Here is a 144,179-nt window from a genome sequence, read left to right on the forward strand (position 1 = left end):
TGAAGTCTTGGCTTTCCTCGACCGTGTTGTGGTTTGGTAGCAAGGTTGGAAAAGTCAGAAGAAGTAGGCTAAGGCAGCTAGAGCACCCGCGCTAAAGGAGTTTGAGGTGATCAAGGCAGCATATACAGGAGCTGCTTGAAGCCTTTCCCTTTTCTTACCGCATTTCTATTTTTTGTATGATTGATGGCTTAAATTCCTTCCTTCAGCAATAAAATCAATTTTCTTTTCATGATTAGGGGTAGGACATTTATTGGTTACCCTTTTTTCTAACTCGGCCTAACCCTGCACTACCTCTCATAAAGAGGGGTAATAAGTTTTTAAGAATCGACTGTTAATTAGAGGTTTTGCAACTTTTTCATTCTTATCCAATAAGACATACGCTCCACCCTTAAGAACTTGGGTGATAATATAGGGATCATCCCAAAATAGATGACAATTTCTTGGCCAAGGCTTGCTCTTTGTGCCCTCTTGGTAACACCACCTTCCAAACCTTATTCCCTTCCCCGAAGGACTTTCCTTTCACTCTTTTGTTATATGCCTGAGCAACATTGGCCTTGTTGGCAACTATAGAGTCTAAGGCTCTTGTGCAGGTCTCATCTAACTTTTCGAGCTCGACCAACATCGCTTCCATGAACTCAGGAGGGGTCAACCCAGCTTGATGTGCGACCCTTAATGATAGCACAATAACTTTCAGGGGTACCATTACATCATGTACATATGTTAATGCAAATGGACTCATCCCAGTACTAGTACGAGGTAAATTCCTGTATGCCTAAAGTGCCTCAGACAGCTTCGTATGACATTCGTAGGAATTCTCTTCGATCATTTTTCTCAATATTTTCTTTATTACTTTGTTACTAACCTCAACCTGACCATTTGCCTGCGCATAATATGTCATTGAATGTAAAATTTTGATTTTGTATTGGTCGGCCATGGTCCTGACTTCATTTACTGAAAATGCTGCACCTCGATCCATATTGATTGATTCGGTCGATCCTTTTAGGATGTCAAGTCCTGTAGCCAACTACACCACTTCATTGGCGTCTATGTTATGATCTTGAGTTATGTGCATTAATTTTACCTCATCAAAATTGTCCATCATTTAGGATGCCAAGACATAGTATAGTAACAGTGCTGGGCTAGTACCCTTAAACAATCCCACCATCTGATTTATCGTCAATTCTGAATCTCCCACTATTATTACATTTCGTGCACCTAGTTCCATAAATAATTATAAACCAATTATCATAGCCTTATACTCGGCCTGATTGTTGGTGCATTCAAATTCTAATTGGAATGTGAATTCTTGCTTATTTTCATTGGGTGCAATTAAAATAATCCCAACTCTCGAAGCTTTATAGGTCTCCGAGCCATAAAAAATTAGCTTTCAGGGTATTAAATACACATAATGCAAATCTAAAACATCAAATGAAAGTTAACCTTTTATGTCATACAGATGGTCAGCCAGGAAATTGGCTATAACCTAACCATTTACTACTTTTTGAGGTAAATACCTAAGATCAAATTCAAACAGAACCAAAACCCATTTATTGATTTGGCCACTCAAAATTAGCTTGTTCAACATATATTTTACTAAATCAATCAATGTTATTACATTAACTCTTTTGGCCAACAAATAATGACTTAGTTTGGTGGCCATAAAGTACAGAGATGAACATAATTTCTGTATCGCAAAGTATCATCTCTTGGTATCGAGGAGCGTCCAACTTAGATAATAGACAGCTCGCTCTTTTCGATTATCATCATCTTAGGTTAGTAGTGCTCCAACCGACTTTGCCGATATCGCGGCATATAGCTTTAACGATCGACCTTTGACTGGTGGTCTCATCAAATAATCTTTAATATTTTCAAAAGCTAGCTGATGTTCTGCCTCCCATTTGAATTCAACTTCCTGCTTTAGTTTTATAAATGGAGAAAACGTTAGTTTTTCCTGCATAATTAGAGATAAATCTTTGCATAAATTTGACCTAGCCAAGGAAACATTGTAATTCCGGTCTATTCCTTGGCGGGTGAGCACTTATGATTGCTTGAGCCTTATTTTGGTCTACCTCAATCCCTTAGCGATGTACAAGGAATTCTAGAAAATTACCGGCCAACACCCCAAAGGCACATTTAAAAGGGTTCATTTTTAACTTGCAAAGCCTCATTCGCTCAAATGATTTACGTAAATGAGTGAGAATATTCCCTACGTTGGCCGACTTAACTAGTACGTCATTGACATAGACTTTCATGAATTGGCCAATCATATCATGGAATATAACATTCATTTCCCTTTGATATATAACTCATGCATTCTTAAGCCCAAGTGACATAACAACCTAGTAATAAGTTTCCAAACGTCCAGGGCACCTAAATGTCATTTTTGGCACATCGTCGAGGGCAATGTATATCTAATTGTACCCAAAATTGTCATCCATGAAGGAAACCATCTAGTGTCCAACTACTCGGTCGATTAACTGATCAGCTATAGGCATCGGGTATTCATCATTGAGTATGACTAGATTTAAATTTCTAAAATTGATGCATACGTGTAACTTACCGTTTTTTATCACTAGGATCACGTTTGAGATCTAATCAACGTACTTATTAGGCCTGATGAAATCAACCTTTAGTAACCGTTCGATCTCTTCCTTTATTTTTTGAGTGACCTCTATTATCATTCGCTTATGTGGCTGTTTGTACAGTCGATACCCTTCCTTTATTGGCAACCTGTGCTCAAATAGGCTCGATGTAGTCCTGACATCTCTTAATAGTCCCACACAAAGCAATCAACAAACTCTCTGAGCAAACCATTGAGTTCAACTTTATTTTGTGGCTTCAACAATCCACTGATAAAGGTTGGCTTAGGATCCTGCTTGATTCCTAGGTTCACCTAACTAAAGGATCCTTAACCTGAACCTGAGAATCTTCCAACTTATTAGGGGCTTATTTTAAGTCCATTTCTATTTCATTTCCATCTATGTCATTGGTTAGAATAACCGTATTATCCAAGTTTACAAAACAATTGTTGTCAACATCTTTCAGGCTTTCTTCGAGCCTCTTTTTTCTAACCTTGAAGTTAATCGTTCGGTTATTATCTATCAGTGTACTAGTCATTAGATTTCTTCAATGGTGCAGTGTATGACTAGCCGAGAAGGTACAATGTCCCTCGATAGGCTTTAACTAGATGGATTACAACAGTAATATCTCGTACAATACCGTATGGATTCTTCTTAACAGATATCCCAGTAGGATGTCCATATTTGTTTCTTCCGGTGAAGAGAATAGGTCCTACTTCATCTCCGTACTCGTAAGCCTATTTACATTTGATGTAGCTAAGAATGACATATTATTGACCAATACCAATTCGACTTTATCCTGATTCTAAAATATTATAAATTGATATGAAGATGATGGGATACACGCAACAGAGTGAATCCAATTTCTTCTAAGTAGAGCATTATAATTAGACAAAGTATTGACAACGAAGAAGGGAGCTAATACTCTTTTAGTTCCTACGGTCAAGTTGACCAGTAGCACACCCTGTGTATTCAAGACAAGCCTAATAAGGGCGTGTTTGATTTTTCAGGGCCTATGTAAATACCCTTAAAATGGGTAATTATTACCACTTCAACCTTTTGAAAATCGTTTGAAAATTCATTTTACTTGCTACATTGGAAGCCGGTTCAAAAGAGTTCTTTTATATTTGTGGACCCTAAGGTGATGTATATAATATATCCACTCCGTCTAGCCGTTTTAACACAATATTTCAAGGCATGAGTCGAAAAATAAGGCACATCGAACACTCAAATGGTCCACACCACAAGAAACAGTGGCCCTAAGAGGTTTTTAATGGTGAGTATTTGATTCCCTTTTTCCTGTGGCGTGGTTCACTTGAGCTTTGGATATGCCTCATTTTCTGGCTCATGTCATAAATGCATTAGGCATAATAGATGAACGGTGTAGATAAGTAATATACATCACGGTGGAACCCACCAATATGTTGTGGTGTTCTCGATTTTTGAGTCAAAAAAGCATGTGGTCAAATCAAACGTTAGAAAGAGTGTGGTAAATACAAGGGAAATATTCATTAGATATTTACACGATATTTTTCAGTGAATCGAAAAATCAAACACGCCCTTAAAGTAATTGACCGTAACCTAAGATGAGATCAAATCAGCAAGAGTCTTACCAAATTTTAACACCATTCTTACTAGAAGAAGATTAACGGTAGCCCCAATGTCAACCAAAATCCTAGTGACTAGGCATCCCTCGAGGTGGGTAGATATGTATAACGGTTTAAGATGTTGAGTCATGTCATGAGTGGGTCTTTCTGTGACTACTTTTTTGGATGAAGCTCCTAACTCCACGGTAATAATACTTACTTGTGGTGTTACTCTCGCACTCGGTGCTCCTTTGATGGCATCTTCTAGGGAGAAAAGAAGTGTATTGTATCACAATCGAAGGACTGAGCTCCTTTACGTCACCTACCATCTCACTGGGCTGAGATCGCTTAGCCTGAAAACTGAATGAGAGAGTAAATACCATGTTGTACCATTGCCCCTAAGTGTTTCTGAACTGCGCTGCTCATCAGAACTTACATCGGAACATTTGGCATTCTTATCGATCATCAAAGTCGCTCCTATCTTTGTGAAAGTAGGTAAAGACACTTCTAGTGCTTCAATTGTCGTCATTAGTTCTTCAATCAGCAAATCATCACCGAAGAACCACTCGTCATTGAGATAATCAGACAAGTCATCACGATTGTCAATGTTACCCAATTTTGTTGTATTGTTAGGCTAGGTACCATCTTTCATGACCAGATCTTGCACGACGGGTTTAAGAATTGCTTCAAATATGTTTACGGTCAATGATTCCTCTGGTTAAGGAATTCTCCAGAATGGACGTGGTTGCATGGCTCCTGACCGAGATGCATTCTCAGTGTCTGCCAATTCTCTTCTTCTAGACGCTTGACACTGTTGCTAACATAATTTTTGAGTTTGAGTCATTGCTTTAAGGGCGATAGGGAATTTGAGATGCCTGACCATTTTCCAGGCTTCCACCTAAGTTGGTGGCTTAACCATTCATTGACTCAGAGTTCTCCATTGAGGCTAGCAGTCATAGGGTGAGAATGCTTTCCGTAATCAATAGGGCTCTTTCTTGTCAGTCGCTCTTGGAGTTGCATGTCCGACCTGTATCGTTGGTTGAAGTGGAGCTTCAAAGTTCCGTACCATTCTACCACATCGACCGCATAGTTACGAGTCTCGACCGTTATATTGTATCGCTCTTGATTGTTCTATGAAACCTGTGGTTGTTGCATAGGACTGATATCGCCTTGACCTTGGTCATCATGACGCGCCATGGTAATTAATAAGACCAAGATCAACCCTTTGACCTTGGTTATCCAGATTGGGCGAGAATAGATCAGTATCAATCAACATTGTTTCTTCTCCCTTCTCAGGGAATTTCAATAATCTATGATCAATGTTATCCTAGATGATGTTCCTACAATGTACTTGTTAGTGGAATAAGAACACGCCCCATGCCATTTACAATACTAAACCTTTTTCAATTCATTGGTCGTGAGGATTTTGTGATTACTAGGAACTTTAATAAATTTACATGCTAGTAGTATTTCAAATATCTCATCGGCCCAGATGATATCAAAAGTATATATCTTTTGAGCCTTTTGCATGGTCGACGCAGTTGTTTCCACCTTGATCAACACTGAGCATATGAGTGGCCTTTTTTGCCACTACCTCAAAAATCGCAAACTCATAATTAGGGTCATGATAATATGTCCCGATTGTCAAGTTCTTTTGCCTAGCTCTCTCCTGAAGAGGCTCTTCATATCTGAAAACTTTCCTGATTAGATCATAAAAACACACAAACTCCGTTCCAATGAATTTCTTTCGGAGTTTGTATTTCAAGCCATCTTGTGCAAGTTGCATAAATTCAGCATCGGTCATGGCGACTTTGCACCAGCTTTTTGCTCTTTTGAACCGGGTAATGTAACTTTCTAAGATTCTCCTAGTAACTATCAGAAGCATAAGAGATCGGCCATAGTATCTCCCTGTCGTTAAAAAAGAATTTAGCATGGAATTTTTCCTCCATCTCGTACTAGGTATGGATTGAATTTGGCAGTAAGTTTGAGTACCACATGAAGGTCATTACCATCAGTGAATTATCAAATAATTGCAACTTGTGATAGTCATTATTAGCCAGTTCACCATACTATATAGTGAATTGACATACATGCTTAACAGTCGATTGACCAGGCTCGCCCGAGAATAGGACAAAATTCAGTCGATAGTTCCTTAGCAATTGGTGTTGTCAGTCAATCCAATGGGGATATGGCTTATGGCAGACCATGATGGTATTGTGGCCAAGGACTTGGCCTATTACCTCTTTGACCATTTACATGATCTGGTCATGATCCAACCGTTGGGGTTCAACCATTAATGGTGGATAAGAACCTACCCACTTTTGTCCCTCATGAAACAATGGATTTCTGAAGAAAAAAAATGCTGGAAAGGTTATCCTCCCAACACACCTTTATTCTAAAATTCATGGATAAAATTCCTGACTTCCTGCTCTGGTGACATGAACTTGGCAGGCAGTGGAGCATTCCGCCCATCCTGGATCAGAGCAGAAGGGGTGGTCCGTTGCAAAGGAGGTATCGATAGCGGCTGAACCATGTTACCAACAGAACTTCCTTCAGCATTATACTGCGTTGCCATATATGCTCTTTCGGTGATGATGATCATCAATCAATGCATGGCTTCAATCTGGTTAACCATCCATCTGTTAATATTATCAGTCTGAACACGGAATTATTGGGCTTGGGCTTGTACTAACTCAGCTTGAGCTCTCCCATATTCCTAAACATGATGAATACTTAGTAGCACATCCCGAAGTCCAATCGTTATCTCTTCAAAAGAAATGGCCCAAGAGGTCGATGCCCCTTCCTGGTTGATGAGATTGAGTGTCAGATTAGTGTTTAAATTCAATGATTTGGGGGGCCACTTGAACCTGCACATCCTTGGTCGGAAGTGGTACAGTTGGTGTCGAGGGTTTAACCTCAGCAATTCCATTGCTTCTTTAATTCATATTCTGATTGGTCGATTGGCAATGTCGCACCCATAAGTAAACTAGAGAAAGGGTCACACTGGGCGTGCCAAAACATATGTTGTCCCTTTTTTGGTTTCAATTTCGGTCACATGATTTGTGTGGGCACGTCAGAATTGAATGTATGGCTCAATTTAAAACGAACAACTACAAACCCAAGCGCCAAGATAGGCAGATACGTCAAAAATTGATCAAAGGTGACCGAGATCGAATAAGATTGGTCGCTTATTCAACCACTTGCATAGCATTGGTTAAGATGATTAAGTGATTATCAGATTGTGGATTCGTCCTCTGAAAATGGGTTACACTTCTTCTTTTCGTACGAAAGATGTTTTTCAATACAAATAAAACAAAAAGGAAATCCTTACAATCGGTCTTAGAAAACAACTACAAAGCTCCTTTTTTGATGGAGAATTTGTTTGATACTCTCAGACTGAATCCAGTGTATAAGCACAGACTTAAATTACAGCTAAAGTTAGGAACTACTTGGTCACTGCTACGGATTACACTAAGGAATGTAAATGACAGATAATGCTAAGGAGCATAAGATAATTGAAAGACACCTTCTTCGGCTAAATTCTCTTGTTATTTATAGCCTTAAACTAACTACTTGAATGATTTCCAAGTTTCGATGGTTGTTATAGCCTTATAAGCCCTCCTTCTAATCATGTCATCCATTATATAACCGCTCAAAGCTTCCTTAATCAACCACGTTCCACTCAGCCACCCTTGTTTTGCGGATAATGTGGTATTGCTCAATAGACGTCAACTGCATCACCATAAAATTCTCTTCGGATATCTATGCAAACTTCAAATACATCACACAACTCTCGTAAAATTACGTGTCCCTTTTTTATTAGTTCGACTAAGAATGGACAAAAATAGGGTACAATACATCACATCGGTAAATCACCACGGTTTCCTATAGTATAGTCCACCAGATACTTAGATTTTCATCATTCTTGGGCTCATGTACTTAAAATATTATGGAAAAATAGATGAACGGTGTAGATATAGAATACATACATTAAGGTGGGCTCCATAGTAACGGACACACCATCCTGGGTGAGGTCGGGGCCACACCTAATACGACATGCTATATTTGGGGGTGCACACGGATCGGTTCGGTCTGGTTTTAGGGTGAAACCAGAACCGAACCGTTCCTAACGGTTCTGCAAATATTGGAACCGGAATCGGACCGTGAAGAACGATTCAATCCCGGATCGGATCCACGGTTCCTGCAAGATAGATATGAAAAAAAAAAAAAAAGATAAATACATAGATAGAAAGTAAGAAACTGACCTGCAAGTCATATGTACACAACCTTCTATTTTCTCCACATAGAACTTGCAGCGAGAACATCTCTTCCACTCGTTTGATTTAACAAGCTCCATCACCATCAGATCATCTCTTCCTTTCTCATCTTCATTCAATCCCTTATACTCTTCACACCCAATGCCCGAGTGCCATGCCACCTTGCACTGTGCAAAGAACAATCTCTGCCAATTCGGGCACTCTGATTGTCTCACGACATCCCCTCCATCGTCGATCCGAAGCACCGAATAGTCCTTGAAAAGGCAGTAAAATTTCTGCGATCCAAGAACCATCGACTCGGAAAGAGCAGCTTCCCACCTATCGAACACTTGGGTGGGGATGATCGGACGGCAGAGATCAGGTTCTAAAACCCCTTTACATTTCAAACAGGGACATATCACCATTGCAATGTTTTCTTGAATCTTCACAGCAACGTGATTGCTTGTGCAATCGGTGTAAAACACATGAGAACAGTTCTTATTCATGAACATTTCATGCGGTTGTTTCACGTCCGCACATATGTCGCAAAAGCTTTCCGAAGATTGGGAGTTGGGACGGGCGGACGGCGAGAGAGAGAGAGAGAGAGAGAGAGAGAGAGAGAGAGAGAGAGCGGCGAGAGAGGGGCAGGAGTGCGGCGCGAGAGAGGGCAGGGCATGGACTTAGGGAACTTAGGGTTTTTTTTTTTGTTTTAAATACATCGAATCGACGGTTCGGATCCACAGTTCCTATCACAGATCGGTTCTACGGTTCGGATCAACGGTTCGGTTAACGGTTCGGTTCGGTTCTACAGGGCCCTAAACCGGAACCGATCCGTAATCAACGGCTTTCAAATTTTGGGAACCAGAACCGGACCGTTAGCACCCTGGAACCGGACCAAACCGAACCGATCCAACGGTTCCGGTCCGGTTACATAGTTCCAATGGTTAAATGAGCACCCCTAGCTATATTATTTGCGAAATAGATAAGGATCTTTACTGCCGATCTTCAAGCTTTTTAATTTTTAGTAAAAGCCCTTAACTTTTGTAAAATTAGAAAACAGTCATTTCAGAGGTGAAGTGACTTAAATCCTCTTTCTATTTTTTTATTTTTTATTTTTATTTTTTTTTCTAACATAATCAACCATTATGAAGCCCACATGGTGTTTGCATGATATCTGATCTGTCCAGCATGTGCACCCCACCGTGATTGTTAGACACCCCCAAAATTAAGATGAATCAATCGTCAGTAGGTCGGCCATTGAAAAAATGAGCACTACCCAAAAAACTCTAAATTCTTGTGGTACCCACCCAATGTTTGGTTCGGCCTAATGTTTTAGGATGGTCAGATCCTGATAGTGGGTTGCACCTTTTTTATGGGTTGGATGTAATACACACATCTCCCCTTTTGAAAGCAACGGATGGATGATTAGTGACATGGATGGATCAGATCCAAACCGTCTATTTCGTTGTTCCAATAGTGATGGGGCCATGATCCAAAAATTTCAATGTTTGGACCTTTCTTGACCTCGTACAAATGAATACTAAAATAAAACCACCAATGTCTCATATTAAGTGAGAAAATGCCCATTTATTGGATGGTTAATATAGTATAATAAAAGAAAACGTTCATCAACGATCAATGATTGATCAATCCACAGGATGAATGGTTCAGATCATCGTACAAATAGGACACGTGTGTAGTACCCAATCTAGAGCCCCAAAATATCGTGCCTCCATTTCACTTCACATCACCACCATGAATACTAAAATAAAACCACCAATGTCTCATATTAAGTGAGAAAATGCCCATTTATTAGATGGTTAATATAATATAATAAAAGAAAACGTATATCAATGGTCAATGATTGATCAATCCACATGATGAATAGTTCAGATCATCGTACAAATAGGACACGTGTGGTACCCAATCTGGATCTCCAAATTACCGTGCCTCCAGAGGTAGGTAGCCGTTTCACTTCACATCACCGCCATGAATACTAAAATAAAACCACCAATGTCTCATATAAAGTGAGAAAATGCTCATTTATTGGATGGTTAATATAATATAATAAAAGAAACGTACATCAACAGTCAATGATTGATCAATCCACATGATAAATGGTTCAAATCATTGTACATGTGTGGTACCCAATTTGGAGCCCCAAAATACCGCGCCTCCAGAGGTAGGTAGCCGTTTCAGTTCACATCACCACCATGAATACTAAAATAAAACTACCAATGTCTCATATTAAGTGAGAAAATGCCCATTTATTGGATGGTTAATATAGTATGATAAAAGAAAACATTCAGCAACGGTCAATGATTGATCATTCCACAGGATGAATGGTTCAGATCAACGTACAAATAGGATGTGTGTGGTACCCAATTTGGAACCCCAAAATACCACACCTCCAGAGGTAGGTAGCCGTTTCACTTCACATCACCGCCATGAATACTAAAATAAAACCATCGATGTCTCATATTAAGTGAGAAAATGCCCATTTATTGGATGGTTAATATTGTATGATAAAAGAAAACATTCATCAACAATCAATGATTGATCATTCCACAGGATGAATGGTTCAGATCATCGTACAAATGGGACACGTGTGTGGTACCCAATCTGGAGCCTCAAAATACCGTCCCTCCAGAAGTAGGTGGCCGTTTCACTTCACATTACCGCGATAACTACTAAAATAAAACCACCAGTATCTCATATTAAGTGAGAAGTGCCCATTTATTAGATGGTTAATAAAGTATGATAAAAGAAAACGTTCATCAACAGTCAATGATTGATCATTCCACCGGATGAATGGTTCATATCATGGTACAAATAGGACACGTGTGTGGCACCAATCTGGAGCCCCAAAATACCGCGCCTCCAGAAGTAGGTAGCCGTTATCACTTCACATCACCCCTGTGCCATTCTCGGCAATTTCTCGGCCCGCCCAGTAAATTTTGGAAAGATTTTCATATCTTGAAGTATTTCATGCGATATTATACGAAAATTCTGGTGCTAATAAATAATTAAAATTTTATTTTAAATTATTAGGTAATTTAAAAAGGGAAATGGTTGTATGATGCTGGCCTCGTGAGAACTTACCAAGAAGTATAGCTGTGTGGGCCCACCCTGATGTGCATCCAACATCTACCTCATCAGACTCAACATTCTATGGTGGGCCACGAGATTACAAATCAAGTCAATATGTGACTTGTTTGGACTACACTATATACAACAGTTGAGAGAGGTTACCCTCCGGTAGAAACATTCATGATCATTTATTGGGCCCATTGAGATGTGGTTCACAAATCCAACTCATCCATTATGTGTGTCCCACTTGGATGAGGGGTCAGACCAACTTTCAGCCTCATTCAAAAATTAGGTCGGCCCCACCAAGTTTTTTATATGTTTTAAGAATATTTTCATACTGTTTTAGATGGTATGGCCCACTTAAGCTCCTTATATGACTGATTTTTAGAATATCTTATAACCAAAAGGAGACCCATCTAATGCATGGTATAAATGTTAGACATACATCACGGTGGAGCCCACACATCTCGACCTCATAACTAGAACTATTTTCCAATTGAAAATTGACTATAAAAATGTAAAATGAATATTTTAACTTCTAAACAATTTCCCAATTAATTGCAAAAAAAAATGAAAAACTAGGGAGATTTTGTATATATCGCGATATTATCACGATAATCTGGTTTAATCACAATTGCGATATTTTCAAAATGTCAGCGATATTTCTCACCTTTCTCTAATCATTTCATCTATTTTGAAGACCGTAAGCTTTAAATCCACCGTCAATAAAAGCTGAAACAGATATCTAATGGCAGAGATTCAGTGGTTGATACACAGGCTCTAAGAAATTGCCTAAGTCACACATGAATAACTTAAATTAAACCGTCCAGATCGTGGGTCCAGATTTGGATGGCTTCTAGACCAAAAGAATCACTAACCCATTTTACTAGCTAGATGATTAATGGAAATTTATTGGGAAATTTATTGGACGGTAAGGATGAAGCGTCTTAATCAAACAGATTAATGTCATTAATAAGAGGTTGGAATCATTCAATCAATACAAAGTGGGCCCCACACTTAGTCACGTGTAAGTTTTCTGGATGCCTTCTGCCAGAGTATGAAATACCTACCCCAGTTTTAATGGCCGGATGTGCCCGGGAAACATTGGAATGGCTGCACCTTGTTATTTGTAATAAAATGACAGCCTCAAGTGAGAAATCCACCGAATCCACTCGTGTACTTGGCACGTGACTGACACTTTCGTTTTCTTTTTTCGGCTGGCCTTATTCATAATTTTAATTTTTCATTCCCAAGTCTGGCCTATTGACACCTTAGGATAACACCTCTTTTACCCTTATTATGGGGTCCACCTTGATGATTTGTTGTATACTTATGCTGTCTATCTGTTTCTCCAACCTATTTTAAGATGTGATTCTAAAAATTAAATAGATTTAAATCTTAGGTGGACCACACTATAGGAAAAGGTGGTGATTGAGTGTCTCACCGTTAAATTACAAAGGGCTCATTTTAAGATTTTGGTGATGTTTGTTTGGCATCCAACTTCTTGATAATGTCAAGAACGCATGGATGATGGTAAAATACAGCTTGATCCAAAACTTTTGTAGTCAACCAAAAGTTTTTATGTTATTCATCATTATTTTTAGTGGTATGGTTGGATCTTAAGGTTTGATTTGTCATTCTAAAATTAGATGTAAAAACAGATGAATAGCATAGATATATATAACAAATACATCAAGATGAGCCCCACATGGAGGGTTAACACCCACTACGGACATCCAACCCTTCCAAATGAGGATTATCAAATGTAAAAACCATCCCTGTTTACTTATCAGGTGGGCCACACCATATACAACAATTTCCGGTCATCAATAAGTACTAAGAAATAAATGTGAGCACCTAATGAGTAGATCCTTTTTTTTTAAAAACCAAGGTGATCCTCATGAAAAGGCCAAAATATTGGACAGTTTGGATGTCACACACACATGGGTAAACCATAACTTATAGTCCAAATGGTTAGCCTGGAGACCTCTCTTCCACACAAGTATGCTGTTTCATATGGAGGATCCCACAAAGCTCAACCTAATAGCACCACACACACATACATACATATGTATATGTATATATGTAGAGAGAGGTTTGCTCACCAGCGCACCTTTGCACATGTGCCATGGGACTCTAATCCAAACGGTCCATGTGATGCGGCATCCCATGAAACCTTGACCAATTTTCACATTAATCTAAAACTTTGGTGTGCCATAAAAAAGAAAGGTGCAAATCAACAGAGTAAGCTGTTTTCTTTTGCCATGACCCACCAAAGTTTTGGATCAAAGTAAAGGTTTGGCTTTGGGGGTTTCATGGGGTGCTACATCACGTGGACTGTTCAAATTTTAGACTCATATCACAATTGAAGAGTTCTAAAAAAATTCTCACGTGAACTCATAAGAATTAGTGCGCAGCTGAGCATTTGGCTATATATACACACACTACTTCGGGTCTAGTTGGTGAGTACATATTTATGAACATTAATACTATTTAAAAATATCAAAGTTTTCTTGTGACACACTTATGTTCGATAAATCAAGTATATGCCTCACCTAATCATCCACAATATGTATAGACTTAAATAAATGCATTAATATATCATTATCATCTAAAATAGGGTCCATAATTTAAATAATTTATGAGTGACTCCATATCATCCTTCGCAAGTTACAAGTATCAACACCCTCCGGCCTAGAGGCAACAGAAAATTGCACCCCTAATGTTAAATCAGATTGGCTATCCAAACCTTCCCTTGGTGAACACTTATTGAAATGTGAACGTTGGATATTTTTCATTTTAACTGTCAAAATGCCCTCTCTCTATTTTGTTCTAACTAGGAGAGTCAATCAGTGTGGAGCCCTCCTGATGTTTGCATGACATCCTATTTGTCCAACAAGTGCACCCCACCTTGATTATTAGACACCCTCGGAATTACGATGAATCAATCATGAAGAAGGCCCACTATCGAAAAAAAGAGCACCACCCAGAAACCTCTAAATTTCGTGGGACACACACAATGTTTGGATCTGCTTAATTCTATTTAGGGTGGTCTGATCATGATGGATGGGCGCACCTTTTCTACGGGTTGGATGTAACACCCATATCTCCCCTTTTGAAAGCTATGGATGCACGATTCGTGATACATATGGATCAGATCTAAGCTGTCTATTTTGTTGTTCTAATAGCGGTGAAGCTATAATCCAAAAATTACAGTGTTTATACAGCTCTAGTCCTCACTAGAGTTGGGCAGAATCGGACCAGATCCGGCGGATCCGACCCGATCCGAACAGAACCGAAGGCCTAGATTGGTGCGGATCGAGTAGGACCACTTAGATCCGATCGTACATCGAATCGTTTTCGGATTGTGGTCAATCTGGACCGATCCAATCTGAAATCCGATCCAACCTGATCCAGTTGATCCTATATATAAGTTTTTTCCATATATTTTTTTACCTTTTACTTTTTACCACCCATCTCTCTACCTCTCCTGAACCGAATGAACCTAACCCCTCTTTCTCTACCTGAAGGAGGCGCTGCACTCACCTATCTCTCCTCCTTTTTCTCCCTCTTTCTCTCCGGATTTCCCTCCTCTCCTTCTCTTTCCTGGTTTCCCACATCTCCTTCTTTCTCTCCATCTCTCTCCTGATCTTGATTCAGCCCAGTCCGAATCGACTACACAAACTTAACTCGATCCAACTCGAATCGGTTTTCCAAACCGAGTCGAACTTGGTTCGAGTCAAGCCAGCAAGGATTCGGATCGGATTGAGTCAACCCTTCTGGACTCGGTCCCGGATCAAATCGAGTTTGGGTCAAGTTCTTGAAAAATCGGATCAAGTCGAGTTGGACCCAATCTTGTCCGACTCGATTCCATTCCCACCTCTAGTCCTCACACAAATGAATACTAAATCAAAACTAGCAGTGTCTCCTATTAAGTAAAAGGCCCGTTTATTCGATGGTTAATATAGTATGATAAAAGAAAACGTTTATCTACGGTCAACGGTTGATAGATCAGTCCACGGTATGAATGGTACATATCATCGTACAAATATGCCACGTGTGCGGTACCAATCTAGAGACACCAAAATGTTGCCTCAAAGGTAGGTTACCGTTATCACTTCTCATCACCACAGACGTTCTCCGCAATTTCTCGGCCCAGTAGTTTCTCGGGAGATTTTCATTTCTTGTCCTTTTTACACAGTATTATAAGTAAATCCTGCACATTATAAATACTTAAAAAACCATTATAAATTAATAACTAATTTTAAAAGTTAAATATAAAAGTAAAAAATGAATAATTTTAACTTCTAATAATTCATCCTTTAAATCGTGATAACTTCATAATGAATCACAAAAAATACAGAGATTTTTTATATATCAGGATAATAATAGATGGTGATATTGAGATGCAATATTTTTCTAATATGCATTTTTCTAGGGGTGCGCACGGTTTGGTTCAATCTAGTTTTGGAATAAAATTGAAATTGAACTGTTTCTAACAATTCCAGGTGGAATAAAATCGAAATTGAACCGTTCCTAACGATTTCAAGAAAATTAGAATCAAAATTGGACAGTTTACACCCTATAACCAAATTGGAACCGGATAGTAAAATACCAGTTCAATTATACGGTTCTAAGCTTTTTATAATCAAGCCCAATTGCATGGTTAGTTTTTATAATTCATCCCAATCTTTTCTACTGAAAATTTTCACGATTACTAATATTGTCATGGTTTGTTTTTACTATCCTTTCTTGTTCCCAAAATGATTTCGCTGCCAATGTCCATTCATGTTGTGATCCATTTGATGAATGGTCTAACTCTTTATGTTTAAAAATAAAATAAAACTTAAATTTTTATTAATTGAGGGGTTCGGTTACAGGGTTTGGTTCTACGGTCTTAGTTCACGGTTCAGTTTGGCTCTATAGGATTCTAAATCAAGAGAATCGAACTGAGCAAACCGGTTCTTTGATTTTTGAACCTATGCAATTCAAAACCGAACCAAACCATGCGGTCAGATCAGCTCGGGTCCGGTTTACTGGTTCTAATGTTCTATGTGCGGCCCTACTTTCCCACCTTACTTTAGTTTTGTTTAATTGTTTCATCCACTGGGATGAGCCTGAGTTTTAAATGAACACTTAATAAAAGAGTGAAACAGATATTCAACGGAAGAGTTTGGTCGTTCATACACAGGCTCCAAGAAATTGTATAATTCGCACATGAATAACTTAAATTAAACTGTCCAGATCGTGGGTCCATGTTTGGACGGCTCGTAGACCAAAAGAATCATTGATTCATTTTACTAACAAGATGATTAATGGAGATTTATTGGACGCTCAGGATGAAGCGTCTTAATCAAACAGATAAATGACATTAATCAGATTGTAATAATTCAATCAATACCGCCCATTCATTTTTTCAGATCATCTGTTGCGATATGTCTTAAATCTGAGTCCTTTCGCAACTGGGATGCGAAAGGGAAGTTACCTAAACTATAAATAGGTCTTCCTAGGGCTTTTTTAGGGGATGAGAAATAATTCTAAGGCTTTCTAAAGGGGTTCTAGGGAAATCAAAAGGTGTAGCAAGGGTGAGATTCGAGGTTGTTCGAATCGGGTAAGTCCTCTCTCTTTGTAATTTTTATTTTCATAGTGGAGATCTGTTGCTTTGTACCATAGTTTTTTTCCGTAAGGGTTTTTCACGTTAAATTTGTGTTCTCTTGTGTGTGCTTGGTATTATTGTATTGCTATCCTAGATCTAGATCTGTGTGATTCCGCAGTAAATCCTAACAAGTGGTATCAGATCAATCATTGGGGTACAAATCTGAATCTGAGGGATTAGTAATAATGGCAAGCACTGGGTATAATATTGAGAAGTACTCAGGGAAAAATAATTTTGAGTTATGGAAGATCAAGATGATCAATTTCTTAATCAAGCAAGGCGAAAATGGTGCTCTTGAGGAGCGGAAGTCTACTATGACTGATGATGATTGGAATACTCTTGATAGGAAGGCTTTATCATCGATCCATTTATGTCTCACGGATGAGATTCTCTACAATGTCATGAGGAAAAAAACTGCTGCTAGGTTATGGGCAAAGTTAGAGGATGTCTATGTGAAAAAATCCTCTGAATATCGCCTACACTTGAAGCAGCAGTGGTATAATTTCAAGATGACAGAGGGTGGAGATCTGGAGGCTCACATCAGCAACTTTAATAAATTGGTTTGCAAATTGCTGGATATGGAGGAAGTGATGAAAGATGAAGAACAAGCATGTATGTTGCTGAATTCTCTTCCGGCGTCGTATGAGTCATTCAAGGACACAATGTGCACCACGAATAAAACTCTGAGTGTCGACACCGTTATCTCAGCCCTTCAAGGGAAGGCTATGAGAAAGCTTAACGTTGACATGAGGATATCTTCTGATGCACTGTTTACAAGGGGTAGGAATTCTGAACAAGGTACAGGTTCTTCAGGTTCTAGATCCAAATCCAAGGGCAAGGGCAAAGGAAAGGTAAAGTGCTGGAACTGTGGGAAGGAAGGACATGTGAAGAAGGATTGTGAAAATCCTAAATCGAAGAGAGAAGATTCTGAGGCTTCATACAGGGAGGCCAATGCTGCCACGTCAGATGGATCGAGTGGATGTGATGGTAATGTTTTGTCTGTGTCTACTATCAGGCGGCCATACGATGATCGTAAGGACGAGTGGATGCTAGACACAGGGGCATCTTTTCACATGACTCCTCATCGGAGTTGGTTCACCAGCTACAGGGAGTGCGATGGTGGACAGGTATTTATGGGCAATGACATTGCCTGTAATGTTGTGGCTGTTGATACGGTGCACATCAAAATGTTTGATGGGGTGGAGCGTACCTTGACTGATGTCAGGCACGTTCCTGATTTGAAGAAGAATCTGATTTCTCTTGGTGTACTTGAGGCAATGGGCTGCAAGTTCACAGGTATTGATGGTGCTCTTAAGGTATCTAAGGGGGCACGGGTAATCATGAAAGCGCAACGACTCGGTAACTTGTACAGGTTGATCGGGAGCACTTCAAAAGGTGGAGCTGCAGTGGATGTAGCGGATTCCACCTCTGCACGTGTGTGGCATGTTGGGCATGGCCACATGAGCGGGCAGGGCAGGAAGGCTGAGACGTGCGGACAGGGATACAGAGCAGGTGGAGCAGCCACCTGTGAGAAGAATCACACGGCATGATCGCAGGATATCGGCGAGGTACATGGACGACTCCAATATCGCAGGGGATTTATCTTCTATTCAGATGGCTCTAGGTGAGCCTGGTGCTGAGAAGTGAAAGGTGACTATGGGCGATGTGATGGATTCGTTGTACCAGACCGACATATGGGAGCGGGTGGAGCTTCCAGTGGGCCGGAGAGCGGTTGGATGCAGGTGGATCTTCAGGAGGATACAACATAGATACAGGGCGAGGTTGGTAGCGAAGGGTTATGCTCAGAGAGAAGGGATCGACTTCTCAGAGATATTCGCGCCGACGGTATAGCAGGTGTCTATTAGATCCGTGATTGGCGCTGGTTGGCCAATGTGATCTTGAGCTGGAAGGATGGATGTGGAGTCTGCACTTCTGTAAGGGAAAGTGAAGAGCAGATCTACATGAAGCAACCAGAGCAGTTCGAAGTTAAAGGGGCTGAGAAAAGACTTTGCAGGAGGTCGTGGTTCGACCTGTCGCCTAGGCAGTGGTTTGATTCCTTCATGGTGAGTCAGGAATTGATGACATGTAGATCACCAATTATGACATGTCTGAAATCAATGTACTGAAGACTCGGTTAAGTGGGACATTCAGGATGAAGGATCAGGGGGCTGCAAAGATGGTTCTCGGCGTTGAGACTGAAAGAGGAGTAGGCTTTAGTAATCACAGGAGGAATACCTTCTGTGTAGGTATTGATCAAGGATGTGATGGGCTAGGTAAAGTCGAAGAGCGTTCCCTACCCATCCCTCCTCAAGTTTTCCTCAGGACATGTCCTAAAATAGATGAGAAAAAGTAGAATGTCTCATGAGCCTTATTCGAATGCAGTTGGCAGTGTATGCCATGGTCTGGATTAGACCGGTTATTTCACAGGCTATCAATGTTGTGAGCAAGTACCCCGGCAAGCAATATTGGGTAGCGGTGAGATGGTAAGAAGACTACGTCTTTCCTTTTGAGAAGACAGGAGCAAAGATGGTTGGGCATGTGGATTCTGATCCAATGGACATGCTCTCCTAGATCGTTCCTGTAGAGAAGTTCAAGGTCTGTAAAACTTCTCTGGGCTTGGCGATGGTGTAAAAGGAAGACGGAGTGTGCAAGAGAAGCTATGATGTGATGCAGAAATAAGAGAAGAGGTCAAGAAGCTACACGGTTGAAGATTGAAGACATGGTGGAGATTGTTGCGATATGTCTTAAATCTGAGTCCTTTCGCAACTGGGATGCGAAAGGGAAGTTGCCTAAACTATAAATAGGTGTTCCTAGGGCTTTTCTAGGGGATGAGAAATAATTCTAAGGCTTTCTAAAGGGGTTCTAGGGAAATCAAAGGGTGTAGCAAGGGTGAGATTCGAGGTTGTTCGAATCGGGTAAGTCCTCTCTCTTTGTAATTTCTATTTTCATAGTGGAGATCTGTCGCTTTGTGCCGTGGTTTTTTCCCACAAGGGTTTTCCACGTTAAAACTTTGTGTTCTTCTGTAATAAGATTGTAATAATTCAATCAATATAAATGTTTTGTTACTAAGTGTGTACAGTGGGCCCCACACGTTATCGTGTGTAAGGCTTTTTAATGCCTTCTGCCGGACTCGGATTCGGTAGGGACCCCCTCCAGTAAGGCACTGGTCAGTTTGGGAAAAAAGCTGTTAGGGCATATCATGATGTACATATCTTATATCCATACCGTCCATTCATTTTTTTTCAGATCATTTGATGAAATGAAATGAGCCTAAAGAATGATACAGATCCAAATCTCAGGTGGACCTCACCATAGCAAACGGTGCTGATTGAACTCCCACCACTAAAAACTTCCTGGGACCGCAAATGTTTTGGATGAGGCCGATATTTGTTTTTTATCTTGGTCCAACGGGTTGGACGGCAAATAAAAATTACAGTTGGCCTTAGGAAGATTTTAACTGTGGGCGTTCAATCACTACTGTTTAATGTGATATGGTCCACCCGATATTTTCATATACCTAATAAACTTGCAGAATGAATGGACAGCTTGGATAATACACATACATCATGGTAGGGCCCACCGCTTTTCCAGCACTACCGAAGCAAGTCTCCTTCTGCCAAGTACGAAATTTCTGCCCCAGTTTGCAATAACGGCACCTTTTATTTGTACTACAATGGGAGCCGATTAGGTGCAGCCCTGAACGCGGGGCCCACCTTGATGTATGTATTTTATATCCTAGCAGTTCATCCGCTTTTTTTCAAATCATTCCGGGCCATTATCCCAAAATTAAAGTAGATCCAAATCTCAGGTGAACTTTATCACATATAGGGGTGTACATGAGTAACCCGTTCGAGCTTGCCTCAGCTCAAACTTTGCTCGGCTCACTCCTCAAGCCTGCTTGGTCAGCTCAGCTCAATTCGGTCAGCAACTTGGGCTAGTCCGAGCCAAGATCGAGGCAAATTAGCCTGTGCAGCATTTTTACAAACACTTAGACTACACCTTCAAAATTTCACTATAATTAAAACAGCAGCAATAATTTTACAGGTATTTTATCAAATACCTTCTAAGCAACATAAAAATCAATAATTTAAATTTTTTTTTAAAAAAGGGTATTGGTTTCATATACATGTCTTCCTTGCCACGAGCCACATTTCGTTGGGTCATTACATCAAATACTTGGTGAGCAACATCAATATCAAAGTAATTGAGTCACTGAATTGGTTTGATCTGAGTTCGATTTGAGCCGAGTCGAGCTAGGGCTAGCTCAAACTCAAAAAATCAGCTCAACTCGACTCGAGTTCAACTTCTAACCAAGTTGAATCAAGCTTTTTCAAGTCGAGTCGAGCGACCTAACCCAGCTAGCTCGATTAGTGTACACCTCTAATCACAAGGAAATAATAATAATTGACCATTAGAAAACTGATTATGGACTACAAAGATTTTGAATTACACTGATATTTGTTTTTCCCTTCATCCAAATCGGTGTGAATTTATCAGCAGGTTGTATGGTAAATTAACATTATGGTGGGCCTTACGAATTTGACGGTGGGAATTCAATCACCACTTTTTCCTATGGTGTGGTCAAAATGAGATCTGGATCCTTAGAGCATACCTATAATGATACGAAAAAACGGATGGACGGCATGGATATACAATAAATATATCAAGGTGGTTCCTATGATCAGGGTTGCACCGTCTTCTGTGATGCCGGCCGCACCTAATCCGCTCCGCCAAATGAGGACTGAGGAGAGCGATTGCATGTGCCCAAAGCACAGAAATATATATGTTCCAAGGCTGTGTGGGGCCCACAGATACGTTCCTGACAAATCCACTCAATCCATATGTTTTTAAAGAACACGACAGGATATATTCTAAAAATCAGGCAGATCCCAAAGCTTAAAGAACCACTACAAAAGAAGCAATGTGAATGCAATGATCATGATGTTTATATGTCATCCAAACCGTTCATATGGTTATTACCACTCAAATAAACTGTAAGAACAAATAACATCCTGATACAAAACTTATGTAACCCTGGAATGCGGATTGCGTCCTACCTGCCCGTATCTAGCTGGGAACAGGCAGGAGCTTTGAGTGGCCACCGTGATGTATGGGTCTTATACACACCGTCCATCCATTTTTTTCATATCATCTTAGTGTATAATGGCAAAAATAAGGAAGATCCAAGACTCAAGTGGACCACACCACAAGAAGCAGCGGTAATAATGATTCTCACTGTTGAAACCTTTCTACCGCCGACCGTGATGTTTATTTGCCATCCAACCTATTCATAAACTTACATGGAACTGGATGAAGAGAAAACACAAATATCAGCTCCATCCAAAACTCACGTGGCCCCTACGAAGTTTTCAACAGTAAGAGTTTAATCCCCATTGTGTAGTCCACTTGAGCCTTGGATCTGCCTCATTTTTGTAGTTAGGCCTTAAAATTATACGAAAAAATGGATGGACGGTGTGGATAAGATCCATACATCAGGGTGGCCACTCAAAGCTCTGGAGACTGGCGTCCCTCTAGAAAATGACACCCCTGTCGTAATTTAAAATGTTTTCCCATGTTTGTTTCAAAAATTCACCTACCACCGGTTTCCCTCCAAAATTTCCAACTAAATTCACCCGCCTCTTTTATGATAAAATATTTCATAGGAAAGCTGATTACGTGCTGCCCTGCCTAGACGATTATCCGTACAGCCAGGGATCAGTGGGGCCTACCATAATGTGTGGGTTTTGTCTAAGCCGTTCATCCATGTTTTCGGATCATTTTAATATATAAACCAAAAATAGGCAAATACTAAGGGCGTGTTTATTTTTTAATTTTAATTTCCCCTGGAGACAAGTCTCACAATGACGTGTTGCTAGAGCTTGCAATTTTGGATTTTAATCTTCTACAGTCATTGCACCAAAGAGAGTTGAGGGATCTCTCAAGGTAAGTTTATTATCTTTGTTGCATCCTACTTGAGCATTCGACGTGCATACTTTATATACTCATACCCTAAAGTGTTCTAAAAACATAAATGGACGGCATGGATAAAACTCATACATTATGGTAGGCTTGTAATTTTGAAGGCGAAAAATTAGAAATGAATCACTTAAATATAGGCTTAAGGCGTGTTACGATGTCACTATCTTTAAAGTGATATTCGCACTCTATTGGTGATTAAACCAATTTGCAAAAGGGTTATAGCAAATCCGCCTCCAGGATACAATAAGCATCTTCTCAAAGATCGGAGAAATATGGATTTCGGCCTGCAAAACCGAAAAACTGCACCCCAAACACACTTTCGAACAACTCTGACTTCTGTGTTGTTATAATTTACCCCCTAAAAATTGTTTGTAATTTACTGCCTGAAAATTATTTACAGTTTAGTACTTGAAAACTGTATCTTTTCAAAAATGAAAACGGTGAAGAAGAAGAAGATGGAGAGGAGATTGTTGGAATTGTGTATTCGGATTGACCCAAAGATAAGTTTATATAGAATCACAAAAAATGCTTAAGGCTCTTTTCATGAAAAGATATCTTCTTCCATGGTGTCTTTTCATCAATAGTGGTATCATTCCAACAATGGCATCCCTCCATTTCAAATATAAAAGATGCTCCCTTCACCAAGAGGCATCACCATTCATACCAACAATCACCAAAGCCATAATCATTCTTTTCTCAAAAATAAAAATTTTTTCCTTTTTATTTTGAAAAAACCCAACAGGGCCCACAGAGCCCTTATGCATTAAGCACGGCAATTGACATATCTATGTGAGGGCCCGCCATGACTCGATCCCAGATAGGATCGAGTTCAGGTCAACCCATGTAGATTTCGGACCGAATCAAGTTGGACCCAATCCTATTTGACTCGGTCCGATGCCCTGCTCTAATGAAAAGTCTAGAGAAGTTCCGTGGGTTCAGAACAATTACCCCCTAAGGATGACAATGCTCGACCTCACGTCTTTTCCTGTATCACCATCCATCCATTTTACTAGATAAATTTAGGGCTTGAGCCCAAAAATGAAACGTATCCAAAGTTGAAAGCTCAAGAGAACCACGTCATGGGAACTATGTGAATTAAATGTCCACCAGTGAAATTTTTTTTGAGGCCACATAAGTTTTAGAGAAAGCTAATATTTGTGTTTTCCCTCATCCATGTATGTGTGATCTTAAGAATAGGTTGGAAAACATATAAACATCAAGATTACCCAACTCACAAAGGGTAACATCATCATCATATATCCACTAATATAATCATTTGAGTAAAATAATGAAGGGAAATACATAAATCAAAATCAAAGCTCCGTAAGACAACCCCAAGCTCCACACTGCTACAACCTAACATCACACGCACGCATCTATCGTGCATACACTTATAGAAAGCTTAGAGGGTGGTGAAAGTGAGTGCACAAGGTAAGTGCCAAGTATGCAATAACCCAAATGTCATAAATCGAAAATGGGATAAAGTAAATACCGACAAAATACGATATCGGAGTAAGCGAAATATACTGGTATGCCCATGAGTCATACAATATCGTATCGCAATTCGGATCCACCATATAAATGAGGAGTTAACAGAGAGCCAAATATCGATACCAAGTTGGTACAATGCAATATGGTAAATCCTGCTAAGTCCGTCTAGTCCATATAAGTGCATAAACATAGTAACCCCAAATGCTAAATACTGCGGATGCAATGTATATGCGGTGCGAATTGAATGACCATGATGGAGTGTGAAGCTGGGTGATAGTACGTAGTATCGCAGTATATGGGGCATCATAAGGGACTTTCTATCCAAACCAGTCTCCCCCATACCTAAATTTGGATAGTGACCTCAATGTGGTAAACTCCTAATCTCGGTTAGTCGCGCGCCCAACGAAATCCTGTCCATGTGAAGGTACACGTAATAAATTGGAACCCACCAGCTCGAGTGGATAGTGAAGGAATGAATGAATGAATATGCAATTCCCAATAAGTCCACATATCAGCACCTCTCTCGGGAAATCACCGGGTCTATTACACTCCAAACCGATTACCGCCCCATCGCGCGCACAAGGTGAGTTGGAAGAGACCTCACTATCCGCGTACCAATTCGGGCCCGGCTGTCGATAGCGGACCCATTCCACGAGCTAGTCAGACTCAGCCTAGCATTGCCCCTCCTCTCGGGCGTGTAAGGCCGTCTCCATTCCAACCGACCACGACACGGTGGGAGACGCGCCTAACGATATACGGCCCTCATGCGCTCACATCCACTCGGTCTCGACGTTGAGCAACCTCCGGAACCAAGAGGGTTTAGGGACTTTCACCGATGGATATCATGCTAGAATAAATTTTCGGTGTTCCGTCTTGCCATCCACGATATGCGTGGAGGCATACAATGGTCATATCACAAAATGTGCAATGCATGAGTCATACCATCTCGTCATCATGTGCATACCATGTGCTCATGTGAGATAACCTCCGCCTATCGTGGAGTCTCATAACATCTGTCTAATGAAATATGCAATGGTCAACCCATCTCTAACAAACATGCGGATGATGCGTATGGGCATGTATCGTGAGCATTTAACTCAACATTACCTCCCATAGATCGTGACCCACATAGAGCCTAACATATAGTGGACCCATGGTCGCACAAAGGGCCTGATATACAACACCATGGGCCTCACTCAAGAGTATAATACATATTACGATGGGCCTTTCACATGGGCCTAACATACATTACAATGGGCTTCATCGCCTGACCCTCAAATGCATCACAATGGGCCTCATCACATAGGCCTCGACAATCGGCCTCGGCAATCAAAACCGACCTTGACAAACGAAATCGGCCTCAACAAATTGAAATCGGCAATCGGAATCGGCCTCGACACTCGGTCTCGACAATCGGAATCAGTATATACAATCGGCCTCAACAAATTGAAATCGGCAATCGGTCACGACAATAGGAATCAATCGATAATCAGAATCGATCGACAATCAGAATCGGTAAATCGGTCACGTCAATCGGGATCGACAATCGGTCATGACAATCGGAATCGATCGATAATCAGAATCGGTAAATCGGTCACGTCAATCAGGATCGACAATCGGTCATGACAATCGGAATCGATCGATAATCAGAATCGGTAGATCGGTCACGACAATCGGGTCGATCGATAATCAGGATCGGCAAATCGGTCACGACAATCGGATCGATCGATAATCAAATCGGCAAATCGGTCAAGACAATCGGGTCGATCGATAATCGAAGTCGGCAAATCGGTCAAGACAATCGGGTCGATCGATAATCGAAGTCGGCAAATCGGTCACATTGATCGGAATCGGCAATCGGTCATGACAACGTGGACATTAAACCATCATTGCCCAACAATGTGGCCATTTAACCAACATTGCTCCCAAGGAGTGGCCCACTTAGAGCCAAACGTATGGTGGGCCCATGGCCTCACACAAGGGCTTAATATACAATATCATGGGTCTCATACACAACAGGTTGGCCCTACTCATGGGCCTAAAAAAAACATAACATGTGGGCCCTACACATGGGTCTCATATGTATCAAATGGGCCACGTATCTGGGCCTCGAATACATCACAATGGGCCGTATCAATGGGTCATAGATACACAACAGGTGGACCCCGCTCATGGGCCAAAATTACATCACTAAGGGCCACGACCCATGAGCCTCAACATACATCAAGTGGGCTATGTCAATGGGCCGCACTAATGGGCCATCATATATATCAAGTGGGTCGTGTTAATGGCCACACCAATGGGCCGCACCACATGGACCGGAAAGACATCACAATGGGCCACAATAATGGGCCAATTCACATCATAATGGGCCACGACAAGCCTCAATGGGCCTTACGCAAGGGTCTCATACATCAATCAGGCCCTTCCAAATGGGCCCCAAATACATCACATCAGGGCCCTATCAAATGGCCACAACAACTACACCATTCATCCATCTATGGAGATCATTTTAGAGCATTATCTGGATAATGAATCATATCAAAAGATCATCTGGATCATACCACAAATCACGGTGGTGAGAGTGATCAAAAGGTCAGCTGGACCACATCACAAATAGCAGTGGAGACAGTGATTTCCACGGTACAAGATTTTACATGGGCCTTCATAACATGTATTTTCCATCCAGTCTGTTCACAAGGTCACAGGGACCCGAACTGAGAGGAAACAATATCACATTGGTCCAAAACTTCTGGAACCAAAGGATTTCAACGGTAGACGTTCAATCCCACTGTTTTGGCAATGTGGTCCACTTGACACTAGATCTGTCTTATTTTCAGTCTCCAGCCTTGAGCTAGCCAAATGGATGAACGGTTTAGATGTATCACATACACCAGCGGGTCCCACAGGATTGTTGGTGTCGTGGGGCCCATCGATGGGCAGTGCAGATGCAGCACATGCATCGAATGGTGGGGTGGCTAGTACGTCAGGTGGATGGACGGGTTGGATGAATAACATACATCAATGTGAGGTCCACATACGTGGCCCACCATAGAATTGAATCTGCTTTATTTTTTATTATTATTTTTATTATTATTTTAATTTTTTTGTGTCAAGCCCAAGGACGAGCTCACCAAATGTATAGACGGTTTGGATAAGACACATGCCGCATGGTGGGCCCACGTCCAATCTGATGGACGGCTTGGATATAGAATACATACATAAAAAAGGGGCCACCGTCCCACCATGTGGACAGTGTGGATAAGACTCATACATCACGTGTGGCCCCTCAAATTGGATGGACGGTGTGGATACAACACACGCATCATGGTGGGGCCGCACGCACACCAAATGGATAGATGGCAAGGATACATCACGGTGGGCTCTACCCATAGGATGGATGGACGGCTTGAACGTCATGGCTGCTGCACCGTCTGGCAAATGGACGGTGCAGATGCAACATACATCATGGTGCGGTCCACGTAGTGGCCCACCTTAACATATATAATATAATATAATATATTATCACATAATATAATATAATATATTACATTATATTATAATATAACATGACACGGAGAAGGCCACCGTCCAGAGAGTCTGACGATCTGGACGGTGCATATCAGATGCATATGAGGTGGTGGGTCCACACGTGTGGCCCACCAATATGATATTATTAATATATTAAATATTATATACATTATTTTATATATATACAGATTTATATATAAACATGTGTGTGTGAGAGAGTGCAAGGGCAAGCGTTGAATGCAAAACATGCATCACGGTGGGATCGTCCAGATGAAATGAATGGACAGTTGGATGAAATACATCCATCAGTGGTGGCCCGATCTGCCACCGTCCAGATGGACGGATGAAGTGGATTATACATACATCACGGTAACCCCTAGCTCCTGCTGTACGTGCAGCAGCTACAGGCCCACCGTCCATCAAAAGTACATAAATAGTGGTGGTCCCATTTAAATGGACGGCGTGAATGAAGCACACGCATCACGTGGGACCATGCATATGCACGGTGTGGATAATACCCACGAGACTGGCTCCAGTACACAGCCACGGATTGCTCGCCCTAGTAGATGGTCGAGCTGGATCATCAGACCCAATCACTTGCTGACGTCATCAGTTGGGGCCCACCGCCCCTGATGGTGAAGGCATACATCATGGTGGGTCCCACGTGGGGCCTACATGATATAATATAATATTATTAAATAATATATATACATAAATATATGACCGTACAGCATCCAGAAACACTGGACGGACGGCCTGAAGTCTGCACATGTGCCGATGTGTGGGACCCACGGGACTTCGACAACAGCAGCAGGTGCTGGCCGTCCAGCAGATGGACGGCCCAGCTACAACATGGGCACGAGGTGGGTCCACACGTGTGGGACCCACCAGCAGTGTTTGATCAAGCAGACATGTGTTTTTCCTTCGTCCAGGAGCGTTGGAGGCTGGACGTACCAGCCCCAGCAACTGGGCCCCAATCAGATCGGGCCCACTGATGGACGGTCTGGCTAGGTACAACACAAACATCGAGGTGGGGTCCACACATCTCCTGATGGATGGCTGTCCACTTGAGGTTTGAATTCGCTTCAATGGATGGACGGTGTGGAGACACAAATCGTGGTGGGTCCTCATGGCTGTGTAGCATGGATCAAGTAGGCCACACACCAACACACATAGAAAGAGAGAAAGAGAGGAAAATCGGATGGTAGAGGGACCCCGCCACCATGGGCCGCTCTTTACAATGCATATATCAAGATGGGTACCACCATATGTGGGCCCTCTAAACATTCAAAATCATAAAAAAATCACCAACCTCAGATCTCTTCTTCCTTCTTCCGCCAATGCATGCTAGAGCTCCAAATGAACAATTTCTACGGTTGAGATCAAACTTGGATGGTGGAGATGGGAGATAGAAGTGGGCCACACAAAGCTTCTCCCATGGAAAGCCATGGACATGGGTTGCTTGGGAGGAAAAAAATGAGTGAGAGGTGTGTGTGTGTGTGTGTGTGTGTGAGAGAGAGAGAGAGAGAGAGAGAGATGGGTGTGATGGGTGAAAAGGTGAGTGATGGGTGTACTTTGTGTAAGAGGATGTTGACTTTAGGGGTTGCTTGGGGATGGGGTGATGTGTACTTGACATGAGGTGTGATTGATGGGATTGATGGGACATGATTTGAAATCTTTTTATTTTTGAGGTTTGTAAATGCGCGGTGTTTTCTCAAACTGAACGCGAGCCCACATCTCGTGGCCTGTGTATCACCTCGACGTGCGAGACGCGGCATCGGAACCGCGGCGACGGCGCGGTCGCTAGGGTACAAGTCTCGGGTTGAGCCGACTCCGATTTGCAGGACTCGGCCTGTATCACCATCCATCCATTTTACTAGATAAATTTAGGGCTTGAGCCCAAAAATGAAACGTATACAAAGTTGAAAGCTCAAGAGAACCATGTCATGGGAACTATGTGAATTAAATGTCTACCAGTGAAATTTTTTTTAAGGCCACATAAGTTTTAGAGAAAGCTAATATTCGTGCTTTCCCTCATCATGCATGTGTGATCTTAAGAATAGGTTGGAAAACATATAAACATCAAGGTAGGCCATGAGAAGATTTCCAATGTGAAAAATCATTATTCTCACTGCTTCCTGTGGTGTGGCTCACTTGAGCTTTGGATATGATTCAATTTTGAACTCAACCATTCAAATGAACTGGTTTGATTTGGATTAACGGCTTATATTTTACTTCACCTACCAACTCTCTTTTAAAAACTAACACCTAATTTTTTTGTCCTCTCCTTCTCTCTTTACGTGTGATTCTGCCACACCTTTGTACTTATGTGAAATACACTAGGGCCATGGTTGGGTGGGGTGAACTTTCCATCATTGCTCAATGAAATATTACCATTGGATATTTTTCATTTTAACTGTCCAATTTTCCACGAATCAAAGGCTAGGATTGCTCAATGGTTCCCATTAAGTGAGGAGAGGCCCACTTATTAGATGATTAAAATAAAATAATCAAACTAAAATTTTGTTAGGGACCAATCAACAGAAAAGCCCACACTATGGATGGTTCGGATCAGGGTAAACATGAGCCACCTGTGTTAAAAGAAATGGGAGGCATGAAAATGAGTTGATTTAATTCTCGGCAATTTATCGTAATTTCTCGGGATATTTTCATTTCTTGACGTTTTTCACACGGTATTATCAGAAATCAGGCTGATAATAAATATTAAAATTTAATAAATAATTCAAAAAGCTAATATGAAATTACAAAATGAATCATTTTAACTTATAAGAATTTTTCCTTTAAATCATCAAAAATTAAAAACTACCGAGATTTTGTATAAATCACGATATTATCACAGAATTATATTATTTAATCACTATTCCTTGATAATTCTACAATATTTTCAAAATCTTGGTGATATTTTTACAATGCCTTTCACGCCTCACCTTTAATCGTTTTTAAGTGGGACCCACACTTTGCCGCGTGTAAGGTTCTTGGAGGAAGCGGATTGGCTGGTGTACCACACACCAGCTATATAGCCGGTCTGGATATGTGTTGTGGCGAAGACTAGCACCTCCTCGAGCTCCGAGTTGTATTAACGGTTCAAAGGAGATCAAAGTTACATGGCCCGTAATGATGTATTTATTATATCCACAACGATTCATCCATTTTTCGAGATCATTTTTAGAGTATTAGCCAAAAAATGAATCATATCCAAAGCTCAAATGGACCACACCAATAATAGCAGCAAGAATAATGATTTTCATAGTTAAAACATTCGTAAGGCCCACCATAACGTTTATTTTCCATCCAATATTTTCATAAGGTCACAAATACCTGGATGAAGAGGAAAAACAAATTTCATTAAAATCTTAAACTTCTGTGACCCCAAAAGAGTTTCAATGGTAGATGTTCAATCGTCCACTGCTTTTTGCAATATGGTCCACTTGATCTTTAGATATATTTTATTTTTTGGCTCTAACCTTAAGACCAGCTCGCAAATGAATGAACAGTTTAGATATAATACATACCTCACAATGGGACCTTCAAAACTTGCATACGCCAATAAACAGCTATATAGCTGGTGTGTGGTACACCAGCGAATCCACTTCCTTTCTTGGATGGTTTATGCCCGAAGCCGGTTGGCTGGTATACCACACACCAATGATATATCTAATGTATTGATGTTACCAAGTTATGTGGGTCCCATCATGAGGTATGTGTTATATCCAAATTGTTCATGCATTTGGGAAGCTACTCTTAAGGCTTGAGCTGAAAATTAAAACAAATCTAAAGATCAAGTGGACCACATTGCAAAAAGTAATGGGGGGATTGAAAGCGTACCATTGAAACCCTTTTGGGGGTCACAGGAATTTTGTATCAATATAATATTTGTTTTTACACTTTATTCATGTCTTTGTGACCTTATGAACAAATTGGATGGAAAATAAATGTTATAGCAGGCCCTTTGAATCTTTTAACGGTGAAAATCATTCTCCTTGCTGCTATTTGTGATGTGGTCCATTTGAGATTTGGATATGATTATTTTTTGGCTCTCGCTCTCAGGGCGTGTTTGGACGGGCACGCTGCGTTGGAGTAGCCTGTATTAGGCTGGATAGGGTACTCCAATCCTACGTCGTCAGAGCAGCCGCCTGTTTGGACGGGCGGTGGATTCCGTATATACAGTCAGCACGTATATCGAATCCCTACCATTGTATAATGCAAGAAAGTTAATTTGGAGCCATGTTTTTGGAAGCGGATTACGTACTGAGTAAACTATGTGGGACCCGCAGTGATGTATATGTCTTATCCACACCGTCCATCCGTTTTAGTAGCCCATTTTAAGGAATGATCCAAAATTTTAAATATATAAAATATCTCGTTTGAATTAAACGGTTAGTATTGAAAGTCATTATCCCCACGTTTTCCTGTGGTGTGGTCCACTTGAGATTTGGATACAATTAAATTTTAATTTATTCCTATAAAATTATAAGATAAAACTTAGGGACCGCATGCATGAGACACATACATCATCACTAGACCCCGCAGGGTTTACTCAGTACGCTTTAGCGTGATGAGTCCCTCAGTACGCAATCCGCTTCCGTATTGCGTAACTGCTCCGGCCAGGACAGAAATCGGTGGCTCTGTGGGGCACACTGTGATGTACGAGGTTTATCTAAACCATTCATTCATTTTTTTCAGATCATTTTAAGGAAATAAATAATGATATAGATTCAAAGGCTCGAGTGGACCACACGGCAAGAAGCGTTTTGAATGAGTGTCGACTATTAAAAATATTTTGGAGGCCATGAAAGTTTTGGATCAAGCTGATATTTGTTTTTTTCTCTTCATCTGGCCTTGTATGACCTAATCAACATATTGGATGTCAAATAAAAAGTATAGTGGGCCTTAGGAGGATTTTAATGGTGGATATCCAATCACTATTGTTTTCATGTGGTGTGGTCCACCTGAGATTTATATACCTCTCATTTTTGGGATCAAGCCATAAAATGATATGTAAAAATGGATGAACGGAATGGATGAAACACATACATCATGGTGGGGCCCATAGAGCACCGACCATCAGCCACCGGGCTGGTGGCAGGGGGAGTAGCCAATCCGTTTCCCTTTGGAGTTGCCTGTGATGTACGAGGTTTATCTAAACCGTTCATTCATTTTTTTCAGATCATTTTAAGGAAATGAATAATGATATAGATTCAAAGGCTCGAGTGGACCACACGGCAGGAAGCGTTCATATGGTCACATAGACATCAACGAAGGAAAAAGACAATTTTCAGCTTCACTTTGTAGTCCACCAGAGCAGCAGATCTGCCTCATTTGGGGTTTCATGACTTAAAATAATATGAAAACAATGAATGCACGGCTTTGATAAAACCCATGACCACAGTAGGTCCCGTGGACCCCATGTCAGGACTGATTGGGTCCAGGCGGGGGCAGGACGCCATTTGCTCTAAGCCGATTGGCTAGTGTAGCACACATCAGCTATACAGCTGGTGTATTGACATCAACAGCATGTTATGTGGGTCACATCATAAGGCACCTGTTATATCTAAACCATCCATCCATTTTGCTACTGCAAAAAGCAATAGGGGATTGAACATCTATCATTTGGAGGTCATAGAAGTTTTGTAGCAATATGAAATTTGTTTTTCCTCTTTATCCAGGTATTTTTGAACTTATGAATAGATTCGATAGAAAATAAACATTTTGGTGGGCCTTTCAAATTTTTTAAGGTGAAAATCATCATCCCACTGCTATTTTTGGTGTGGTCTATTTGAGCTTTGGATATGGTTCATTATTTTGACTAATGCTCTAAAATGATCTAAAAAAATGAATAAACAATGTGGATATAATAAATACATTATTGTGGGGCTCATATAACTTTATATCTGTTCGTACAACTTAGAGCGTTGATGCTTGTCTTCGCACGATGCGTATCTACACCCGCTATATAGCTGGTGTGTGGTACACTTCCCGCTTATGGATTGGCTGGTGTACCACATGCAGCTATATAGCTGATATATTGACATCAGCATGTTTTATGGGTCCTATCATAAGGTATGTGTTATATCCAAACCGTTCATCCAGTTGGTGAGCTCTTCTTAAGGCTTGAGCCGAAAAATAAGATAGATATAAAGTTCAATTAGGCTACATTGTAAAAACTAGTGAAGGATTAACATTTACCATTGAAACTCTTTTGGGGTTATAGAAGTTTCAGATCAATATGAAATTTGTTTTTCCTTTTCATGCATATATTTGAGATCTTATGAACAGATTTGATGAAAAAATACATGTTATGGTGGGGCCGACGAATTTTTTAACGATGAAAATCATTATCTCCTTTGCTATTTTGGTGTAGTCCATTTGAGCTTAGGATATCATTCATTTTTTGTCTAATGCTCTGAAACGATCTCAAAAGTTAGATGAATCCGTGTAGATATAATAAATACATCATTGTGGAGCCAACGTAACTTTGATCTCCTTTGAACCGTTCGTAGGCACCGGTGCTCTTCTTCGCACGACACGTATTTACACCCGCTATACTGCTGTGCGCTGTACACCAACCAATCCGCTTCCCAATTTACCCGTCGCCTGACGTGACCTTGAAAGGATTGGAATAACTGCTTGCCATCATATAGAGACGTGGATTGCATCAGGGCTCCGTGGGTCCACCATGATGTAAGTAATGAGATATATTACAATATCAAGTGGACCACATTACAGAAAGCATGTTGAATAAGCGTCGACCATTAAAATAATTTTGGTGGCCATAAAAGTTTTGGATCGTGATTTTTGGGTTCAATGGTTGGGTCTTTATGACCTAATCAAGATTGGATGTCAAATAAACAGATTCGGTGGACCTTAGGAGGATTTTAATGGTGGATATCCAATCACTATTGTTTTCATGTGGTGTGGACCACCCGAGATTTATATCCATCTAATTTTTGACATAAAGCACTAAAATGATCTTTAAAAATGGATGAATGGAAGCGGATGAAACACATACTCATGGTAGGGCCCACAGAGCACCGAACATCAGCCACAGGGCTGGTGGCATGGGAGTAGCCAATCCGTTCCGTTTGAAACGGATTGGCTACTCCCCGACACCATCCTGGCCGGTGGTCGGTGCTCTGTGGGCTCCACCGATGTATATGTTTCATCCATTCCGTTGATACATTTTTTCGTATAATTTTATTGCTTTATGAAAAAAATTAGAGGGATATAGCTCTTCGGTGGACCACACCACATGAAAACAATAAGAATTGGATATCAACCATTAAAATCCTCCTAAGGCCCAATATATCGTTTATTTGACATCCGATCTGTTAATTAGGCACACAGACCAGATGAAGAGAAAAAACAAATATCAGCTTGATCCAAAACTTTTATGGCCCCCAAAATGTTTTTAATGGTCGACCCTCATTCAACACTCTTTCCTGTAATGTGGTCCACTTGAGATTTGGATATACCTCATTTTTTGTCTCATACCATAAAATGATCTGTAAAAACATATGGATGAAATGGATGAAACAGATACATCATGGTGGGGTCCACATAGCACCGACCATCAGCCATTGGCTGGTGTCAGGGGGAGTAGCCAATCCGCTCCCGCTAACGTAACGGACGCGGGTTTCCTGCGAAAACCTTTCGCAGGAAGTTCCTGCGCAAGGATGCTGCGTGGGACCCACCGAGATGTTTGTGTAAAATCCACCCCGTCCATTCGTTTTGAGAGATCATTTTAGTATATCAGATCAAAAAATAGATTTATTTAGCACTCATATGGGCCACACGAGAGGAAACATTGGGTATTAAGTGAGAACCGTTGAATCATTATTTTGGCCGTAAAAGTTCTATATCAAGCTATATTTTTGGTGTTTTCACTTCATCACATTCGGAATGACATTATAAACGGTTTGGATAGCGTATAAACATTAAGATGGAGTCCAGGAAGGTTTCAACGGTGGGAATTTCTTTCTCCAATTTTCCCTCTGGTGTGACCCAATTGAGTTTTGTATCCACCTAATTTTTGGTCCCACATCTTAAAATGAGCTCGAAAACGGAAGGACGGGTTGGATTTCTCACAAACATGCAGTGGCCCCACCCAGAATCCTTGTGTAGGAACTTTCTGCGTAAGGCTTTCGCAGGAAATTCGCATTCGGTCGGTATCCAATGGACGCGGATTTCCTGCGAAAGCCTTTCGCAGGACGTTCCTGCGCTGGGAACCCAGGTGGGGCCCACTGTGATGATTTTGATAAATCCCCTCCGTCCATACGTTTTGTGAGTTCATTTTAGGACATGAGGCCAAAAATGAATTGTACCCAATTTTCAAGTGGGCTGAAAATGTGGGAATTGAATTTCGACAGTTGAAATATTCGTGGGTCACAAAAGTTTTGAATCATTCTAATATTTGTTTTTTCAGTTCATCCCAGCAGGAATTACGTTATTAACGGTATGGATGGCATGTAAAAATTACTGTAGAACCCAGGGAGTTTTCAACGGTATGAATTTCCCTAACCACCTTTTCCTTTAGTGCGGCCCACTTGGGTCGTGGATCCTGCTCAATTTTATCCTAATAGCCTAAAATGAGCTCACAAAACGGATGGACAGGGTGGATTCCATAAAAACATCACGGTGGGCCCCACCTGAGTTCCCAGCGCAGGAACTTCCTGCGAAGGCCTTTCGCAGGGCTCCGTGGGTCCACCATGATGTAAGTATTTTATCCATGCCATTCAACGCTTTTTTATAATTATAATATTAATATGTAACTAAAAAATGAGGCAGGCCCAATGCTCAAGGGACCACACCAAAGAAACCTACACTGATAATGACACCCATCGTTGAAACCTTTCAAAGGGCCAACGAGATTTATTTGTTTTTACCATGCAGCCCATTCTTAAGGTCATGTAGAAGGGTATAAGGTGAAAACAAAAATATCAGCTTCATCCTAAACTTCTCCGGCTCCTAATAAGTTTTCAAACGTTCAATACCCACTTTGTGGTCCACTTAAGCTTGAATCTACCTCATTTTTTGGTTTACATATGAAAATTATCTGGAAAAAGCGTTTATCGGCATAGATAAAACACATCATGGTGGCCCACAGAGCCCTGCGTAAGACGCAATCCGCCTCCATCATATACGTACGCGGACTGCATCCTACCCCGCAGGGAACAGGCAGCAGCTTTGAGGCCACCGTGATGTACGGGTCTTATCCACACCGTGCATCCATTTTTTAGTATCATTTTACCGGATAATTCTTAAAAATGAGTTATATCCAATCTCAAGTGGACCACACCACAGAAGAAAGTGGTGATGATGATTCTTACCGTTGAAACTTTTTTAGGGCCCACCGTAATTAATAAAGTTACGTACGCCCGGATGAAGATAAAAAACAAATATCAGCTCCATCCAAAACTTCTATGGCCCCAAGAAGCTTTCATCGGTAAGAGTTTAATCCCAATTTTGTGGTCCACTTGGAGATTAGATCTGTCTCATTTTTAGTATTATTCAATAAAATGATACAAAAAAATGGATGGAAAGTGTAGATAAGACCATGTATCACAGTAGCCACTCAAAGCTCCTGACCGTTGCCAGCTAGAGACGGTCGGAGGTAGGACGCAATCCGCGTCCCGCCGGATGTGACCCTGAAAGCATTGGAATCACTGCAGCCCATCGTACACGAGAATGGGTTGGGCAGGCTCAGCCACGAGGGTGCGGCCCTTACGGTGGGTCTACGGTAGGGCCCACCTTGATGTATTATCATGTATCCATACCATTCATCCATTTTTTCATATCATTTTATGTCATTATCCAAAAAATGAAGCAGATCCAACTATCAGGTGGACCATGACATAAAAAATAGTAGTAATTGACTGTTCTACCGTTAAAAAATGTTTTCGTATTGTTTATTTACCATCCAATCCGTTGATAATGTCACATAAGAATGGATGAAGGGGAAAAACAAATATCAGCTTGATCCAAAACTTTTGTGGTCTATTAATAGTCAATCACCACCGTTTCTTATGGTATGGTCCACCTGATAATTGGATATGCTTCTTTTTAGGTATAATGCGGTGAAATGATCTGTAAAAACTGATAGACGTAGTGGATACATAATACATACATCAAGGTGGGCCCCACGGGGCCGTACCATCTTGGGTGAGAAAAGGGGTCTCACCTAATCTGCTCTCATCACATACGGCACGTGACTGACATTTGATCAGCCAGAGTATATTTTGTAATTTTAGAGGAGTTTTGAATTTTTATTTGAATAATTTTTGGACCACCACTTTCCCTCCAAAATTTCATACCAAGCTATTTTCTATTTTTGTGTTGCTTTGCTTTATTTTTAGTCACACATCAAAAATTTATAAATTATTTAAATAGTTTATAAATGAGAGTTGAATTACAAGACACATGCTTTTAAGAGACATGAATTAATGTGCCCACTATTTCTTTGTAATGTGCACGTGCGGAGGTGGGCACGCGTGAATGCATACTCTATTTTATAGTTACACCCATTTAAACTCCAGTCAGTGGACCAATGATCTATTTAAGGACTTTTCTTACACCAATTTTATAACAAAATTACATTAGCTCTTCTTCAGATTTCATTTCAGTAGCAGTCGTCGTATCCTCCTAAGGAATGAGTATTTAATATTCTAATAGCATTGAGCAATGTCTTTCAAAGAAAATAAATTCAATTTCAAATTGAGTGTTTTCAAATCACAATTTAACGATCAAATTTCAATAAATATGTTTTTCTTTTCTTTCTTTTTTTTCCTTTTTTTTTTAATCAATATATAATCTTATATAGTTTCTAAACCCAAAATCCATCCTACATTGGCATGCAACCAATGATTTACATTTAGAAAGCCCAACCTCAACCCAATTTTACATTGGCTAAAGAAGTTTTGGATTAGCCCAGACCCTATTAGAATGGATTAGGTGGGATAAGATTCAAAAATATAATTATTACATATGATAAGAATTATCCCCTATTACCATGGGACAAGCCTAATTCGGTGTTATGTTTGTGTAACGGTGACATTCACTCTTTAGTTTGTTGTCCATTGAATAGATATACTCACCATCATTTGGAACCATTGAGAATAACATATATGTGTTATATCCACACTGTTCATCTGTTTTGCAACCTCATTTTATGGCATGAGCTTAAAAATGAGACAGATCCAGAACTTACGTGGACTACAAAATAGAAATTAGTGGGAACAATGATGGCCACCGTTGAAATCTTCCTAGGGTCCACTGTGATGCTTATTTGTCATCCAATCTACTCAACAAGTCAAAAAGACTTGGATGAAGGGAAAACACAAATATTAGCTTGACCCAAAACTTATGTGGCCCCAGAGAAGTTTTCAATGGTAGGAATTCAATCCCCGCTGCTTTATGTGGTGGGGTTCACTTGAGCTTTGGATTTATCTGATTTTTTGGCCTATATTTTAAAATGATCTCAAAAATTGGGTGGATGGTGTGGATATAGCCCACACATCATGGTGGGACCCATACAACTTGCTAACATCAACAAGACTTTTCAAAATTTTCAAAATACCACACGAGAAGGAAAAAAGCTAACTTGCCCTATCCTAATTCCAAGCTTTCCCATTCCCCCCAAACGTTGGGCGAAATTGGCATAGGACAAAATACAATTTCATCCCACCTAATCCCAAGGCTAATGCAATATATATATATATATAGTTCACAAATTCAACCAATTCCATTTTGTGTGTCCCACTTGGATGAGGGGCCAACCCAAGTTTCAATCGCATCCAAAACTTAGGTGGGCTCCACCAAATACTTTGATATGTTCTAGGCATGTCTTCACATGGTTTTCTGGGCTTGTGAGGTTCCAAGGGGTGCCACATCATGCTGACCATTTAAATTTTGTGCCTAAGACACGTGTGCAAAGGTGCGCACTGGTACTCAGGTAAGAAGGTGCGCAAGTGAGCATGAGAGAGAGAAATGCTCACCTGTGCACCTTCTTACATGAGCACCAGTGCGCACCTTTGTACATGTGTCATGTGCACAGAATCTGAACAGTCAACGTGATGCAGCACCCCTTGAAACTTTATGGGCCCAATTTTCAACCTGATCTATAACTCTAGTGAGCCATAGCAAAGATATGCAAATCGAGGGAGGAAATTGTTTCCTTTTGCCAGGGCCCACTAGAGTTTTGTATCAGGCTGAAAATTGGGCTTATACTCTTCTCGTTGCATCTTCTTCCTCTTCTCCTCTCCTCTTCTCCTATATCGCACCAAAGGATACCTAAATATCGCAACTCCGAACTCTCGAAGACTCTCAAACATTCCTCGAATATTTCTGTAGCTCTTCACTTGTGAATGAATAGAATGAGAGAGGAGATGGGTATTTATAGGCCTCGACATGTGTAAATTGCAGATGGTGTAGCCTACAATAATAAAAAAAATCTTTGATGCATTCGGACAGCCTGATGGATACGACATCGGCATTTACAAATTACACACACACACACACACACACACATATATATATATATATATATATATATATATATATATATATATATATATATATATATATAGTGAGTTGCGCACAAGATCTTACGAGTTTTCGTGAGAACTTTTTGAGAACTCATCACACATGATGTGATCTCAAAATCCGAACGGTCCACATGATGCAGCACCCCATGAAACCCCCATGGCCTAACTTTTACCTGTATTCAAAACTTTGGTGCACCATGGTAAAAGAAAACAATTTCCTCCCTTAATTTGCATCTCTCTTTGCTAAGGCGCACTGGAGTTTTGAATGAGGGTGAAAATTTTCTCATAAGGGTTTCATGGGTGCCACATCACATGGACTGTTCGGATGTTAAGCCCATGACATATGTGCAAAGGTGCACACGTGTGCAGGTGAGCATGCCTCAGTGTACACACACACAAAACTTTATAATTTTTTAGAATATTAAAGTTTTCTTGTGAGATACCTATATATTTAAAATCATTTATCAACCAAGCATGGACCTTAATTAATTTATTAATGTATTGATCATTATCTAGGGTGGGGTCCACCTCTTGGATGGTTCATGACTGCCTCTATATCACCATCCATCACATGTTACCAAAGTATCAAAGTTTTAACATACAGATTTTATAATGTTCAATTAGTTCATTAGTAATGCCTATTTTAACATGAATAGGTTCTAGACATTTTTGCACAGGTAATTAGTTTTCATGAACAACATAAATCTTAAATACTTTAAGAACATGATAAAACATTTTAATTAAAATGAAGGATTTTTAGAATGTTGAAAATGTAGCTCATCAACGGCATAGATTTCACCCACAAAAGCTGATGAACGGCTTATATTTTACCTCACCTACCAACTCGTATCACCCCCTTTTTTTGGGTCCCCTACTCCCTCCCTCACGTGTGCTTTTGCCACACCATCATTGCTCTATGAAATATGACCATTGGATGGATGTTTTTCATTTTAACCGTCCAATTTTCCATGGATCAGAGGGACCACCTGTTGGGGCCCACCTGAGTTTTAACTATCTAATGAGTGAGGAGAGGCCCACTCATTAGATGGTTAAAATAACATAATCAAACTAAATTTGGTTAAGGACCAATCAACAAACATACGCCACGTGTGTTACAAAATCTGGAGGGGCGAAAATGAGCTGATTTTATGCCACGTGAAAGTTTCGAAGTAATTTCTATGTGCAAGTGTATCATCCATCACACTCTGCCCGAGTATAAAGTTATTCTCTTGATTATAATATAAGGTGCCTTCCATAGGTAATTCACTGGTACAAACGCAGCACACGTGGACTAATCCAAACCATTGGTTTTATGAATTAGTTAGTAGATGGACCATATTTCAAAAGCCAAACTGTTTGGACCATCATAACCATTCAAACAATAGCATGCAGATGGACGCTAAAAGAAAAAAGTAAAGGGTCAGGTGATCAGAAAAAAAAGGTCCATTTATTAGATGGTTGGGATAATCCTGAGAAAAAAAGCCAGTACTAGCCAATCAGTGGCTGTGTCCAAAGGATGCCCCGTTCGGATCAACATAAACATGTACCATCATGTATGGCGCACGATCTGGACGGTTGAAAATGTGCCTCGGGAGGCGATGGACCAGCTCGTGTACACGAGACGCTCAAATTTTATGCTGTGGTTTGGCTAGTGGTCTGTGCTATGTGGACTCCGCCGTGATGTATGTGTTATATCCACGCCATCCATCCATTTTGAAATATACTTTTAGGCCTTGATCCCAAAAATGAGGTAGATCGAAACCTCAAGTGCACCACACCATGGGAAAACAGTTGTGATTGAACGTCCATCATTAAAAACCTCCTAAGCCCTGCTGTAATGGATATTTGACAACTAACCTGTTGATTAGGTAATGCCCACGATTGGACGGTTGAAAGATGTGCCTCGGAGGCGGTGGACCACTCCCTACAGGAACGCTCAATTTCTATGCTGTGGTTTCCTAGTGGTCGGTGCTATGTGGACTCACCGTCGATTTTTGTTTACAACCGTCCATCATTTTGAATTAATGGTGTACATTTAATCAACACTTTTTCCTATGGTGTGGTCTATATGAGTCTTGGATCTAGTTAATTTATGTCATTATATCATAAAATGAACTGAAAAAATAGATGGACGGTATGGATATACAATATATACACTAAAAGGTCAGGATTGTACCGTCTTGGATGGGGCCGGGGCTGTACCCAATCCCTCCCGACAAGGTGTGACCTTTTAATCTTTTATACAGGCAAAAACTGTTATACGATGGCAGGGGTGATGGATGATACACCGGCATAAAAAGGAAAGATTCGAGAAAGGCAAAAAACACCACACCATATATATATATATATATATATATATGTGGAGTCATGCTCCCCTACGCACCTACGCACGTGCGCACCTTTGCACACGTGTCATGGGTGTCTAATCTGAACGGTCCATGTGATGCGGAATCCCATGAAACCCTACAAGACAAATTTTCACCCTGATCTGAAGTTCTAGTGGGCCATAGAAAAGAGAAATGCAAATCAAGGGAGGAAACTGTTTTCATTTTTCATGGGCATCAAAGTTTTAGATCAAAGTAAAAGTTGGGTTCGGGGGGTTTCACGAGGTGCTGCTTCACCTGAACGGTTCAGATTTTGGAACTACATCACATAGGATGGGTTCTCAAAAAAGTTCGTACGTAGTATGTACGAACTGGTTCGCAGGTGAGCGTTTCCGTGTGTGTGTGTGTATATATATATATATCAGCTTGATCCAAAACTTTTGTGGCCCCAAAAAGTTTTTAATGGTGGGCGTTCAATCATAAAATGATCTCAAAAAATGAGTGGACGGCAGGGATGAAACACAAACATTATGGTGGGGCCCACAGAGCACCGACCACTAGCCATTGGCTAGCTGTAGGGTGAATAGTTTCTAGAATGATGGGGAGTTAGGTATGTCTTCCGGCTGTGATTTTACTTCACCAAAGTCAAAGGAGGTATAAGGAGTACACTGCCAATAAAATGTACCACTGCTGCAAAAATGCCAATCTCATGCACTGTCTAAGTTATTTTCTATATGTGGGCTCATAGTAGCCAATGCAGACCATCAAAATTGTGGACCACATGGTGGAAAATATCCCCAACAATCACATTGATCTAACATCTTAACCATCTGATGTCAGCTGATGTTAGCCATCCATCCATTTGATGGCCACTTAAAATGGATGGTTTTGATCATTTGATCATTGTGATTTTTGAGATGTAGTCCATCCTTTTTACGGCCTGGATGAGCAACCACCGTTTAAGAAACAGTGGAAATGACAGATGTTTGTCCTGCTGGCGCACTTTGTAAGTGCAGCCGCCCCCACACACTCACGCTAGTGGAATTTCATGGGAAAATTAGCACTGTAGACGTTCATTCTATTTCAGGCGAATATAGCCTTCGATTTTAGATAAGAGCAGGTGAAAAAAGATGAGTAATTTCGTCCGTAAGTAGTTGTCCGTACAATATGAGTCTACTTTGGTAAGGTAAGTTTAGGGTGGGTTAAGAAAAGGGTGGAGGATAAAAGGTAGAGTGGCTCCTGAGAGTCCACCAGCCGAGCAAGAGTACGGATCCAGATGAAAGTAAGGCATCTGTGAGTAACATCTGAACCGCTCATCAGAAGATTCTTATACATTTATGCCGTCTATAAACATGAAACCGATCCGGTCATTGGGTGGGCCACACACATACACCGTATTCGGACCGTCCGTCCATTTCTCTCACTTTTTTTAAGATCTAGACCGATGATACGATGGGCCCCACATCAGATAGAGTATGCCACAAATGTCCCTGCCGTTTATTTGATCCATGGATAAATCCGGATAATTTTTAGGACCACTTGGTGCACATCCATTTTGTGTTCCTTCAGATCAACGGTTGGTATCCCTTCTGGCGCGTCAGGACCCTAGAACTCCTCTGCTACCTCAGAGAGTGAATGCTGTCCTGATGCACCCATCCCTTGGATAGGTGATCCAGACCGTTGATCATAATGGCAGGATATGGCATGAGCAAAAAAGGTTTAGATTGGGAGATTCTAGATCTAATACTTGGATATTTTTACAAACCGTTGATGTTTGGACCCCGTTCAATTTCATGTTTGTCCTGCTCAATTTAATGTTTGTCCCGCTCAATTTCTAGTTTGTCCCGCTTAATTTAATGTTTGCCCCACTCAATTTTATATTTATCCCGCTCAATTTCTAGTTTAATCGTGAAGTGATTAAAATTGACCACGAAGTGAATAAAATGAATTTTCGACCATCGACCTGATGGAATCTTGAAAAATAATTAAGTTGGTTGGCTAAATTAGCTTCTCTTACTCCAAAATCATATGTGGTACGTTAAGTAAATCATTCTAGTTTAAGAGATATGCTTGTTAAATAAATAGGCAAAGAAATGAATTAAAAGATAGAAAATATTTTTATATACTTACATATACATATTTACATAATTATGTATTAGAGAAAAATGTAAAGAGGTAAAAAGTTCTCCTTTAAGCAAAAATAAAAATAAAAATATGCCCGACGGCCTTGGTGGTAGTGTCCCAAAAGCCTGTTTTTATTTTTCTTCGATATTGCTTTTGTGGGTCCCATCATGAAGTTTGTGTTATATCCAAACCGTCCATCTATTTGGTGAGCTCATATTAGGGCTTGAGACGAAAAATAAGATAGATATAACTATCAAGGGGACCACACTGTCAAAGGCAGTGGGGAATTGAACGTCTACCACTAAAACCCTTTTAGGGGTTATAGAAGCTTTGGATCATTACGAAATTTGTTTTTCCTCTTCATCCAGGTCTTTGTAACCCTATGAATGAACTTAGATGGGGAGGATTTCTCACAAACATCACAGTGGGCCCTCAAAAATTTTTATGCATCTAAAAAGTTTTTAATGGTTGACGCTCCTTCAACACTGTTTCCTGTAATGTGGTACACTTGAGATTTGGATATACCTCATTTTTGGTCTCATACCATAAAATGATGCGGAAAAATATATCAACGGCATGGATGAAAAGCATACATCATGGTGGGGCCCACGGACCACGGACCATCTGCCATTGGGTGGTGGCAGGGGGAGTAACCAATCCGTTTCCGTGAAAGGAGGTATTTTCGTCCCAAATTTCGCTGTTTTGCAACTTAAGTTGGCTGGTGGAGGTCTAAGTTTGCAACTTAAGTTGGTATTGCTCCAAAAAAAAAAAAAAAAAAAAACCGTTGGATAAAAGGTGGGGTCCACAGTCGCAAATTTCTCATGCTCCATTGATAGGGTGTTGAAACTCCTGAGAGTCTACCACCCAAGCAAGAGTAAGGATACATATGAAAGTAAGGCACGTGTGAGTAACATCTGAACCGCTCATCAGAAGATTCCAATATATTTATGGCATCTATAAACATGAAACCGATCCGATCATTGGGTGGGCCACACATATACACCGTGTTTGGACCGTCCGTCCATTTCTCTCACTTTTTTTTAAGATCTAGACCGATGATACGATGGGCCCCACCTCAGATGGAGTATGCCACAAATGTCCCTGCCGTTTATTTGATCCATGGCTAAATCCGGATAATTTTTAGGACCACTGGGCGCACATCCATTTCGTGTTCCTTCAGATCAACGGTTGGTATCCCTTCTGGCGCGTCAGGACCCTAGAACTCCTCTGCTACCTCAGAGAGTGAATGCTGTCCTGATGCACCCATCCCCTGCAAGTGGGGACCCTTGGATAGGTGATCCAGACCGTTGATCATAATGGCAGGAGCAAAAAAGGTTCAGATTGGAAGATTCTAGATCCAATACTTGGATATTTTTCAAACCATAGCTGGTTTTCTCTTAACGTTCTATTTGCAGGCCTTTGATCCAACGGTTAGGAACATCTAATCTTAAAGATATTTAAATTTTCCCTCATCCACGATAGTTCCAGTCAGATGAACGGCCTGGATAACAGATCCACGTGACCAGTTTGTAAGTATCAGTGCATCAGGACAGTACTCACGTTCTGATGCACCAGGACTCGATACTTCCCCACTTGACTAAAAAACACACTCCTGATGCATCAGAGCGATCGAGACCCTTGAACTTACAGCAGCCACTGCATATTCAAGCATGACCCAAAACAGTTCCAGATTGGAAGATCCTAGACGTCGAATGTTTGCCTTTCGGACCAGTCGCTCTACTTTTTTTTTTCTGAACCGTCTATTTATAGGCCATTGATCTAAGCACAGAAACATTCGATCTTGGAGATTTGAATGCAGTTCCTCATCCATGGTAGGTCCTATCTGAAGAACGGTCTGGATTACCGAACCATGCTCAATTTGTATATGTGGATAGATCAGGAAATATTCAAGTGCTGATGCATCAGGATCATGCAACTCCTCGCTGGATAAATATGGGCATTTCTACCTAACATCTACCATTCCTTTACTTGCCCAAAAGGTAGAAAGGCTGGTGTGAGAGATAGGGAGCTTTACATTGCTTAAACAGCACTCTTTCTCTCAAACGTTCATCTATTATTCGTATTCTCTCTGTCTATCTCTCAGTATCATTCATTCCTGAGATGGGTGCTGTGAGCATGAGAGGTTTGCTTGTGATATTGGCTGTGGCCATCTCAGTGAGCGATGGGTGGGCCAAAGTTCATCATGTGGTGGGAGGTGACCGTGGGTGGGACCCATCTACCAACGTTGCTGATTGGTCGTCTGGGAAGATTTTCAGGGTTGGAGATAAAATCTGTATGCTCTCTCTCTCTCTCTCTCTCTCTCTCTCTCTCTCTCTCTCTCTCAAGCTCTTGTGGAAAATCTGAGCCGCTAAAAAGGTGGGCCGCACCATAAATATCACGTGGTGCGAAAATCAGGATGCCCCACTAATCAGGCAGGCGATACCGTCAATATACGGATGCGGCATAGGGGGAACGGATTGGCTACTCCCTGTGCTTTGTGGGCCACACCATGATGTATGTGTTTCATCCACGCCGTTAATCTATTTTCCTAGTCCATTTTATGCTATGATACAAAAAATGAGGTATATCCAAATCTCAAGTGGACCACATTACAGGAAACGTGTATTGAATGAACGTCGACTATTAAAAACCTTTTGGGGGCCATAAAAGTTTTGGATCAAGCTAATCTTTGTTTTTTCCCTTCATCTGGGTCTTTATGACCTAATCAACAGATTGGATGTCAAATAAACAGTACAGTGGGCCTTGTGAGGATTTTAATGGTGGATATCCAATTACTATTGTTTTCCTGTGGTGTGGTACACCTGAGAGTTATATCCCTCTAATATTTGGTATCAAGCACTAACATGATCTATAACAATGGATGAACGGCATGGATGAAACACATACATCATGGTGGGTCCCACACAGCACCGACCAGGGGCTGGTGGCAGGGGGAGTAGCCAATCCGTTCCCCGGCATAGGTCGTCGAGCCTACCTTTTCAACGGTTTGGATGTTCACGAGTGATCCGTTGGCGGGAGACTGCGTTGTATGTGAAAAATCTCTTCGCGCTTGAGGTTCATCGCTTGTGACCGTACGTGATGGGTCCACTTGGCTGTATGGATGGATTATCTGAACCGTTCATAGGAAACTCCAACCGTAGAATATTGGTTAACCTAATTCCAGTGGCCACCATCAATTGGAGGGCTATAAACGGAAGTGATTAAGTGGTCCACGTCCGATGGGAAAATAAAGCAGTTTGGTGTGATTTTTATTTTTTCTGTAATCCAACTGCTTTAGAGCCCACTAGATGGACGGACCAGATCACGTGACCATGTAGCCACGTGGGTCCCATCACGAACGTGCGATGGACCTTGAGCTACTCTTGGGATGATGCCTCTTGGGAAACGTAAGGACTGCAGGTTCCTGGAAACTGCGCCGAGAGCATTACAGTAAAATACATTAGATGCGTATATTGCTCGGATTTACCCATTTTGTACAGCTGGGGCCCATATTTCGTTGATCGAGACCGTTTATCTTACGGGATCCACCTCAGATGACGGTCCACCTAAAAATTATTCTAGATAAGCTTTGACATTTTTTCTTTTGCCATAGTAGTCTTTTTCTATTGACCGTCTATTCATAGCCCATCAAAAGTAGTTAAGGAACTATAGATTGGGAGATATTTGGGAAATACCCCACCCACAGGAGCACTAAAAAGATCAACGGTCTGGATCACAGAATCTTGGAATATATTTGTATATATTGGACCGTTGATGCGTCTGGAGATGTAGGACGCTATTTACGTACTGATGTGACAACATATTATAAATTTCTTTATAGTATCCTTTGAGAAAAGCTTTCATACTCTGGAAGAGTGTGGCTGATGATACGCATTCACTTAGAAATTGCATACTTAGCATACAAGTAAGTCAAATGAGACCGTCCAAATTATGGGTTCCATCTTAGATGTACCATAATCGAAAATTACACTTATTTGATTTTCTGACCATCAGATTGGTGGACATTTTAATGGACGGTTGAAAATGAAAAGTATCCAATGCCCTAAATTTCAATAATAAATGTCCACAAATCACAGTTCAGGGCTCAACCAATAGAATCTCTGGACCGTAACTTGAAGAAAGTCGGTTAAATAATTTACTCGGTTTACTTACAGGTAATAAATGCTACGTGTACAATTTCTAAGTGCCTGCATATCAAGCTTCCTACTCCGCCTGAGTATCAAATAACTACCCGTCCACTTTTTAATTTCATAGGGACACGTGGCTCCATTATAGAAAGTTCTCTCATCTGGTGGGGCCCGCAGAGTGGACCGGGCCCACTCCATAACCAAATTCGAAAAGCTTGTGGATGAGTGACTAGGATCGTGTGATGGGTGTGGGTTGCAAAAAGCACCGTCACAACAGCCGCCTAATCTAGTGGTCCACAAAAGCCGCCTAGTATAGTGGTCCGCGGACTACTGAAGTGGATTCTTAGTCCGTCAATTGGGCCATGTGTTTGGATGATCGGAACCGTTCAAGTGATAGTTCCTTCCGCAAATATACCAAAGGCAAAGCATGGGCTTCTAGAAAGGGATTTTATTTAATACTATGGTAGTATATGATGCTCCATACGCAGGCGCACTGAGAAATTGTACACGTGGCATAGCCATAGACTAACAACAAATAAATGCAATCCACTGTAACTAAATCACGATCCCAAGAGCAGATTGGTTGGAGAATCTTAACTTCTGATTAGTGGACACGTGTGCTGAACAGCAGCGTTGGATGTTGTTCATTTCAACCGTCGACACGTGTGCTGAACAGCAGCGTTGGATGTTGTTCATTTCAACCGTCGACATGTGTGCTGAGTTGTACGGACGGTTCAAAGGAGATCAAAGTTACATGAGCCTTACAGTGATGTATTTATTATATCTACACCGTTCATCTATTTTCAGAGATCATTTTAAAGCATTATCCAGAAAATGAATCATATCTAAAGATCATCTGGACCACACCATAAATAGAAGCGCAGATAATGATTTTTTCACCGTTAAAAAATTTGTAGGATCCACCTAAGATGAAGGGGTAAACTTATAATTTACTAGTTCCCACACCCCCGGTGCGGTCCGGGTTTGGGTCGGATTTTGGTTCGGTTCTGTTGCTACTTACCCCAATCCGATCCGATGGTCGTTCGGATCTGACTGATCCTGCCTGAACCTGACCGATCCAGGCCATCGGTTTCTGTTCGAATGGGGGCGGATCGGGTCCATTTTGCCCAGTGACGCTCCTCGAGCTCTGAGTTGTAAGAACGGTTCAAAGGAGATCAAAGTTTTATGGGCCCCAAAGTGATGTATTTATTATTTCTACACTGTTCATCTATTTTTAGAGATCATTTTAGAGCATTATCCAGAAAACGAATCATGTCCAAAGATCATCTGGACCACACCATAGATGGCAGTGGAGATAATGATTTACACCGTTAAACAATTCGTAGGGCCCACCATAACGTTTATTTTCCATCCAATCTGTTCATAAGGTCACAAAGACCTGAATGTAGAGAAAAAACAAATTTCAAATTGATCCAAAAACTTCTGTGACCCAAAAAAAGGGTTTCGATTGTAGACGATTTAATCCCCCACTGCTTACCACGGTGTGGTCCACTTGATAGTTAGATCTGTCTTATTTTTTGTCTCAAGCCCTAATACGAGCTCGCCAAATGGATGGACGGTTTGGATATAACACATGCCTCGTGACCAGACCTACAGAACTTCCTTGCGTCAATACAGCAGCTATATAGATGGTGTGAGGTACACCAGCCAATCCGCTTATCGTTGGATGTTGTTAATTTCAACCGTCGACACGTGTGCTGACCGGCAGCGTTGGATGTTGTTCATTTCAACCGTCCAATAAAATGTCCGGTAATCCCATAGCTAGATAATCAAATAAGTGCCAATTTAATTTTATAATGCACCCAAACGGGGAACTATAATTTGGACGGTCTAATTTCGATTAAGTGTATGCCACACATACAATTTCTTTGTGCCTGCGTATCATCCATCACACGGTATGAAAGTATCCATCTTATATATTAAAAAAAAAGGATCCTAGCCGTTCAATCTACTTCTAAGAAAAAGTCATAGGACGATAAATGATTTGTCCATTTCTGAAATGGTTTGTTGTAAAAAAAAGAGAAACACTCGTAATTGGACACAGGTACGGTAATCATTCATCTGGACCATCCATCAGTCATGTAAGATGGGTCTGTTTCTTCACTTTGCAGACCACCATTTGGATGGCTAGGATCGTCCAATCGTTTTATACTGTGTATATGCTACAAATGAATTGCAATGGATCACTTCTCAATATAAAAGCAGGGGTCGACGTACACGTGGCAACTGTTATTACTCTTCTCTAATCCAAACCATCCGAATTGTTGGCCCTGTTGTGGATGTAATGTCCCGTGAAAATCACATTGAAAAATCCAATATGCGGCCCTCGAATGAACAGTTAAAGGGAAACCGATCAGCAGTAAAAAATCCAATCAGTGTCATTTCTGACAATGCTTGATCCAAAGCAGGGCCCACAACCAGTCCAGTGGATGATTTGCAGCCCATATCAACGGTCCATGTAGCTAAAAGGCGGGCCCCACATGGCGAAAACCGAAAGATTGGACGGTGTATAATTGCCTATTCAGTAAGTTTGATGCATTTGAATTGGCAGGGTTCACGTACTCGGCTGCATCGGAGGGGATTGCCGAAGTGAAAAGCAAGGACGAGTTCGAATCCTGCGACATTAGTAACCCGATAAGGATGTACATGGACGGCTTAGATAAGGTGGCCCTCGACAGCGCAGGGCCACGCTACTTCGCCAGCAGCAGGTCTGATAGCTGCAAGAACGGCCTAAAATTACACGTTGAGGTGCAACAACAATCTGACACCAATAATCAGACAGCAACATCAGCATCTACCGTTCATGCCTTGGCCGCTGCGCCCACCATCCCATCCAGATCGTCCACCATACAAGCATCATCAGCTATTATATGGTCTGGGCTAGCTCTTCTATGTTTTATGGGATTTGGAAGGGTAGTTTAGAGCAGCTTTTAGAGTGCTTATTAAAGTTCTCATAGCTTGTGAGTCTTTTTAACAGTCTTTTTTTTTTTTAAATTTAAATTATTAATGTTTGTGTGGGATTTGGATTTGCTCACTGTAATGGTCAGTTGAATTGATGAACTTAAATGGTTTGGATGAAGGTCGTTGTGATTGCGTAGGATATTGGTTCTGTCTATGGCCAAAATAAGGACAGCAGAATCGCAACAGATGGGCCTAAACCAGCGAGGAGGAACCAAGATGGGCCTAAGATGGACTGATTGTCTGTAATGTCAACCTTCCACCGTTGGTTGGAGTGATTATTAGGTGCCACGGAATGTATCTTATATCCAATCAAAATTGTGGGCCCTACCGTTTGGGGGTGACATCAACCATATTTTGACCACCCAATTAGTTGGAAAAATGAAATCAACGATAAAGATCACACGGGGATGATTGATCGAGTGGGGCCCATCACCGTAATCAGAGGATGGCCTGACTCAGAATGTGAGGCGAGAGGAGGATCGGCATTCAAAAGATCTCTTCATCCCCATCTTCTGCACTACCAAGGCATCTTGTTGTGAAAGAACCAACCAAGCTCCACCGTGCAACAATCCACAGCCCGTGCAGACACCTGCATCACTGCTCTGCGCCAAAGGACCACCGATTAGAAGATCTAATTAGCAGCTGATTCAACAACCCACAAATGGATGCTGGCTAACAAATGCATGGAAAAATCCACATACACCCAAAATCCCGTTCCTCAATGGTTGGGTATCATCTGCCTACAGCACTAAGTCCGGCGCAGCTTAGGCGGATTCACTGAACTGTGGGGCCCACCGTAATGTATGTGGCTCCGTTTTGACAGCTTCTTTTAGGGCATTATCCCATCAATGAAGCAGATCCAAATCTTATGTGGACCACACGTAGGAAAAGAGTGTTGATTAAATACCCACCATTAAAAATCTTTTTTAGGGACACCAGACTGTTTATTTAACATCCAACCTGTTGATAAGTATACGAAGACCTGAATGAAGGGACCACACAAATATCAGCCTAATCCAAAACCTTTGTGACCCACAAGAAGTTTCTTTAATGGTCAATCACCACTGTTTCCTGTGGTGTTGAACACATGAGATTTGGATCTGCTTCATTTTTTTTTATTATACCCTATAACGAGCTGTTAAAATGGAACGGCACATACATCACGGTGGACCCCACAGTAAGATATCCACCAAAGCCACGTCCCACTGGGTCAAGGGCCCAGTTTGGGCCCACATGTATCGTTGGATGGGGCATGCATGCCAGCTTGACTACTTGACCCACCATAGTTCTAATTTCTAAAGCTTGATGACTCGACTTGTAGCATGGCCAAGTCAACTAAGGGACATACATCATGGTGAGGCCCACAGTGAGGGTTCCACCCACCTCAGTGGATGCAGGGGATCCACCGAAACCGTGCCCCACTAAGTTGAGGCAGGGCCCACATGTATGGTTGGATGGGGCATGCATGCCAACTTGACCCACCATAGTTGTAAAGCTTGATAGCTCAACTTGAAGCTCGGCCAAGTCAACTAATGTAGACCAGATTTTGAGCCAGGTCCGCAGAAACTCCCTCCCATGCATGACTCAGAAAGACCCATAGAGAGAGAGTTAAAAATGCAGCCATCTAGATTTGAAACTCACAACCTTCTCAAGGTTATCACAGGTCAGGAAGTGTGGGCCATGAACTGCTGTTGTGATGAACTAGACAGTTTTATTTATTTCATTTGTTCTAAAAAAATGTTAATTGACACAATGAGTCAAGCATAGGCTCGGTTGAGTGTTCGGGTTAACCTGACCTGGCTCAACATCAAGCCGGTTCTCAGGTCTTTGAACCATGGAAACCACTGATAGGTTCCCCATTGATTTTGTGCAGTCCATTGACACCACTGAGATATCTCTTTTGCATTTTAGATTGAAGATGATATAAATACAACATCAACTACATTAATAAGATCGATCGGCAGGCCTCCGGCACCCGAAAGGATAAGAAATTTACAGATTACAAAGAGGGCGAGAAATAAAAATCAGGAATAGAGAGCTACATAATGTACATGGCAGTGCATGGCATGTTCCCGGGTGCCCATCTGCTCCTTTACCTGGTTTCCAATCAAAAGGAAAAGAATCTCAGTGCACATCTTTCCGAAACAGAAAGTAATAAAATACAATATTTGACCGAGGAGACCCATCCTACAAGAGGAATGACCAGTGTGAGTCAAGGTCATAACCATCCGATCCCTGATCGGATGGTCTATGCGTGGTGACCCGAGTAGTTTTCAGGTGGTGATTGTCATGCCGGACAACCATGTGATCAAAAGATAAAATGGGAATGATGTTGACCATTGGGCTATACCATTCCCCATTCCTTGAGGGGGGGGGGATGTTTTTCTTTTCTCCCTTTCAGAATTAACAATAATTCTATTAAAAACAAAGGAAGAGGGAAAACCCAAGATTGACCAATAAACATTCAAAAATGGAACCTGAGGGGCCATTCTTGGATGCTCACAGCGTTGTGTACTGCACACAATGTCGTTGCACATGCTGCCATGAATAAACCATGCAGGTCATGCAAAATGCTCAACTACTCATACCATACCTAGTTTGTCAAACACCTAGAATAGGGAGCCATGGAACATGTTGGGAGTTTAAGATAGATAGTGACATGTAGCATTAGGGCGCACATTCAAATTATTGACACATGGCATGTGAGGGGCTTGAAGATTGATAGTAGCACGTGGCACATGTGGGTACATGTAGAACATGTCGTGTATGTGATGCATGTGAACAGAACATTATGCTCCTGCATGCACCATACAAGGCTTTTAGCATGTATAGCCTATCCGACCCTTCTACCAACAATAGATTATCCCCTGCTTAGGGATTACATATTTTTTTATCCATTTTCCTCTTTTTCATGTGGAAAGGGAGTTTGGCAAACTGGGTATATGCTGGCTAGCTGGTATAGCTTATGTACTGCATGCATGACTTAGTAAGGATCCAAATAGCCCCTAAAAGTCAGCTGACAATCAGCGCAAAAATAATCATAGTTTTTACAAGTGACCGAAAATTCAGCATCTGTAAGTGTGCTCCAGATGGTCCCACTCTCTGGTCAATCAAGGATCAGGCCATCAAGGTGCATATCAAGCCCAGATCAAAATGCATTTTAAGGGTTCTGATCAAAGATCTAGCAATTTCAGCCGTCCAGATTTAATATGTGGAACATCCGATCATTCAGATCATGTATTTGGTCAGCAACCAGGATCCTCACTTGCTCCTAAGGAAGATGAGCACTATACATTGGTACTGATTAGTTTTCTAACCAAAGTCAGTGGTCAAGGTGGGTGGATAGTGGGGCTCACAGGAGCCGATGATGGCCTGTATGAGGTCCACATAAGCACAATCTGATGCTCTATATCTTCAAACTAGATGAATTTGATGGCCTCGAGCTTCTTTAATATTTGCCTAGTTTCTTGATTCAATTAAAAGTCTTTTCCATGTTTTCTTATCTATTTTTAGAAGATGCAGCTTATCGAAGTTCAACTAGACTAGGTAATCTATGATGAAGTGTCTGAGCTGAAAAAGATCTACTTTGATTTCCAAGGGATTTTTATGTATAAAATAAGCCAAGAGGACATTGTGTGAGGCTATTTCTCATGATGAACTTTTGAATGAAAGAAAATGGAATTTGTTTTGGGCTTGGCGTTTTTTGTGTTTTCGGTGGAAGAGAAGGGGTGTTTGCTGCAATCACAAGTGTTTATAGGCTAATGGATTGTTGGGACACTCCCAGTCTTTTATCTGTTATTTCCTGCATCTACTGATGATTTTTTTAAGCAGTGTTTGGAGCCAGATCTGAGCCTTCCTACACTTTCAGATCCGATTTCTGTGAACTTGCAGCATCAGATATGGTTAAAAATAAGTTAAAAAACTTCACTAAATTGGATAATGAAGAGTTTGGCTTTATAAGGTTTTGACTCAAGAAAAAGAGTGAAATAAAAAAAATAAAATAAAATCTAGACATTTGTGTAGGATCAACATCCACACCGTTCCAACTTCTCATCAATGAACAACGACAATAGTCCATCTCTCTTAAACAACAGTCCAATGATTTTTCTAATGAGCTAATTAGGTTTAACTGAAACACACTTTTTTTTGTCAATCTTTTGAAATAATACTAATCTTAAATTAAGACTTTAAGGCCCTGTTTGGTAGACAGTTAAAAATGGATTTTTCCGATTTTTTTTTTTAATAGTAATTATCTATTAGAGATCTTGATCTCTAAAACATTATTACTGTTAATTAAAATGGGATTAACTCATTTTTAGGCCTCTACCGAACAGGGCCTAATGCAATTATTCAAGTTTTCTAAAAAAAGTAAACAGAATTTAAAATTGTGTTTTGCTGAAATGGTGTATTCAAAAATATCATATGCACACGGGGCTAGTACTTACAACCACCTATTTTGATACACACAGCCTTCTCCCACATTTGGGGATTGAAAGGGGTTGGGTGTAAATATCAGTTTTGAATGCACATGGTGACAAATATATCTACATCATTGATGAATGGGTGATTTGCTGTGTTATAGCAGCAATTTCAAATCTGAAACATAAAACAAACACCACATCAGACCATCATATTGGCAATAATCGCCAAAGTTTAGTCCTGTCAGTTTTGAGATCTTGCTGAAATTGGCTGATATTTGGAAAACCTTGAACATAGAAATAGCAGATTTTCATCATCTTCCTTGTAACCTTATTCCTACCACTGCAACAAACATCATTGAGATTTTGAAAATCTCACGATATTTTAGTGCGAAATTAACGAAACAATGTTATCACAAGATTTTCAAAACACCAGTTTTTTTTTTTTTTTGCAATTTGTCATGAAATTATCTGGCTGTTAATTTTTTGAATAATTAAGTTTATAACAATATATTTAAATTTTGAAGTTATTGATTAATTTATAATACCATTTTAATTTTTACCAAAATTTTCATAATGATATCGTGAGAGCACCCCCCCACCCCCCCTAAAAAAAAAAAGAACTTCCAATGGGAATAATTTGAGTAGATGGTGGCCAATGGAAAGGAGAGAAGGGATAGATTTGAGATGTACCTGATCTTAGGAAGCACTTGAGAAACGCCCGGCAACAAATGCCTACGTGTGGAGCTTAAAAAATGGATATGCACTAGATTATTCAGAAACAGGCTGGAAAAGCCCAATGGATTCATCATAAAACCATCTGCAAACCCAAACTTCTTAGTGAGAAAGCCAAACCATGGAAAATAAAAGCAATGCATATATAGAAGCTGGGTTCAATAACCACAAAAAGTGTATTCTTCAAGGGCTATGGCCCCCCATTGGCTATTGAAATAGGACAGTGGTGGTCAGGATCCAATGATTTTCAAGGTTGGGGCCCTTGCTTCCTGGCAATGGTCGGCTGTAGTCCTTGCAGGGCTACAATTTACAAGGACTAGCAAGCATGCTACCCAGAGTGATATACGATGGCCAGTAATAGACAGGGTCTCAAATAACAGATCCTGTTTATATCTACCATATATAATGGCAATAGTTTTGGATGTTTTTTCCCTTGCAATTAGTCTTCATAAAATTGGATAAAAAAGGATAAATTCGTCATTAAAAATGCAGCTGCTTGGCAGGGAATGGTTGAAATTTGATCACACAATGGATGGCATAGATTGCACTGGCTTCCTTCCACTTTTTATAAATGCATGTAGCCCACAACCACCTCCCCTCTTCCCTAAAAGCGTCTAACTAGGGAATCCCTGGAACATGCTCTGTGGGCCCCACCTTGATGATTGTGTTACATCCACTATGAGGATCTATTGCGTCATCTCATGTAGGACGCCAGCCCAAACATTAGGCAGATCGGGACTCGAGTGGGCCACAATAAGGGAAACAGTGTGGACAGGTTGTCCACTATTCCCTTCTCTCCTTCTGTGCGTAACACACAACTACATCTAGCCCCACCTTTCCCTTCGCCTCTCTCCTTTTTTCTTTCTCCCCTCCAAATGCCCCACCCTTCATTTCTCGATCTCCACCTCGGTACATGTGCCACACCCCCCAAGTCAAGGAATTCCAAAACAGTTACATGTTACAGGGTCGCAACAGCCATTATGGAAAAATTGACCCATAACGGCTCGTAACAGTCCATTACAGAGCCAAAATAGGTTTTTCCTTTCTATTTAAGCCGTAATGGTCCGTATCGTAACAGTAATGGCAGTGGCCATTACATCCACCATTAAGTGCATTTAACCCATTGTACTAATGAGGAAGCATAAGGCCCTGATGCATCCTTATGAGTCTGGTGTCCTGATGCTAGTAGTATGGACAAGTGGGCCCATGGTTTGATGTTCCAAACTGCGCATTTGATAGACACCACCTTGGATGTGAAACAACCAAATTCTTATAGATTGAAGACATTGACTCTTAGATTCTTGGCCTACAAATAGAATAATAATTGAAAAAATACAGCAAAGTCAAGAGAAAGCTTTACGATCTTCAAATATGGTGCTCAATCCAGTGGAGACAACAGATCAACAATGTGCATCCTCGAACCATGTCCCACTAGTAATGGAACAGTCATCAGGACATTATTCATCTGTGGAGGGAAATTAGTTTAGAAGCAGAGATTTTCGGCATATGGAATAAAAAGCTGACTACTATGTAGGGGGTCTTATGCTCATATAGTTTTTCATCTATTTTCCTACTTAGACAATTGATGAGGAGGAAGGATATCCACATGATCTTTATTGACCTAGAGAAAGCATAGGGTAGGGTCCCTAGAGAGTTAATCCGATGGGTGCTCTAAAAAAGGGAGTTACAAAAAGATATATTGACATGACTAAGGATATGAGAAAGTGGTGACAAATGTGAGGACCACTAGCGGAGAGACAAACATCCCCAATTATTGTAGGCTTGCACCAGGGGTCAGCATTGAGCCCAGACCTTTTCCAATTGGTTATGTTCAAGTTAACAAGGCATTTGCAAGAGAGATCAATGGCGTGTGTTGTTTGCAGATGACATAGTTATGATTGACAAGACGAGGGAGTGCCTCAACACGAGGCTAGATTTATGGAGGAACGCTTTAGAATATAGAAGATTTAAAATTAGTCAAACTAAAACAAAGTATATTGAGTGCAATTTTAGAAATAATAGGAATAAAAACGAGGAATTAGTTACGATAGCTGACCAAGAAGTTTTTCAAAATGAGAACTTTCAATACCTTGGGTCAATAACTCATTAGAGTGGAGAGATTGAGAAGGATGTTGCCCATAGAATTCAAGCTAGGTGGAAGAAATGGAGATATGCCTCTAGAGTTTTATTTATCACCATGCACCACTCAAACTAAAAGGGAAATTTTATAGGATTCCTATAAGACCAGCCATGCTTTATGGGATAGTACGTTGGATAGTTAAGGAACAACATGTTCATAGGACGAGTATAGTTGAAACAAGGATGTTAAAGATGGATGAGTGGCAAGAAGAGGAAGGATAGATTTAGAAATGAATGTGATGAGGACATCCGACCATTTAGAGTGTTCCAAAGGAGGAGATCGGCCCATCCTTCACTTTGACTTGATGACTTGTACACGGGCCCGGATGGGCCACACTGAGGACATCCGAAGACCCCACATGCATGATCATGCATCTTCAAAAACCCTACACTAAGAATATGCATGTGGGCTGCTTAGTTGAGGAGTCTTGACCATTGGATCTTGAGGACACGACGATCGGACCATTGGATCGTGTGGATCCTTTGATAAGACGGTTGGATCATTGTGATCCTTGATCGCTTTGATCATGAGTGTTTGGATGAGCATATTTTATGATTATTCATAGCTTAGGAGTAGCATAGTTATGTTTTATGGCATCATAGGACATGTAAGACATTTTTATTTGAGGGGCATTATTGTAAAAACGCACTATTGAGACTACAAAGGGGGATGTCCAGCCCTGACCCTTAGATTTTGGAATGAAAAACTATCTTTTGCTTAGAAAAAGCATCCACTCTCATGTGAAGTGAGATCCTCTTGTGAAAAGAGGTTATTTTGGTGTGAATCCAAGGGTGTGAAGCCCATTATCATATTCTTCTCTCTTATTATTTACAATTGTGGTATTTTCTTCTACTTTCTCCTTCTCCATCTCTCTCAATTCCTCTTTATTTCTCGCTACCTCATCCTTTTCTTCTTGTTCTCAACCAAAACCCAACCCCATCACATCCAAACCACCTAAACGTAGCCCATTCAAAAACCCTTAGACCGTACTCTCTGTCTCACAATCCTTGCTCCTTTTACCCTTTAAGATTCCTAGCCCTTAGCCCAATACCCTAACTCTCAAAACCTTATTTCTCCCACAAACTCTAATTCTCCCTAGCCCTGATTCCCAAATCCCCAAATTTCCTAACCCTGGAATTGCGCCAAATCTACCCATTGAATTAGAACCATGCCTATGCTAATGTGAGAGTTCCAATTTATCATTGGGCCTTATGTTTTCATGCTTGCATGATTCATGCTTATGTGGGATTGTGAATTCAACATAAATATGAATTTTATTATCTCTTTGGTACTCTTTTAATCATGGCAATATAGCATGTTATCATATTTGATTTACTTTGATTAATCTGTTAATAATCTCCCACGTCCAAATCGTTAGATCAAGCGTCCTACATCAGAATGCATTTGAGCGAACTTAGGATTGGCACCAATAGGTAATACGATGAGGGAAAGTAGACTTACAGAGACCAAGAACCACGCTAGTTAGAAGCAATGAGTTGTTACAAGTTGAAGACTTTAAAAGGGCAAGGGGAAGGCCCAAAAGAATGTGGATGGAGGTAGTAAGAAAAGACTTGATGACCTATGGTCTAACTAAATGTTTAGCCATTTTTAGAGTGGATGGCAAAACAGGATTCATGAAACCGACCACAATTAATTGGGTTAAGGCTTAGATGATGATAATGATTCTTTTGTCTAATATGAACCAACCTTTTTTGTTTTAAGATCTCTTACCTTACCTTCAGAAGGCAAACCAAACTGTAACACAACCATGGCACTAAGGCCTGGTTTGGGATCAAGGAAATGAGAATGTGAATTTGGTAAACCCATGAATTTGTCAATTTCTTGGATCTGCATTGGATTTAGATTTGGCAAATTCTTAAGTCAATTGTTTGGGAATCAAACTACAAATCCATGGATTTGGGAAGCATTTATTGCAAGGACAGGGCATTTATTATAGGGAAAAACCGTAAGGTGAAGATCTAACATGCAGGTTGCAGATGAAAAACGTGCAACTAGCCACATGTGGGGCCCACATTGGTGTATGTATGACATCCAATCCACCCAACAGGGTTGACCCATCATGAAAATTAGATGCCCCAAGGTCCAATCATCATGTGAGCCACATAATAGAGAACAATGGACAACCAACAAAAAACTTGAAATTCACATGGTGGCCCATGTGATGGTTGGATCTGCGAAATTTTGGGGGTATCCAATTCTCATTATGCAGCAACCATGTTAGATTGGTTAAATGCCATGGATTCACCATAGTAGGTCTGGCACTTTCAACTAGTTGCATGCTAGACCTTCCAATAACTTTTCCTTTTTTTCTTTTTTCTTTTTTCTTTTTGAGCTTCTCATTTTGAGGATTTGTCAAATCTTTAGTTTCACTAGGAATTTCGATTTACACTGCTTCAGTAACTGCCTCCCAAGCAAGCAACAGATTACACACATCTGAAGGTAGGAACAGATAACACGAGCAACTCATCAACAAGGAAACCTCCAAAGAAAGGATCAGCTCTGGCAACTTCTCCAAATTTTACACGTCAGAATCCTGCCATAGGATCCTCTTCGGGTTTAGGTGTTAGGGTATCATTGCCATAAAGACAGGCAACACCACCTTATTCTTTTGATTCATGATCAAACTTAACGTTTGCCACCACTAAATGAATTAACCTACCACACCTCATTTTGAAGGAAATCCAACTGAACATTGTCCACCTTAAATTAAAAGTATGGGAGCAGAAAATGGAGATCGTATGGGTGATCCCCAAACAACCATCCCACTAAGAAGAATTTCTCCCAGAAATAAAACGGTTTTCTGAGTAGACAATAGGGTTCCAAAGCTGAGAACAGTTTTGCGGCAGAGGGTTGTTACCACAAGTTAGGAAGATAATGTATTTTCAAACAGTTGAACAAGACTCTGCCTGTGAAACTGAAAAGAGACCATAAAAAATCTTAAAAAGCTGGACCATCTTTTTGCGTGTCAGGAAGTATCAATTGCCGAAATCAGTTTATCCGAATCTGCAATGAGATCAAACTACATAAAACGCATTTGAGCAAGCTAATTTTCTGATATTGGCCTTTCAATTTTTGTTTCTATTTAAAAATTAAAAAAAAAAAATTTAAAACAAAAAATAAAAAATAAAAAATGTCATCTCCAAGAAAAAAAACTCCGCTTGGTAGCAGTTGCACCAGCAAGTCCTTATTCCAGTTAAAGGATGAGGCTTGATGTCACTATTCATTGAAATTTTGCAAAGCTACCATGAGAATTCATGTTCCAAATTGAGGATTCACATAGCTGACCTCAAATAGCTGGGACAAGGTCATGATGCTGAATGCATGTTCATAAAGAGTCATCAATTTATCCAATCAAACCTTCTCTTTGTGCACCAACAAGATGTTGATGCAATGGGTCATCAATGGACCAATCTGGGTCACATTTTTATGTAGATCTATATCCTTATGTAATAGAATTGCCACAAGAGACAAAACCAAGACAGCTGGAAGAATTCCCAACAGCCCACTAGTCTAGAACCAGTGATCACACGCCCTGTCTAACCCTCTCTCTTCTACCATAGGCAACATGTGCCAAACCCAAGAGAACAAATCTGAAATATTATTCAAAACAAGCAGCACAGGCTGTAACAAGCATAGAGGCCTATATATAGACATTTGCCAACTAAAGAAAAACCCTAATATAGGAATTGACCAATTGCCCTGGAATCTCATCACAGCCACAAGTGTTATAGAATCACTGCAAGAAATAAACCAAGACGTGGGAAGGATTCCAATAGCCCACTAGTTTAGAACTAGCCATCACATGGCCCCTTCTAGCTCTTTCTTCTACCATTGGCAATACATGCTAGAACCAAGAAAATTCCAAATCTGTATCAAAATATATGAGCATAGGGGACACACTAAAGACCTTGAGCAACTAAAACAAAACCCTAATATAATAGTAATCGCCCAATTGTTCTTCAATCTCGTCACAGCCATAAGAATAATAAATAAATAATATTATGAGAAATGCAGCAGTGCTCTCAGAGAACTATAAGTTATCATAGTGCTCATGATTGCATCGGTTCACTTGGACAGTCCAATTAATCGATCTGAATTATCAATTAAGTACAGAACATTTCTCACAGCTAACAAGGAAAAATTGCACTGTGATCCAATCCACCTTGATCTGGCCTTATTTTCTATATCCATCCTTTTTCCAAGCCATGGATGGGATTCTTATTGCCTAACAAAAGTGATTCTTTAGAAATAAGCAATCCATGATGGTCCCTAACAAATAGATGGATCGAATTGGTGACTGGACCCATTTGTGCAAACAATCTTGACCATCCATATCAAAGGCCATTGGACCCAGTGGCCATCGGTGTGCTGTTTGCAGGGTAACCCATGAAATGAGCATTGGACCTAATAAACAGTCTGGATATATGACTTGGGACTGTCTAAGTGACACAATGCAACTAGGAGCACTATAGTGCTCTGGGAGCATTGGAGCATCTTGTAATAATAATAATAGTCTTTCCCAGAAAATTAGCTTCATGCAAATAGCTGCATTAAAAGGTTCAAGAGACATACTTGCAGAGGAAAATTGGTTGCAATCCAGAGCTTGCTCCATGCTCCATATTTATTCTCCTTTCAATTTCTTCCTTAAATTTGTTTGGTGCTAACACTTTACATGGGCCAAGAATTGAGCCCACCAGTATGGTGATTCCATTATTAGATTCATAAACCTGCAACCAGAATATCATACTACGAACTTTAGCATGTAAAACAAAATTGCTTTTCAAAGTAACAAAGAACTGGATGTTGATCAAGGACCCACCACATCGATATAAGAGGAAATTCCTATTCAAGAGTTTACCATGGGGAGTTGCATACACTAGCTACTCACAGTTGAAATGTGTGGCGTTCATCATTAAAAATAAAAAATAAAAAAAAATGAACATCATGACTAATTATAATGGTAGTTCAGCTTTTCATAAAGTAGTGAAAGGGCGCCCAAATTGATTTTATAACTTCAACTGGCAAGGTTTTTCATGTTAATCCTAACAATAAGAAAATAAACTTTCAGTACTAATGATGCGGACATCAGACCATTCAAAGTTTATCAATGCAAGAGGCGTGCTAGTGTAGAACGGCCTAATCCAACCCTAAATGAATGTAATATTTGAAAATGGCAGATTTATGGAAAAAAAAAAAAAGTGGTATTTGAAAGGGGCATATTTATGCAAGCATTGATAATAAAATTCAGCTTTATACATCATAAAACAAGAAGGAAATAAGTAACATTAAGCAATGATCATGGCCACCCATCACAAACATGTTGTATTGAACCTTAAAATCTAAATTTAATCAGATTTGGCGAAAGATAGGACTTTCGTCTTGCAATAGGTCCGTCTAACAATACAAGTGGATTTTCCAATCCAGGAAATATGAATTTTCTGGATTGGGAAATCTGAAAATTTCAAAAAAAATGATAGTTCTTTAATTATAGTTCAAATATAAGGCCTTGGGTGATGGGATTTGAAAAAAATCAACATATATAAATGTGGGGCTGAATATCTTCCAAGATCTAGTTATTTGAATTGAAAAGAAAAGGGATCAGCTTCTAGATTTAGAGAATTTAGAAGAAAATGAAGAAAAAATGTTTAAAGAAGAGAATACCTTGAGAAAAGAAAGAATGAGAGAGAATGAGAAGATAAGAAATCACTTCCCCAGGCCTCATGCCCTCTTCCAATCACTGGAAGTCGAAGACGGAATCATCCAGTCTTGAAGAAGCAAAAGCTCTCTTTCTTTTCATAAACATAATATAGCATTCCTCCTGATGTTTAGGGTAAAACACCCTTATAAATTCGTAATTACACTAAATGACCAAAAAAGAAAGTGAGTTGCGACGATCTAACGGTCCGATCACACCATCGTCGCAATCCAATGGTCCAAATATCTCCTTCAAGCAATTTACATATGTCACGAAAACGTGTAAGGTATTCAACCTCTAGAGACTCAACTCGTATCCGTCATCTAATCACATTAACACGAGTAATGCACGCCTCCTGCGTTGATATACTTTAAATGGTCCAGCGTCCGCATCATATGCGTTACCTGTGTCAATATGGTTAGATGACGGATACAGGTCGGGTCTCTAAAGGTTAAATACCTTACACATGTGTTCGTGACATGTGTAAGTTGCTTGAAAGAAATATTTGGACCGTTGAATTGCGAAGTTGGTGTGATCAGACCATTTAATCATCGCGACCCACCTTCATCGCGTTATCATTAGGGCCTATCGGGCGTCTTGGATTTGAGTTTATCTTATGAATATTTTATTTATTTTATTTATCATTTAATGTAATTCCAAATTTGTAATGGTGTTTTGCCCTAAACCTCAGGAGGAATGCTCTATTATGTTTATGAAAAGAGAGAGCTTTTGCTTTTTCAAGGCCGGACGATTCCGTCTTCGACTTCCAATGATTGGAAGAGGGCGTGAGGCCCAAGGAAGTGATTTCTCATCTTCCCATTTTATCTCATTCCTTCTTTTATCAAGGTATTCTCTTCTTTAAACCTTTTTTCTTCATTTCCTTCTAAATTCTCTATATCTAGAAGCTGATTCATTTTCTTTTCAATCCAAATCATTAGATCTTGGAAGATCTTGATCCCCACATGTATATTTTGATTTTTTTCAAATCCAATCACCCAGGGCGCTAGATTTGAACTATAATCAAATAACCATTACTTTTTCTAAATTTTGCAGATTTATCAATCCAGAAAATTCATATTTCCTAGATTAGAAAATCTACTTGGATCGTCAGACAAACCCATTGCAAGACAAAGGTTCTATCTTTCGTCAAATCCAACTAAATTCAAATTTTCTATCTGGAAATCAATCACAAGGCTGAAAGAGAAATTTAGGGAAGGCATATCTTTTTCTTTAGGGAACGGCTCTCACATCAGATTTTGGATGGATCCTTGGTGCCGCAATTGACCCCTTCATCTTGACTTCCCTAATCTAGCAAGCATCATGCCTTCCGCTGAACTTAATGTGGCAGATTGCTTCTCTTTAGATGGATCTGTGGTCAGCTAGATGCCTCCTTGTAGAAGGAACTTGACCGATGGTGAGCTAGAAGACCTTTTATCTCTTCAACATCATCTTCGCTTTATGATCCCCTCAGATTAAGCTGATTCACTGGTTTGGACCAGCCATAGTTCGGGTCAGTTCACAGTGGTGTCTTTTTACTCAATGCTATCTCCTCAATCATCAAGCCTAGAAGGTCCCTTTGCCTATCACTTTTGGTCCTGCGGGGCTCCTCCAAAGGTATTGGCTTTCTCTTGGCTGGTTGCTAGAAGGAAAGTTTTAACAATCGACAACCTTCATAAGCATGGGATGCCCATTCCAAACAGGCGCTACCTATGCAAACAAGATAGAGTCTGTCGGTCATCTTTTTATTTTTTGCTCTTTCACTTCCAAAATATGGATGCACTTCATAGCTCTTTTCACATTCTAGTGGGTCATGCCAGGCTCAGTTGGGGATTTGCTATGGGCATGGGAAAGGGAAGGGATAGCCAAGGAGGTTAAAGGTGTGTGGCAGTTACTTCTTCTGGCTGTTTGGCGGGCTGTTTGGGGCGGACAGAACAAACGTTGCTTCTAGGATATTGAAGGATCTTGTGAAATGGTGATATAGCCCATATTACGACCTTCCTTCACAAGTGGGCTTTGTCCCAAAATGTTGCTCAAGATGTTATTTCTAGGGTCATTGGGAAGTAATTTTTTCTTTTTCCTTATATTCTTTTCCCATTGAGTTTTTCTCCCGGCCTATAATAAAATTTTCATCAACCTTTAAATAAAATAAAATAAATAAATAAATAACAGAGTGATAGTTAACTTAAACCCCACATCCAGAAGCTCACATTTACATGAACATTCCAATAGAATTTCAAATTTCCCCAATTTCATAAACCTGAAAACGCTAATTTCACAAAGATTTCCGATTACTCTAGCCTGTATGGATTGGTGGAATCCAAAAAAAAAAAAAAAAGCATATTTGGAAAGTAAAACATCACATCTAAGGAAACCAATGGATAAGAAAAGTTGTGGAAAAGAATCTTAAAATGGTTGTTTGTTTTAGCAATCCATGGAAAGGAAAACCATTTTCCATAGGTAACTTTATTGTCACGATCGGTGGAAAATGTCACGTCTGCAAAAGACATTTCTTCCACAATAGGAAACAGGCACCAATCCAAACAAGCCTAGCTCAAAACCCATCTCCCCAAATTTTCCTAATTTCACCCAATTCTAAACCCAAAATTTTCAAATTTTCAATTTCCCCAAATCTCAACCCCTAAATTTCTCAAATTCCCAACTCCCCCAAATTCCCCAACACAATCATAATTTGCTGAAAAACCCCTAAAGTTTACAAACCCTAAAATCCAAAATTTCAATATCCCCAAATCCTCTAACATATTTCTTTCAATTCTCCTAAAATCCTCAATTCATTGCTTTTGAGAGGACTGATGTAATGCTTGAAGCACTAATAGAGGAACGAATTAGTGAAGAAGATCTCATGGGTCAACAAAAAATTCTAAATTTTTTGGGAGGAGGTATTTTCATAAATCAAAGCTTTGACCTAAAAGAAATGGGGAAAATGTCCTCAAAAGGGTTTTAAGACATCTTTCCAGCCTTTATGAGCATCAAAATACCCAAAGAGGTACACATAAGGGTTACCCCCAACATTATGTAGGGGGCACCTAGGCACACGCCCAGGGACGGCACCTTTGCCTGGGGCCCAGATGATGAGCAGGTGGCCCAAAACACCTGGGTGTGCACCCAGAATGCCTTTTGACTACACTGCCAGCAAGTGGATCCAATCTGCCAGGTGAGTTGGTAATTGCCCGACCCAACAGAGTGGATACCCAGGCTCAAGCCCCATTAATATAATGGTTTCGGTCTTGCCTGAACCAATTAATGTGATCCAGGGGGAAAAAGATGATACACAATCAAAGTATTGAATTTGCAATAATTGGTCAAATCAGTCCACAATTACATATCATCAAACCTAGGGAGAAAAAACTTGAAGTTACAATAAAGAATCCCATGGAAAGCAGAGCCCTAGATCAAAACATGATACACTTGAACAAATTGCAGGTGAAAACAGTAGACATATCCCCATTATTTCTATACTTCTACCACAGTAACAGTAGGCTCCAAGAGAGCTGGTTCTACATTGTTAGGGTTCTCAAGGCTCAATGGAATTTTCAGATTCTAATGTTGCTGATGTGTTGCAATGCTCCAGGCATTTGATATTGCTATCACTTCCAGTTGTAATCGAAGGTGATTCAAAAATGCAATATCTTGGGGCAACTAATGGTCATTATCTAAATGGCTGACATTCTGGAAGTTCAGGACTTGGGAGATGGGAAGCCCATCAAATTTTCGTGTCCATAGGTCTGTGAATGGTGAGGCAGAGGAGCTGGTAAGGAGCGGGGCTCTTCGGGATGATTAATAAATCACAGATAGATTTTTTTTTTTATTTGTTTGGTGATGAATATAGATAGAACATTTTTATTAATCACAGATAGAATATAGCTGTTGGGTGGCAGCCTGCACTATATCCATGTTTTCCTTTTGCTTTGTTTTTTGCTGCAAGCGTTGGGAGTGGCTGAGTGGCATGAGTTGTTGTTGTGTTTGTTGCTTCTTGTTGCAGTAGGAGTTTGTAGCTCATTCTTTCAGTAATAATATCTTCAGATTACCAGTCAAAAAAAAGAGATGAAGAAGTAGGCCCGAAGGAAGTGCTAAATAGGGAATGTATTTGAGACTTGTAAATGTAGAGAAGATAAAAAATAAATAAAGTTCATAAGCACGTTTCTGCATAGCACATAGCCGAACTCAATTCTGCTCACCTCATTGTTTTCAGGGGTGCATGGTTGGCCAACAACCTCAGGCAGATCACTGGGCAAGTAACATCGATTCACAGTAGCCCACTTTAACCTAGTTTTATTGTCCTCCCACAAAACCTACAATATGAAGTGAGTTTTCCGTCAAAGAAATACTCAGAATCAACAACAGTGAAGTGCATTATTGTGATGCAACAGGGATGTGGATATGCAATGCGTCGGAACTAATTGGGAATTCAACACATTTTAACTTTCTGAAAAGTAACAACCAGAATAAAGGGCTATTTCAAGGGAAGAAAATTTTTAAAAGATGGATAACAGCTTGCCTGAATCTTCGAAGGTAACAGATTGTGATCATTAAAATGAAAAAGAGCATGATCTTGCAGCTTGTACACTATCCCATTAATGCAACAAGACTCATAATATGCCTTCTCATCTACAACATGAAGTATGCCACCAACCCAATCCACACTATGCAAGCCCTCCAATGAAGACCTGCTGCAATCACGGGCTCCATTCCCATTGTCCAAGGTTCCACCTGAAACCACCTGAGCAGCATCTTGGTCCTCCTGTTTAACAACAAGCCCGGGCTTATATTCACAAGCCTCTGTTAAATCAGGTCTTTTTAACTCCTCACCTGTATGCCTGCCCATTTCATGCATTTGATCTGCAGAAACTTTTGAACAGTTTTGCACCTGTGTTTTGCCATCCACTTGTGAACTACATGAGGCTTCAGACTGACGGCAGGTAGAAATACCAGCATCAGACAGTTTTCCAGAACAGAAGTTCCCCGATTCACCATTTGGCAGCAGCTTAGGAGCAAAAGTTGATATCTCCATGCCAGATTGAGATAATTTGCTTTTCTGATCATGTTGATCAGCTCTTTCATTTGGTGTGCCAGCAGGAACACAAACTACCTCGGCTCTTTCCTGTGAGTGATCTTTGGTCCCCTGGCTAGGCCCACCATCCATTTTTCTTCCACAAATTGAGACATCAGAGCCAGGCACTTCCCGTGCATCTAGCATTTTCATATCTGGAGCAGATTCAACATGGTTATTACCCACACTTGCAACGTGAGCAGGATTCAGTAAACCATGTTTACCATTAGCCAGCATTTTCTGATGATTAACCTTTTGATCAGGACTTCCCATTCTATTCTCTGGAGAAGTCTGAACTCCACTGGTGTTTGCTGATGCCATTGATACACTAATATTTCTTGAAATGCGGCCATATTTTGGGAGCAAGGGCTTCCCATTACTTACTATCAAACACCTGGGGCAGTGCCAGTCTTCTTTATGAATGACTTTTGGAAGGAATGATTGAAGACATTTCAAGTGAACTCCTTTCTCACAAGCGTCACAAACAAGTAAACTTTCTGCATCGTTGATGGTAACTTTGCATAACTGGCATGTCAAAGGTTTGGTCATGTAATCAGTTGGAGGAGTCCAGTTGGGACGATCAGGAATCCTTGGTTGCAAAAATTTCTGAACATTTCTAGCAATGTCATTGTGGTTGGAATAAAGTGAAGGAGCTTGCACAAAACCTGTGACCTGCAACGGTTGATGTACAGCGTGTAAGTTTCCAGCTGCCGTTTGAACTGCAAAAGATTTGGAGATTTGATCATTTATTGCTTGAGAAGCCAATTGGAAGGCATTGATTTCAGGAGATCCATCAGCCATCATTGGAGCACAATCTGGCACCTTAGTTGCTTGACCTACTGCACTTGCTGCTGCAGTTGAGGATTGGGAGGAATGAGAAGCTGGAGTTTTCTCAACCAGGCGATCACCAGAAGTAGCTGCACAAAAATAATACATATTCAATTAAAACATTTATAAGCGTTACCGAAGTGCTTGGAAGGAACATAGAGAAAAACGGAGGCCCAAAAATCAATGTGACTATAAAGATTTATCCAAAACCTAATTGTTCAGCGTATGAAACATAATGAACGATTGGATGAGAACGCCGACTGATTTTCATGAAGGCCCTAATCTCCATGCAAATAATCATAAAAAGTTGCTGCCATTTAAGTGGATAACCTCAAACAAAATTTCAGTCAGTGTCGTATCCATCTTTGAATGGTCAACACTCAACACAGAATTGCATAACATCGCTAAAAGCGTAAAATGTCTTCTGACGAAACTGTTAGAGTTCATGGGCATGTTAACCCAAATAAATTATAGGAAATGCTCCTTTTTACCCCCCATGCATTCGTCCGTTACTCGAAGGGAATTTTAAACATCATGGTGACCTGTAACTTCTTTTTCCTGATCGGTGACCCATAACCATAACTAGTATGGACCAGTTGATTCTATAAAAGAAAACTGGACAATCAAAAAACCTGGATTCCTGGAGATGAGATCATGCATGAAATACAAATGTTGAATAAAATAAATGTTGTTCCAAAGAGTCTTTCATTTCACATTCCAAAGCAAGTAGAGGATTGCTTGCATTGCAGCTATTATAAATTTTTTGCTTCTATGAAATTTAAGCATTACACAGTTGGACCTGTGACATTGATTATGGCAACCTTTTCCAACAAATAACCAATTCTTGGGGCAATAAATTTAGTCATGTAAAAAACATAGCAAAAGACACGGAATGTTCTTTTGAGCTTATGAAAACAAAAGAAGGTATTTTGTCCTTGAAAACAACAAAAAGGAAACAGGCTGCACCTCCAACTTGTGATAAATAAGGCAGGCCATTTGAGCGTCCTCCCAATATGAAATGTGATGCTTCCGTTCGAGGCAGTGCTAATGAGGAAGAATCACTTTCTATAGGGCTGCTAGACGATGTCAGGCGACTGATAGCTGGTTGCACTTCACTGAATTGTGACTGATTCAATGAGGATACAGAAGCTGGTGCAGAAACGGGACCTGCTGGCGAAGCAAGATGAAAGCCTCTTGACAACATTGGCATAGGACTTTGTTTGTCTGGCGGAAACCTATGAGTGGCACCCACATGAAAAAGAGAACCATGGCTGTCAGAATTTGCACCAAAGCCAGCTTGCAGTGGTTGACCCGAATATGGCACAGGACGTGGGGCAAGTTCCTTGGAATCTTCCATCTACATGGGAAAAAGGGAATAGGAAACATCAGATGTAAATTATCATGTGACAAATTGTTATGTACTTTTAACAGAAATTAATAACAGTCACACGCAGTAATGTTACAATTTTCAGAATTGATTGAAAAGAAGGCGGAAGAATGCTAGGTGAGGAATAGAGAACAAAATTGGCTTCCTGTGGTGACTTTGAACTAAAATGAAGGGAACATGTTGCCAATTGGTGGCTGCAGTGGCTGATTCGTTGGCTGTGGAGGTGTACCTAGAGCATGTATATGTATTGGGCCTAACTTTCCCTTGTGTACTGCCCACATGTGGATGACACTTTCTTAGTAACTCTTTAAATATCGAAAGGGAATTGAAGGGAACAATATAAATGGTTGCAGAAGGAAACTGCCAAAGGCTGCAAAATCATCAAGTTGGTGCTACAAAACTATCAATTTGAAGCATAAACACGGAGAAACTCACAGTTTTACTCATAAATACGATGGCATTCTTCTGTTTGAAACTCTATCATGGTCATTAAATTGGCATGTAAAAAGCAACTGAGAAACAATAAAGAACAGCCACCACAATGAAGCAGCTGAGCAAGGAGCAGTCCCCACATCAGATTTGCAATTTACCTAAAAAGGAGGGAAGAGTAAGAGATTGTTTTGAAAAGAAGACAGTAGGTTTCTACCTGCACTTCTAGGAGAGGATGGGATTGATTCTTTTTTCTTTTTCTTTTTTTTTTGACAATCAAGATGCCACACCAACAACCCACTAAGCAAACAAAAGATTAGGATGGGATGATTCTTGCTGATTTAAAATGTGCAATATGAGGATATGTGGAAGTGGGAAGAGATTTCCGTAATCGAACCATTCTTACAAGGTATTCCAGCATACATGAAGCAATCTTTGTTCTGATCTACGCTTTTTCGGCCCAAAATCCCTCTTCGATCATGATTTCTCCATCAAAAATCCATGTTTTAATGTAAGCACTCAAACGGAGTTTTAAAACACAGCTATAAATGGATTCCCCAAAAAAAAAAAAAAAGTCTTTAACAGATTTTTTTTATTTACGCCTTTTTTTTCAAATCATATTATTTACATTGTTTCAGTCAGAACTTGAGAAATAACAGAAATTTCAATTGAAGCAGTGCAAATTTATAACTAGAAGTGCGTTGATATATTGTGATATATCAGAAAATATAGACAATATTATATTGTTGACATATTGTAAAATATGTATTTGCTGAGGAAGTGGACAATCAAATGCGATGGAACGGGTTGATGTACTTACTAAAGAGTTTTGGGATGGATTAGAGCGTGGAAAGAAGCCCAAATATATTCCATAATGGGCCAACTCCATAGACCCATCAATGGTTGTAGGGGCCCACAAAAGTCTTTTGGTGGCATTTACCTTTAGTTACAAATTTGATCTTACTTTTGGACAATTTTTATTTTATTTTATTTTATTTTTTGGCTTTGCATATGTCTCACTAAAGTATATAGGGGTATTTTAGTCATTTTCCTTTAAATAAAGAGTGTAGGGCTGAGATTATAACATCCAGCCCATACTTTATGCTTGATTGAAAGCCCAAATTAGCTCTAGGGGTTCTCTTTTGTTTTCTTTCATATAAAAACTCAATAAACAGAAATGTCCAATAGCTTTTAGGACATTTATCTTCTCCACAAGCCTTGGGCATCAACCATTCTCTAGAGTTTGTGCAAGTGCATGTTTTCACAAGTAGCACATGTGATCTAGGCCATCAAAACTTGTAAGAGCTTTGATCATTCATTTGCTATTGCATTGTTTTCATTTCTTTTTGAGTAAAAGAATCTCTATTATTGGATTAGGTGTTTTTGTGCATGATTTGGTTCTAGGGTTTAATATAACTGCGTGTAGATTAACGACTCTCATTCGTTAGCTATACTAGTATTCTAATCATATATCATACCACGTGGAAAAAAAAAATTTATATATTGGTCAATCCCACCAATATTTAAAACACAAATTACAAGTACTAAATAAAAACTTCACAAAACTCAAAACATGTTTAATGCCCCTAACTCTTAGAAACAACCCCTATTTACAAACCCTAAAGACACATTTCTAAAATCCTGATTAAATCTAACATCTCAGCTATTAGATTGATTCCATATCAAGTCTATCCAAATAGCAACAAAAGAATCTGCAAAGATTTCGCCAGAATGTAATGGCCTAAAGTAGCTCATGCAAATATGAAGAATCAACCCCAAAATCTTCAAAGAATAAGCAAAATCATCAACTAGAATCCTCACAAAATAGCAATTGCAAACCCTGAAATTAGGCCCAAAATGAGCGGGAAACAACCCACAAATTCAAGACATGTTAGGCTTCATTATGGGCCTTGGGCTTTCGTTGCATATCATCCATGTCTTACTTCTAACATCGTCTAGATAGCTGATGGGACTCGAGTTCCAATTAATGCTAGAAGAACAATCTTGGCTAATCATTTGTCCACTTGTCCTAACTTTTATAAGTAGCCTTCTTCCATTGTGTTTGCAACATTCAAACCATCTCATCATGTCTTTCAGGATCTATAATCAAAGAAGATATTTGGTCATGGACTTTGTTGTGCAGGATGCCTTGGATTCTGCCAATCTGTTGTGCAAAGAAGCCCGGTCTCAGTTTGACCGAGGTCTTTTTTGATTCGACCGAAAATTGAGTTGTTTCTCAGTTTGCACGTTGTGATGATTTACACGTTTTCGGTTCGATCGAAAACTGTGAGTCAATTTGGTTTGGTCCGACCAAACGGGTTACGCAGCGTATTTAAGTCCGATCACGATTAGGGCTTGGTTGATACGAGTGTTTTCTCTCTAAGGGCAAGGGTTTGCAAGGTAAGATGATTTCTAAACACTTGTGAGGGCTTGGGAAGGGATTTTCTCAAGAGGTTAGGGTTTTGATTATAGTGGATTGTTGTCGCTTTGTATCGTGGTTTTTTTCCCGCAAAGGTTTTCCATGTTAAATATCTTGTGTTCTATAGTCGCTTGCTTGATTGTTTGGTTATTCTATTTTATTGTGATTGTTCTATCTTCGTTGAACATGCTTCCGCAAAGCGCACGAAATAGCAATGGTATTAGATCCGAATTTCTAATACCTAGGGTTGATGCAAGTTTGTTGTGGCTCAGGATTACATCATAGTGATGTGACAAGGAATCGAAACTCCAACCAAGTGGTATCAGAGCGTCAAGTTTAAGTATGTTCAAGAATTCAACAAAGATGTTAGGGTCGAAGTTCGATATACGGAAATTCAATGGGAAGAACGATTTTAGTTTGTGGCAGCAGAAGGTTAAGGATATTCTAGTATTACAAGGGTTGAGCAAGGTGTTGTTGGAGACTTAACTAGAGAAGATATCGGATGATGATTGGAGTGAACTCGGGGAGAAGGCTATGAGCACCATCTGTCTATGTCTATAAGATGAAATCATGTACAGCGTTCTGTATGAGAAATGTCCCCAGGAGATGTAGAAGAAACTAGAAGATTTATACATGGCAAAGTCCCTCACAAATAAGTTGTTTGTAAAGAAATAACTTTTCGGGCTACATGTGAAGGAAGGATCCGACCTCCTGGAGAACATGAACTCGTTTACGAAGATATGTCACGACTTAAGGCTCGGAGTAACGATCGATGATGAAGACAAAGCGGTGTTACTTCTAGCATCACTTCCCACATCATACGACCATCTTGTCACTACTCTGTTGTATGGGAAGAATACAGTAAAGCTGGAAAAGATCACTGCGGCTCTCGTTTCCAACGAGATGAGAAAGAAATCAAGTGATGAGGACTCTTAAGCGGAAGGGTTAGTCGTGAAAGGAGGTCAGGGACGTGGGAGATCCGTTGAGCGATCTCGGTCTGACAATAAGAAAATGTCTAGATCGAAATCAAAGGCTAAGGACGAATGCTTCTATTATGGCATAAAGGGGCACTTCAAGAGATATTGTCAGAAATTGAAAGATGACCTAGAAAGTAAGGGAAATAAAAAGAACAGAGGCGAATCAGCTAGTGTAGTGGAAGAGAGCACAAAAGGAGACATCTTCTCAGTCTCTTCAGGCACCAGTCATCTCTCATATACATGGATACTTGATTCAGAATGTTCGCATCGCATGTGCCCAGATAGGACTTGGTTTGATTCCTACAAGTCCTATGATGGTGAAGTGTTTTGATGGGGAATGACGCGGCATACAAGGCCATTGGAATAGGGACCATAAAGGTAAGGATGTTCTATGAAGTCATACGGACTCTAGGTGGTGTCAAGCATGTCTCGGATCTAAAGAAAAACTTGATATCCTTGAGGGTTTTAGATATGAACGAGTACACGTTCACCGCATCGGGTGGTGTAATCAAGGTCAGCAGAGGTACAATGGTGTTAATGAAGAGACATAAGACGGAAAATCTGTACAAGTTGATTGGGAGCATGGTTATAGGTGAGGCCGCTACAACCTCACACACAGAATCCGGTACAAATGAAACTAATATGTGGCATATGTGGCTAGGGCATATGAGCGAGAGGGGCACGATGGAACTTCATAAACAGAAACTGCTGAAGGAAATTAAGGCGTGCAAGGTGGATTTCTGTGAGCATTGCATCTATAGGAAGCAGTGCAAGACAAGGTTAAAGACTGTTGCACATACTAGCAGCGGGGTGCTCGATTATATTCATTCCAACGTCCGGGGGCCAATGACAATATCGTCTAAGAGAGGAGCATGATACTTCATGAGCTTCATAAACGATTACTTGAGAAAGGTTTGGGTTTACTTCTTAGAACACAAGTTTGAGGTGTTCGCCAAGTTCAAGGAATGAAAGACGGAAGTAGAAAAGCAAACTGAGAGACAGGTTAAGTGTCTCGAGTCAGATAACGGTACGGAGTACAAGTAAGCGGGATTCATGGAATTCTTCAAGGAACAAGGCATCATAACGCACTTCTCAACTCCAGGGACCCCACGGCAAAACAAGGTGGTAGAGAGAATGAATAGAACTCCGCTGGAGAGGGCGAGAAGTATGCAGTTGCATGTGGGGCTGCCTAAAAGCTTCTAGGCAAAAGCGGTTAACATAGCATGCTATATAGTAAATTGTTCACCATCTGTAGTGCTAGACTCCAAGGTTGTTGCAGAGGAAGTCTGGACAGGCAATGATGTTGATTACTCAGGATTGATCTTCGAGTGTCCAGCATAAGTCCAAGTGCGGAGTAAACAAAGGTCGAAGTTGAATCACAAGTCTAGGAAGTGCATCTTTGTCAAGTATGAGAAATGTGTTAAGGGCTACAAGTTTTGGGATGCAGATTCACAAAAGGTGGTCATTAGAGAAATGTGTTAAGGGCTACAAGCTTTGATGAGGAATCAATGTTAAAAGCCAATAAGGATGTTGCGGGGAAGTCAAAAAAACATGGTGATGCCGAGAAATTGTCAGTATAAGTGGAGTCAATTGAGCCGATTACTGAAGGTGAAATTCAGCATAAGCAAGATACTGACCGAAATAATCAGTAAGATACCCAGGAGAGTATAGCCAGAAATCGGGAGAAAAGAACCATTAGAACCCCGATTTAATACGGGTTCAAGGTCATGGTTTCTTTTGTATTGTTCACAAGGAGTGCAGATCCCCCCACCTTTCAAGAAACAAAATCTAAAAAGGATGGCGACAAGTAGATGTCAACTATGGTTGAGGAGATGGAATCTTTATACAGGAATCAGACATGGGAGTTGGTGGAACTGCCAAAAGGTCTGAGGGCTATATAGTGCAAGTGGGTGTTCAAGAAGAATGAAGCATTAACAGAGAAAGATGGCGAAAAGTACAAAGCACAGCTTGTAACAAAGGGGCACTTTCAGAGGAAATGAGTAGATTACAACGAGGTTTTTCTCTCCGGTCATGAAACATACGTCAATCACGGTGTTACTTGCTATGGTATCAAAATCCAACTTGGAATTAGAGCAGCTCAATGGAAAGACGACATTCCTTCATGGGAACTTGGAGGAAGTCATTTACAAGAGGCGGCCTAAAAGATTCGATGAGCTTGATAAGGAAGGCCACGTGTGTAGGTTGAAGAAGTCATTGTATAGGTTGAAGCAATCTCTGAAGCAATGGTACAAGCGGTTCGATTCTTACATGGTGGAGATTGGGTATATCAGGTGTAAGTACGATTGTTGTGTATATTACAGGGTGCTTGAGGACGGGTCCTACATTCTACTGATGCTTTATGTTGATGATATGCTAATTGTTGCAAAGAACAAGGAGATACTCTTGCTTATGTCTCTGTTAAGCAAAAGTTTGAAATGAAGGATTTGGGCACTGCGAAGAAAATCATAGGCATGGAAATACACAGAGGCAGAGAGTCTGGGAAGTTGTGGCTTTCTCAGAAGGGTTGGGTGCAAAAGGTGCTAGAGAAGTTCCATATGGAAGGTGTTAAGCCAATTAGCACACCTCTAGCAGGTCACTTTAAGTTATCAGACAAGTCGTGTGCAAGTACAAAAGATGAGATTTCAGACATGTTAAGGGTGTCGTGCACAAGTGCGGTGGGAAGTCCCATGTATGCAATGGTTTGTGGGAGACCGGATATCTCACAGCCAGTTGTGGTAATGTAAGACAACTAACACTTGCTCTAAAAGCACAAACTGATAGAGTATGGCGAATCAATCCATTTATCTCATAGCCCATGCCCCGCTTCACATAAGCCTTGTCTCGCCTCACACAAGCTGCCCACCCCGAGTGTGTCCCCACTTCACATAAGCCACCCCACTCGAGCCCGATGTGAAAATGCCCCTTCATTATGTGGTCAGCAAATATATGGCAAATCCAAGATATGAGCATTGGAATGTCGTTTAGAGGATTCTCGGGTATCTCAGGGGCACAGTCGACACTAGGATCATGTTTAGGGGACATAGAGCCTTAGGTGGAGTTGTAGGCTACGTGGATTCGGATTATGCAGATGATCCGGACAACGAGAGGTCCACTACGGAATATGTTTTTACATCAGCAGGAGGATCGATATGTTGGAGATTAACGCTACAGTCTACGATTGTGTTGTCTACAACTGAGGCGGAATATATGGTTGCGACGGAGGCGTCAAAGAAAGCATTATGGTTGAAAGGTCTGACTCGAGTCGAAGCAAGAGGCGCTCCAATTACACTACAATAGTTAGAGTGATATCCATCTAGCAATGAATCAGGTGTCTCACGCGAGAACCAAGCACATCAACGTGAGGTTCCACAGGATACAGGAACTCATCACTTCAGGAGAAATTCCGCTTCAGAATATTAACATGGACGAGAATGTCGCGGGCATGTTGACAAAGCCTATGACCACAGAGAAGTTCAAGCATTGCTTGGGCTTGGACTTGATCAATTTCTCTAGCCATTGATAAGATTAGGCACATTTGCACAAGGGTGCGGATGGAGCTGCGTTCTAGGTGGAGAATGCAAGGAGCGGTCTATGCTCAAGATGGAGATTGCACGGGAGGTCTTCAGGATGACTTAACAGAATGCAAGTCAAGGTGGAGATTGTTGTGCAGGACCTTGGATTCTCCCAATTTGTTATGTAGAGAAGCCATGTCTCGGTTCAACCAAGGTTTTTTTCGATTCAACCGAAAATTGGGTTGTTTCTCAATTTGCACATTGTGATGATTTGCACGTTTTCGATTCGACCAAAAATTGTGAGTCGGTTTGGTTTTGTCGATCGAAGGTCCCATTTGGTCAGACCAAACGGGTTACGCAGATTAGCGCAAATCAGGGTATTTATGTCCGATCGCGATTAGGGCTTGGTTAATACAAGTGTTTTCTCTTTGACGGCAAGGGTTTGCAAGGTGAGATGGTTTCTAAAAACTAATGAGGGCTTGGGAGGGATTTTCTCAAGGGCCTAGGGTTTTTCCTAAGTGTGCATCACAAGGAGAGATCAGATTCGTCAATAAGCAAAGAAGGTGAGTGGTGTAAACTCTAAGTTTTTGAGTATAGTGGATCTCTATCGCTTTGTGCCATGGTCCTTTCCCACAAGGGTTTTCCACGTTAAATATCTTGTGTTTTGTTGTTGCTTGCTTGATTGTTTGTTTGGCTATTCTGTTTTATTGTGATTGTCCTATCTTCGTTAAACATGCTCCCGCAAAGCGCACAGATTAGCGATGGTATTAGATCCGAATTTCTAATACCTAGGGTTGATCTGGGTTTGTTGTGGCTCGAGATTACATCATAGTGGTGTGATAAGGAGCTATCCGGAACTCCAACAAGCTTGAGGATGGAGGATTGTATATCTTTAAACAGCGCTCAGCCAAAACCATGGTGTGTCGTAAAGGATGTTACATAAAGGTAACAGTGGCAACCATTCCACATTACAAGGTCGTAAAGGTCATAACGACCATTACGAAAAGAAAAAAAAAAAATTTACCCATAAAGGCCGTTACCGCCCCCGTAACGGCCCATTACACCCCCCGTAAAGGCTATAATGGTTCATTACTATGCCAAAACAAGTTTTTAGAATTTGTTTTCAATAAAAGCAAAAAAGACCATTACAAACGTTACGACCCCCATAATGACCATTACACCCAGTATCATAAAGGTAACGCTAGTGGCCATTACGGCCACCGTTATCGCTATGGAATACCTTGGCCAAAACTATCAAAGCATGTCCTCGGATCACTACTATCTAACATCAATCATGGGTTTTCCTGTGGCATACCCATTTAGTTCATGTGACTATTAAGTGTTTACAATTGTCACTTCCTACAAATCTTGTGTTGCTAAGTCCAATTGAATTACGATGTGAAGCTCTTTGCAGAGCGTTGTACAGCCTCTCCCTTGCACCAATAATATAAAACATTGTTTCTTTAGCTCGGAGTTTGGCTACTGATATTTTTTTTCATTTGTAGATGATTGTTCCAGACTAACAACCATTATCCGATGCAACACGAAAATGAAGTTGTTGGAATCTTCCAAAGTCCAAACATACAATAACATGATAAGAACCAATTATGGAGCTACAATTAGCGCCCTCCATTCTAAATTTCTAATAATGGGGAATGCCTCCACTATAATAATGGATAACCATGGTAGCACCAATTGAGGAGCAAACCATTTAAGAGCATTGCCAATTTCAAACTCATGAAGGAGCTTCTTGAAGTCCTGAATTGATGTAGTCCAATTGCTAACCATCCATTTGAGATGACCCAAGTGGGCTCCACATGATCACGTGGCTAATCTACTAAAAAAATATGTGTTGATGATAGTATGTCCACGGCTGTGTATGCATCCCCTAATCCTATACAATAACATAATGAACCAATTATAGAGCTACAATTAACTTCATTCTAAATTCCTAATGATGGGAGAATGCCTCCCACTATAATAACGTATAACCAGGGTAGCACCCCATTGAGGAGCAAACAATTCAAAAATAGTGCCAATTTCATACTCATGGACAAGCTTTTTGAAGTCAAATTGATGTGATCGAATTGCTAACCATATGTGTGAGGTGACCCAAGTGGGCTCGACATGATTGCACATGGGGCCAATCTGCTAAAAAAATTTGTGTGCAAATGATAGTATGTCCATGGTTGTGTATCAAGGACCATGTCTTTGTAGGATTTTTAAAATGCAGCGGAATATAAAAGTTTTGAAATATCCATATTTAAGCTCAATTACCCTAAGGATCCCCATTTTCTTTTTACACGCACACACCCTCACACCCACACACACACAACAATGGGTAGTCGAACCCATGACCTTAGTGTTGAAACTCTTATGAGTCTACCACTGAGCAATGAGCAAGGACCGCCTAAGGATCCCCGTTTAGATATTATCAAGTTTCTAGAAATCAAAAACCTAACTAGTATGGCTAGGGTTACCTTGACCAAAGCCGCCAAAAACTTAAGAAAGTTGAAGTCAATCCTTCAAGCGAAAAGGTATCTCCCTTATCAATCCAAATGGAGCATGATGAGATCCACATGTCAGCCCTAGAGTAGAGCCAAGGTGATAGACGAACAACCATCCGAGGGTGGACTCCCACACATGGAACTTTTGATGTGGGAGGGAGAGGTGGAAACATCTCTCTCTCTCTCTCTCTCTCTCTCTCTCTCTCTCTCTCTCTCTCACACACACACACACACACACACACAGAGTAACGCCCAAGGGGGCTTAGGACATCCAAGGCTCTCTTCTTGTCCTCTCCCTTGGGCACTAATTACAGTATTTCACCACCCTAAAGAACAGTATATATGCCCCAATGTTTTCAATAGCGTTGTAGCGTAGCAAAAACGCTACGTAGCGCATCAAAATAGCGCATTTCCCATGTAGTGATGTTGTGTACGCTACGCAGCTGTAGTGTGTATCGTATGTTGTGTACGCCTTAGGAGCACAGTCCATTTTCTTTAAAATAAGACATTTGTTTTATGCTATGAGTTAACAAACTGTTTTTAAATGGTGGTGGCCCATGCTTCTCACATGTGGCAGCATGTAGAGTTATCAAGACCATCCTTCACACACGTGGCAATGCGTAGACTGCAAATATGTACTCACTTAAACTTTTTGACAATCTAAACCATTTTAAAATGGGCCTCCAAATGTGTGGTTGAGAATTTTTTCCTCTCAATATATGTTGGGGGACTCATATTTTAAAAGAAGCTTTTAACTTAAAGGATATCGAATAGGGGTTTCTTTCGAAAGCCCCATCTCAAAGCTGCGACTACTAGTCCAGGTCTCTAGACATTTTCGATTCTCTCGATTGATAAGCCCGTTGACGATGAAACTTTAGGCGTTGAATCAGCCCCACAACAACATCCAATTGCTGTATTTTCAAGAGCATTGAAGCCCAAACAACGGAGAAATTAGGTTTCCCCATTTTCACAACCGTACGGACACATAGCTTTAAAAATAAAATAAAATAAATCAGATTCCGATTGATTGAATCTTTATTCAAGGCGTGTTTTGGCCCCTTAATCCCTTAATCTCTTTTATGAGTTTTCTTTTCATTTCAAATGAAAATTTAAGGTTATTTCTTTATTTTTTTCAATTGTTTTCCTTTTTAGGAGGTTGGTTCCTGTGGATATATATATATTTTTTTAACAAAGATATGTGTGCGGCCTGCTAGCATGCATTTGACCCATCCAACCATCATGTGGACCACATGCATGGGGTCCACTGTGCTGTTCTATGCGATGGCCCAAATGCATGGGGTCCACTGTGGTGTGGATTTTTTATTTTTGCATTTTTTTCATATTTATTTTTACAATTTATCATATTTTTTATTTTTTTAATAAGAAAATATAAGTATCATATAGCTTACGCTACAAGCTATCGGGGGTTGAATGCTACGCGCTATTTAAAACACCGATATGTCCTACTGCATCAGCAATCCATGATCATACCGTAACTATGCACCCAAATCCCTCCACTCACCATAGCCACCATCCTTAGCCAATAACCCATGAAGGCCTAAGGCATGGATCACCAAGTCTTAACCACTGGACGTTCCTCAAACCCAATTTAAAACAAATCAACAATTAACGTTAAAAGTTAACAATTGAAAAACCTTGATTACCCAATAGAAAACCTTTGATGCACTGACCACACTTGATGAATGGTCGAAACCATAAGATCAATCCATTATCTAATGTCCTAGGTAACCAATTGATCCCTTATTAAATCATGTGAACCTCAACTGGACCTTTGATGTATGCACCCAACTACACACACTTTTGTTGGTAAGAAGATGACCTCGTAAAACAAGCCAAAGCACCTGTCACCAAGACTTAGAACTCTTCACATGTCCTAAGGTCCAAGGATTAGTTAAAGTTAGTACATCTTATCCACAAGCCTCTTAGCCTAGAGAGTTGAACTCGATACACCAATGCAAGTGTCCAACAGGTCCAACACAAGGAATTTGTATCCATGGCACATTCATGCTCCTATGCAGGGTAGAGCAAAGGCATGCCGACTCATCATCATACTCACTAGAGGAGACCTTCCATCCTAGTTCATCATCAGTCCCCTTACATAGGATGATCAAAACAAGAATAACCGTTAGCTTGTCCTACAACATGCTAAGTGATTATGGCTAAACAGGGTACTGAGATCCATGGCCCACAACTCTCCCTATGCTAATGGTCGTTGTGACCAATCTCAAGTTTTTAAGGACAACTAGAGGATTGCCTTTCTTTAACCCATTTACATAATATAATTTCCATGTTCCAAGCACATTAATGAGGCTAATGCATGAATATATCATTAATACGCAAAGTCTAGGAGCATAAACATTGGTTTTTCAAGCGTGAACCCAACAGTCTTAAACCATAGGTCCTTGAGCCTTTTCTTACTACGTACACCCACATCTTTTTGGGCCTTACCCTTGCCCTTTTAGAGCCTTCGACTTGAATTGACTCACTCCTAATTGATGTAGTTCTTGGTTTCCATTGCACATGGTTAAGCCATCTCAATGTACTTCTCTCCATTGCACATGGCCAAGCCATCTCAATGTACTTCCCCTCATCTTATTACATATTGGTGTTATTCCTAAGTTCACTTAAATACATTCATTACCAATTCCATCCTTCCTTTCTTGCCGCTCATTCATCTCAAAATCTTCATTTCCACTAACCTCATCCTATGAAAATTGTATTCCTCTACTGCCAACATTCCGTCACACAAAAATGCGTACTTGTATGAGACTATATATGTGGACTCAGGGCATAACTATGGGTATGTTATAATGAATGTTTATTTGAATAGAAAATGTGTAGATTGGTTCTTTGTTACAGCTTTGTTCCTGTGAGTGGTTTGATCTTGATTGTTGGTGGTTCTTTAGCTACAGACAGATGCATATTTAGTGAAGTTCTGCAACTAGTTTTCCAGTTAGCATTAATCAGGTGGGCCCACTCTGTCGATGACAACAACGCCAGAAAAACGTGATACCAACAATGAACCTAAATGTCCAGACTCCACATTCAGATGTGGCTCATCCCACCATGCCTGGATGGTGAAGCACACTTGATGCACGGCTTGGATGACCAGTGCTAGTAGTATCATATAGGCCTTAGCAATAATCTGAAAGTATGTGATAAAAAAGCGAGAGATGAACCTTTCTCTCCATGAACGCCACCTTCTCCGCAATCGACATCCTGGGCATACGGAACCCGAACCGCTGATCCTTCCATCTGCTAAACCCAAGATCATCAACAACAGCCCTAACCACATCCCTCGTCACGAGATCCTTCGGCGCCACCGTAAACTCACACATCCCCGCCAGCTTCTCCCTCGCCTCCACCATCATCCCTCTCTCTGCGCTGCTTGGGCTCCTTCCACCCCGCAACTTCCCCATCGCCGAAAGCACCATGACGATCTCCGCCACGCGTTTCATGTCCTCACCACCATCAACCTTCGCCTTCTTCTGAGACCGCCCAGGCCCACCGGGGTCAAAACCGCCCTCAGGTCCATCCCTTTCGCCCAAATCAGCCGGCTTCTCATCATTGACAGAAAGATTCTCTCTTTTGGGCGACGATGGATCTGAACTTGCTGGTTCCATCCTACCTTCATTTTCCGGCGGGAAAATCTGCCAGCTGCCGAACGAAACTCATCAGTACGTCTGCAATCTTCTTCGATCTTGCGGCGTTTCTCGGATGAAATGGCACGACAGATAGGAGAGGCGTACGGACCTGAAAGAGGAGAGAGATTAGACGCCATGAGAGAGAGGATGTAGAGAGAGATTGCAGAGAAACCCTAGAGAGAGAGAGATAGAGAGAAAAGGGAGATAGAGAAAAAGAGAGAGAGAGGGAGAAGAGGGATTTGAGAGATTTGAATGTGTATTTATAACCTTTATGTTTTTGGCGGGTCGAGTATTTGAAGAGAGAGAGATAGCTTTCTCTTTCTTTCTTGATTTTGGGCGCAAGGAGAGAAAGGGCGTGTAGCGTGAGCTAGAGCAGGGAAGAGAGAGATTTTAAACAGTGACTTGGCTAAGATAAGTAGCTATTTGTAAATTCGAACCGCACTGTGCGCGCAAGTTCACATGCGCGAGTCCATGTAAGGTGGGCCCACTCTATATGCTCCTGGCATGTAATCAGAACGGTCCAATGTTATATTGTCCCACTTGTATGTGTAATATAATCGTTCGTTCGAGAGGTTTGTTATACCGTATGAGGTTGGCAATGGGCCCAGCTCAGGTTGGGCTAACCCAATGCCTGAGCCCTGGTTGGGCCTAATCCAAAGCTTGAGCTCTAGCGAGCTCCAGAAAATATTTAAATTATTAGAGGTTGGAATTAGTTTACACTTTCTTTTTATCATGCATATGGTCCACCCTCATCACATTTGATTGGTGTCTTTAAACTACAACGGTGGTATGGCACGTGGCATGGAGAGAATAAATTGAAGACATTAAGCACTAGATTGCCAAATGCACACGGTTTTGCTCACTAACAATATGATCAATCTCCAGCTATCCTTGAGGGTTTTTTTGTTTAAATATCATCAACCATTGTTATTGTCAGGGGTAAATATATTACTCTTTGAGTTCGAGTTTGGACTTAGAGAGTAGGGGACTTCTATTAGAGGTAAATCCGAGTCGAGCCGTATTGAGGCTAACTGCTTCTGTTAGGGGTAAATCCGAGTCGAGCCGTATTGAGGCTAACTGCTTCTGTTAGGGGTAAATCCGAGCCGAGCCGTATTAAGGCTAACTACAACCATAATGAGTTAGGCCTTGGACTAATTAGAGCCTAAGGCGAGGCAAGCTTCCGACCCGAGAACTCTTATAGAGTTGCAAACCTGATTCGAAGAGCACGATCTAGCAAGGTATGGTCATGCGTCTGAGCTGATCCGTCCTTTATCCTTGACCGTCCCAATCCTTCCTACTCAGCGTATGAAAGATATGATAAGTTGATAGGACTTGGGGAATATGGAATAGACCAACTCTACTAACACGGCCCGGACTTGATAGGTGTTAAGCCTTGAGCTCAGGTCGGCAGGTAAGATCTGAGCCATGAGATCAGCTCAGATGGGAATCTAGTTAGCAACGACATAAATGCATAATCCCAATAACGCACGACTAGAGTTATGCCCAGCACACGATCTATGGGTAACTGCTAACCACCGCGCCTGCGTAATCCTCGCGTGATGGCTATGACCGTGCCGAGATTTCCGGACACGTTCACTATAACTCTCAGGTATAAATACAGGTCATTTCTATCAATTGTATTGAATACCCCAATGTAAGGGTTCCTCCTCATATATATATATATATGTGTGTGTGTGTGTGTGTGTGTGTGTGTGTGTGTGAAAAGGTATTATGCGCTCGACCTCACGATAAGCTCCCGTGAGGTCGAGCTGTGTGGGCCCCACCGTGATGCGTGTCGACCATCAACACCGTGCATTTGATGGGTCCCCTCTAAATTATGGGATATCCCAAAAATCAGCCGTATACGGAACTCAGGTGGGCCATACCATTTAAAATCATGTGAAGACACCGTTAAAACATATAAAAGCACTTGGTGGGGCCCACATGAGTTTTCAATGCTGCTGAAACTTGGTCTGAACCCTCATCCAAGTGGAACACACATAATGGATGGGCTGGATTTGCAAACCACATCTCGGTGGGCTCAAAAAATGATTAAGAATGTTTTAATGGTGCACAGCCCCTCCCCACTTCTGTATGTGGTGTGGCCCACACAAGTCACAGATTGACTTGATTTTTGAGACCTAGGCCCGTGATGGAATGGTGCATCTGACTGATGGGGTAGATGTTCGAAACGCATCACAATGGGGCCCACACATCTCGACCTCATGGGACGGACTCGTGAGGTCGAGCGCATAGTACCTTTTCCCTACACACACACACACACACACACACATTGAAGTAGTCGACTCTTCACAAGGCAATTACAGGGAATCAAACTAAACTATAAAACTATGATCAACTTATTAATTACAGAATATTTACATATTATCAAAATCATGCCATAATTATAAAGACTATTTAGCCAATCCGACTGACATCCCTCCTCAAATTGATGTTGGGCGATCAAGAAGCATCAATTTGCCTACAAGAAACTGATGACGCTGGCGGGTCATGGCCTTTGTAAACACGTCAGCTATCTGAAGATCAGAAGAAACATGCGGAAGAGAAATAACACGAGTGTCCAATGCCTCCCTAATAGAATGACAGTCCACCTCAATATGCTTTGTACGCTCATGATAAATGGGATCAGCAGCAATCTGAATGGCATTAGTGTTATCAGCATGAAGAGGAGTAGGATCAATTTGAGAAAAACCAAGCTCAGCCAGAAGCCCACGAAGCTAGACAATCTCAAAAGAAGCAGCAGACATTGCATGATACTCAGATTCAATTGAAGATTTAAAAACATGAGCTTGTTTCTTACTTTTCCAAGAGATCAAAGAATCACCGAGAAACATGCACCAACCTGTAATAGACCGCCGAGTTTCAGGACATCCGGGCCAATCCACATCACTATAAGCAACAAGACAAGGAGGCAAGCCAGTGAGAAAGAACAACCCACGATCAGGTGAACCTCGAAGATATCAAATGATACGACGCACGGCAGCTAAATGGATATGGCGTGGAGTTCGCATAAACTGGCTAACTTGCTGAACAGCGAAGGAAATAACAGATCGAGTAATAGTCAAATAGTTCAAGCTGCCTACCAATTGCCGAAACACAGTGGGATAAGAAAGAAGATCACCCTCCGCGCTACGGTATTTCACGTTGACTTCCATAGGAGTTATTTACCGAGGGAGAACCCTGAAGACCAGCCAAACTAATCAAATCCAGGGTATATTTGTGTTGATTCAAGAATATACCTGAAGAATCTATGTGCACCTCTAAACCCAAAAAATACGTAAGAGGATCAAGATCCTTCATGTGAAAAGAAGTCTAAAGATGCTGCTGGAGCGAGTAATCAGACTAGAGTCAGTCCCAGTAATGACAAAATCATCCACATACACAAGTAAAAGAACAAGGCCAGTTGGGGTTTTGCAAAGGAACAAAGAGGAGCCATATTGGTTTTGGACAAAGGAAAAGCGAAGCAGAATGGACTTGAACTTTTCAAACCATGCTCGGGGAGCCTGTTTTAAGCCACAGAGAACCGCTTCAACTTATGCACAACAGAAGATGGAGAGGAAAATAGACCCGGAGGAGGAGTCAAGTAAATATCCTCTTGAAGCTTTTTTTTTTTACGTCCATTTGGTGAAGTGGCCAACCTTAGGATGCGGCGATAGAGATAACCGTACGCACTATAGTCATCTTCGCAACCAGAGCAAATGTCTCTTCATAGTCCACCCCATATTCTTACCGATTCCCAAGAATAACTAATCGTGCCTTATACCGGTCCAGAGTCCCATCAGAGTGGAGTTTAATCGAGTAAACCCATTTACAACTGATGGCTGTAACATTAGAGGGACAAGGAACCACGTCCCAGGTAAGATTATCCTGGAGAGCCTGAAGTTCCTCATCCATCGCTTTCCGCCAACATTCATTTTTAACAGCTTCGGAAAAACATGTAAGAATGGGAATAGAAGTCAAAGTAGCATTAAAGTCATACCAATCAGGAGGACGGGATACTCGGGTAAATCGCTAAGGACCCCGTGCAGGAGGCATGTCAGGCTCAGCATCACTGAGTGGAATGATCTCAGATGGCAGGTTATTCTCAGGAGAAGTCACTGGAACAGTCTCAGGTGAAGGGTCAGTCTCAGAAGGAGGCAAAGCCGGTAGACGTTGAGTATACACGAGTCCAAGTTTGAACCGAGCAGGGAGAGGAGTCAATTCATCAAAACAAGTAGAATACTAATCTCAGGTAATGACTCAATATAGGTAGAAAAGAAACATTATTTTTCAAAGAAAACAACATTACAAGATATACGAAATTTGTTAGAAGAAGGATCATAGTAAACATAACCTTTGTGAGAAAGACTAGAACCCATAAAAGTACATTTAACAGACTGGGCAGAAAATTTGTGACGTTCATGAGGTGGTAAATGAACAAAGCAGATGCATCCAAAAGTATGCAGAGTAAGATAGCTAGGATGCTGATGATACAAACGATAATAAGGAGAATCAAGATTCAAAACTTGAGAGGACAGTCTATTAATTAAGTAAACTGCAGTAGATAATGCCTCAACCCAAAATTTAGAAGGGACATAGGACTCAAGCAATAAGACACAAACCAGATCCAAGAGATGTCGATTCTTTCGTTCGGCCACACCATTTTGCTAAGGAGTTTAGGGACAGGACCGTTGAGAGACAATTCTGTTGCATCGTAAAAATTCATGAAAATTGTGGGACATGTATTCCCCACCAGAATTAGACCTCAAAATCTTAATACAAATAGAAAATTGAATCTCAATGTATGCTACAATGGTTTAAAAAATAGACAATACCTCAGATTTAGATCTAAGAAAATAGACCCAAGTGTAACGACTGAAATCATTGATGAATGTCACCAAATATTTATACCAAGTATGAGAAATGACAGGAGAAATACCCCATACATCACCATGCACAATATCAAAGCATTTTGCGGCACGACTACCATGAGAAGGAAACGAAAGAGTCTTACTTCTACTAAGTTTGCATACAGAACAGTCAAATGACAGATTTTTAGAGTTCTTTATTGCCCAACAAACCAGAATTTAACAAATGAGACAGAACAACGGAGTTTGGATGACCCAAACATTTGTGCCATACTCCACTCTGATTGTTAACTGTCATACAAGCCAAAGATAAACTACTAGAAATTAAAGTGGAAAGAGTCTGCCAACTTTAGGCCCCTTCGTGAGTATCTTCCCCGACCCCTGATCTTGCACAAGACAACCATCACAAGAGAAATGGACATCATAGTTATTATCAACTAACTAGCCAACAGAAATCAGACTGGTAGACAGGTTAGGAGATACATAAACATCTCTGAAAGAAGAGTTAATATCTCCTGCTTCATTAATAGCCAAATGACTCCCATTAGCTATTTGAATCTAGTATGAACCATGATATGGACGAATATTGCACAGTGTATCAGACGATCTAGTCATATGATTGGATGCACCAAAATCAACCAGCCAATATTTAGATGAAGTAGTGTAATTACCATGGAGCCCTAGGGCAAAAAAGGCTGACATACTCATCTAGTGAACCATTTCAGGAGTAAGAACAGATGGTCCAACTGCAGAAGAGGAAGCTGAGGATATTCCGGGAACAGAAGAAGTATTCACTACAGCCTGATGAGCGTTAGCTTGACGGTTCTGAAGTCAAGTGGGACATTCTTTGATAAAGTGGCCTGGTTTCTTACAATAGTTGTAAGACTTGTTGGTACAATTGGTGGCAATATGACCATACTCCTTCCAGCCGAAACACTAAACTTTACGCATATCATTTCCTTTCCCATGGGCTGCATAGGCGACTGGATGCAGATTAGAATCTTGCTGGAACGTAGCCCGTGTGAAAAGATGTTGCTCCTCGCAAACTAATTCACTAAAACATACATCCAAGGATGGAGAGGGATCTCGGTTCATTAAATTTAAGCAAGCAACCTCAAATTCATGATGTGATTTCATTAAGAATTGATCTCTCTTACTCTACTCATGCACAGCCTGAACAGTAGAAAGAGAGGCAGCAGGTACTTCACATAAACCATATTAGCAAATTCTCCCCACAAATTCTGAAAACCAGAAAAATACTCCTGAATGGAGAGATTGCCTTGAGTATAACTAGCAATCTCATATTCCAACTGAAAACGACGTGCAGTATTATCATGATGATAAACCTTCCGCAAATACTCCAATATGGTCTGCGCAGTCTTATAAGGCCTTAGATTAAGCACAATAAGAGAATCAATGGATCCTAAGATCCAGGACATCACACGTGCATCACTGACCTTCCACTTACCCAACTCCTCAGATTTCGTAGGAACAGGATTACTACCATTAATATGACCCCACAATTCTTTGACCATAACAAACAATTGAAACTGAAACTCCCAAGCACAATAATTTTTTCCAGTAAAGCGAACTCCGAAAGATTCACTAGAAGACATGATAAAGCTAATATAGATACCCAAAATTACTAAAATGCACAGATCCTACCGACAACCACTAGTCACAACATAATAGGGTTTCGTGCAAGACAAAAATATGTCTTACCCAATACAAGAGCACCAAAAAATTTGGACTAATCCAATCTGCAGATTAGTTCTCTTCAAAAAACTCCACCGAAAATCTGCAGCACCGACGAAACTCTACAACATCGAAAAAAACTAACCTAATATGGATGAGTTTGGCTCTAATACCATATCAATTGTATTGAATACCCCAATGTAAGGGTTCCTCCTCATATATATATTAAAGTAGTTGACTCTTTACAAGGCAATTACAGGGAATCAAACTAAACTAGGAAACTATAATCAACCTATTAATTACATAATATTTTACAGAATATTTACATATTACCAAAATCATGTCATAATTATAGAGACTAATTATGGCTAAATATATCCGACTGACAATTTCTATGGTAGAATGTACACAATCTCTCGCACCCTCACTCCTACTCTACTCTACTTAGACCCAGTTTCTTTAGCCTAACTTAGGCATTGGAGGGTTCCCTACTTAAGCCAGGGTCTCCTTTGTTTGTTTGTTTGTGTAGGACCAGGGTTCGCTCCGAGCACTGAAGGTTCAGTGGAGGGTGGTACAGATTTTTACATCAATAGTTATATTTTCTCTTATTGTATAACTTCTTGGAGCAGTTTAGATATTAAGAAGCCCTCTGTCATTCAAACATGTAGAAAATGGATCTTTCTCCCTCTTACTACGAGAAAAATGAGTCTTTCAAATGTAAGTTGTTTTGAAAGAGCTATGTAGTGTTATGTCCCAAAAAGGGAATATGAGCTCCCAACTCAACTTTTAGGATGTGGTTTGGATTTTATTTTATTTTTTGTTCTTTGTACAGTTGATTCAATAGTATTCCCTTTAAATATGATATCAAACATTGCATTTAAGATATGAGAGCAACCTGAGTATAAATTTTTATTCAACTATATCATATTTACAAATATAACTAATTTATAAATTTCAATTACATAGGTACACTATAAGATTCCAATAGAACAAAATATCATAGTGCACGAATAAAATAATCCAAGCGAGGCTACTCCCACTACCTGCCTTGACCTGAAAATAATACAACAAAAGAACGTGTGGGCTTAAGAAAGCTTGAAAAATACATCTCGTGTGTACAATAATCTTATATCATATCCAGTGTTCGAATTATCTCCGATATTATCTTTATTTCCATCTCGGCAATACCGATAACATTAATAGCAATACCGACAACGCTGGTAGTATCGAAAATTTTTGGGTATTAGCAATGTATCCCTGAGTATCACTAATGTATCAATATTGTTAATGTAATTGTCAGTACTTTCAAGTATGTAAATTCTAGGTATTGCTTGTATTGCCAATTCATCAATATCGTCAATTTATCGCCAATATTTTTGACTATGTAAATTATAGGTAGTGCTTGTATCATAAGTGTATTGACAATGTTTCGATAATATTACCAGTGTATTGATATAATCAAAATTTTGTTTATTAAAAAAGAATTATTTTGATTTTTTTTATGGACACATGGTTGTATATAGTGCTCAATTTGTCATTGATAATATTAATAATATCTTGATATTATTGATATCACAACATGCGCAATATTGAGACCACAATCTTTTGTTTCCTTTCCAATTATTGATGATTTCATTGTGAAATATCATGTGTTGTTAATATTCTACAATGTCGGTGGATGTTTGGATAGAAAGTTAGATGGTTAAATAGGTCGGATGGGATGATTGGATTGATTTCTTACAATGGCACATGCTTTTAAGGCCCCATTAAATAGAAAATTGTTATATATGCAATTTTTTTGTAATTTATTTATTTATTTATAAATATGCAAATATGTATATTTTAACATTTCCTAGAGTTTCACTAAAAATTTCACCGTTTTTTCTCATATTTCCTTACATTTCCGATTATTAGCAATTTTATTGGCAATATCGATATTGTTTACGTATCCCTGGCCAGCGAAACATGTAGTGATACTGATACTTCAAACATTGATCATACAAGGATCTACATGGATGATAAGTGGGGTACCTGTATACAATGAAACATTATACTATGCAACAAAATACAATACAACCATAAATGTCACGTCATCAAGGTGTGTCCAGCATATATTAGTACAACTACCATCTATACCTAAATCAACCATGACTTGTAGCCTCGCATACCCAACTTTGGCAGTGGGGGCTCATATCAACCATGACACATAAGCTCATTCTACCCAGCTTGATGGTAGTGGACCCTTTTACAAGTTATTCATATCAAGCAATTTTTTTTTGCAAATCAACTATGTTAGCCTAGTTAGACCTAAAACCATTTCACAAATGGACCATAGAGGCTAGTCAAACATCTTCCAACCTTCGCAGTTGGAAGCAAATCAACTATGACCAATGTCATCCACTCAGCCGAATGATTAGGCACTTAACTGGTACTAACAAGGTTTGGAAATTTTTATTCACAAAGCCCATAAGTCTCCAATATAAAAACATAAATTTTCAGTGTTCCAACTATGAATAGATACGTGACATCAAAATCTATCATGGCATGTAATGTATGATCCACACATCTCATGATTCCAACATTCATGAACATATAATGCACAGTTCACATGCATATGCAATGCATATACATCTATAATTAATATTATACACTTGTATACAATGTACCCAATCAACAATGGTTCCAATTATGTATGTGAAATGTATATAATTGAATTGTACCCAATTAATCATAGTTCCAATTATGCACGTATAATGTATATAGCCAAAATATACTAAATCAACCAAGGTTCCAATCATGCATGTGCAATGCATACGACCAAAATGTACCCAATCAACTAGGGTTCCAATCATGCTTGTAATGCATATAAACATACATGTAATCCATGCAACCATCTCATGGCTCATATGTCCACATGTAGTCTATATCTCATGGCTCCTAAGTCCCTTTGCAGTACATATAATTTTCACAGATCTTAAGTCAATGGATAATCAACACTACCATCCCATGGCTTCTATTTTCACGTATACGACCATCCATGTTCCAATATGTGAAGCACTGTACATGACATTTCAATGTTATAAACTCACATGCAGTGGATCAAATCATCCATGATACATACGTATGCACTCGAATGTCTCAAGGGTGTGTGGTGAGTTACAAATATACCCAAATAACTCTACGTTTTTGCGGAATAAGAACACGTCACATACTAGATTCAACTCAATAGTCCAATGTGCACTCTACACACACATGGTCATGGGGGTTAAGCAAGTGTCAACACTTCCCCCCTATTCGAAGTGGTCCAATATCGTCATATATGTACACAAAGTAGCACAACTCAATAATATCACTTTGCACACAATTAAGCACAAATATCACATAGTCAAGTGGTCATACGACATTATAATTTACGTGGATAGGTGGCTACCCAAGTATCACAAGTTTACATGGCCAATTAACCTCACGAATATCATAGGTACACATGGTCAAGTGGCTACATAAATATTATAAGTTCAAATGGCTAAGTAGCCACGCATATATTGTAAGTTCATGTGGTCAAATAACCATACAGTTTATAATGCCCCATAACCTGCTACTCGGGTATTGCAACCTAAGTCCCAAGTTCATGGACATTAACTAAAATGTGATCCATGCGTGAAGTACAAATCCCGTGTATTTATGTAGTCCGATTAACAGTTGGCTCAAAGTTCATAATCAGAGTACATTCAATAACATAGCGATAAACAAAATTGTGTGTATAGCTATAACAAAATCAATGAGTATAAATCAATATCCAATTAGTATATAAGTTAGATCTAGAGCTGGGCACGGGACGGCTCGACTCGCCTGACTCGACTCGTTTAACTCGTTCAAACCCGACTCGACCCGAACCGAGTAGGCTTCACCCAATCCGAATTCAAATCGAGTTGAGTTCGATTTACCTGGTAACTCGATCTGGTCAGACTCGACTCAATCTGAAACCGACTCAACTCGGATTCGAGTATGTGTATGTGCATGTGTGTGTGCGTGCATGTGTGTGTGTGTGTGTAATCCTTGTTTTTAAGTATATCGAACTAACCCTATACGCCACCTCGACTCGATCCGAAACACTCTCTCTCCCTCCCTCATCCTCCTCCTCTTCCAAGCCCGATAACCACCTACCACCATCACCACCCTCCTCTCTCTCTCTCTCTCTCTCTCTCTCTCTCTCTCTCTCCTCTCCACTCCCTCCCTCCTCTTCCAAGCCCGACGGCCACTCACCACCATCACTACCCTCCTCCTCTCTCTCTATAACACCCAAAACTTTTCAAAACTCAAGTATTGAAAGTTCTCAAGTGTTACCATGAAATTTAACTCAGCATGTATATGTGTATGATATCAATCTAGCTATCCTAACCTTACATTTATTCTCCAACATGAATCTGACCGTTAGGGGTAAGTTTAATCCATGGATAAAGTCATCCGCCATTGATTTCCAACAGTGAACCATCAAATAACTAAGTATTCTTATATGTCCATCATAACCAGTCGTTTAGTCAAATATTTACCATTTCTGACCGTCCATTTTGAGTTTGGACCACTTGATCATAGAAAACTAACCACTTGATCTCTACATTTGCCCACAGATATATCGAAACAATATTCTGATTTGTTAATCTTGTTCACCACCTATGAATATGCTTAATCTAGCATCAAAACGATGTTATGAGGAACTTACCCATGCGAATAAGCCACTCGAATCTAACGGTACCCATGTTTTACCCTTGATCACTTCAGAAACTCATTTTTGTTCTTCTTTTGCAAAACTGACCATACACCCACCTTCATACATGATTAAAGTACTAACCATAAAGTTTCCTTATTTTTAGCAAGTCATCTGACCATCTATCATGTTTGGATCCGCCAAATGGATTATCCGAATATCAGAATAAATCAGTCATTATGAAGATTTTAAAATATATTACCAAACTACCAGGTAAGGTTTCAACTAGATATGTACAAATATTGTTCTGAAGGATGGAGCGTGTTAGCCATAAAAAAGGCATCTTGGGCATCTTTAAGAGATTGAGGCCCAAACTTAACCAAATGAGAGATCTTGAAAAATAACAATTAGTGGTGAAGTTTTGTCTCTTTTGAATGGTAAAGTTGTAAGTTACGGACGGCGGGAGTCCGAACAAAGGAAAATGGTAGATTTGAAATTTTAAACCCATATAGTCATGTTAACAGCAACAATTTGTTACGTAAGTGGTTTTTATGGTAAGTATCAACCATACATTGTTATAATGTATAGCCCACCTAAGACTTAAATTTGTCTCATATTTGCGGTCATACCTAAGCATGATCTTGCAAAGATGATGAATGGAGTGGATTTCTCAGAAGGTCACCACAAGTGGACCACACCTATTTCGACCACCCAACACGTGCATGAAGGAGAGTTTGTCCAATGATGAATATCACCCCACAACGGCTAACCGTGTGGCCCATCTGAAACTCGGATCAACTTCATGTTTAAGCTCTTAGACTAACTTGACATGAGGGAATTGATGAAAGGAATAGATTTCCCGAAAAAACATATTAAAAGTGGACCCCACTTGATTCAGTGACTGAACCAAGTTCGTCATTCCTGCTCAACACGTTGTAACAGCGTCCGAGAAGCATGTTCGCGAGGAAATCATCCCAAAACCTCCCTAGCTCATCTAGAAAATCTAAGCCGCCCAAATCCCATCAGGGAGGATTCTGATGCCAACCTGAAACTCCAGGGAAGTCAGGAAAGCCCCACGACTCTAGGATAACCAAGTTTTGAGAACTCGGACTACGACAGTGTACAAATAACGACATTCCAAATATATGAGGAACCAACCACAAAAATCGACTTGAACCCTCGATCTTATAGCCTAGTAAGCATTAGTGGATCAATCCAGACTGCCCAGTGAAATCAGTTCGAAGAATGATTAACTGTAACGAGATTTGCCATTGATAAAGATCATCCTCTTCGTTTAGAAGATGACAGCCAAGGAAGGTCATCTGATCACCATCCTCTAATCTTATCCGGTTTATGATGATCAGAAGTACGAAGAAAGATTTGTTGAGAATGAATGAGAGAGAGCAACATTATGGCCGAAATAGCTGGCTGAACACCCAGATGCATTCGGTTTTCAAATCGTGCGCAAGAATGCCGCACACCGTTGTAGATGGAGTCGAAAACCACCCCCTATATGGAAGCATTGTCCAAATCCTTATATAAACACCTTCCTTATAAGTCTCGTAGTATAGAGAAACGAGGGAAAGGGAAAGGGAAATGAGAGAGAAAGAGGGAGAAGGACGAGTGCTCAGAGCAACGCCTAACCCCTCTGAAGTCCAGTAAAGATCAGGTCTGGCCAAAGGAGCTCTGGCCAATCTTTGGCCACAAAGAAGAAAGGAGACAGAAGTTGCAACATGTGCAACAAAATTTCCAAGTTTGTCGATTCAAAAGAATTCAGGTTTGAACGGTTGAAAACAATTGTATCTTATCTTCTTTCTCTTCTATTCATTTTATTTTCAGCAACAAGGCATGAAATTCCACCATATCGAACCAGGTTCGACTTAGTGAAAGGACACACCGAAACCTTAAGGTTTCTAGTCGAAACTCATAAGGTTTATAGCACATCCAAGCCATACCTCAACCAAGGTTTCCTTTAATATCCATTAATTCAATTAGATCTAACCATATTATAAAATCGGACAAAGCTTAATCTTAACAATTTAAAACCTGTAAATTAGGATAAAGCTTGATCACAACGTGTCTATGGACATCTAACTTGGGTACTGGATCATCAGATAACCAAAGGTGAGGGTTTTTCCTTTAAATTTTGTGATGAGATTGATTTGATTGTCTTATTTTTACATATTTCAAGTTTAATGTTGTCCATCGTTACCGTATGAATTCTTATTAAATAATTACAATCACTACATTATTACCTTGCACGCAAATATTATGTTAAAAATCCTATTTCTAGCGATCAATATATTATCGTAGACGTAATATGTTTCGGATAGCGGCCCTCTTGGTCGACATGTAATCCCATGGGTTGGTGAGTTGTGCACAATCGATATAAGTAAATTGATATGCATGTTACATCACTTCTCGGGATTAAAAGTCTCAAATAGTCACTCCATGAACACATTATGTGACGTAAATCCTCCAATCGCATTGTTGTGTCACCTTGAGATGTTCGCATAAATCCACGTTAATGTTGAACACGCCGATGAATCCCCGTAGTGTAAGAATGCGGGGCGAGTCAGATAATTTGAACTACTTTCCACATTGCGATTGTGATCGGTAAGGGTGATCGACCACACATACTCTGCTAGGCATGCATTTTATATAGAATGTTTGCATATACCGATACCACTTATATTTGTGGAGTATGATATGTATCGGTACCCTTCTGTTATTCTTTTGAATCACTTGAATCATTGTAAACTCTAAAGGACCACTCTCACTATGAGTAGGGCATTGACCCCCTCCAACCATATAGACATTGCAGGTAAAGCATAGACCAAAGATGTAAATGTTGATCGTTCTATGAAAGACTATTCATAATAAATGAGAAGGATAACATTGCATTTAGATTTATTTTTCACTACACACTTTGATAATATAATAAGCTCTTATTGAGAGTGCATTAAAGAATTATTTGTATGCTTCTTATTCTAATGGAATAATAAATACAGTTGATTTTATTCTCGTGAGTGGTTACCTTCATGAATGTAACTGGACGTGATTTGTCTTTTTTTTAAAAACAGGGTGCGATTTTGATTCATCTAATTTTTTACATTATTAACACTCGAAATTCTCAAGCACGAGTATGTACTCGAGCCGCGAAAAATTCGGGGCATTACACACTCTTTCTCCTCTTCACTCCCTCCCTCTCTCATCTTCTAAGCCCGACAGCCACCCACCACGATCACCACCCTCTCTCTCTCTCTCTCTCTCTCTCTCTCTCTCTCTCTTCTCCTCTACACTCCTCTCCCTCATTTCTCTATTCGAATCGGTGTCAACTCAAATCAACTTGGTATTTTTGACTGGGTTAGACTCGGTTCAGATTAGTCAAGGCCAGACCCAGATTCGGATCAGTTCAGTTACGCTGGACTCGGTACCGAGTCCAGTCTAGTTTGGGTCACGCCTATTTCAAAACTAGATCGAGTCGGGTCAGCCCTAACTCGGTCCAACTCAACTCGATGCCTATCTATAGTCAAATCTCATAACCAGGGATATACGACACATTGGCTGAAATGTGATGAGTATAAGACCACAAAAAAAGAAGAAGAAAGGAAAGAGAGATTCACGACTCTCAACACCGATCTACGTTCCTAGTTGCGCTCTGCCAGTGCCACATCCTACTCCCCAGGCCACCTATATATGTCAAATAAAAGGTAGTAGAGGCTTAAATAGTGAATAATAGCCTCAAGATTTTACCCACAATATAATAACCAAGTATGTAACCACAACATGACAACCATGCATACTTATGAGTTATACATATTATATATGCACATAACTGAGAGAAGCAAGAGTATTAACATAACAAACATTCACAGGGGGTGGTTTCAAATCAAATAGACCAATTCATATTTTTTGACTCTATGATTGAAAATAAACATCGAGCTGGCATGAAAGTGGCCCTTGGTAGCTAACTAGTTGATAAAAGTACAAGAAATATACCCACACTACTAGTCACCCAGTAAAGTTCTCAACGAAAAGAGAGACTCCTAGTATACTAGTGAGCTGGTAAAATATCTAGAAGTAATTGATTAAGCACTCAAAGTAGCTCACATGCCTCAAATGCAAATCCTTAATCAGATATATTGTACTCATGACAACGAGTTCATAACTATTCGGCCTATTTAACTATACAAGTTGTGGGAGGCACAATCATTATCATGCGACACCCATAGTGAGCTAACTAGCTAATAAGTACATCGATGGTACATCCCATGCTGTTAGACACCTCATAAAATTCACATGCTCTAAAACATGTATCTATAATTAAAAATACCCAATCTAGCAACAAATCAGTCCGTATTAGTCCATATTGGAGATGCATGTTGACCTAGCATACGACACACATAGTAAGCTAACTAGCCAATAAAGTAAATCGATGGTACACTTATACCGTTAGGCACCCGGTAAATCTTTATGCTCTCAGAATACGTATTTTTAATTGATATCGTTCCTAACTTCGATTAATGGAACGGATCACGTGAGTCTATCCACAATTGCTCATAATCCATGTGGATATCCCCAGTGATCACTCCTACGATAACCAAAGTCACTAATGACCCCCTAGACTAGTAGCCATTTCCAACTATCATCATATGGTGTATTCCATCATTAACAAATTTCCTTGATAATAAATCGAGTCATGGATGTACTAATAAAGAAGGATTTTCCTAAGAGAGTCATAAAAGGGACCAATTATGTATCCTAACTTGTTTGAATGTTCATTTTATTTTCATAAGATCAGGCCATGAGTCCCGGAGCATAGTTTTCACAAGAACAACTCATGACGCAACGACTAACTTATATGCAAAGTACTTACAAAAGACAAGTAAATTTACTCAACACAACATAAGATAATCTTATCAACAACTAAACAACCCGTGCATGGATAACACAATAATGCATTCAATGTTCAAGCAAGTTAGCATTGTTCAGTGGTCAACACATGATTTTAGGTACATGATCACCGTAACATGCATCATAATAAAAGTACTAAGTTACAATGCTAAAAAATCTCAACGGTAGATCTTCACTCGTGGGCTATTAGGATTCCCAAGCTACGAAAGCTCTGGCACTAGCGATTCATGATAGCGACGGGTTCTATGGTTGTTGGCCCAGGAAAATTGGAGAGAGCCTAATCCTAGAAACACGGCCTACAGTTAGAATCAAAATAAACCAAATTATAACTATCAGGATGGTCTATCTACTTGATTACCTAAATTAGCTAGCTACGGTGACACTACTCCCAAAATAGGACCCTAACCAGATGATCGGACACCACCACACCCTTATGCGCAGCATGCATGCGATTGGGCTGCACCTGTGGACCGCCGAAAGGCCTACAATCGAACATGCATAAGTCCTAAGGTTGAGATTTCAAAAACTATAAAGAATTAGTAAGGAATTCACAGTGATAACCGTCAAATAAACAGAGACAAATGGGAAAACTTATATGTAAGATCTAGAGGGCTAGCCTCCGATTGGGACAAGGTCTACGTAGCCCAAACTCGATGGTGAAATTGCATGTGAATTATCTGCCATAATGAGTGCGGAGGTTTGACGGAGCTATAAAATTATGGCTAAGTCCTAGATAGGGGTGATTATGACCAATTAAAATATAAATACCTTATTAAAATAATTTACCGATTTAACTAATTAAGACAACTAATACTAAGGCTTCTAAGTCAAAGTGATTCCAATCGCATAGACTACAAATGATCTATCAATCAAGCAATCGGTGTATATATCAAGATGGCGATCTTGTGTGTGGGATGTGTAAGTTATTCAACTCATAACATTCATCTAATCATGCATACTCATAATTTTATAAATTACATTTACAAGCATAAATTAGAAATGTACTTAATTAACAATCTCAAACATAAGCATGTACAGTGGTTCAGTTTCCCTACTCCACTCTCGACAGACGCACTCTCATTGAGTGTACCAGTATCTACCATCAAAGATTTTTAATAGGTTCAACCTTAACCTTTACAAACCTACGCAAGGACTTAACGTAAACTCCCATCAGAGGCTCCCTTGGAGACTTGGTTTTCTATCGGCTAACCAACAACATCAATATAATCAAAGGACACATGTTTACTCCCGTTGGAGCCTTTCATGAATACTAATACGTGCGTTCATGTGTCTGATGAATTTGGTCATACACAAGAGCCTAGGTCCTATATAAGAATATATTCTTGTCAAGTGTGAGCCTATTTATTGCACCTTACTTGAGTTACTTCTTCAGAGCTCTCCCATGCTTGAATCCGCTCCTCAATTGCTCCAACGTCCATTGATATCAATGGTTCAATTCCATGAACAAACATCTTACATGCGATGCTCCATTGAGGTGACTAAGGTGACGGGAGGATGATAGAATATTCTATAACTAATGAAATAGTTGATTTCCAAGGAAATTCACATAAATGGGTGTTCTATATGGTTTAAATAAGGATTATACTTGTCTAATCTATAAAATAAGGTGAAGATCAAGTTAATCTTTAAGATGAGCTTGGAATGCTCATTCAAGTGATAAATCACAAGGAATATGATCTGGATCTCATGGGTTTAGAAGCTTAAAATGAGAGATATGGGTGGTGAAACACCTAAGCTCTGATGGTACTAAAAATTCATCATTTTGCTCAAAGACCAGATGCTCTTTATAAAGGAATTAAGTTCCAAAGATCATAAAATAGGTAGAAATGGCTGCTCCTCGATCGATCAACTGAGGGTCGTTGATTGATCGAGTTAGGTCAAAATAGTCTAGTGAACTCGCCGGACTATTTTGGACATGTTCGATCGATCAAGCTTAATATGTGCTCGAGTTCAATCGATCGAACTCACCCTAAGTTTGCTGGTTTGGACAGTTAGTTTACTAGCAACTCATGACCTTTAAAGACAAACAAATCATATTCAAATAAGGGATCTGAATGCTATGGATGATCAATTGAAGGTTTATTTATTAAAGTTAAGTTTCTTTTGGGTCTAAGGGCTAGGATCACAAAGGCCCCCATTTACCTATTCTTCACTCCTTGATGTTTTTTGTCCTCTCATGTCTTTAGTCTTCAGCTTTTAAGCGCTCAATCGACTACTTGACACACGGACTCATGTGATTGACAAAACAAGTGCACAAATCAATTCACTAACAGAGGGCTTTTATGACGGAAGAGACCGGGATAACCTACAATGACAAAGATCGAACGGATGTGGAAGCTGACCGACGAAATGAGCTATGGGCTCGCCTTCCTTCTCTAACTCTCTCTCTCTCCCATGGTTGAAAATGTGTAAAATAAAATGGAGAGGTCAAAATCAAAGCTTATATAGTCCCAAAGGTTTGGTTGCACGACTTAGTAGGGGATTTTCTATAATAGAAATGTAGCTCGACGATTAGACCGGCAGGAGCCAATAAAGCCACTAGTCAGACCGACCGAACATGGATTCTCAAGTTCCCTAGGCAACTCATATTGATTAGACTGATAAGGTTATTAGTCAGATCAAGTGAGTCTGAATTCCACTTTATATAGGGCTCTCCACTACACTAATAGTTAGGGAATATATCGGTTGAGTTCTAAGGTTGACATAAGGTTCCAATGCGAGGTTAGGCGCAGCTCTTAACACGCAGTGTTTATGGAACAACCAGGTGGACTCAACAGATCACTTGAGAATCTAGGGTTTGGCTAACCGGGTCTTGGCATGAGCTAGGCTATCTACGTGCAAGGTTCTATAATTGAGGGTTCAATTGTTTAGGTTCCTCGATCGGTATTGAAGACTCTAATCGATTGCTATGGGATACAATTGGTTCTCTCGAGAGCCACTAGGGTTCCTAAGCCTAAGCCTACTCAGAGTTTCCTAGTTATTAGAGCTCTCTGGGTCAACAGTACACAAGGTTTTTAGGTGTCAAGATTCCATTAATCCCCTGAGTTTCTCATCCGAGGCACATAAAGATACTCAAGTGAATGCGTGTTAATTCAAAAATATTTACGAGTAATAGCCGAGGACATCCAATACCCGAGTATTGGGGGGTCAAGGCGTCACACAATTATTATAAGTTTATATAGCTAAGTGGTCTCACTAATATCACAAGTCCACATGGTCAAATGACCACATAAGCATTATAAGTTCATATAAGTAAATTAGCCTCACTAGTATCACAAGTCCATATGGTAAAGTGGTCACACAAATATCACAAGTCACGTGCTCAAGTGACCACACAATTATCATAAGTTTATATATCAGATTGCCACATAAATATCATATTCACATGGTTAAGCAGCCACATAGTTGTCACAAAGTCGTCAAATGGCCACACTAATTATAAGTTCATGTAGTTAGGTGGTTGCACTATTAATCGTATCTATCGATAGTCAAGCATATAAGATCATATAATTAAAATGGCATACTACATCACAATTCACATAGCTAGGTGATCATGCCCTTTATCATACTTTCAAATGGTTAGGTGCCCTCGCACACTACATAATCACTTAATCCAATGGCCATGCATATTATTGGGTTTGCATGGTTAGGTAGCCCCCATGATCTTAGGGTCGAATAGCCACATGCTCATCATAATTTCACATAGTTTAAGGGCCAACTATTCATTACATGATTCTCATGTCTTGTAGTTATGCATGTTTCATTAATTCCCATGATAGAGTGGTCGTACATACATGGCATGATCATATGATTAGTCATCACATTCACCTCACCATTATACATGGTTAAGTGACTATACTACTTCCCACAATCATTTAATGTAGTAGCCTAACATATATAACAATTGTATATAATCGCATAACTTATAAGTTCATATAATTTAGTAGTCCTAACTAAGTCACAAGTTCACATGAAGTAACCCTGCATACATCGTATGAGCGTATGATTTAATAGGCATGCATAGATTTAAATGATTAAATGTCTTTACATGCATCATATCATCATATATTAATTCAATAGCTCTACTTACATTGCATGATATCATGATTTATAGTCATTTATGCCTTATTATTTCACATAATTAAGTGGACACATTTGATACATTTCACATTATTAAAATGACATTGCATACATCATGTGATCACTTAGAGGAATGACAACCCGTATAACTTAACTATACATTGTTTGGTGGCCATGTACATATTTTATAGTCACAAGGTTAAGTGGCCACACCTTCATGAGAACATTGCATAGTTCAAGGACCCTACCTACATCTCATGATCATACAATTTATGGTTATACAACAATTACTACTTCACGTGATAGAGTGACCATACCTATATTACATAATCACATGATTAGTAGTCAAGCATACCTCACTATTGCACATGGTTAAGTGATCATAAATACGTTCCACAGTCATTTCATATAGTAGTCCAACATACATCGCAAATGCACATGATTCAATAGCTATACTTATATCATATTGTCACATGGTTTAGTATCTTTGCACAACTTGCAAGTTCATATAATGAAGTAACCATTCATTAATCCTATGAGCATATGATTTGGTAGCAATACATAAGTCACAATTTGCATGATTTAATGACTCTACATCATCATGTTATCAAGTATTCAACAACCTTATATACATTACTGGATCTCATAATTAATGGTCACTCATACCTTGACATTCCACACGATTATGTGGTTGCACACATATTATATTTCTACATAATTAAGTAGCTTCACACATCGTATGATCATTTAAAAGAATGACCACCCACGTAATTTAATTTCACATGATTTGGTGGCCATATGCACATTACATGGTTGTAAGATAAATGACTACATTTTCATCATAATATCCCATGATTTAAGGATCATACACTCATCATATGAATACATGACTAAATGACTACGTACACACTATAAATTTTTCATAATTTAATTGTTATACCCCGAAATTCAAGTACCTAAATAGAGTTATTTAGAACTTGAATCCTAAGTTTATGAGATTGACTTTTAAATTTTAATACTATTGACGTAATCTCATCCATTCTAATAGAAATTCAAAGCCAACTAAAAGAAAAATAATATTAAAATCATTATCATTAATATAGTGTTCACCATTAAATGATCAGACCTTTGATGATTCCCTCGATTATATTGAAATTTCAAATTCAAACGAACATGTTGAACATAATAAAACTAAAATTTAAATTAAGCCTAACTATTAAAAAGATAACTAAAAGTAAAGTTCAATTTGTTCATAATACTCTAAATTTGCACTTGTAAAATTGTTTGAGGGGGGTGAGCATAACAACACAGTGGCATCATATTCAACCAACTTTTGAAGACTTCTAAGTTTATACAAGCAATGAAATAAAGTCAAGATGAAGCAAATGATTGTAAAATTATGAATTATAATATATGAGATGTGATGTATATAATGCTTTTCGTGTACCATAATGTCAACAATTATCATCATTGCTTTACATAAACACATATTACGAATCAATCGCTTATCCATATATACTATCAAGGAAATATTCAAGGCAGTGCACTGACCAAGATAATTTTAAGACGATCTCATGGCATCCAAGGCAGTGCACCAACGAAGACAGTCTTAGAATAATCCCATGACATCTAAGGTAGTGAACCCATGCTTAAACTCGCTCTCCCTCAATTTCTCTCTGATGCTCTTCTTCTTTATAATTATACTCTCTTTACCTTTTCTCAATTAGACAATGGCTCGGTTCACCCCAAACTCGACCTAGAAGTACGACTCTGTCCGAGTCAACTAGTGGGGCAAGGAAACTACGCCTCTAACTCTTCAGATTTTATATATTATATGTTTTTTTTCAGGATGAGTTGTCCTAAAAAAGACAACCTTTTATAGGCCCTAGGACATTATGGAAGATTCGACTGTTAATCTTTAGTTTAGATGCAAAAAACCTAATTTTAGCACATTAGGTAATTAACTTTCATTGTTGATCAAATACTAATCTGATTGCATGACTATAATCTAGCTATTTAGATGGACTTTCGATGTCGAGTGCCACACATTAGACGTCTCAAATCATTACGTGGGACCCACATACAGATGATGAGTCTTCCCGACTCAATGGGGAAGATGATCCAGCTGTTAATGGCGGGTCACTTCTAAATGGCTAATCTCTTGATCTACTATACTTGGACAGTTTGGATTGCTCTAATGAACACCGTGGGACCCACATTTTGGAAAAACATCATAGAAATCTCTGTGATGTGCCAGAATTTGAGCCTTGGATAATATTTTGAGAGTTATTGATTCCATCTGTGAGAACTTTTAATTGACTATAAGGGAGCTCTTGCGAAGCCCTAGATCTAATGCATAGGATGCTTTAAGAAGATTTTTAGAAACAGGTGAGTAGCTAGGATTATGCCTTCTCTTGTATTATGAAAACCCTAAACCGAAAATGAAAATGGAGTGTTGGGATGCGTCGAGGTGGATGTCTGAGATGGAAAGGGGAGAAAGCACATGGATTGCCAACTTGGCAGGTAGTGAGGAGCTTTCATTTTTGGAAAAACCTCCCAACGCAGCTCCTCTTACTCCAGTGATTGTGGACTCACACATGACTTTCAACATGCAAAATAAATAAGGTCTTGGTAGGAATTGAGCACCCGATGAGATGGATGGTTTGGATTATTCAAACATGACTGGATGGTGGGCTACGGATCGAGCAAAATGGAAAAGTCTGTTTAAATTGCAGTCTGGCAGAAAAATTGAAAGAAGGAAGAAGAATTTCCTCTTAGGGCGCGGGTTAACCGATTTGACCGGTTCGCAGTCTGGTGCAGTATAGGTACACCAGTCCTAATGTACATGCATATAAAAGGTTGGGCTCACAGTGATGATTATTAAAATTGACACCATCTATTCAATTTGTCTATTCATGTAGGGTCATGGGTCTAAGAATAATAATGATCTAAAACTCAGGTGGGCTACACCAACTGAATTTTGAGCTCTGTGTTGATTCTTGACAATTCAACGGTCTGATTGGTCCTCAATTATTCCATCTTGATGTCAAGGGTACCAGTAATTGGTTTAGGTGTTTATATGTTGTTACTTTACATCTAAATGATTCGAATTAGGGTGACATAGTGTTAGATTGCATAAGTGTAAGTTGTGGGCCTGATGAACGATGGATCTGGTGATTCGATTCCTGTTATTGAAGATGAACAGTTTGATTTGTCTTTCAGGATGATAAACTGTGTTTGTTATGTTTGGATTTATAAGATTATGGTTTTATGTATAACTTTTTATAACTTCTAGAGTCCTGATCTAAATGCATGGTATATCTTAAGATTGAACGATTGATCTTATATTTCAATGTCATGGATCACTCGTCAACAGTTCTAAGATCACTAGAACTGTTCCAGTGAGTTTTCTGCAAATAATTTCATAATGATGCGATGATTAGATCAACGTATAATTGGGTATATAAGTTGACGTCATTTGTGGGTTGTACAACTATTCATGATGTACTCTACATTGAAAGATCGAAGGTTTAATTAAAGGTGAGCTGTTCTCAAAACCTAAATATGAGTTGTGGTTTGATAAAGTCCAAATTTTGATTATTAAGATGGTAACTTACAAATCATCGAACGATGGATCACAACGTATTCTCACACACATATAACTTAATTATATCTCCCTAGTAACACCTGTGTATGAAAAAGTACGGGTTGTTACACATTGGCATATTAATGAATAACGTACATTAATTACACCTCGACTATTCATACCTACAATTAAGGTCTGTACACGTGAATGAGAATATGAATGTTGGTGTAAAAAGAAAATTGATGAAGGAGAATTCCTCTGTGACATAGTACAAGCGACTCGGCCACATTTCTCGTGAGAGAATTGAGAGGCTTGGTAAAGAAGGAATTGTAGGTACACTGAACTTCATAGTCTGTGTAAATTACATGAAGGGAAAGAAAGTGAGAATATAGAAGTTAGATGCCACCAAGAGTACTGGTCTCTTTGAAGTGATGTGTGTGTGTGTGTGGTCCCTTTCCTATGGCTTATTGGAGTTAACAAAAGTACTTAATCATCTTTATAGATAATTATTCTTGTTATGGGTACCTATACCTAATTAATGATAAATCAGATGCCTAAATATATTTAAAATCTTTAAAGTTGAGGTTAAGAACTAACTTGACAAAATGGATTAAAGTCATCAGATCTGACCATTGTGGTGAATATTATGGCATATATGATAAATCAACACATAACCCATGGTCATTCATTAGATTCCTAAAAGAACATTGTATCATTGCTTAATATATCATGTTTGGCACGCAAGAACATAATGTAGTTGAGAGACGAAACAGGACCCTAAAGAACATGGTTAGGTCTATGATCAATAATTCCGCTCTTATGAAATCACCATGGAGTAATGCCCTAAAGACAATAATTTATATCCTTAATCATGTTTCAATGAAGGTTATTAGTAAAAGTACATTTGCAATGTGAACGGAAAGGAAACCTAATGTTAATCACCTCCATGTATGGGGTTGAGCCACTGAAGTAAGGATTTACAACCCATGTGAAAGAAAATTGAACCCAATGACCATCAATGTGTATTTTATCAACTATCCTAAAAGGTTGAAGGGATTCAGGTTTTATTGTCCTTCTCACACACCAAAGGAAAAGAAATTGCAAATTTTCTTAAGGACAATAATAGTGGTGCAGAACTTAGGAACTTTGTTTTTGAGAAGTGAATGGTGACTGATCCAATATCAGTTACAGGAGACGATCAATCTGTTCCTTATTCCATAAATGAGGATTTAATGGAAGATTACTCTCAGGCTCTACAAGATACTATTCAGATAGAATAATCACCTGATTGAGAAGAAGCGTTGTTGAGAATATCCGTAAGGAAGAGAAAATTAACGGTACCCAACGATTACGTTGTGTACTTTCAGGAGTGATTTTAATATACGTGTGGAAAATGACTTTGAATCTTACACACAAACCAAATAAAGTGCTAAATCCTCTTAATGGATTGATGCCATTGAAGATGAACTAAAGTATATGAAAGATAAAGGCATTTAAGATTTAGTCGATCCACCCAAAGGGGTGGTGCTAATTGGCTATAAATGGGTTTATAAAACCAAGCGGGACGCCAAAATGAATATTGAAATATATAAAACCTGGTTAGTCACTAAGGGGTTCACTCAAAAGAAACACATTGATTGAAAATAGACTTTTCCACCAATTTTTAAGGACTCCTCCTAGATTATTATGGCATTGGTGACTCAATATGATCGTAATGTAAGAACTCTATTTAGTGGGCCCACTGGTCTACTCAATCATCCAGTCCAACTGTATGACAATCCAGACCGTTGATCAGTGAGGCCCACTAAATAGAGTTCTTACATTCTCCCACTTGGGCCTCATTGAGCAACGTCAATGATAGTCATATAGAATTATTTTGAAAATAAGTTTTGATCTTTTAAAAAAATATCCAAATAGTTAACTATGAGACTTAATCTATATGCGAAATAGGCCCACGGATCTGTCTGTGCATGAGACATGACGATCAGGGGTTCAGATAGCGTACCTAGATGAGACGCTGCTATGGAAGCCAGATAAGAATATCAGAATACCAGAATTCCTGTAGAACTTAGGATCTCACTACATTTCCATGCAAGGTATTAATATTATAGACGTGAGAGGCAATCAAGTCTAACTGGTATAAGTTGTTTAATAAAGAGTCGGTTCCAACTTTAATCGAATTAAAGTAAATACTAAAACTTTTATTTCCAAAGTGGAACGAATATCCCAACTTATCCAAATAGGAAATTGAAACTAAATTGCGCCTTATAGACGACACACAGAATGTATTCACTAAATTAAAAAATTGACTAGACTTCAACTTAAACCTATAGACTCCTAGTGCCTCCATGTCAACTTTGACACCATTGCCTATGTATACTGAGCGCTTCGCATCAGTTGGTGGCCTGGCCTGTAGTAATTCCTTTCTTTATGAGCCAATCCTTCAAACCTTCGCAGTCTTTCTTTAGATGACCCGTGCAGAGGCATAGATGATCAACGGTCTGGATTGTCGTACAGTTGGACTGGATGATTGAGTAGACCAGTGGGCCCCACTTCAGGTGATGCGCTACGCATTCTATCTGCTCAGCTCTGCGTACTACGGCTGGAATGCTATAGATGTCTTACGCAGACACCAATTTAAGTTGCACTAAGATGCTACAATGTGGAGCGTGGGAGAGAGAGTTGTGATCGGTTTCAAACTCTCTCTCCACAGATTCTATAAAGGAGAGCTGGGTCCCCGCTCCTACACCACAGCAGAATTCGAGTCACATCTATTGTATTGCAGAAAGAGTGTGAAGGAGAGGAAGATCCTAAGCTCTATAGGAATTATCGGTATTCAGGTATTCTTATCCGACTTTGTAATACCATGAAAATCGGGGGTCGAGTAAACGTCCAACTCCCAAGTTCCAAGGCATCACTTATGTAACATATTTAATGATGATTAAATGTTGTCTGTATTAGTACATAAAACATAAATAAGATTAAGCCAAATCAGCCAAACATAATCCAGGGACAGTTGTAATACGCAAGCGGAAGACTTACTCAAATATGTATAGCGTTATAACACAATATAGGTCCCCAAAGTATGTATGCATTGCCAGGTTAATAATTACATGTATTGTTTCAAATATCAAAATATCAAAATGTAATAGGCCACTATAAGTATAACCCTGAAGCCCCCGTCGATTCATAACGGTCTACAAGAACCCGCCTGAATACTTCATAATGAGAATGCCTCCTCATCATCCTCAAAGTCCGACTCTGCCTCGCAGGCTACGCCATCATCTGAACCTACAATAGGGTCTGGTAGGTATTCAAGATACCATCCCATAACGTGGGAGTGAGTGATCAACTTAGTGGAACAATAAAGTAAATGTTAACATGTTATCAATTTAATCAAGCAGTAATGATAAAGTAATACAATCGAACATCCCTAAGTACTCTGATTAATACAGGAATGCTATGAATAAATGATGTATGCCCTCGCCTTCACTCCCTCAGCGATCTTCATCTAACGGTCGAGCATGTCAGTCACTTCCTCGTGCTCTCTACACATTGCCAAACGGTACATGCAATGTGGTGCATGAATATGATTACCAAGTTCTTATTAGTCCTTTACATACAATAAGATTGAGAAGCTAAGGTACCTCCTTTATATCAATTTCCAACAATGATCCATTCTAGGGTCGTCAGTCCTAGCAATTCTCATACGATATTGCGGTTCTAGGTCGCTGCAAAGGGTTCGTCACCTTATCAGTGCAGGCCTAGTGTACTCTTGTTGCTACGTAAGGGCTCGTCGCCTCTACACAGTCTTAGAGTACGCTCGAGGTCACTACAAAGGACTCGTCACCTTATCAGTGTAGGCCGACAGCTCGAATACAATGTCCCATACCACCATATTCGGCTCACGAGTCTGGGTTGCTCACTAGTCACTACGGGGAGGCTCGTCACCCCAGCGTAGGTCGACAGCTTAACCACGGTGTCCCATACTACCATGCCTGGCTCATGAGTTTTAGCGGATCGAGGTACCAAGGTTTAAAGAGATTTTCACTGGTGAGTTTGGTACCCTAGATTCAAGCAGTAGCGTCCATACATGGTGAACATATATCGGGTCAATCGGGTTACTTGACGAGCTCGACTGGTACGAGCGCACCTCGAGTTGATCGACATGAAGTGCGTAAGCACTCCGTGTGGCCTAACCACTGTCGACAATCAAAGTACGACTCGGGTTCATCGAACACGTCCTGTGGGCGAAAACAACCTCAGCCACCAAATCAGAATCTGTTACCGATTGTCTAGACTATTACGTAGTTCCAACTATACTCAGTACCAACAAGAGTTCATGTGAGATAATCAAGCAGTAAGTAATTCAAATCCTACAACCATTTAAGCATTTTATGAAATACAATATAAACATGAATTCACACATATGTATTTCATAAGTAATCAGACAATATAATATATGGTACATAGAGGGATTTATACACATAGTTAAGGTAGTTTAAGAACCTTATCTCAACGCCCATATACAATACAATTCACCAATTACTTGTTCATACAGACAATTTATCAAACACTTATACTACACCTATCGACATACATGACATATGTTAATTTTTAACATATACTTGGACAAATCCTTCCGACAAGGAGTTGTCACATACACCATCATCATGCACTTACATCCCATAGCTACAGTAGGCACAAATCATGATTTTATATTCATTCAGTCATTTCAACAAACACTTAAACTACACCCTTCAACATACATGACGTACATCGGTCATAACATATATTTGGGTGGATCCTTTCGCCAAGAAATTGTTACAAATGTAACTATCCCCTATCCATGACAGATAATCATGGCAAACACGAATCCCAATTCTACACGCATTCAATCATTTCAACAAATACGTAGAATACACTATAGTTAATATAGTTCATATATATCTGAAACGTGAAACAAACAACACATTTGGCATGTGAAATAGCACCCATGTCAGTAATAAACCATTAACCGATATTGAAAGCCTTAAAAACTATAACATATACATTTATAGTCCGCACCTTTCGCCGGTAGACTCGTAGCGAACTCAGTTTTAAAAGTTAAGTCTTGTCAACAGCACCACAATAACCTATAACAGGGAATAGGTTAACTAATTCATCTATTACGCTAGTCGAAAACCCTAAGACAAGTTAGGGTTAGGTTTTCTTACCTATGTGAGGAGTCGGAATCGCCTGTATAGTGATATAGGAATGGCGGTTGAGTACGTGAAGTAGCAGAATCGAATCCCAGGGAGAATCTCCAACTTACTCTCTCACTTTCCCTCTTTTCCCTTCTCTTTTCTTTCCTCTCTCCCCTAGGGTTTCTCAAATTCGTATGGGGTGAGAGAGAGAGGGTATAAGGTCCTTATATAGGCTTAGGACTGATGAAAATGGCCCCAGGGCCAAGGTGTACTTAGGTTATATCCAAATACAGACTGTTCCGGTCCAACTGAGCACTTCTGGTGGCTCCTTTTTCACGTGCGATCGGACTTAAGCTCCCTGACCATGGATCTAGGTCAGGCTAAGTTTTCGTTCCAATCGGATTTACAGATCAGCCGTGGCGGACCAGTTTCAGTTCAACGGTCACGGTCACTCGATCAAGGCCACAAGTACACCGACATGTGTGGGACATTTCTCCTGATCCGAGGGTGTATTTGGGTCAGATTCTGACGGTCTGAATCCTTATATTTGGCCCGCAAGTGACACGACTCAGATTACTTAAATTCAGATTTTTATTTCTAAATATTTTCACGTTTCTCACACACTTTGCTCCAGGCTCAAGTTGTGCATTTCTAGACACAATTAGGACTTGATTTCTGAAGGAGTTGTCAAGTCTAGTAATGCGGTCATAACTGTATAGTTTCGCGGTCATTGGACTTTCGACGTGCGGTCCAGGTCCGATACGGAGTTTCGGTGTGCTCCCGAGAGCAACCGGGTTTAGGGATGGATTCTAGATTTCAGGGTAATGTAGCGTCAATGATTCTGCACGTTTTGGGTCTTGCAGATCATATTTAAAGTAATTAGTGCTAATTTCACAAGCACTCTAGTTTAGCACTTGCTAACATTAACCTACTTTTCAAAAGGTTTTGGTCCTGGGTAATTTCTGTCTGAGGTGGTACTCGGGACTTTGTATGGATTTTTTCGAGACGTTACAGGCTTCTATGGTGTCACAGCTGGGTAAGCCATCCGAACCCTTGATCACCATGTCCTGTGCACAGTTTGATCCGTGGGCCTATTCCACATGTATGATAAATCCCACACGTAAGCTATATTAGATGGACGTAAAATATTGTATTTGTCAATGAGAAACTAAAGGAGAACATGCATATGGTTCAATCATAAGGTTTTAAGATCAATGGATTTGAACATCTGGCATGTAAGCTAAAGAAGTTCATACACGGTATAAAAGCAAATATCATGTCAATGGTACTTGAAAATTCATGAGATAATTTCTTCATATGGTTTTAAGGAAAATGTTGATTTTCAGTGTATATACATAAAGATCAGTTAAAGAAAGTTCGTGATCCTAGTATTATATATCGATGATATTCTGCTAGCATGCAACGATAAAGGAATGATGCGCAATGTCAAGAGATTTTTATCATAAAAATTTGAAATGAAGGATTATGGCACTAGGTTAGTTGTCATAGGTATGGAAATATACTGTGATAAAAAATATATATTTTAGAATTATCCCAAAAAACCTACCTTAAAATGATTCTTATGTCATGCACAGTTGTGCGATAGGAGAGGCTCCTGTCTTCAAAGGCGACATGCATAGCCTCTTACAGTGTCCTAATAATTATCTTAAAAGGAATGAAATGCAGGATATCTCATATGTATTTGTATTGAGAAGCATTATGTTTGTGCAGGTTTGCACTCAACCTAACATAGCCTTTACGATTTGAATGCTTTAGAGATACATGTTGCATCTGGGAATTGGTCATTGGAGAGTCGTAGAGAAATAATGCAGTACTTGCAAAGGACGAATAATTTTTTACTCACATATAGACAGACTGATTGGTTGGAGTTGATTGGATATACAGACTTCGACTTTGTTGAGTGCCTCGATAACAAAATGTTCATATCAAAATATATTTTCACAATGGCCCGTGGAACTGTTTAGTGGAAGAGTACAAAACAGGCAATTACGACTTCATCCACCATAAAAGCAGAATTTGACGGCTGTTACGAAGCCATATGTCAAGCGATCTGGTTATATAACTTTATTTTAAGGCTTTAGGTTATGGATTCAGTTCTAAAGCATTTGAAAATCTACTGTGATAACAGTATTGTGGCGGGTATTCTTCTTCAACAGCAACAAAAGTTCATCTAAGTCGAAACATATAGACTTAAAGTTGTATTTAATTAGTGAGAGATACATATATTAAGTTATGTGTTATTACATTTTATTTAGTGCAGTGGAATTAAAGTTTTTTTCCTCTCATTATAGTTTTATGTTTCTTAAGGTAAAGTTTTTTATGTACATAATTAAATAAGTGAGCGGAATGTTTTAAAGTTTTGAGGTGGTAGGTTTGCTTGAAAATCTGCATGGAAAGCTACACTGATTTTCATACCATGTCCCATAGCTTCTACAATCCATGTTGTTGGGAATGTTATTGTGTGTAATTGTGCCTTATCCCGTTGTGATAGAAGCAATGATGACTGCCATGGTTCAATAGTAGTAGTCTTAGTATGCTAGATTATTCAAGGGACTACTTTAAATATATCAATTTGTTGCACTTATATGCCAATTCCATTAGTGGATAGAATGGGTGAATGTTGGACTTGTGGCCCACCCATGGCATTAGCTGCTTCGGCAATGGAATGGACGGTTTGGATTGTCAGAAAGAATTCCAAGTAGGGCTCATTGCTTTGTGGTGTGTATAGTTCAAGCCTACCCCACTAAGTACCATATTTCAAAGAGTATTAGGAGATAGGGTTTCTTTCCTCTCTCAAGAGAAAAGAGTGATGTGGAGGAAATAACAACGATGGCATGGTCCTATGATGGGCAGGACTTTGCCGCCAATCCTAGAAGGTCTATAAAAACATTAATTGGTCCTTAAGTCTCTTACAGTGAAGTCTCAAAATTCCACTATCCATAAATACAAGAGAGGGAAGGAAAAATTGGGAGCATCATTGCCATTTTCTCCAACAAAATCTATCACTGGCTTTAATGGCTGCCCACATACAAAAAAGAGGCGAGATTCGAAGCCCCCCATTCATGATGTTGAATATTTGGTTTAAAAATAAAATAAAGTTTTGAAACTTTTATTTTTCCTCCAAAATGTTTTTTGAAAAATAAAGAAAATTGTGTTTTCTTTAGCCCCACATCAGATAGAGTGGGAGAAAAGTTGTGTTTTATAAGTGAATGAGTTAGTAGTTTTCTGACTTGGAGAAATGAAGGATGAGATGCTTGGTTTACATGTACCAGTGTGTACGTACGCACACATGCGCCTGCTCGGGCATGGGCACGGGCGTGGGCAGTGTGGCTGTAGTGGCGGTAGATTACGCACTTTGCATTTATGTGAGACGGTGCGATCGTGATGCGAGAAGAGAAGTGTGAGATGGCCTGGGTTTTATAGGTTGCTGGGAATGGTTGGATTAGTAGATCTAAAATTGTCAACTGTTTTGAGAACGACTAGTAGCCTTAATAGTCAAAATGGTACGAAAACAGACGAGCCTCGATGATCAAAAGGTCATATCATTGATATAATGATATTAAATGCTTGGAAATTGGTGTCAATAGTCATAAACATTGTACAAACATTTTGAACTATTGATGACCACTTAGCAACAATTCACACCTCATATGCTATATAAACTATATCATCCAGGTCCAGAATCATCCAAGTCTAACAGATCTAATCATAATTCAATCGGATCTCTCCAAATATTTTCCTTTTAAGAATTTACTAAGTAGCTCAAACATTGTTTGAGTCACTGAGTTCAACCACTCATCAAATATGCTAGACGACTAGTTGTGTTAATCAAGTTCCTAAGTAGATCCCTTCGTGAATGCTGCACGCAGGATTTTAGAGAAAAGGCTTGTATTATCTTCAAAGTAATTTGCATGTAACCCATCAACAATCCAGAAAGGGGTGAATCAAGCTTTAAGGACAACATATTTATATAAATTTGGCTATTGTTAATTTAAATAATTTTATTTTCAGTTTTTTAATATATTTTTTCCAACACTCGACTCACAAGCAATACTTATAGCAATTTTTAATAATGGACATTCAATCACCATTATTTTCCCACTGTGTGGTCCACTTTAAATTTAGATCTAGCCTAATTTTTTTGGAACGGTTTATATATATATATAAAGCAACGGATTCATTCAACAGAAAAACAAAAAGAAATAAGGAGAACAAAGAAAACAGAGAGCCGAAAAAGGAAGCAGATTTGTTGAGATAGCAGAAAGCTTCTAGCGCCCTAGAAAACTAAGATCACACATATGAGAACCCTTAACATTACAAGCCCATTAGATCAACATTCTCTTAGCCCTGGACCCCACTGTTGAGACTGAAGAAGAAGAGTCATTAAAGCATCTTTCGTTTCTCTCTTCCCAGACGGACCACCAGATCGCGAGGATGGCCATGCATTAGACAGTAGATCTCTTCTTATCCAGCTTGAGACCATGCCAGGAAGAGAGAAGACTAGAGGTTGTCTCCGGAACACACCAACTGATTGAGAAATTCCGGCAAAAATCCACCCAAATCTGAGAAATAAAGGAATCTGAGAAATAAAGGAGCAATGAACCAACAGATGATTCACAGTTTCTGCTTCCCGCATGCAGTAGAGGCATATATTAACGATCTGCATTCCCCTCTTAGAAAGATTATCGATGCTAAGGATTCTATTTCGGCCCACCAGCCAACCGAAGCAAATGAACTTAGAGGGAGCTGAGTATTTCTAAATGAAAGGGGACACATCCTGAGAGGAGGTCGACATAGGATAGATGTGAGAGTAGGGAGACCTGACCAAGAAGATTCCAAATTTATGTAACTTCCAAACAATCCTATCGTGCTGATTGAGGAGGGGCTTGGTCCTGGATAAGCAGTCCTGAAGAACCATAAACTCTGAGGCTTTGCTATTGAAAAGGTTCCTAGAACATCTGATATCCCAGATAACTTGAGCAGGCGTGACTGAGAAACAACTATTGACGAAGATATTTTTGTTGGGGGCCAGACAGTATATATTAGGAAACCGATGCTTGAGAGTATCATCCCCAACTCAGGGATCTTCCCATAAATGAATAGACGAACCATTGCCCAGCTCAAAACTGCAGTTCTGAATAACCGAAGACTTAGCCCAAAGAATTCCTTTCCAAATGTGAGAAGATAATAGGAAGAATCTTTAGTCCACCAATCTCCTGGAGATGAGCCATACTTGCCTTTAATAATTGAGGACCAAAGGGCTTCCTTTTTCATGCCTAGCCTCCAGGACCATTTACCTAGCAAAACCTTATTCATGACTTTCAAAATTTTGACATTGGCACCACCTTCCTTAAACAATTTACAAACTTCCTTCCATTCCAAAAGATGGAATTTCTTCTGATTTTCCTTTCCAAGCCACAAAAGGTCTCTTTTAATTTTATCAATGGACTTTAGAACTGGGGCCGAGCACCCGAATAGCGACATGAAATACAGAGGAAGGTTCGTCAGAGCTACTTTGATCAGAGTTAGCCGACCTCCTAGGGAAAGGTAACAACATTTCCACGTAGCCAGATATTTATGGAACTTGTTAATCACCTTGTCCCACATAGATTTAGGAGGGGTCCCCACTAAGATGGGCAAACAAACAAATGAGGTAGGGAACGATTGAATCTGATAGCCAAGGACGTTGGCAAATGACTGAAGAGTTTCTGGAGTAACATTGATCCCAAACAGCTTAGATTTACCGATGTTTAGCCTTAGGCCAGAGACGACCTCAAAACAATGAAGAGTAGTGTGGAGATTTTCAACGTACTGAGCTGAAGATTCTGAAAAGATTAAAGTATCATCTAAGAATTGGGTATGCGTAATGGGGTGTGTCAACCCCGACATCGCTATACCACGAAGGATACATTGTTCCTGCCCTCTGATCAGCATTTTGGAGAGTGCCTCACCAACAATAAGGAAGAGAAGAGGGGACAGGGGGTACCCTTGGCACAGGCCTCTAGAGCTTTTAAAAAAGCCCTTAGGGGACCCGTTAAGAATGACAAAGAAGTGAGGAGAGCCGATGCAAGATTCTATCCATACGGGTTAACATATAGCTGAGAAAATCCCAATCGACGTGATCATAAGCCTTAGCAACATCTAATTTGTAGAAAATAGCACTGGAATGATTCTTGTGACAAGAGTGGAGGACTTTATTTGCAATCAGAGCCCCATCTGTGATTTGTCTACCTTTGATGAAGGCATTTTGATTCGGCCAGATGAGTTTGCCTATAACCTTCACCAGGCGGGAAGACAGGGTTTTAGCAAGAATTTTGTAGGGAATCCCTATCAAGCTAATGGGCCTGAATTCAAAAAAAGACACAGCCCTTGCTACTTTGGGGATGAGAGCAATGAAGGAGGTCCTTAACCCTTTCGATAGTCTGCCTCTACCGTGAAATTCATGAAAGAAATGAAGGACATCTTGGTGAACAGTACTCAATAAAAACAGGCAATATGGATGTACAACTTAGATATATAATGCATGCATCAATTGAGCCACACCCTCGGGTTCTGACCCAGTAGCTATTACCTGCCTCACCTAATCCAAGTAGCTAAACTGTCGAATTATGGGCACGTGCTCATTTGACCAAAAGGTCGTTCCCAACTAACTCCAATGCAATTCTAACCTGATTGTTCAGCACAATTTGAATTATTGTGCACATGATATAAATCCAAACCTAGTAAACAGGAATCCACTACAATGTTTTATGTTGCCCGAAGGGGCCCGAGCCCACCTTGTTGTATATGTAAAATCCACTCCGTCCATTCGGTGAGAGACATTATTTGGACGGTACATACCAATGATGAGCCTGATTATATAGCTTTATGGGCCACATAAATGGGAATAATGTAAAATTGCTCTAAAAAACCACTATATTCGCACCATTGTTGTCTGCCTTAGTTTCTGATTTTTTGATATTCTCTTCATCCTCACACCTGATTAACGGTTTTGATGAAAGATACACACAATGTTGGCATGCACAAAAACCTACGGTTAATATGGGGGGCCCACAGATACGATGTTTTATGCACTTGGTGAAACAAGTGTTGCAGAGAATTCTATACTCTCGCCTACAGTCTACTATAGGCAATAAAAAACAATTAAAAATTGAACGGTTAACTATCCGAATTTACTATATGAAATCATATAGTTAAGATTGTTCGATGGATAATATGCGTCCATGATCCATCTAAAATGAACCATGATATATATGGCCTGGAATATGCCACGTGGAGGTTGTATGAGAGTTGTGGGATGCATCATTTAAAAATGGTGGCAAACTATCACCATGTTCGTTGAAGAATTGGGTGATTCAATCATGTAATAAAGGTGACAGGTGTGCTCACGTGACCAGCTACTAACCTACCACCACAACTGTGGGGCCCATGTCAAGTTTTAATCAGATCCACTCCGTCCATTAAATATGCCCTTTTATTTTAGCCAACGTGGCAAAAATAATCCATCCACATTGAATGGCTTTGAGGGGACCAACCAAGAAAAACTTCCCAATTATTTTTTGGGCCCACCATGTTTTCTGCATCTATATAATCCATTCATTAGACGTTCCCCAATATGATTAAACTAGAAAAAGAAAATCAAGCCATATGAAATTCGTATGGGAGAATGGAGTGCCCAAATGAGGGCTTTATATAGTGTTAGAATTGGTGAAAATGGCCCTAAAGGCTGGGTTTTTACTATATTAGCCCTGGGGGAGTGTGTTTCTACCCTTTAGGGGTCACTACGGGGTGTAGGAGTCAACACCCACCGTTGGATAGTTGGCCCTAGTGATGATCTACATATAAACACAATCGGCCTGCCATTTAGACACGTCGATCGACGGGTATGATCAGAAGTCTGTTCGAAGGTCATTGATGGTCAATCGGGGACACAGGTATATGGATATGTGAAAGATATTAACTTAGATTGTTGCCCTAAATTTGGTCGTGATCTAACAATCCAAAAGCCACAACTTGGGTAAAAATCGAATGCAGATAAGTGACTTAAGTTCTTAGTTAATTTCAGAAATATTCGCAAAACTCATGCACCAACCTTGCAAGTCCAAGTTGAGCGACTCAAATCATAATCTCGGCTCGATGTCTCACAATGGATGTCTAACCCACTAAGACGAACGTATTTCTATAGCATTGGGTTTAGTTGCCATTAACGAGCAGTCTAGAGCTCATTCATATAATTAGGGCATTTTTGGAATGAATTGGGTAGCGAGATTTCTTATGCGTAATGAATATGTTTTGGATTAACTAATTTCATAGTGTTGCCCATTCACAATTAGCGAAAATAACGATTTAGTCATAATCACTTTAAACTATTAGTTCGTAGGCTAAATGGGTAGTTAGGTTGATTTGGTTTGTTAATTAAAATTTGACCCCTAATTTCTCAGTTTTAGGTGTTTCTTTAATTAATTACGGTTGTCTTGATTAGCCAGTGATAGGTCAACTAGATTTGATCTCTAGATGAACAAGTCATGAGGCTAGACTCGAGGTTTACGTGATCGGGGCAGATTCATTAGCTTTTTATGGTTGATTTATCGAATTTGTGTAGTTCTTTACTAGTACCACATGTGTATATGCTCACCTCGAGTATTAATGTTCAGTTAGTGACGGCGTAAGCTAATTATAGTGAAAAATTTTCAAGGGTTTTTTGGAAATTCAAAACAATGAAAATTTGGGACATTACAATTTACCCCCCTTAAAAACAATCTCGTCTCCAAAATTTCCTATGGGTAATAAGTAAAGATATTATCATTTCATTTGCATAAGTTTTATTGGTTTCAGGTTTATGTATGTGGTAGCGTGTATACTAACTACACTAGCCTTGCTTATTATAGTCTACCCCCCTTAAAGCTTTCACCATTGAGATTTGAGAATGAATGTCAAAATCATTACTGCCGACGAAGTTTGACTAGGGGTGGTGTATTATGTTCTTCACGATCAGAAAAATACAAAAAAATAATGGTGGTAGGCTCAAATTTAATACGTCGATCTTCTACCTAGGTAGGGCAGAAAGCTCATTATATCCCTTCCTAGTCCTGGTGGATCCTAGTCTTTTGCTCGGTCAAAGCAGTGAGTCCATTGGTAGTCGCCCAGGATTGAGAATTAGGTTAAGCCACAAATGCCTCACAGTTGTATGGTTCTGTAATTCCGTAATCCGATCATCTTGAGCATTTAAGGAGTATTATAATTTATTAGGAGGTTCAAGCCTCATGTTTATAAAGTTATTATTCGGGTCTTGATCAAAGAGAGTTATCGTTTTAGTTGATGTCTGTTGTGCAACACGCCAACAACGCAGTGAACCGAGATCCAATCTCAAATCTCACCCACAAACGATAAAGAAGAAGAAATATAAACTAGAAAAAGAATCAAAGCATTCCAAACAAAAGTACAAGACAAGATATACATGAAAAAACCCCAACAAGGGTAAAAAACCACGGATGCAAACTTCCACTATAAAGAAAAACGAATATTACAAGGCAATATACTAACCTCTCCTTTGGAAGTACATAGAAAACCCTTTGCCTACACCTTATAATTATTTTTCATACACTAGAAAAGCCCTAGGGACACCTATTTAAAGTTTAGGCAACTTTTCTTTCGCATCCTTGCGAAAACTGACTCAAACTTTCGTAGTCCGCATCAAATCCAGAAATGAATCTGCGTAACCTCAACTGGTCGAGCAGACTGCACGACCGGTCGAGTATGGGCCACGACCGGTCGAGCACCTCGGAAGTCAAAATCTGATGCTTGCTGGACTTTGAGTCGAGCCAGTCCACGACTGCTCATGACTAGTCGAGTGGGGCACTCGACCGGTCGAGCATGGGCCACGATTGGTCGAGCAGCCCCCAAATGTGGCTCCATATCTCAACAATCTCCCACTCGGAGACACATTGTAACGCCCTGAAAATCAGGGGTCGAGCAAACTCAACTCCCGAGTTTCGATGCATCACTTATGCAACATAGATAATGATGATTAAATGTTGTCCATATTAGTGCACTTAAACATAAGTGAGATTATACTAAATCAACATATCATACTCCAGAGTTAATATAATTAGGCAAGCAGAAGACTGAGATAGATATATAAAGTATATAAGTGTTTCATAACCTCCAGATTATGAGTATGTTACCAGGCTGAATTTATACATGAATGGTTCCAAAATTTACAAAATATCAAAGTATAAATGTCAAACTAATCCATAAGTCTCTGTAATCCCGTCGAATCAACACAGGTTCTACATAGACCCGTCTGAGAGCTGAACGTAGGAGAATCTTTCCTCATCGCCTACGAAGTCCAACTTCACTGTTAGACTTCGCCATCACCTGCATCTAAACCAGAGTTTGGGTAGTATTTTAAAACACCGTCCCAGGGTAGGAATGAGTGGCCAACTCAGTGGTACTATAAGGTAAAGGTTAACATGTTATCAATTCAATCAAGCAGTAATGATAAGGCAATACAACAAACATTTCTTAATTACTCTGGTTAATGCAAGAATGATATGCGTAATGATGCATGCCCTCGCCTACACTCCCTCAGCGACTTCATCTCACGGTCGCGCATGGCAAACTCCCTAAACATGCGCTTCCTCGTCAAAGCATATGTAATGTGGTGTATGAACGTGTTAGCCAAGTAATTTATTAGGCATATTCATACAGTAGATTTGGGAAGCTAAGGTACCTCCCTTTATATCACATACCCAAACAATGATCCATTTAGGGTCGTTAATCATAGTTAATCACATATGATAGGCAAGTTATAGGGCAACATCACCCCTGATTTAAAAGCAGTGGATAGGCAAGTTTAATTGATTATACTCGAGGTCACTCCACCAACGCCCTACCAATTGGAGCGCAATTTTTGAAGGGGGTCCTGATTAGACGGTACACCCCAATCCACACTAGGACCGCAGCCAGGTTGCACCGGTGTAGGCCGATAGCTCGAATACAGTGTCCCATACCACCATATTTGGCTCACGAGTTTAGGTTGTTTACTGATCACTACGGGGAGGCTCGTCACCCCAGCGTAGGCCGACAGCTCGACCACGGTGTCTCATACCACCATGCCCAGTTCAGGAGTCTTAGTGGATTATGGTACCAAGGTTGATGGGGTTTACATTGGTAAGTGGTACCTTAGATTCGAGCAGTAGCGTCCATACATGGTAAACAGACAATAGGTCAATCGGTTTATTAGACAAGTTCGACTGGCACGAGCGTACGCTGAATTAATCGACATGGAGCGCATAAGCACCCCACGTGGCCTAACCACTGTCGACAATCATCGTACGACTCAGATTCACCGAACGCATCAAATGTGGTGAGACTAATTCGACCACTCAAATAGGAATTGTTACCGATTGCCTGGACTACGTAATAGTCCCAATCATACTCAAATGTAGCATGTGGAGACGTGATAATCATATAGGCATTTAACAAACAATCCATGTACAACAATCATTCGAGCATTTTATCAACATATTGAACATACTACCGAACATTTCAATTCATCCATAAATTGCATAGTTGAAATTTAGATTACATGAAGGAAATTATAATATAGATAAGGTAATTGAGAATTCTATCTCAACACCCTTATTAAATACAATTCATCAAACAATATCTCATTCAGACTTTTTATCAAACATACAGAACATGTTAATATACATATGCATTTTATATATAAATCATATAGTTGAAATTAAGACTGCATGAAGAAAATTATACATCTAGATAAGGTAGTTGAGAATCCTATCTCAATGCCCTTAATAAATACAATTCATTAGACAATTTCTCATTTCGATATTTTATCAAACACTTAGACTACACATTACTACATATATGAACTAAATTAGTTATAGCATATATTATGGCACATCCTTTCATAAAGGAGTTATCATACATACAACAATCATATATTCTAGGTTCATAGTCATGGCAAGCACAAATCATGATAACAATTTCATTCAAACATTTCAACAAACACATGGAATGCGTCATATATTCACATAATTCAAACACATGTATTATTTATCAAATACATCGTAACTAAGATCATATGGTAGCAATCAAGTCAGACATAAGTCATTAGTTGACATTGAAAGCCTTGAAAACCATAACCTAAACGTTTATAGTCCGCATCTTTTGTCGGTTAACTCGTTTCGAACTCGGTTCGAATCCTGTGCTCGCGTATACAGAACAATGGGTACTTAAATCACGAAATAGGTTAGCTATTACATTGATTACTCTATTTGGATTCCTAAATCAAGATTAGGGTTAGCATTTCTTATCCAAATCGAAGTTGAAATCGACGGTGTAGCGACGGTTGGGTGGCGATTCAACGTGTGGAGTCATGAGAAAGGATCCCAGCAATGATCTCCCTATCTCACTCTCTTGTCCTTACTCTTTCCTCCTCTTTTCTCTCTTCTCTCTCCTAGGGTTAGAGAAAATCATATGAAATGAGAGAAGGATGGGTTAAGGGTATTGTATAGGCCCATAACTGATGTTAATGGCCCCAGGCCATGGTATACTTAGGTTATAGCCAAAGGGTATCCGTTTCGGGGAAACGGGACCCCTAGGAAGGTCCATTTCTCACATACATCACAGGGAAAGTTTCTTGATGATGGATCTACGCCAGGACTGTGTTTAGGGTGCGATCTGACAAACTTATCTGTCGTAAAGGACCTATATCAGATCAACAGTCGTCGTTCCTCGATCAGGGCCACAAGTATACCGACATGTGTAGGGAAATTTCTCCGATCCAAGGGTATAGTTTGGTTAGAATTTGGCAGTCTGAAGTCTTCAATTTCACCTGTAAGCGAATGGTCTATTTCACTTAAGTTTGAGTTTATTTTCTAAGGATATTCGCGTTCCTCACACACTTCGCTCAGAGCTCAAGTTGTGTGGTTCTGGATACTGTTTGGGTTCGATTCCTATGATGCTTGTCAAGCCCAGTATGGTGGTCATAACCTTATAGTTTCGTGGTAATCGGACTTTTGATACGCGGTCCAAGTCCGATACGGAGTTTCCATACATTCCCAAGAGCAACTGGGTTTTGAGATTGATCCTAGGTTTCTAGGTAATGTTAGGTTAACGATTCTAATAGTTTTAGGTTTTGTAGTTTGTATAGAAAGTGGTTCAAGCCAAATCCATGGATTATTTAGTTTAATACTTAACTAAATTCTACCCTAATTATGACAGAATAAGGTCCTAAGGTAGTTCTGTGCCCCATTTGACACTTTTAGTTAGTATATTATTTTAATTATTTTTCTAGTAGTTTATCATCAAGTCTACTTTTCTCTACCAAATTTCATTACATTTCGTGTTGTAGAAAAATTCTAAAAATTCTATAAGTAGTAGCTGTCCGAACTAATAATTTTTAAACAGTTGTCACATTAACCTAGATTCAACTATATTAAATTTTTTATTATATTTTTTTACTTATTTTTTTATGAAACTAAATTTATCAAGCTTCAATCTGGCTTTTGAATCACCTAAATCAGAGTTATATTAAGGGAGATATGACTTTTTGAAGTCAGTCAAAAAGTGTAAAAAATCGCAGCAAGGATCCACCGAAATTCGGTGCACTGCGATGCATCGCGGTCGGCGCGATGGCGCTACACCCCTCTGTGGTGCCTGCCACTTGATTTTTTTAAACGAGTGTATCTTCCAATCCGGAATGAGTTATGCGACGTGCAATATATGAATTTGGGGTAGGAGAAGTTGATATATCCAAATAACTTATTTATTTTATGATGTTTCAAAAGGTTAATGGTCAAAAATCTATTTTATCTATATATTTACTATTTGTAATAAATTTTAGTTTAAGTATTGTTCTTCATCATTTAAACTTTAGAATTTGTGTCTAATATAAAAGTACTTAGAAAATTTTGAAGAATAAAGTGGTGAAAGGTGAGATTTTTGAAGGAAATGGGTTAAAAGGGGATTTAAGACTTTGGAATTGAGTTTTGAGAAGTAAATAAGGTGTTATGATCGACCCATTGCCCAAGGACATCCATCTCCAAGTTGAAAAAAATCCGGGACGTTACACATCGCCATAAACTTTCGTCTTATACATCTGTAGTGCATCGTCTCCCCGTCTTCAAGCCTGAAGACTAATTAAAGCTGAATAAAGCTTCAACTTCTCCCGTGTGACTGCCTTGGTCAGCATATCCATAGGATTCTTACTTGTATGAATCTTCTCCAGAGCAATCAATCCATCTTCCAGTAACGAACGTATGAAGTGATATCTGATGGCAACATGCTTGATCCTTGAATGAAAGGCTGAATTCTTAGCCAAGTGTATTGCACTCTGACTGTCACTATACAGCTTACAATCTGCTTGCTTCTTACCCAACTCTTCCATGAAACTTGCATCCAACCATCTCCTTGCACGCTTCTGTAGCCGCAACATATTCTACTTCTGTTGTACTAATAGATACTATCTTCTATAACTGAGAGACCCAATTGACTGCGGTACTACCCAGAGAAAAAATATAACTTGTAGTGCTTCCTCTGCCGTCGATATCACCTGCCAAATCTGAATTCACGTAACCATGTAACTTGATTTCTGATCCACCATAACACAGCCCTACATCCTTAATACCTACCAGGTATCTAAGGATCCACTTCACAGCTTCTCAATGTTCCTTCCCGGAGTTGTTCATGAACCTGCTAACAACTCCCACTGCTTGAGCAATGTCTGGTCTCGTGCTCACCATAACATACATGAGACTCCATATAGCTGATGTGTATGAGACTTTAGTCATGTAGTCTCATTCCTCCTACGCCTTTGCACTTTGCTCCTTAGATAGCTTGAAGTGGTTGGCTAATGGAGTGCTAACCGGCTTAGCATCTCTCATATTGAATCGATCAAGTACCTTGGCTATATATTCTGCCTGTGACAAAACCAATTTCTTGTTTTTCTTGTCACGCTTTATCCTCATATATAGGATTTGTTTTGCTGCTCCTAAATCCTTCATGACAAATTCTCTAGACAATTGTCTTTTGAGATCTGAGATGTCTTTCATGCTTGAACCGACCATAAGCATATCATCAACGTACAGAAGAAGGATGATGTAGAACGTATCAAACTTCTTCAAATAACAACAGTGGTTTATATGACATCTCCTAAAACCATTTTCCGACATGAAACTGTCGAATTTCATGTACCACTGCCTCGGGGCCTGCTTCAGGCCATATAGACTCTTTTTCAGTCTACTCACCTAGTTCTCATTTTCTAGTGTCACGTATCCTGTTGGCTGATGCATATATATCTCTTCTTCAAGGTCCCCATGAAGAAAGGCTGTCTTAACATCTAGCTGCTCTAGATGTAAGTCCTTTATAGTCACTATACTCAAGACCATATGAATTGTAGACATTTTTACCACAGGTGAAAATATTTCAGTGAAATCGATACCTGCCTTTTGTTGAAACCCTTTCATAACTAATTTAGCCTTGTACCGTTTCGAACCATCGTGATCCTTCTTCAGTCTATAAACCCACCTGTTATGAAGAGTTTTTTTACCCTTGGGTAGAGTGACTAGCTCTCATGTAAGATTAGACTCAAGAGAGTCCATCTCATCATCCATGGCCTGCTCCCACTTAACTCGTGTGTCTGACTATAATGCCTCTTCAAAACACTCTGGTTCACCATTATCTGTCAGCAGTATACAATGTAAGGAGGGTGAATATCGGACCGTGGGTCTCCTCTTCTGAGTAGACCTCCTCACAACCGGTGTATGCGACTCTACCTCATAATGCTCCTGTGCATGATCATCCTGTGGCGCTATAACACCCGTGTCTGGTAACTCTTCCAACTCTACGAATTCCTTTTTCTCGGCCTTATTTTCCTGCACATTGTCCTTATGTATCACTTTTTCATTAAAGAGTACGTCCTTGCTTCTTATGATTTTTCTGTTTTCTGCATTCTAAAACCTGTAACCAAAATCATTTTGCCCGTAGCCTATAAACGTGCACCTCTTGGACTTCGCATCCAGCTTGTTTCTGTGCTCTGCATCAATTAGAACATATGAAGTGCAACCGAACACTCTACGATGTGCAAGGTTCACTTCTTTCTCAGTCCACATTTCTTCTGGTAGCCCACCATCCAATGGTACTGAGGGACTTCTATTGATGAGATATGCGGCATTATTCACAGCATCTGCCCAAAAGATTTTGGGCAACCCTACATGTAACCTCATGCTCTTGGCGCGCTCAAGGATGGTCCTATTAATGCACTCAGCCACACCATTTTGCCGTGGAGTCCCTGGAATCATTTTCTGATGTTTGATTCCATTTATTGCATAATACTCCTCAAATCTCTTATCACAGTACTTTCCCCCACTATCAGATCTGAGATATTTTACTATTTTACCTGTCTCATTTTCTACCATAACTTTTCACTTCTTAAATACATCAGATTTATGTTTTAAGAAATAGACCCGCAGTTTTCTACTAGCATCATCAATGAAGGAAACAAAATAACGTGAGCCACCAAGAGATAATACATGTACTGGTCCCCACACATCAGTGTGTACAAGCTCTAATAGATGCGTCTTTAGAGTGTGTCCTGTCTTCTTGAAGCTTACCCTTTTCTGCCTGCCATACACGCAGTCCTCGTAGAATTCCAAGTCAATAGACTTCAACCTTGGTAGCTTCCCTTTTGACAATAGCACTTTCATCTCTTTCTCACTCATATGTCCCGACCTCTAATGTCATAATTCCCCATTCACTCCAGTTGATGCAACTGCGAGTGAACTATATGATCCAGAAGTCACGTACAAAGTATTTTCCTTCTTGTCTCGAGATATCATTAGGCACCTTTTGTGATCTTCCAGGAATCACTGGTGAATGTCGTCACATAACCGGTATCGGCCAATTGCCCCATCGAGATCAAGTTACGTTTCAAACTCGGTATATGTCTAACATCCTTCAATTTTAAAGCCGTTCCGTCTTTCTGATTTACATGAACGTCCCCCTTTCCAATAATATTGCACGACTCATTATCACCCAGGTAGACTCTCCCGAAGTCACCTGATACATAATTACGCAGAACTTCCTTACATTAAGTGACATGAAACGAAGCACCCCAGTCTGTAACCCAAGACTCATTCATCGCATCAAGAGACAATATCAACGCCTCTGTGTCACTCTCCTCAGATAGATTCACTGAATCCTTCCCGCCTTGAGAGCTTCCTTCTTGTTTCTTGAGCGCCATGCAATCACGTTTCATGTGTCCCTTCTTGTCGCAATGCCAACACCCGTCTTTGTCTTTCGGTCCCTTGGACTTCTTCCTCGACTTAAAACACCCATGTTTATTGCCTCCTTTGTTCAGCGATCTTCCTCTTCCTTCAACGTTTAGAGCATTCCTTGAATCCCTTGAAACTCTTGGTGCCTTTCTTCTAGATTCTTCGCTGAGAATTAGATCGGCCATATCATCAAATTTTAGCTTTATCGACCCTGAGGAATTGCTCACAGCAATCACCAAACCATCCCAACTGTCTGACAAACTGGACAAGATCAATAACGCCCTAACGCCATCCTCAAAAATAATGCCAACGGATTCCAATTGGCTCGGCTCTTAGACAAAGAGAGTCGGATCGTTCCTAAAGCCTTCCGATCTAATAAAAACCATTCATCATCTGTCATCTTCTCTGGTTTCTTCTCTTTTCCTCCTAGAGGAATATAGAGGTTCTTTTGATACAGATAATCCTCCATCTGTATCTTCCAGAAGGCAAAGTTTGAACCATCAAACTTCTCAATTCTAGTATTCCCTTATTCTGTCATCGCTCCCAATAGAATTAAACCAATAACTCCAATACCAGTTATTGCGCAGCACGCCAACAACGCAGTGCACCAAGATCCAATCTCAAGTCTCACCCACAAACGATAGATAAGAAGAAATATAAACTAGAAAAAGAATCAAAACATTCCAAACAAAGCACAAGACAGGATATACATGGAAAAACCCCAACAAGGGTAAAAAACCATGGATGCAAACTTCTACTATGAAGAAAAACGAAGATTACAAGGCAATATACTAACCTCTCCATTGGATGAACATAGAAAACCATTTGTCCACACCTTATAATTATTTTCCACACACTAGAAAAGCCTTAAGGACATCCATTTATAGTTTAAACAACTTTCCTTTTGCACCCTTGCGAAAACTGACTCAAATTTCCATAGTCCGCATCAAATCCGAAAACGAATCTGCATAACCTCGACTGGTCGAGCATACTACACGACCGGTCGAGCAGACCCCTCGACAGGTCGAGCATGGGCTACGACCGGTCGAGTACCTCGGAACCAAAAATCTGATGCTTACTGACTTTGAGTCGAGCCAATCCACAACTGCTCACGACCGGTCAAGCATGGTCCACGACCGGTCGAGCATCCCCCAGATGTGACTCCACATCTCAACAATGTCAAACTTAGTGATAAAAAAATCTCCCACTATGCTTATGGTCAACGATCATCCTAAAAAGGTTAATAGCCTAAAATTTTATCTGTATATTGCCATTTCGATTTTATGGGTGTGGATTATAAGCAAATCATGCTTTGATTTCGTTAATTTTTAAAAATGATGAAGAATTGGAAGTTCTAAGATATTTCAGAAGTTTTAAGTGCTAATAATGTCGAGAAGGACGCATAACTTCTGTCACGCCCCAAACTCGGAAACTGGGCTCACAAAATTTTCAATTACCGAATCCAGCGCCGACAACCTCCATAGAACCCCATTCTCGGCTCCCAGCGTCCATTCGTCAGGTTCTGATTCTAGGATGCTACGAGGAGAATTTTTAACACCAGTTTAATTCATAATAAGCATAACTAGAGGCATAACCCATAAACAACAACTAAAAACTCCATCACATTTTCACTATGATCAAAAACTTTAAAAATACAATGAGCATAAATGGAAATACAATGATAATAAACAAAAAGCTCCAAGATGATCTGCGAAGCGGTCCTGCCTCAGCGCTGCTGTGCTCCAACGTCACCTGCACGCAACGGTCGTGCATAAGCTTATGGAAAGCTTAAAGGGCGGTGAAAGTGTGTGCACAAGGTAGTAGTTATGCAGTATCAGAGTAATGCGGAATATGCTGATGAATCCATGAATGCTATTAGCCGTACCAAGGTCATGCGGTGCAAAATGTAACTCAAGCATGCGTATCCTCATCTAAGTCCACATATCAATATAGCTCAACTCTGGGATATCACTGGGGTCTATTACACTCCAAGCCAGATTGTCGCCCTATCACACGCAATAAGGTGAGCGGAAAAGACCTCAGTATCCGCTTGCTAATATTGGGCTCGGCTCGTCAATAACGGACCTATTCCTCGAGCTGGTCAGACTCAACCTAGCTTTGCCCCCTCCTCTCAGGCGGGTAAGGCCGCACCCCCTTCCAACCAACCACGACACAGTGAAAAGCGTAACCGTCTGGTAATCGGCACTCGGCGCTCATGCACCCACTCGGTCTAGACGTTGGAGCAACCTCTTGGTACCATAAGGGTTTAGGGACTTTCACCCAGGGATATCTATAGCACCCCATGTAGAACAAGATTTTCGATATCCAATCCTGCCAACCACGATATGCCTGTGGAGGCTACAGCCCTGATGTCGCTAGGCCGTACAGTACCATATCGCACGATGTGAATGCATGAATCACACTACACAGTCATGTTGCAATCCTGCGCGTATCGTGCGCTCATGTAGGGCAACACCGCTCATTCGGGAGCCCCTAAACAATCTGCCCGAAGGCATATGCTATGATCAGTCACTTCTCATATCAAGCATACATATGATGCGTATGATCATGAATTATGAAACTATATTAAACATGCTATAAAGTAATGCACTATCCTTACAACGCAGATGGACTAGACGGCCTACACACAACAAGTACGAGCCTAACAATGGGCCCTAGGGAGAGTTGTAATGTTGGACATTTAACCAACATTATACTTACAATGTGGACGTCAAACCATCATTACTCCTAAGGCATCGCCCGTCATAAACATCATTACATAAACCATGTTGGGATCACACATTGCAATGGACCTTAGGTACATCCCATTGGGCCTTCAATATATCAAATGGGCCGCATCACATGGGCCTCACATTTGTCAAATGGGCCGTATTAATGGGCCTCACCAACGGGCCTTATGTACATCGCAATGAGCCATAGCTCATGGGCCTTAAAATACATCACAATGGGCCTAATCACATGGGCCTTAAGTATACCAAATGGACCACACCAATTAGGCCACATGCACGTCCAATGGGCCACAAATAAATTGAGATGGGCCTCATACATATATCAAGGTGGGGTCTCAATGGGTGGCCACAATTAACTCAAGATGGGCCCCATACATATAACAAGGTGGGGTCCACTTGATCTATAGATTTTACTCATTCCTTAGCTCATGCCATAAAATGAGCTTCTAAGATGGTTGGACGGTTTTGGATGCAACACTTTCATCATGGTGGGGGGGGGGGTCCACATGAAGGCCCACCACCCAGTATATTATATATAATATAATATATAATTTATATATAGTAATACAATATTATATATAATATAATATTATACACACACACACACACACACACACACACACACCCACACACACACTCACACTCACACACCCACCGTTCCCTGGACGGTGGGGATAGAACACATATCACAGTGAGCTCCACCGTCCGCTTGGACGATGGGAGTAAAACACAAGTATCGCTGTGGGCTCCACGTGGGGCCCACTATAATGTTTATACGCCATCCAACCTGTTGATAAGGTCACGTTGACCTAGATGAAGAGTAAAAAAATAAATTTCATCCTGATCCAAAACTTCTGTGGACCCAAAAAGGTTTCAACGGCAGACGTTCATCATCACTGTTTCCTGTGATGTGGGCCACCTGAGTGCTGGACGTGGCTAAAATTTGGAGGGGGCCCACTTAAGGAAGTGGCCCACCTAATGAATGGAGTGGATGGTAAACATGCATCATGGTGGGGCCCATGGTTGGGACCGTGGGTCCCTGGTCTGTCCGCCCGCAGCGCCCGCAGCGCAGGACGCCTGCGACATCCTTTCTTTGTCAGCAGCAGCAGCAACGCTGCTTGTAGTTTGTATTTTAAAAAAAAAAAACTGAAAATTCAAGGCTTTTCATATGTGGGGCCCACTTCAAGTGAATCCATTCCAACCATTAGATTCTACCACTAATAACAGATCCAACGAGCCCAATATTGAGTATTTTTCAGTATATAGGAATGCTAAGAAAGATTTTAACGGTGAAAACCGCCATTTGCCATGGTATGGCCCGCCAGAACCTCGGATTGACTATGTTTTTCGGTTTAACGCCTAAAATGAGGTCGGGAAAGGAATGGACGGCGTGGATTGAACACATACATCAAGGTGGGGCCTATATGAGTGGGCCACCCCATAAGCTTGAAAACAAGCTGGTATTTGTGTCTTCCCTTTTGTCCAGCATCTAGAGACGTTGGACGGTTTGGCCTTGCACAAACATTGAGGTGGGCCCTACTTAGGTGGGCCACCAAATGGAGTATGGTGTGGGTACAACACATTTAAAGTGGGCCCCTCGTATAAATGACTTGGATAAAATACCTGCCTCATGGTGGGGTCCATTCAAGTGGGCCACACAATCATATCATGATCTCATAAAAGAAAATGAAATAGAGAGGGAGAGAGAGGGATAGAGAGTGGGACACGCGTGATGGAGGGACCCCGACACTATGAGCCCTCTCTTGCAACCAATCATTCATCAAGTGGGTCCCATTACACATGGGCCCATTAAATCAAAATCTAACGGTGGAGATCCCTTCTCCACTAAAATAGACGATCTAGATGACCTTAGGTATACAAGAAAAATAAACATCATAATGGGGTCCATGGAGAATGGCCCCATCATGGAAAGATCATGATGATCAAAGTGGGCCATCGACCACATTTAGGGTCCCAAGTGAGATCCAAACCATTGGTCGGTTGGCCTCACTTGGTCCATCTTAAAAACATTAAAACTACTCTATCAAAGCACCCACCGCTTGATCTTCTTGCTCCATTGGCTTCCTTAGCTCCTTAGCTTCGATTCCAACGGAGGAGATGAGGTTTGGATGGTTGAGATGAGAGATAAAGGGGTAGGAAAGTGGGCCACCGTTGTTGCTTGGGAATGCTTGGAAAGGCTCATACGTATGGTGCTTTCTCTCTTGCTTGGGAATGAGTTTGAAAATGAGAGAGAGAGACTTGTAAAGGGAGAGAGAGTGATGGGTGATGGAGTGATGGATGTGGTGAGTGATGGGTGTGTAAGAGATTTTTGACTTTTGAGATTTTTTGTGTAAAAAAGGTATGGGCTTGTAAGAACTTTTTTGACTTTTGTGGGTGCTTGGGAATGGGTGAAAGGTGATGTGTACTTGACATGTACTTGACATGATGGGATTGATGGGTTGATGGATTCATGTGACATCTCATAGAGATTCTCTCAGAATTTGCATGCACGGTGTTTTCCTCACACCGAACGCTGGCCCACATCTCTTGGCCAGAGTATCGCATCGGCGCGCGAGTCGCGGCATCGGAATCACGGCGACGGTGCGGTTGCTAGGGTACAAGTCTCGGGTTGAGTCGACTCGGGTTGACGGCGTGTGACGTAAGGTCGTGTGTAAATACCGGTTAAGGGTCAAAGGTTGCCGAAATTCGACCGGGAAGACCACGGAAGTCTATGGAACGGTACAGTTTAGGATACGGGACTTACAAAAGGAATGAGGAAAAACGTCATCTTCTCAATGTGGCATAAACCTTAAGTGTATAAAAGAATAGAAAATTTTGAAATATTTTACCATAGTCTACCTCTAATACGAGCTTACAGAGCCTTAAACTATGAAACCAATCCTACTCAAGGGTTCTAATTCAATTGCATTGAAAACTACTTAAAATAGAAAAATATATAAAAAATAATAATTAATTTAATCACAGGATGGTTCCTAGTATTATTAGAAATAATTTCTAAATAGACATCAAATACTAAAACTCCAATATGAAAAAGATACGTTCAATCTATTAACAACTCGTACTTACAGAGATTTTCAATTTCAATACGTTTTTTGTTAATAATGTATTTATCATTTTTAGTTGTGGAATTATTTTTATAATTTTCTAGTAATCTATAATTAATTTAGCCTTTATCTCATAAAATTTCATTTCATTTTAAGCTCTAACAAAAATTATAAATTTTCTGGAAGTAGCAGTTGTCTAAAACCAACAATTCTCTTTATGATTACAAAACGTCTCCATTTCTTGTAACGTTTCTAGTACTTTAGTAACTGAATTAATTTTATAATTTTTATGATAGTTTATCATTAAGTTTAAATACTTATTTCACAAAATTTTATTTCATTTGGAGTTGTAAAAAAAATATTAAAATTCTATAAGTAATAGCTGTCCAAAATTAATAGTTTTAAAATAGTTGTCAAAACATCATAAAATTAAATATATTTTAATTTTATTTTTATTATTTTTTACATATTTTTATATAAAACTAAACTCATTAAGCTTCAATCTAGCTTTTGAATCACCCTAATCAGAGTTATATTGAATGAGATATGAATTTTTGAAATAAAAAATTTGAAAATCTATCTAAATTTCGATGGTGGCACCGTTGATCCCGCAGTGGAGCCGCCACTCCATGCCACTTCGACGGTGGCACCACCGGTGGTCCGGCGGGGCGCCACCGCTTCGACGGTGGCGCTACCATATATATATATATAATGATTTTTTTTTTCTATCTTTTTCTCTAATACATGTATATGTAAATATGTACATATGCATATAAATTTTTATTTTAATTTTTTTTCCTTCGCTTTCTCTTTTTATTTCTTTATTCATTCAATAAGTATATCTCGCAAATTGGAATGAGTTATTTGATGTATCATATATAATTTTAGGGTAGGAGAAGCTATTTTTGGCAACCAACCTGGCTATTTTGCGAGATTTCATCAAGTCGACGACCGAAAATTTATTTTATTTTTGTTTTTACTATTTATAATAAGTTTTAATTTGATTATTACCCTTCATCCTTTGAGCCTTTTGAGTTGTGTCCAACATGAAAAGTGCTTAGAGAAATCAAGAGAATAAAATGGTTAAGCCAAATATAATACTATAAATAACAAATTTACTATTTATATTAAGTTATGAATTTGCAGGGAGTTTGAGTTTGAGTTTGATTCCGAAACTTCTTATAGAGTTTGGTATCACTATTTATTGGATTGTAATTTTGTTTTTAATATGTACCAATGAAATGTTGAATTTTTTTTCTTTCTGAATTCATTTCAATTTTCTTATTTTCTTTTGTGAATTCGAGGTATCTTTGTGATGAGTCTAGAGGAGCTCCTTATATTCGGAGTAGTTATTCATGATATATTTACAAGGGTTTGAATTTACTTAATAAACTTTAATATCTCTAATTAGTGAACGTATGTAATGTTTGACATAATGGTTATAATAAGCCCATTAAAATATATACTTTTCTCGAAAATGTTGAGATTTCAAGTATCGGATGGGCCACAAGCACAAGATCATGTCCAAGTGATTAACAAATGATTTTTTTACCTTTGATTTATGTGGACAATGTTTGAACGGCGCTGATCATTATATTAAAGTAATTATCGTGATGCAATTAATAATTTAGTTGTTTTAGGATATCATTAGTGGGCCATGTGCCCAATAATTTAATAGTTTAGTGATACACATATCACACATGTAACTTTTGAAATTTTAGATGTAATCCAAGCTCTCATAGGAGATTTCAAACCTTCTCTTTAAGGAGATTCGAAACTTCCAATTATTTTACGATGGCAAACAATCAAGGGCTGAAATCCCCTCAAATCTCTCCAAATCCATGGAACCAAATGACCCCTCACTATCACTTTGAGGCAAAGCCCTACCGTCCATTAAGTCGTTACCTGCCTCAACTAATCCAAGCAGCCAAAATGTCAAATTACGTGCATGTGCTCATTTAACCAAAAGGCCATTCCTAACTACCTCCAACGCAAGTCTTACCTGATTGTTCACCACACTTTCAATTACCATGAACGCAATGCAAGTCCAAACCTTGTAAGCAGGAATTGCCTACAATGTTTCGTGCAGCCCGAAAGGGCCCCAGTTTAGGGACCCCACCTTGTCGTATATGTAAAATTCACTAAGTCTGAGAGACATTATTTAGACGGTACATACCAACTTCCAACCTGATCATACAGCTTTATGGGCCACATAAATGGTAACAATGTAAAATTGCCCTAAAAAACAACTATATCCGCAACATTGCTGCCTTAGTTTTATATCAGGCTGATTTTTTTGATATTCTCTTCATCCTAACACCTGATTAATGGTTGTGATGAAAGATACACACAATGTTGGCCATGCACAAAAACCTACGGTTAATATGAGGGGCCCATAGATTCGGTGTTTTATGCATTTGGTGAAACAAGTATTGTAGAGGATTTCACTCCTGCCTCCAGTGTACTATAAGCAATAAAAAGACAAGTAAAAATTGAATGGTTGACTATACGAATTTATTGTGCGAAATCATATGGTTAAGATCGTTCGGTGGACAATATGTGTCCACGATATATTTATAATGGACCATGATATATATGGCCTGGAATATGTCACGTGCAGGTTGTATGAGAGTCGTGGGATGCATCATTTAAAAATGGTGGGAATCTATCACCACGTTCATTAAAGAACTCGGTGATGCAATCATGTAATAAAGGTGACAGGTGAGCTCACGTGACCAGCTACCAACCTACCACCACAACTGTGGGGCCCACATCAAGTATTAATCAGATCCACTCCGTCCATTAAATATGGACTTTTATTTAAGCCAACATGGCAAAAATAATCCATCCCCATCGAACGGCTTTGAGGGGACTAACTAAGAAAAACTTCCCAACTGTTTTTTGGGCCCACCATGTTTTCTGCATCCATATAATCCATTCATCAGACGTTCCCCAATATGATTAAACTCTAAAAAGAAAATCAGGCCATTCAAAACTCAAGTGGACCACACCACATGTATTTAGATGTTTTGTGTTTGATTTTATATTGGTCCATGCGTTGTGATCCACCTAAGTTTCGGATCCACCTCATTTTTTGTTTCTACGGTTTTCATGACTCGGGGAACAGGATGGACGTTGTGGATCTGATGAAAAGCTTACGTGGATCACACGGAATCACTGTACCACCACCTGTACCATATGTAAGCACCACGACGAGGCTTCTGACTAAAGAAAACTCTACAAAACAGCGAGAAGATGGAGTTTAGCTAATACTTGCATTTTCAAGCCCTATAAAAACATGCACTGCAAGTGTTAACGTTGCACATGCTTCATGAATCCTGGACGTTCGTAAGGTGGGCCCCGCCGTCCATATGTCATATTCCCGATTCAGCCATCCAACCTACCGGATGAGCAAATATTGTAGATTAAGGGCCGGTTTGGACGAGCATCATGCGCTGAGTAGGTGGTATTAGGATGGATAGATTTCTTGAATCCAGCCGCGTCCATCCATATTGAGGTATGTTTGGGCGGCGGAGTGAAGAAGGATGGGATTGGAGGGTGGATTTAGATGGATTTTGTACTAGATTTGGGATTTCCTTACTGGATTTCTTGTGGAATTTGGGGGCACTTGTGGGATTGGGGGTATTTCGCTGCTACACATGAAATCCCGCGGAGATGCGCACTTGTTTCCTAGCTGATGATATAAAACTCATGTGAAGTCCACTATGTATATGTATGTAAATCCACTTTATCTATCAGGTGCAAACCCGTATTTAAACCACAAGTACTAAATATAGATTTTGGTGTATCATATAGGATATGTTGCAATCTCATGCCCGTCTAAACACGACAAGGGGCTTGATAGGGCAAATCCCTTCCGCCTGTCCAAACATCCCAGCAGGTGACTCGCTGGATATAGCAATCCCATAGGATTGTAAGCAATCCATGACGCGCAGCCATTAATTTCTTGAAAAGGGTGCAATCCACCTTAATACAACCCAATCCCATGGGATTTGCCTGTCCAAACACGCCCTAAGCGTAAACCACACGTCATCACTTTTCAAAAGGCCGATATTAGTTACTGTGAGGCCCACTTGAAAAATGCACGGACAGATTTTGGTACACGGAAATTCATTGTAGGGACTACCAACGTTCTGGATCCTTCACAAGCGTGCCAAGTTGGCACATATGATGTGTACGTGCTAGGCGCTAAGCCGCATTTAAAAGTGAAGAGGAGATCCCATCATATATGTGTTATATCTACTTCATTCATTAATTATTATGGATAATCCCAGGGGACGGGCCCAGAAAGAGGTAAATTCAAAGATAAAGTGGATCACACTAAATGAAATATTGAAGATTGAACGCTAATTATTTAAATGTTCTTTCATAGTGGAGTTCATTTTAGTTTTGAATCTCTGTAAATTTTGGAAGCACTAAAATGATCCGGCAAAAATAAATGGACAGCTTGAATAAAACATATACATGATAGTCATATTGGCGCAATCTATTTTATTTTAGATATGTAAAAGTTGCTGTTGTAAATGTCATATATTATTTCTTCCATCACAAATTTCCGTAGGATGCAATTAATGCTTAAAAAAATTTATAAAATACGCTTAAATTCTATCTCATAACTCATACGTGTGGAATAGAATAATCGGCCACAGGAAGTTCTGGTGATCCTTGGAAGCTATATGGGACCCACAGAGATGCCCTTGAGAAATCCACTCCATGCACCGGTTTCTCAAGCTCATAACATGACAAGGAGCAAAATCGGTAAAATCCAATACTCAGATGGGCCACACAACAGGAAATAGAAGGGATTGAACGCCAACCATTTGAAACTTTGTGGACAGCAACAGAAGTTTTAGATAAGGATGATATCTGTGACTACAATTTATCTGAGTGGTAATAACCCTAAAAACGGTTTGGATGTCATATAAACATCATGTTGGCTCCAGAAAAGTTCCTGTCTCACCTGAGTTTCTTATCTGCCTAATTTTTGGATATCCGTCCAATTTTGAGGTTGAAAAGCCGTGTACGGATGAATTTCTCAAGGGCATCTTGGCGGGCCCCACATAGCTTCTGACCACGGCCGGGCAAATCCAATTCGCGTCCCTTTCGATCTGTGGAATACAGTAACACGTGTAAGGATAGAAACACACCGAAGGTCGAGATTCAAGTAATAAATGGACCAAATTAGTAAATAAGATGGTTGGAAAGAGGAAATTTTAATTCTATGGCCCATCCATAGTTGGGCCTAATAGATGAATGGTTTGGATTGCCTGTAAAAAGTCTCCGGTGGTGTAGCCTATTAGTCGTCGCTACTGTGTCTGCGACTAATAGGCATATAAACAATTTGGATGGCACATATGCATCAAATGAACGGTTTGGATGGCATGTAAACGTCATGGTAAGCTCCAAGAAGGTTTGGACAGCATTTTTGGTGGCCCACATCAATATATGGATCTGCATGATTTATTCTACTATGGTCTTTAAAAACATATGGGCAAAGTGGATTTATTGTGAACATCTTTGTGCGCCCACACATCCCATGTAACATTTTGGATTTTCACTGTTTTGGATTTCCAAAAATTCTCAATTTTTTTTTTTCGTGTAATTAATTTATAACATCACTTAATGACCATTAGTACTCACTGTTAGTATATACAAGGGTGAAACCAGTAAAAAATCGCACAAGTTAAATTAATCAACCGCAGAAAGCCAACGAATCCGCCCGATCACTTGAACATCAAGTGTAGCCCCATGATTTACTCACATAGGACCCAAATCTAACCAACTCATTGCTAACTAATCAAGACAATCATGACTGAATTAAAGATTTAACTAGGGCCGAATCAAATAAGGCCCGGATCTT

The 144,179-nt window shown here is 40.0% G+C and overlaps 3 protein-coding genes across 5 annotated transcripts; 1 reads left to right on the plus strand and 2 right to left on the minus strand.

Moving 5' to 3' along the window:
- Nucleotides 1–8,340: 8,340 nt before the first annotated feature.
- On the minus strand, nt 8,341–8,933 carry LOC131229825 (E3 ubiquitin-protein ligase RSL1-like). Its single transcript, XM_058225863.1, has 2 exons — nt 8,453–8,933; nt 8,341–8,366 (listed from the first exon to the last, which is right to left on the minus strand). The coding sequence occupies exons 1-2, from the start codon at nt 8,931–8,933 to the stop codon at nt 8,341–8,343; spliced, it is 507 nt and encodes a 168-aa protein (XP_058081846.1).
- Nucleotides 8,934–47,155: 38,222 nt separating this feature from the next.
- On the plus strand, nt 47,156–52,424 carry LOC131229215 (umecyanin-like). Its single transcript, XM_058225108.1, has 2 exons — nt 47,156–47,469; nt 51,897–52,424. Exons 1-2 carry the CDS (start codon nt 47,298–47,300, stop codon nt 52,265–52,267), a joined length of 543 nt encoding a protein of 180 aa, XP_058081091.1. The 5' UTR covers nt 47,156–47,297; the 3' UTR covers nt 52,268–52,424.
- A 1,759-nt stretch (nt 52,425–54,183) lies between these two features.
- On the minus strand, nt 54,184–86,508 carry LOC131228526 (uncharacterized). Of its 3 annotated transcripts, XM_058224228.1 has the most exons (8): nt 86,375–86,508; nt 85,643–86,216; nt 72,178–72,568; nt 69,832–71,300; nt 69,512–69,625; nt 64,193–64,347; nt 57,418–57,544; nt 54,184–54,402 (listed from the first exon to the last, which is right to left on the minus strand). In XM_058224228.1, exons 2-7 carry the CDS (start codon nt 86,084–86,086, stop codon nt 57,496–57,498), a joined length of 2,622 nt encoding a protein of 873 aa, XP_058080211.1. In that variant the 5' UTR covers nt 86,087–86,216; nt 86,375–86,508; the 3' UTR covers nt 54,184–54,402; nt 57,418–57,495. The 3 variants fall into 3 exon arrangements, with proteins under 3 accessions (XP_058080211.1, XP_058080212.1, XP_058080213.1); XM_058224229.1 differs by lacking the exon at nt 57,418–57,544; XM_058224230.1 differs by lacking the exons at nt 54,184–54,402; nt 57,418–57,544; nt 64,193–64,347 and adding an exon at nt 68,737–69,350.
- Between the last annotated feature and the right edge of the window lie 57,671 nt (nt 86,509–144,179).

Source organism: Magnolia sinica, chromosome 16, assembly GCF_029962835.1.
Source record: "Magnolia sinica isolate HGM2019 chromosome 16, MsV1, whole genome shotgun sequence".
NCBI classification, from domain to species: Eukaryota; Viridiplantae; Streptophyta; class Magnoliopsida; order Magnoliales; family Magnoliaceae; genus Magnolia; species Magnolia sinica.

Excerpts from the sequence above, each read along its gene's own strand:
- LOC131229825 (XM_058225863.1), bottom strand. The coding sequence starts at position 8,933 with ATGTTCATGAATAAGAACTGTTCTCATGTGTTTTACACCGATTGCACA. Across the intron at positions 8,367-8,452 it reads CTATGTGGAGAAAATAGAAG|GAACCGTGGATCCGATCCGG; the intron begins GTTGTGTACATA and ends TCTATCTTGCAG.
- LOC131229215 (XM_058225108.1), top strand. The coding sequence starts at position 47,298 with ATGGGTGCTGTGAGCATGAGAGGTTTGCTTGTGATATTGGCTGTGGCC. Across the intron at positions 47,470-51,896 it reads CAGGGTTGGAGATAAAATCT|GGTTCACGTACTCGGCTGCA; the intron begins GTATGCTCTCTC and ends TTGAATTGGCAG.
- LOC131228526 (XM_058224228.1), bottom strand. The coding sequence starts at position 86,086 with ATGGAACCAGCAAGTTCAGATCCATCGTCGCCCAAAAGAGAGAATCTT. Across the intron at positions 72,569-85,642 it reads TGGCGTTCATGGAGAGAAAG|ATGGAAGATTCCAAGGAACT; the intron begins GTTCATCTCTCG and ends TTTCCCATGTAG. Across the intron at positions 69,626-69,831 it reads TGTTACCTTCGAAGATTCAG|GTTTTGTGGGAGGACAATAA; the intron begins GCAAGCTGTTAT and ends TTCATATTGTAG.